This window comes from Staurois parvus, unplaced genomic scaffold (genome assembly GCF_062004578.1).
Source record: "Staurois parvus isolate SC_StPar_1 unplaced genomic scaffold, SC_StPar_1.0 ptg000634l, whole genome shotgun sequence".
Lineage (NCBI taxonomy): Eukaryota > Metazoa > Chordata > Amphibia > Anura > Ranidae > Staurois > Staurois parvus.
The window spans coordinates 8,722,126-8,864,706 of record NW_028318430.1 but is presented as its reverse complement, the minus strand read 5'-3'; the positions used below and the strand labels follow the sequence as shown (position 1 = coordinate 8,864,706).

At 42.0% G+C, this 142,581-nt stretch overlaps 2 protein-coding genes across 4 annotated transcripts in view; one reads left to right on the top strand and one right to left on the bottom strand.

The window, feature by feature from the left end:
* Positions 1 to 22,408: 22,408 nt before the first annotated feature.
* Positions 22,409 to 121,356, top strand: TFDP1 (transcription factor Dp-1). 3 transcript variants are annotated; one of them, XR_016315440.1, is made up of 13 exons: positions 22,409 to 23,046; positions 26,772 to 26,849; positions 44,970 to 45,036; positions 52,141 to 52,238; positions 55,599 to 55,720; positions 57,774 to 57,939; positions 58,766 to 58,912; positions 63,107 to 63,175; positions 70,673 to 70,824; positions 77,325 to 77,491; positions 82,460 to 82,541; positions 85,075 to 85,310; positions 121,333 to 121,356. XR_016315440.1 is itself a non-coding variant. In XM_089693541.1 (13 exons), exons 3-13 carry the CDS (start codon positions 26,838 to 26,840, stop codon positions 85,217 to 85,219), a joined length of 1,227 nt encoding a protein of 408 aa, XP_089549667.1. In that variant the 5' UTR covers positions 22,409 to 23,046; positions 24,343 to 24,438; positions 26,772 to 26,837; the 3' UTR covers positions 85,220 to 86,248. The 3 variants fall into 3 exon arrangements, 2 of the variants coding, with proteins under 2 accessions (XP_089549667.1, XP_089549666.1); XM_089693541.1 differs by lacking the exon at positions 121,333 to 121,356 and adding an exon at positions 24,343 to 24,438 and having other exon boundaries at positions 85,075 to 86,248; XM_089693540.1 differs by lacking the exon at positions 121,333 to 121,356 and having other exon boundaries at positions 22,410 to 23,046; positions 85,075 to 86,248.
* Positions 121,357 to 126,057: 4,701 nt separating this feature from the next.
* Positions 126,058 to 142,581, bottom strand: part of ATP4B (ATPase H+/K+ transporting subunit beta) — a 22,986-nt gene continuing 6,462 nt past the window's right edge. Inside the window, exons 4-8 of the mRNA XM_089693539.1 lie at positions 136,535 to 136,740; positions 134,215 to 134,271; positions 130,446 to 130,535; positions 130,176 to 130,363; positions 126,058 to 127,228 (exon numbers count right to left, since the gene is read on the bottom strand). Coding sequence (XP_089549665.1) covers positions 130,202 to 130,363; positions 130,446 to 130,535; positions 134,215 to 134,271; positions 136,535 to 136,740 — 515 coding nt within the window. The 3' untranslated portion in view covers positions 126,058 to 127,228; positions 130,176 to 130,201. The remainder of the gene's footprint in view (positions 127,229 to 130,175; positions 130,364 to 130,445; positions 130,536 to 134,214; positions 134,272 to 136,534; positions 136,741 to 142,581) is intronic.

Sequence of the window (142,581 nt, the reverse complement as noted above, 5' to 3'; positions counted from 1 at the left end):
TTTTACACCTCATACTGAGACTTTTATAAGTTCTATTTTTACCTGTATCAGTCGCCTCTATAAAAATAACTGGCTTTCAGAAGTCAGTTGCACTAAATGGGTGATTTGGTCAAAAATCATGTATGTTTCTCTTGAAAATAAACATTTGCTGGTGGGAGCAATATATTTAATTTTGACTAAGGCTTTTGCGTTGAATAGTCAATTTTGAATGTGAGGTCTTTTGAAACTTTCAGATCCATAATCACTCATTTATTGTTGCATGTATGGCAGGCACAAATCTGTTTTTATCCTTTCTAGATGTAATTGCGCCCATAGTACAGCTGGATATGAAGTTTAAAATTGTGGCTTCTATGGGGGGGGACTTCAGTGTCAATGCAAGAACATTTTTAAAGTACAAGCCCACGGTATTGTAATAATGGAAACCACTTCTATATTTCTGTTCTGCCAACACTGTTTTTTGTTGTTGTGTTTTTTTTGTTTTTTTTTTAAAGGCCGGTAAATGATAGGGAAGTGACAGTGATGCAGTTTTTTTTGCCTCCTTTTTGTTAAATTAAATATTTCTTTTGTTATTTACTGTGTTCAAATACTGAACTTTTATGAAAGGAATCCTTCATGTTGTACTGAACTTTTAGCCAGTCATACACCCACACCCTTGCCATCTGCTGAAAACAGATAACTATCAGCTAAATTACCTATACTACACTGCATTTGAAAAACCCCTGAAACACCAGAGCAACCATTAGCTGCAAAGATGTAGTTTCTCTCTACACACCCTTATTTACTCTAAGTAAAACTCCGGCTTTGAAAAGCTAGAACTACTGATCATATATTGCAATTTTTTTCTTTTTTCTTGTAAGCTTTATTTCTGATTTCTAATTACGTCTGACAGAACATAAAGAATGAGGGAGTGCTTATGCAAAAATGCGTCAAACAAAATATGGGTCTGTTTCCTTCATTCATGACTTCTCTGCCTACTTTAGTGACAGTGACGTACATTTTCCAGCTTCTCTCAAATCCTGTAAAAAGTGACTTGCTTAAAGTGTTACTAAACCCAGGACCCTGCATTCACTATACCTGGTCTCCCACAGTACATACAACATGGAAATGTAATTATTTTAGTAAATATGAACTGCTAAATACCTTTTCTCATAAGAAGTTAGAGCAGTCTTGTGACTTCAGGTGAGCACTGGGTAAAGTTGTAAAAGGAGTTTTCTTTCTATTCTATGAAGATGCAGGACCCCTGACCCTCTGTCTGGACAGTGCTGACTGGCCCTGTTCCGATCACATGCACTCTCCCAAGATTAAAAAAAAAAAAAAAAATCTCTAGCAATACACACTAAACTGAGCATGTGCAGAAGGGCTACGGGTTCAGTCTGTCTTAGCGTGAACATTTGAACAAGAGGAGGGGCAGAGAAGTCAGGATCAAACAGCCTTTTTACACATTGCAGAGGATTTTCCCCTTAGGTTCCACAGTGAGTATAACAAGCATGCTTTACTGCATATACAGACTGATTTTACTGTTGTGGGTTTAGTAACCCTTCTCTTCAGTCAGTATTTGAACGTGTGGCCTCAGTGATAAGTGCTTAGACATTTTACAATTAATTTTCTGCATCTGATGAAAGATTGACCATTGTTTGGTCAGCGTTTGATAAAACAATTGCTGTAGCCCACTTTTAGCCTAAGTATCTAGCATAAAAAACTGTCCATATCCTACACTGGCTATGTAGAGTAAGTTTGCCTTTCACTCTGTGGGTCGTTTTGCAGTGAAAGTTTGAATTTGCTGTTTGGAATAGAATTATTATTTTAGATACCTTGATACATTATCATCACTGCTCTTTGCACTTTACGTTGTGTTAGGGTTTTAATTATCTAAGGCTCCGTGCACACCAATGCGTTTGTTTTTTTTTTTTAGTGCTTTTTGCAGAAATGCACTACTGTCCATTTAACATGATTTCCTATGGAACATGCTCACATCTATGCTTTTTTAAGCTGCTGCGTTTTTGGAAAGGGTCAGGGACTTTTATAAAAGCAAAAATCAGCATTTTTGCTACAATGGAGAATCTGCTGAAATGCATGGTAGTGCATTTTTGTCGTTTTTTTTTTTTTTTTTTTTTGCAGCATTTTGCATTTTTATTCTGCCCAGCAAAAAAAATTCCACTTTAAAAAAAAACAAAAAAAAACTGAACAAAACGTGGCAAAAACGCATGTAGAAAAACATAAAACGAACTGCAAAAAGCACTGCAAAATGGACAAAAGTTAAACTGCATAGGTGTGGACGGAGCATAAAAGTAGCATAATGTTGGTTGCTTTTAAAATGATTGGCATGAAAATATAAGCAGATCATGGAGCATTTTTCTGCCACAAGCATGCAATGACATAACGGCTTTGACCGTAAGACATTTATCTGATTCATTCAGAAAGCTTAATAGTGAATTATCATGAATCAACTCTACACAAAACTATAAGGTGTAGATCGAGCAGATCCGACGTTCTTCTTTGTGTTCCCCCCTCCTAAGACCTCTTGCACATGGTACTGATGTTTGAGCATGAGCATTGCTGAATGTAATTTCAGACGCCTGTTTTGCATGTATTTGCACGTATGCGCATTCACATGTACAATACTTTCCAATGCAAAATCCATTAATGTTTATGCTCATATGTGCGCATTTGCACATACCGGCACTGAATACTGACTGAAAATGCAGATTTTTTTTTTTTTTTTCTCAAAAATATGAAGTGCTTGTTTACAGGCACATTGTAAACAATGGGCTGCATGTTAGATCACTAAAATAATGCTGTACTGAGCTTTTTCAAGCTGCAGTGTTCAAGAGGCCTAGTCTACTATACATTAGCATGATCCCTCTTAGCTGCTTCCTGTTCATAGTTCGGTTGTGTGTTTACCACTGACTTTGTAAATGAAAGCATCTCACTTTACTTTAATTTTTGGTTTTCAGACAAAGGATCTGAGGCCCTAATATTGCATATACATGCCCTAAATTGACAGCTATGTTCAGGTTAGACATCACCCTGCATTACAGCTGGCCCATGGATTAGATGTGGCAGCTGCTGTACCATCCCCCCCACCCCCAAAGCCAATGTCCTTGCTGCACATAGGGACATTTTGTAAAGCAAGGAACCAACAGCAGCACATACGTAGTGTAAATCTGTCTAGCTTAAATCTGGCTGAATCTTACTTATCAAGGGACTTAGTCATTTTCAGTGTATTTAGGATCCCTGTGCCTGCAATTCTAGTCAGCACATTGACACCGTTCTATATTTATCTGTGAAACATTCATACAGTTATACTTGCTAAATGCTATACTGAAAGCTGGTGCCATAAATGGTTGGCACAGTGCTGCTTCTGATTTCAGAGGTGGGGGGAAATGAATTACTTAGAGGAGCTCCAGGCTCCCCCCAAAAAATTAAATGTCAGCAGCTACAAATCCTGTAGCCGCTGACTTTTAATATAAGGACACTTACCTGTCCAGGGATCCAGCAATGGACTCATCCGAGACAGTTTTTCAATCGGCTTCAGGTGAAAGTGCTGGCATCTTAAAGTGTTACTAAACCCTAATCATTGAAATCTGTTTGTATATGCATTAAAGCATGCTTGTTATACTCACTGTGGAACCTAAGGGGTTAATCTTCAGTATTGTGTAAAAAGGCTGTTTGATCCTGTTTTCTCTGATCCTCCAATTTTTCTACTGTCCCCAATCCATCTGCTGATAGTACAGAGCTCTAGGCATTACTCTGCACATGCTCAGTTTAGTGTGTATTGCTAGAGCGTTTTTTTTTTTCCTTAGGAGGGTGCATGTGATCAGCACAGGGCCAATTGGCACTGTCCAGACAGAGGGTCAGGGATTATGCTGCCTCATAGGACAGTCAGAGAAGAATTAAAACTCCTTCTACAAGCTTTAACCAGTGTTCAGCTGGACACTGATAGAAGTCACAAGACTACTATATACTGTTGATGAGAAAAGGTATTTAGCAGTTTGTTTACTAGAATAATTGCATTTCCGTGTTCTGTGTACTGTGGGAGACCAGATATAGTGAATACAGGGTCCTGGGTTTAGTAACACTTGACATAAGGGAAGCTGCAATAAGGTTAGGGATAAAGAGATGACGAGATGACAAAAAAACCTGACAGGTGTTATAGTTCTCCTTTTATGCTATCTAAAATGGGGAAAAAAAATACTTTAAGGAACCTGTCATTGAGGTCCATGTTCAAGCACTTCCTGTTAGAGTGACAACACTGTCACTATCTCCCAGTTGTGCTTTAGTGCTGTTACCCTGACACATGGGTTGATGATGGAGACTACAAGTAGCCTTTTCAGTCCACATAATGTAAACATTGTCCACTGCTATCACCATTGGGAAAGTACCATGAGAATTAATATACATCCATCAATTAAGGGCATGTATGTAGACAGGAAGTTGCTAAAAGAGGTCACAAAAGATCAACATTAAAGTGGTTGTAAAGGCTCAAGGTTTTTTACCTTCATGCATTCTATGCATGAAGGTAAAAAAACTTCTGTGTGTAGCAGAGCCCCCAGCCCCCTCAGTACTTACCTGAGTCTCATTGCGATCCAGCGATGTGAACAACAGCCTTGGCTGTCCTGGGTCTCTGCCTCCTCATTGGACGAGACCGCAAGCAGGAACCATTGGCTCCCACTGCTGTCAATCACAGCCAGTCAGCCAATGAGAAGAGAGAGGGGGTGAGGCCAAGCCGCGGCTCCGTGTGTGAATGGACACAAGGAATAGTAGGTGCCCCCATAGCAAGATGCTTACTAGTGGGGGCACTCGACAGGAGCAAGGGGCCAGGAGAGCCTGCGAGAGGCCTGAGAAGAGAAGGATCCAGGCTGTTCTGTGCAAAACCACTGCACACAGTAGGTAAGTATAACATGTTTGTTGTTTTCAAAAAAAAAAATTAACCCTTTAGAATCAATTTAAGATGCAAGACGGTGAAAAGTATTTTTTAAATGACAGTTTTGTTTGACAAACAGTACTTTAACAAAATAAATGTCATTCAGTTAGGGTTTACAACTCCTTCAATGATTCTTTTAGGGATGAGAATGGTTACCAGGAAGAGAGGAAAATCTATAAAAAGATAGGGAATTTTCTACCAGTATATTTCAGATGAGATTGATTTGAACATTCCACAGTCTTTCCTGTTGATGAGAATAACCAATGTAGCACCCTACTAGCATAGGATGCGAAGTAATTCTAGTTTTTGGCTCCTTCTGAAATCAAGGGAGCAGCGATTGTTCATGCCTGGTTTGTTCAGAGTTTCATAGACTGGGAGTTTGATTGCCTCCCCCTGCCTCTAGAAGAAGCTTGGGAGATGCAAATAACCAGCCTGAATGTATTTCCAGCCAGTCCCTGGAGAGGACTGTCAAGAAGGGGGCTGGAAAGGTGATAAATAGTCTGAAGCACTGGAGAGCTGGGTTCTTTCTACACTGGAGGGTTCCAGAACCTGAGGGGCTGCTGTCCTCAGGCAGCCCATAAATTATGCAGCTGCTAGCGGCCTCAGCTGTGTCAGAGCAGAGGGCCTAGATGGAAGTTGTTAGAAGCTGATTGCAAGGCATCTGGTGTAGAGAATGACTCGCTCATTTGCCCATGTCCAGAGGAAGCTGGAGGGTGGCAGCTGTTCTGAAGACTTTTGAATAAAGACCTTAAATTGATTCCTGTAACTGTGTAGTGTTCTGGAGATTGTACTGGGTACCAGCAGTTGTGCATTGATGCAAGGTAACCAGATGCCAAAGAGACTTGCCTCGTGGGCTTTAGATGTGAGGCTTTAGACTACTCAGAAACATGCCTCATGGTTCCCAGCTGCGAGGCATTAGACTGTCTACAAATGCCTAAGGAGAAGATTGTCCTCCAATTGCTAAGCACTAATCGTTGTGGAGTATCCCATGTCCTAACCCCTCTCCTTTTTAGTTTCTTCAAGCAATAAATCTCAAAAATAAATCCTCTAGATTGTGTTATTGGAGCTGGTGTGAATGGCTTGGTGCTTGAGGGGACAGGCAGCCTCTGTACATTTAGAGAAGAACTAGTTATCACCAGAGGCCCCTACAGGGGTAGCGCTATACCCAAATTAGGGGTGAAAAGCTAGACAAGGAATTATTCTTCCTCAAACCTACCAAAAAGCGTTATTTGTTTGCAGATTCAAAACTCTTGCATACTTGTACAAATCACAATATGCCTCTGGCTAAGCTGAGACTGACCTTTCCATTTACCATATTAATACATAACAATCATATAGTATAGTTTATCCAAATGTGTCTGCAAAAGTGGAAATACACTTTAAACTGTGCTCAGACCAGCCCTCTTTGCCTGAAAATTAGGTTATATTCTTAACCGCAAGCCCTAGTTCCTCTAGTGCCTGACTTCCAGAGTTTCCAATTCCTAGCTCCAGTTTTGGACTATGTTTCTCCAGCATCCCCTGCAATTCTGTTTCTCCAGGGACTGTGACCCCTGTGTATTCCAGTGACAATGGCTCTTCTGTGCCTACAGTGACCTCTATATTCCTCTGCCTCTAAGTGACCCTTGAACCCCTGTGTTACCAATGTACCTTGTGTCTCAGCGACTCCCATGTCATCCAGTGACTCCCCCTTTCTTCCTGTGTTCCTCTGTTCCAGTTCCTCACTTCAGTTATCGGCCTTGGCCTTCTATTTGATCTTGCTTGTTCACTGCCTGCCCTGACTTCTGGCTTGCCCCCATTTTCCATAGATTATGTACTAAGGCCAGGTCCTTTCGCTGGTCAGCTACCATCTGCATGGGTATGTCTGATGGCCACAAACTGGGAGCCATCATGCAGTGAAGCCCATCATCCCTTATGAGGTGCACAGATTAATACTAGGTGGTGCTTAGGACTTGGCCCCTCCTTATCTTTTTACTCTTGCTTTTAATGCAAGCAGGATAGAGGATTCACTCTCTTGGACTTACACAACACTAGGGGATTGGATGACACATTTTCAGCTATGTTATGAACATTTCTGACTTTTTTTTTTCCTTGATTTTATTCAGCTTTTTTTTCTAGAATCCATATAGATATGTGTCTCTATACAGCAGCTATTCGGAGCAGCTTCTACCTTTTAGGGATTTCACAGGCAGTAGGGATTCCATATTGAAGCATTAGTTTCACTTAACTGGAATAGATTCTTTTTTAGGCAATGACTGTAATTTATGAAAGTATGTCATAACCCTTAGAGAGAGCACTTTCAACACAAAGAATAATCCTTGTGTTTTGAATTTTTGAACAAATGTCTGGAATCCTGTGCTTCAGCTGGCCTTTTATAAACTGCTAAGCTTGTCTCTCGATGGAGACGATGTCTGTTCCATTGCATAGGGCACTTTCGTTACATGGCTAGAATGTAGAGGATGATGCATTTAATGAAATCCTTACACACTTGCCTTTTTAAGGGAAAGTGTCTCTATGGTCACTCACTTGACAGTGATGTTCCTGATCCTGCTGGTTCTTCAACCATGTACCTGCTTCAACACAGGAGATCTGTAGATGGGGCAAAAGAAATCCAATCTTCATCCACTACAGCTCTCATACTTTGTAGGCGATCTTAGTCTGTCTCCCACTTAATGTAGAGCTATAGGCAAAACTTATTTTTTCATTTTAGAGAGAGCAAGGAAGGGTTAAAACACCTGTCAAATTTTTTTTTTTCCGCCATCTGTGTCACATTGTGGAGATTTCTCTTCCTTCTCCCATAGCCAAACAGGAAGGGGGAGGAAATCCCTGTAAGTTAAGGGAATTCCTTGGGGACCCCCAGGTCACCAGAACTAGTGTCACCATTTGAATATTTCCCTCTATTACTTTTCTGGGACAATCCAAAATTTGGGATTTTCTTTTTCTTTCACTTTTATTAATAATGGTAAACAGGACAAATAGGATGCATGAATCTCCTTAACGGGGACACAGACGGCAATAAAAACTGACGGGTTCTAAGCCACTTCCACTCTATCCAAAACTAAAAAAAAAAAAAAGTGTTGGCTTTAGTCATACTAAGCACAGATCTTGAAGCCATATGCCTTCTGTATGAAGGTGCACCCCCACTTTTTGTAAATAACTAGTGTCTGATATATAAATTTTTAACACAGACAGAACTGTAACACTATCTACAGCTAGTGTGTATTGTTGTAAATTGCCTGTTAGAACACCCCCTACACAAAACACTAAGCAGTTAATAAAACGTTGTAAATCCTTACCCTTTAGGAGAAAAGTCTAATTGAATTTCTATTCCTCATTTCTGTAGTTCAAAAGATAACCGCATCTGCTCTGCCAAGGAGGTGTAACAGCAGGATTACATAATATCCTGGCTTCTCTCTCTCTGCAGTAAAAGGAAAATACAGTTCCCATCCAGCTCTGGGAATTGTAATGAATGTGGGAGGGTATACTAGGCCTGAATGTATCTGTGTCTGAGAGTACCGGTCCGCCCACCATTGCAAATAGGGCTGAATTACATCACTGCTTCTTGGAGAAAGGGATGTGCCAAGACCAGTGGCTGGGGGAATAGGATACATAGCAGCCTCTGGTTTTACAAACCGGAAACCAAAGAAAATTAATGGTTTGATCTGAAAATGAATAGGCTATTTCAGAGAAACTACTGAGTGAACCAGAAGATGACTTATTCAGTGAAAGTAGTAAATCAGCAATAAGAACACAAAGAAGCTTTTGCACACAATAGTTCTGCTTTGAAGCAATTACCATGATAATGCTATTTCTTGATAGTGCTCACAAATTTCTCTTTCTTGGCTTATTGGAAATATACTTAGTCAGGTCCATAAATATTGGGACATCGACACAATTCTAACATTTTTGGCTCTATACACCACCACAATGGATTTGAAATGAAATGAACAAGATGTGCTTTAACTGCAGACTGTCAGCTTTAATTTGAGGGTATTTACATCCAGGTCAGGTGATTGACTTGGCCATTGCATAACATTCCACTTCTTTCCCTTAAACTCTTTGGTTGCTTTTGCAGTATGCTTTGGGTCATTGTCCATCTGCACTGTGAAGCGGCGTCCAAAGAGTTCTGAAGCATTTGGCTGAATATGAGCAGATAATATTGCCAGAAACACTTCACAATTCATCCTGCTGATTTTGTCAGTAGTCACATCATCAATAAATACAAGAGAACCGGTTCCATTGGCAGCCATACATGCCCACACCATGACACTACCACCACCATGCTTCACTGATGAGGTGGTATGCTTAGGATCATGAGCAGTTCCTTTCCTTCTCCATGCTCTTCTCTTCCCATCACTCTGGTACAAGTTGATCTTGGTCTCATCTGTCCATAGGATGTTGTTCCAGAACTGTGAAGGCTTTTTTAGATGTCGTTTGGCAAACTCTGATCTGGCCTTCCTGTTTTTGAGGCTCACCAATGGTTTACATCTTGTGGTGAACCCTCTCTATTCACTCTGGTGAAGTCTTCTCTTGATTGTTGACTTTGACACACATACACCTACCTCCTGGAGAGTGTTCTTGAACTGGCCAACTGTTGTGAAGGGTGTTTTCTTCACCAGGGAAAGAATTCTTCGGTCATCCACCACAGTTGTTTTCTGTGGTCTTCCGGGTCTTTTGGTGTTGCTGAGCTCACCGGTGCGTTCCTTCATTTTAAGAATGTTCCAAACAGTTGTTTTGGCCATGCCTAATGTTTTTGCTATCTCTCTGATGGGTTTGTTTTGTTTTTTCAGCCTAATGATGGCTTGCTTCACTGATAGTGACAGCTCTTTGGATCTCATCTTGAGAGTTGACAGCAACAGATTCCAAATGCAAATAGCACACTTGAAATTAACTCTGGACCTTTTATCTGCTCATTGTAATTGGGATAATGAGGGAATAACACACACCTGGCCATGGAACAGCTGAGAAGCCAATTGTCCCATTACTTTTGGTCCCTTTAACAAGTGGGAGGCATATATGCAAACTGTTGTAATTCCGACACCGTTCACCTGATTTGGATGTAAATACCTTCAAATTAAAGCTGACAGTCTGCAGTTAAAGCACATCTTGTTTGTTTCATTTCAAATCCATTGTGGTGGTGTATAGAGCCAAAAATGTTAGAATTGTGTAGATGTCCCAATATTTATGGACCTGACTGTATTTGCATTTTACCGTTTTTGTTGTGTTATTAAGTTGGAAACCACCAGAGATTAGGGGACTGAAAAAGGGAAATATTAACCCCTTGACACCGTCACACAAATATGCGGTCTCACGGAACTGGCCTTTTTTCCGTGGGGCTGCATATTTGCGTACCTGTCTTTGTGCTGGGAGCACGCCGCACTGTGCGCTCCCAGCACAAAGACCGCGGTGTCACTGAGAGCCCTGGGTCCCATTCTAACGATTGGGACCCCGGACTCCCGATTCCGGGTCACATGATCGCTGTGATAGCCTCTGGCTATCACAATGATCAGTCACTGTGCAGCCCGGCCCTTTGTTTTTTTTTTTCTCTCTGTGAATGGAGAAGAGAGATACATTGTATCTCTCTAACTCCTGGCATAGAGTGAAAAAAAAAAAGATTAAAGAATAAAGAAAAAATACCTAGATCAAGGTTTGATCTAGTTCAGTGCCAGGGTTATTGTTTGGGTCAGGGTCAAACGTCAGGATTTTTTTTTTTTTTAAATTGGTATCAGTGTTAGTGTCCATGTCAGTGTCTTTTATTTTTTTTTTAACCTAAAAATACACTGACAAAAACAAAATGCGCACTATTGTTTCTGGGCTGTACTACAGGTACAAATAACATACACATATATGGTATCGCTGCGATCATCAAGAGCTGGAGAATTTATTTTGGGTTGGTCTTTGGTGGTAGTTTGTTAGTAACAAGAAACACACAGCTAAATAAAAAAATTATTTTTCTTTTTTTTTTTTACTATTTTGGCCGTTTTTTCCTTTTGATAATGAAAAAAAAAAAAGGAGATATCCATTACCATTTACCACCAAACAAAAACCCAATTTGTCCTGGAAAAAACGCAGTATAATTCGCCTGGATGTACAAAGTAGTTGTGATGATATGTACGGTTTTACGAACACATGTCAACGTTGCAAAATTTTGCTTAGGCATTTAGATTTGTTTTACCCTTAGGCGTGAAGTGGTTAACATCTCTCATTTCACAACAATACACACTGGCTGTAGATAGTGTTACTGTTCTGCCAGAGGAGGTTATTCACTGATTGACTGGCAATAAGTTATTGTTTGATAACCCAAAGCATTACAAAAATGTAATATTTTGGAGAAATCACTGAAAACAAAATGTCATGGCTATTTCATGTACCGTATTTGCCGGCGTATAAGACGACTTTTTGACCCTTGAAAATCTTCTCAAAAGTCGGGGGTCGTCTTATACGCCGGTACACATGTTAGGGGGGGCTGCGGCATTAAGTACAGGGGTTTGCAGGGGCTGATGTCTCTTACCTGGATCCAGTCCCACGACGATCCGGTCCAGGAAGCGCGGCGTCTCCTTCAGTTCGGCCACTGGATGTTCGTGCGGCTGCTCGGCTCCGCCTCCTCACCGGTGATTGGCCGCCAGAACTGTAGCTCAGGAAAGGCACACAGGCGGCCAATCACCGGCGAGGGGGCGGAGCCGAGCGGCCCCGCGAAAATTGAGTGCCGGAGCAGCAGGTAAGTGTTCTGTGTAGAGGTGCTGCTGCAACCACATATGCTGGCTGCAGCAGCACCATACGAGAACAGGGTCAGCAAGTCTCAGTGGGAGGAATAGTGCCCCATCATTGGTGTCACTGATACCAATGATGGGGCACTATTCCTCCCACTGATACCAACGATGGGGCACTATTCCTCCCACTGATACCAACGATAGGGCACTATTCCTCCCACTGACACCAACGATGGGGCACTATTCCCCCCCCACTGACACCAACGATGGGGCACTATTCCCCCCCCACTGACACCAACGATGGGGCACTATTCCACCCCTCACTGACACCAATAATGGGGCACTATTCCACCCCTCACTGACACCAATGATGGGGCACTATTCCACCCCTCACTGACACCAATGATGGGGCACTATTCTTGCCACTGATACCAATGATGGGGCACTATTCCTGCCACTGATACCAATGATGGGGCACCATTCCTGCCACTGATACCAATGATGGGGCACCTATTCCCCCCACTGATAGCAATGATGGGGCACTATTCCTGCCACTGACAGCAATGATGGAGCACTATTCCTCCACTGATACTAATGATAGGGCACTATTCCTCCCACTGACACCAATGATGTAGCACTATTCCTCCACTGATACTAATGATAGGACACTATTCCCCCCACTGATACCAATGATGGGGCACTATTCCTGCCACTAATGCCAATGATGGGGCACTATTCCTGCCACTAATACCAATGATGGGGCACTATTCCTCCCACTGATACCAATGATGGGGCACTATTCCTCCCACAGACACCAATGATGGGGCACTATTCCTCCCACTGACATCAATGATGGGGCACTATTCCTCCCACAGGTGTGCATTGGAAGAGGGGTAGTCTTATACGGCGAGTATAGCCCAAACACTACATTTTAGCAGGAAAAGTAGGGGGGTCGTCTTATACGCCCAGTCGTCTTATACGCCGGCAAATACGGTAAGTTTATTTTCCAGTATTGCTGTAGAGAAAAGCATGTGCATTATAAGAAAATTCTACGTCCAGTAAATGCCCCCATTTTCTTTCAAAAGTACAAAGAAATCAAATATTTTACCAACCCCCCACCATTTCAGGGATTATTTTGTTTTAAAGCTGTGACAATGTGCAGTTGCAGGGGAGGTTTTTTTGCTGGATAAAAGAGTTGAACCAGCAATTCCTGTTTCATGAATGTGTTTGCAGGTATTATTTCCACCCACAGGTCTCATTCCAGTGGATGTGCATACTAATTATCTAGTTTAGCTAAAAGCACTCTGAAGGCCTAAGTTTGTACATGAGTAATGGAATCCTGTCACCTACTTTGTGCTAATGACAAATCAACAGTGACAAATCAACATTAAATGACCATCAACAGTGGTGCAGTTTTCTCAGAAGTGGCCTTTGAGAATACAGATATCATTTAGTGTCACTTAAAGTATAATTCATACACTTCCACTAGTTAATATCCCTCTATTTTATTTTTAATGAAATTGCTTCCTCGCTGTCTGATTTAACCCTTTAATTGTTGCAATACTGCCCCATTGCATGTGGTTGCAGCTCTTCCTCACAGACTTGCATTGGTCTTGTTTAGCAGCTCAAATGCATGCTGAATGAGACATTCTGTTTTATTTTTTGCTGTGAAGCACAGCATTGCAGATGTGGCATGTATACAGCCCTGAGTGGCTGCATGTCCAGTTTCAGGCGGGTGGTTGGGAGGGGTGATAAAACCGCAGTTTTACTGCCCCCCTAGCCACGTATGTTAATGGAGCCTCATTAACATACTGTATACAAAGATGTGTAAAGATGTATCAGGTGTAGATTAGTTATTTTTTTTCCTCACAATACACTGACAACCCTTTTTTTTTTTTTTTTCTCTCTTATGAATCATTCTTTCTTTTTTTTTTCACCTGGAATGGCTCTGTTCAACCGACACCTCATAGAACAGATATCACCAGTCACAAACTATCAGCATTTTATGGAGGAGAAAAAAAAATATTATTGCTGTGTCTTTTACATATAAAATACTGCAGACACCTGTATCGTAACATGCATGTTGCAAATTAAATTGAGTGTGATAAATTCTTTAATAAATTGAAAGTGTCATTTTTTTTAATTGTTTAAATGTAGTAATTATACATGGCAATGAAAATACCCTTTTTTTTAGTTGATGTACATGCCTTTACGACAGCTGTTTTGGTCCTGAATTTTTGTAGCATTCTCCTGTGCGAGCAGGACAGATTAATGGCTCTCCTCTAGGGCTGTGTCCTTGACCTTGCTATGTAGTCAGATTGTAAAGGCTTCCATACACAGCTCAAATTTTGTGCTTAATCGTTCAGAATTCAAGCCTTGGTTGCCTCTGTTGGCAATACCTGGCTTGACAAAAATCAGTACTTCTATCTGTTCTTTTTACTGTAGACAGTGTAATCTGTCTGAACAAAATAAATCTGTGTGTATGGCCAATTTATACAGTCTGTGTGTGTAAATATATATATTATACACTATATTGCCAAAAGTATTGGGGCGCCTGCCTTTACACGCACATGAACTTTAATGGCATCCCAATATTAGTCTGTAGGGTTCAGAATTGAGTTGGCCCACTCTTTTCAGCTACAACAGCTTCAACTCTTCTGGGAAGGCTGTCCACAAAGTTTAGGAGTGTGTCCATGGGAATGTTTGAGCATTCTTCCAAAAGCACATTTGTGAGGTTAGACACTGATGTCGGATGATAAGGCCTGGCTCGCAGTCTCCGCTCTATCTAATCCCAAAGGTATTCTATCAGGTTGAGGTCAGGGTAGGAAGGGGCCATCCCCAAACTGTTCCCATGAAGTTGGGAGCATGAAATTGTCAAAAATGTCTTGGTATGCTGACATCTTAAGAATTCCCTTCACTGGAACTAAAGGGCCAAGCCCAACCGCTGAAAAATAACCCCACACCATAATCCCCCCTCCACCAAACTTTACACTTGGCACAATACAGTCAGGCAAGTACTGTTCTCCTGACAACCACCAAACCCAGGCATGTCCATCGGATTGCCAGACAGAGAAGTGTGACTCGACACTCCAGAGAACCCGTCTCCACTGCTCTAGAGTCCAGTGGCGGCGTGCTTTACAGCACTGAATTTGATGCATTGCACTTGGTGATGTAAGGCTTGGATGCAGCTGCTTGGTCATGGAAACCCATTCCCTGAAGCTCTCTATGCACTGTTGTGCTAATCTGAAGGCCATGTGAAGTTTGGAGTCATTTAGCTATTGCCTCTTCAGACAATTGGCGACCTCTGCGTACTGTGCTCTTCAACATGTAATTTTGCATGGCCTACCACTTTGTGGCTGAGTTGCTGCTGTTCCCAGTTACTTCCACTAGATTATAACACCATTAACAGCTGACCATGGAATATTTAGTAGCAAGAAAATTTCACGGATGGATTTATTGCACAGGTTATTGCAACCTATCCCGGTAGCATGCCTGAATTCACTGAGCTCTTGAGAGTGACCCATTCTTTTACAAATCTTTGTAGAAGCGGTCTGCATGCTTAGGTGCTTGATTTTATACACCTGTGGCCATGGAGGTGATTGGAACACCTGAATCCGATGATTTGGAGAGGTGTCCCAATACTTTTGGCAATATAGTGTAGCGCAGGAGCATCTATAGCAGCGTGTCCTTGTCTTACAGCTGTTCTCTTTGGCTGTGCCTCTAATAGTTAGCTGTTGTCTTAGAACAAATATTTTGTAGAGGTCGCTTTCCAAGAACTGGCATTTCAGGTGCTTTTTCCTGGGTGCATTTTTAAGTAGAGATAGTGTTTAAACTCTTGGTTCAAGAGAATGGAATATTGTTGGGAGATGAGGTGAGCAGATGTAAAAGATTGAACTCTACTTTTAAATTGCGAGAGGACCCACTGTGGTAAAGCCCAGGCTGTATAGGTGGTTGAAGAAGTTGTGCAGTTCTGACAAGTGGAGTCATTGATGGGTTTGGGATGTTACTCCGCAGTTGGTGTACTGAAATAAACCATTTGACTTTCTCTCAATGCTTTGACTACTACTAGACTACTAGGCCTCCTACTAGACCAGCAGTGGAGGGTGGGTTCATAAGAGGCAATGGGAAATGCTGAGTTGCCCTGTATTTGTGTCATATGATCCAAATATGTAGAATGCTCTTGCCTTTTCTGTACTGAGTTCCACATCCGCTGGAGGTGACGGAGTAAAGATTGGGAGGGTAGTCAAAGGGAGATGGATCGGAGGTTGGATTCAAGATCTAATCCTTGAGCTTAACCCAAAGTTATTTTCACCATGAAATATCCAGTCTATTATGTAAGTCAGCAGCATAGATTTGTGGTTTAATTCTAAGTGAAGGAAACCTAATCCTCCTGTTTATGTCAGAGTAAGATGTCATACTGTAATTGGCATGGAAAGTGGAGAAAATGCGCTTTTTTTTCAAAATGGTTTTCAACCTGGGGAAAAAAAGGATTTTGGGATTGTAAAGGGTTGTAATACATACAAGATGCAGTAGAATTTAAAACACTGTGTTCCGTGTAACTGATAGTTTGGTAAGATCTACTAGTCTATGAAATCCTAGGTATTTAACTGCTCCATCGGACTCTTAGAAGGAAAAGTTAAGTAGAAAGAAAGTGTTATGTAGTGAGAAGGGTTATGTTGAGGGCTGCAATTTAAGGGTGTTCACAAGTTGCTACGCTGACAAAACGTTTGAAACTCTTGTAGGATAGAAGGAAGTGCCAATCTAGAGTTGAAAATATATAGCATGTTCTTTCTGTAGCGGTTTGCTTTGTGATTTTGATCAGCCACCAAGAGGCCATTCCTAATTTATAGAGAAATGGGGAGAGTGGGCATCTCTGTTGCATCCTATTGTTGATGGTGACTGGGTCAGACAGTTAGCTGTTAAAACAGCTGCTATTATTTTCTTCTGAAGTGGGGGAGAATGTCAATTTGCGGTAGATAGAGGAAGATGGTACAGATAGTAGTATTATCATATTCCTGTTTGAAAGTGGGAAAATCACACTTATTTAGCAAATGGCTTGAAGCCTATATTAGAGAGATTGGGGGATATTAGGTGACAATTAGGTACCTTTTTGCCCTCCTTACAGAACCAGAGAGTTGTATATGATTGATCATGGAAGTTCTGTACTTCTGCATTCTTGGGGAGAGTCTGATGAGTGGAAGCATCCTGTGAATATTTGTGTGTCATTTGACGAGTTTGGCTTTCTATGAAAAAGGAAGAGATTTTAGTTGGCTTTTCTTCTTTAAGAAGAGAGCTGTGGCCTATCAGAATCTCCCTTAGAGCAGATTAGAACTCAGAGTTTCCCCCAATTGTAATGGGGTGGGATGGTCAGACAGAAATTTTAAAATGTAAATATTGTTGCAGCGATGTAGTTCCCAGCCTGGGTGTCCTGCAGAAGTGATTCCTTGAGCCTCCGATTAGAAGGGGGTTTTGAGCAAAGATTTTTTTTTTTCTTAACACGCTGAAAATACCTGGTAAATACCAGTTTTTCTGCAAAATACTTAGCATCCTTGGCATAGGAATTACATATCTCACTATTATGTACTGACAAAGCGCCAAATTTTGTTATTACACTTGCGAGTATAAAAAAGAAATACCAATGTATGATTTTAATGAAGACAGAATTGAAATCAGTGAAAGATGTAAAATTTGGGTTTTCCCCCCTTTATTGATTTGTTCCACAGGAAAGCAGTGGTGAATAAAAAAAAAAATTAGAAACCATAACCCTGATTACCTTCTTTGATATAGAGGCATACTGTGATTAAAAAAAAAAAAAAATACTTGAATGGCAAAAGGAGTGGCCATGGATGGATATTTGTGCTGTCCAGATTGTGGCTCTAGAGAAGACAATTGGTGAAAAAGTGGGTGGGTTCCTTGGCTACTTCAGGTTTTGCCACAGGCCCATAAATAAAGGTAGGGCTGGCGAGTAAGTCCGGTCTATGGGTGTGTGAACAGACAAACCTGTATTTGTTAGCCAAGAGTTTAGAGGTTTTGAATTCTGCCTAATGTACTCATGTTTGAAGACTTCCTAGTAAAGGTAGGTAAGAAAACCCTTCAACCAGGAGTGACTAATGTCAGCACCCAAGCTGTAGTAAAACTACAAATCCCATAAGATATTACAAGACTGACAGGCACAGGCATTAATTGTAGTTTCGCCACCTTAATTGGACATTATTGTCCTCTGCTTGTGCTGAAAAAGTGTGCTTGGAATGGGTTGCAGAGATCCTGGTCTTTTTCATTGTCGTTCGATGTTTATCTCTCACACTAAAATAAGTAATCAAAATTGTTTTTCTTTTATTGGTATTTAGAATGTCTATATTGTTCGGATTGACTTTTACATACTACACAGCCTGATTTCTTTCCACATTCAATTATAAATATACAGTACATATGTGTATTTTTATTACATCATTTGTTAACCCACCAAAATCAATTTTAATTGCTAATAATTTTAATTGCTGCTAATAAAATCTAAAATTGCTATATCTAGCATGGTAATTACAATGTATTAACATGAGAGTGCAAGACTCATCTGCATCAGTGAGAAAAAAAAAAAAGCTTATGATGAATGTATTTCATGAAAAGGATTGTGTAAAGCAAAAGAGAAAATGGCTCATCCTGTCATTCCAAGCATCATAGCAACATTTTTTTTAAATAATCGTGTTGATTTTAATAGGAAATAATAAATGATATTCTATAAGTCTAACTTTTTCCCTCCTCTGACATACATATCAGTTACACCCCAATCATACTGGGGCTTATTATTAAGCCCTAATATATTTAAATATCATTCATACCCTGCTGGAATGAAGATGTGGGGTTGGCCTGTAATATTGCTTTGAGCAGTGGGTCCTTTGTGGGTGCTTACTTTGGCACATGGTGCATTGCTTTGAGTTAGCCATAGGGTGTATTACAGATCCAGGGCTGTGCTTGGCCAATGGTGGAGCTCTGTTCCTGAAGACCCTTTGGTGGGGGGTGTGCTCATCTTGCAGGGTCAAGCCAGTCTAGGCCACACCGAATATGTGTCCTATCCAGAGTGTGTAGATACAGTTGGCACTTCTGCTATTATCATTCTCAGCTGATTCAGTGAGCATGTACATGACCTTTTCCTTGTTTGGGCTGACACCACCAATTCAAGGCTCCATCCAAAGTTCAGCAAGGCTGGGCACAGAAGGCTCAACTCTACCTTCTGTACAGCAGCATAGGTCCTAAGTACCCCTCTTCAACACTTTTGCACCACACATTGCAGATAATAAGGGTTAAGGTCAGATGGTCTTGCTAGCTTAGATTCAGCATATGGCTCTGCAGGGTGGAAGGGTGTTGAAGTCTATCTCCACAGGACCTAAGTACCCTCTGATTGGATGGTAGCCACTAGCCTGATTTCATGCCATTCTCTGGGCACTCCACTGACCCTTTGGCTGTACAGCCTTTCTTCTTAAATGAGGAAAGGGGGAATTTTCTGTTACAATGTCTAATTCATGGACCATTGGAATTTTAGACTAATTAGAGGTTGTAGATAACAGAGGTCATAAGCAAGACTCTTAAGTCTCCCCTCCTGGGTTAGTTTGACTTTACCTTGTATGCTGACACTCTCCTGGGGTGGAGTGAGACAAAGATGGTTCCCACTTTTCTTTGGAAGAATCAAGCCAGGATAAGACTGCTTTTGCTGAAATTTCTTGCAAGCCTCTGGATACCATTACTGCCCTTTTTGACATTGTATGTTCTTGTTTAGCATTTGAGTAGCCTGGGTCTGTTTTACCCCAAGGTATCCCACATGGTGTCCCTGCAATTACCCAAGCCTGTTAAGACCTTTGCAGTCCACTCACTCTTACAGCCCATCTTATACGGTGACTGGCCTCACTGTAAAAAGCTAATTTCTCCTCCAAAAAGTTTTGCTTAGCAATATCCTATTGAGGAAAGCATCCTTGGAAAATCGATGGTTCCTATAGTGAACTTAACAAAAAGCTTACTGTTCCTATAGAGGATAATCTTGTGTTCAGGGACCCAGTGGCTAAAACTTCAGAGGCTCTCTTTAAGGCCCTTTTTAATTTGGCAAGCCCTGCCATACAACCTGCTGTGGCTTCCATGGCTGTTTTGTCAGACCTTTGCTGATTGCAGTGCAAGGCCTGAGACCCTAGCTCAATCTTAACAGATTCTTCTGTAAAACAACAAATGGAGCTTTTACCTGTGGCTTTATGCTACTGCATGAATGACTTAGTGGCCAGTTCTATAGGATGAGCATTCTTTCTGTCCATAGAGAGGATTAGTTATCTCAAATTCTGGTTAGCTCACCTTCTGTGCAAGAAATGCTTAGAGTGTCTTCCTTTGGGAACAGAAACCCTGTTTGATCCCTCCTCATATTAAAATAGCAAGGATATTAATGGGGGAAAGGATACTTTCCTTTCCCCAGAAAAAGTAAGCATCCACTTCTGTAGGGCGACCTTTTACGCCTGAGGTTAGGAAAAGTTCCTTTCGATCTTCTTAGGCCTCTGACTCTAAGCCAAAGTCTTGAGCAAACTTTGTTTGAACACGTGGGCCTCCCAAGCCATCTTCCAAAGGAAGAGGCACTCCAACTTTGGGTGTCGTAGTAATGATACCAGTGCTGGGGTTTATTATTGTTTCTACTGACACCAGTGTTGGGGTTTATTATTGTGTCCATTGACACCAATGTTGTGAGTTATTTTTGTGCTTACTAGTATTAATGCTGCGGTTATTATTGTGTCCACTGACACCAATGCTGAGGATTATTATTGCATCGATTGATGCCAATACTGGGGGTAATAAATACTGCCACATCTACCAATGCTGGGGTTATTCTTCAGTGTGCACTGCAATACACGGCAAAAAATGCAGCTGCAGCAGGACCAAAGCAGAATTGATTTTCCAGAGAGTAACATAAGCAAGCAGAGCCAATAGCCTGGTCATACTTGTCCGACCTGAATCTCTCTATCCAGATACCAAGGTGATTTGTCCCATTTGGAGAGAATCTGGACCTGGGTGTAGTATTGAACATAATGTACTGCTTCAAAAGAAGCTACTTTTACGGACCAGCACCTGCATTTGATAGCAGATTGACGTTTTCCTGTGCACATAAGGTGAGCATGAGAAAAAAAGTTTTCTGCAGTGTCACCAGATGAAGGAATTTCATTATGGATAATCTGGTGTCCCAGAATTGGGTCCAAGTATTTCAGGTGAAGGTTTAGAACCAAGGTGGTATTTTCTTTCTACAGTCATCTAAAGTTAATTTAGGGAAGGACAAATGTTGCGCAACCAGGGCTAGCAATCTGCTTACAGCAGCAGATTGTTCAGATAATTCATAATAGATATCCCTTGTATTCTTGCCAAGGCCAATGCTGCCCTATTTCAGGCAGTACTGACTGGGGTACATCTTTATTCAGAGAACTCTGCTGGTTTGGTGGATTTAGACTTTCAGGTACACTTGGAACTCAAAAGTGTTAATGGATTTGGAAGACTTGGGACCCTTGCCTGAACTACTCTACAGTTAGTAATGGGCATCGTCATCCTTCTCATGCAAAAGCGAAAAGGTGCTTCCATTTTGAAATGAATGGACTGTTTTACAAGGCGAGGGTTTACAATCTCTTGAAGGCAGCTGCAAGGCCACAGCTACCAGACATTAGAAAGGGATTCATTATACATCATGTCCTCAGTAGCTGCTTGACTGGTGCCCTGAGAATCTGTGATCTTGCTGTCTTCCTTGAGAGCAGTGGTGCTGTGACAGTGTGGCTTGAGAGAGGAACTATGTACAGTGTTAGGATTTTTTTTTTCTTTAAATACACCTCCACCTTAGAACCACTTTATAGCTGAATTCCAGGAGTTCAGCTACTTTGTAAAAACTGCAAGCATACTATGAGTCTAATGAGGGGCCTGCCACCTCGTAGACTTATCTCTAGTATTCACATCTGACAGGTTTATTCTGCTCCAGGAAGATAACTTCTGGAGTTTAGTTGTAGCTCACTGTGGTCTCAGTTCCTTCAAGAACAGTCACTGGAACTGCTATGCCTGCCTCTCCTCTTTATGTCCATTCACAGAAGCCTTTGTATCATGTGAACTCATTCACAAAATACAAAGGTTCCTATGAATGGGCAGCAGAAGGGAAGGCTATAGATGCTTTTCTTGCAGCCTGAGCGTATAGGGAGTGCAATAAACATGGCACATTTAATTAATAAAGAGAAGTCCTGAAGATGATATGCACCTATTAGGACTTAACTCATAGTGTGCCTGCACTTTTTGCAAAGTTGCTGAATTTCTGTAATTCAGCTTTAAACCACTGCGACCATAGGGGTTGTATAGGCTGAAGTTTTTTTTTTTTTACCATCATGCAATGTATTTGGGTGCAGTGCTGTGTGAGTGCGCAATTGTCAGTTAAAATAATGCGTGTATCTCAAAAATAAATGGTGTGAGCTGATTGGTTTGTGTGTACAGCTGCTCCAGTGTCAGTAAATTCTTGTCAATGGTTTCCACATTCAGCATACAATAAGAGGACGTGTATAATACAAATGCTGCACTTGGGGAAGGCAAGGTAAACTACACAAGCATCCATTCCACCCCCTGCAGCCTGGAAGAGGTTCCCTGCAAGCACATCCAGGTAAATAATACAGGCGGTTGGTTACGTCAAACATTCGTGCACGAGTTTCCTTAGCCACGCCTCGAGCCCTTTCACTGATGTGGCTCATTGCCAATCAGCAGCCGGGGGCCTCAGACCTGGCCATGTCGTCACAACTCCCTACGATTCCACCCAAACAGAATGGAGAATTGGCCACCGGAGCCGGCGTGGGGCGGAGCCACGCTGCCTGACGCGAAACAGCTGGCAGCCAATGAGCGCGCGGGTCGTCCAGACGCCGCCAAGCTCGGTTTTTTGTTTGAGGTGACGGGAAGGGAGGATACAGCGAGGGGAGGAAGAGGAGAGGGGCCTGGGACTGACGGTGCTAGGACGCGGGACGAGCGGCCGGAGAACCGCGCACCCCCGCCAATCCAAGCCTCGCGCGCCTTCTCGCGGCAGTGTGCGCGGACACCGCGTGCAGGGGTCGCGGCAGCCACAGGCGGCGAGGGGTTGGTCACGAGCTGGAGAGGTGCGACAGACACCGGGAGATTCGGGGATTAGCCCTGACGGTGCGATAAGAAGTGGGCGAGCTCCCGCCATCGACGATGCTGCACCCCCGGAGCCTGGCCCTGCCTGCTCCTGCCCCTCGCACCCCGTGACAGCCCGCATTCCTGCTGGGGAAGCCCCCTTATGCAGTGCTGTTGACGAGCCTCTCGCCTGGCCTTCCTCGCCTTCCCGTCCCCCCTCACATGAAGCCGCAGTGCTGACGGAAGTGTGGACACACCGCAGCCGCACAGGACGAGCTGGAGGAGGAGGTTGGTGGCCTGAACGGAGGAAGGCGCCCTACAAATCCGGGGCCTTTTGTTTACTCCACCCGGCTGGAGCTCCTGTGGGTGGAGGGGGTAGGCCAGGGCCCTCCACAGCTCCCTGTTTATGATGGGGCCTGCTGGATAATGACAGCTCCTGTGTGTGCCGTACAGGCCTGAGCAGGGACACAGCATGGCACCGGACAGCTGGCGGGCTCTGATTACTGGGGAAAATGGCTGCCTGCTTACACCTACTCACACTTGTGTTCTCTAGGCCTTGTCATGTCAAGCTTGCCTCTTGTTATATGACTGGGGGGACAGGATTCTGCTGCCCTGCCATGATTTACCTGCTATACCCCCACTCCATTTCCTGTGATCACTGATCTGATCATATATAAGCCTGGATCAGCTGCAGCAAGCAGATCTGATCATCTATAGGGCCAGCTGTGCCTCGAATTTCAGGTCTTACTTGCCCCTGGTCTTTACAATTGCTCATGACAGTCCTGTTTATGCACACTGTATGGCTGCCACAGTTTAGGGCCTGCTGGCTGTGAAGCCTTGCTTTGCTTAGTTTCCACTTGGCTTTACTTCTTAGGCCTCTCCTTCCTTTTTCTGGAGAGGAGGGTGCCCTTATCCCAGAATAACATCAGGACACATCTGCAGGGGATTGAGAAGGCTTGCATGGGGTCGGATAGGATTTGAAGCTCATCTCTCTTCCCCCCCCCCCCCCCTCCTGTGTGCATGGCTGGCTGCTGCACATGTGCGTTGTATTTTTCCATTAGACACTGTCCTCCCTCCCAGGTACATGCATGATCCTTTCCTACAAGGTCTTCATATGCTTTTCGGCTTATTTTGGAGGTAGAAGGGAGGGGAGAGAAACATATACAACCCCTCTGACCTGGCGTGACACCCCCCCCCCCCAGGGGCACCTAAAGGCTGCATATGAAGTGGGGTGTAAGATCATGCCAGGCTATAACTTTGTGAATGCCAAGATTATTATTAGTGCTAACAGTTTGCGCAGTGCTTTACAATATAAAGGGAGACAGTACAGCTACAATACAATCAAAACAAGAGGATTAAGAGGGCCCTACTCATAAGAGCTTACAATCTAATAGATGTTATCTTTTAGCGTCATATCCCTAGTATCAAATGAATAAGACTCGTCTTACTGCCTAAACCTTTCACATTTTTCGAGATTGCAATCATAAACTCATTTCTCATTCGTCTCTGGTGCATATGCCAGGTACTATTGTGTGGCTTTTTCTAAGGCCTCTCAAGGTTTTCCTCTGCTTTTGTGACGTTTAGATTGTCAACAAGGGACCTAAGAACAGAGGATACAGCTTTCATAATATCTGTCAAAGGCCACCACAGTTGTTGAATGAACAAGGAAGTACTGTCTGAGTAAGGAGCAAAATATAACAACTTGGAATATACCACAGATGAATGCTGCCTGCGTCGCTGAGCGTGCTGCATTTTGGGCCATGCACTGCTTTCATATTTTCAATTGTATTCATATGCATGTTATGTAGATTTTTTACGTAATGTATTTTTGAACACCTTTCATATTGTATCACTAGTCTCAAAAATGTTGTTTTTAATTTGCCTTAACTTTGTAATTTGTCTTAACATCATTGTAATTCTGTCTCTACTTGTAGTGCAACTTACACTGTTTACGTTTATGCTAAATGTTTCAGTGCCAGATCACATATATGCGGATTGGATGCAGTTTGAACTGCATCCAGTCCGCATGACATGAAATACCATTGCGTCCTATGGTGCCTGTTCACGTGTGTCCGGTGCACTAGCAGTGTGGATTGAATGAGGCCTGTCCGATTTCTGAGAAGCGTGGTCCAGTTCAGGTGCAGATTAGTCTATTGACTTCTATGGGAACCATTCCTATTGCGCACATCGTCAGTTGTGAACTGGATAAAATCCTGACTTGAACCTGATCTAATCCTGTCCTGAACCTGATATACAGCCCTGGCCAAAAGTTTAGAGAATGACACAAATATTAATTTTCACAAAGTCTGCTGCTTCACTCTTTTTAGATCTTTTTGTCAGATGTTACTATGGTATACTGAAGTATAATTACAAGCATTTCATAAGTGTCAAAGCCTTTTATTTACAATTACATTATGTTTCAATATTTGTAGTGTTGATCCTTATTTTGCAAGACCTCTGGCATGCTGACAATCAACTTCTGGGCCACATCCTGCCTGATGGCAGCCCATTATTGCATCATCAATGCTTGGAGTTTGTGTTTTTTTTGTTTTTTCCCCTCGCATGCCTCTTGAGGATTGACCACAAGTTCTCAATGGGATTAGGGTCTGGGGAGTTTCCTGGTGATGGACCCAACATTTCGATGGTTTGTTCCCAAGCCTCTTAATTATCACTTTTGTCTTATGGCAAGGTGCTCCATCTGCTGGGAAAGGCATCGCCAAAGTGTTCTTGGATGGTTGGGAGAAGTTGATCTCAGATAATGTTTTTGTACCATTCTTTATTCATGGCTGCGTTCTTAGGCAAAATTGTGAGTGAGCCCACTCCCTTGGCTGAGAAGCAACCCCACACATGAATGGTCTCAGGATGCTTTACTGTTGGCATGACACAGGACTGATGGTAGTGCTCACCTTTTCTTCGGACAAGGATTTTTATGGATGCCCCAAACAATTGGAAAAGGGATTCATCAGAGAAAATGACTTTACCCCAGTCCTCAGCAGTCCAATCCCTGTACCTTTTGCAGAATATCAGTCTGTCCCTGATGTTTTGGAGAGAAGTTGCTTCTTTGCTGCCCTCCTTGACACCAGGCCATCCTCCAAAAGTCTTCACCTCACTGTGTGTGCAGATGCACTCACACTTACCTGCTGCCATTCCTGCCTGATCCTGCAGCTGAATCACTTTTAGGAGACGGTCTTTGCACTTGCTGGACATTCTTGGGCGACCTGAAGCCTTCTTAATAACAAACGAATCTCTCTCCTTGGAAGTTCTTGATGATCCGATAAATGGTTGATTTAGGTGCAGTCTTAGTATCAGCAATATCCTTGCCTGTGAATCCTTTGTGCAAAATAATGAGGACTGCATGTGCTTCCTTGCAGGTAACCATGGTTAACAAAGGAAGAACAATGATTTCAAGCACCACCCTCATTTTAAATCTTCCAGTTTGTTCTAACTAGATCAGCATGACAGGGTGATCTCCAGCCTTGTCCTCATCAACACTGACACCTGTCAACTGGACACTTAACGAGAGAATCACTGACATGTCAGCAGGTCCTTCTGTGGCAGAAATGCAGTGGAAATTTATTTTTTTAAATTTAGTTAATTTTCATAGCAAAGAGGGGCTTTGCAATTCATCTGATCACTCTCCAGAACATTCTGGGATATATGCAAATTGCCATCATTAAAACTGAGGCAGCAGACTTTGTGAAAACAATTTTGTTTCATTCTCAAAACATTTGGCCAGGACTGTAAACCTGACCCGCAGAGCGACTACTGTATCAATTAGCTGTGATACCTGAGCTTCACTCCGCACTGCACATGTGTGAATCAGCACTAAAGGGTTGGTTTCCTTATACGTATATTGTTTTTTTATAACTATTTTATAATTTCTCTGTATATGTGAAGAAAGATAAATTGCTTCAGCAGTGTTCTTATCAATATCAATGTAAATGTTAGGTTAGAAAGATTTTGCACCCCCTTTTTGTGTGATCTTATTTAAGAATATTTTTTTTTTTTAACAGAGCATTCACCTTGGTGGCGTTCCTGCTTGTTGGGCCCTGTTCATTCAATTTCAGCTATCTGGTATCATGGCAAAAGATGTGAGTTAAAACAATGTGATTACATTACTTAAAGTGGAACTACACTGTATTTGAGCACCACAAACCAAAAGCACAATTTATTTTTAATATTCAAAGCAAACGTGTGTCTCCATGCTTTTATTTTGCTAAGAAATCATTTTATTAAAAAAAACCCTAGCATTTGTGGCCGTGGTCATCTTGAGTAAGGGCAAATGATTCATGTACCTTTTATTTCGTAGAATCCATCTCTTCTTAGCTCAGGTATTCATGCAGGAGAGTGTGTTTAATCGAAAGAACCCCCTTTTCCCTCCTGAAGACTCCTGGGATGTAGGACATCATATGCCTAGGCATGAAAACCAGGAAGTAACACAAGAAATGTAAAATACACTCTAAAACAAGTAAATATGATATATTTTCATATCTATTTACTACTGCGATGATTGAGAGTGAAGTTCCACTTTAACTTCTCTTTTACAATGATGTGACTGTCTACTGAGCTGAAGCATTACTATCTGAAGCTTGTTATAGAAATATGGCTATTAAAAAGTTGTTTACTCTCTCTAGTTCTGCAGGTATTATGACTGGCTTGTATGTTTGAAAAATATAATACTCGAGTGTAGGACATTTCTATCAAAATATACACTGCTCAAAAGAATTCAAGGAACCATTTTTAATCAGAGTATAGCAACAAGTCAAATTCCTGGGATATTGATCTGTTCAGTTAATTAGCAGAGGTTGTTAATCATTTTCAGCTGCTTTGGTGTTAATAAAATTAACAGGTGGACTAGATGGGAAACAATGAGACTACACCCAAAAAACAGTAATGGTTTTACAGGTGGAGGGCACTTACATTTTTTTTCCATACTTATTTTTTACGACTGTACACTAGTTTTGCATTTGGCTAGGGGCACTGTCTCTACTGCTAGCATGAGGTGATACTTAGAGAGGTTGCACAGGCAGTCCAACTCCTCCAGGATGGCTCATCAATACGTTCCATTGCCAGAATGTTTGCTGTGTCTCCCAGCACAGTCCCAAGAGCATGGAGGAGTTTCCAGAAGACAGGCATTTACTCTACGAGAGCTGGACAGGGCCGAAGAAGGTTAACCCATCAGCAGGTCCAGTATATGCTCCTTTGTGCAAGGAAGAACAGGGAGAGTACTGCCAGAGCCCTACAAATTAAGACCTCCAGCAGGCCACAGGTGTGAATGTCTCTGACCAAACAATCAGAAACAGACTTCATGAGGGTAGCCTGAGGGCCCGACATCCTCTAGTGGGCCCTGTGCTCACTGCCCAGCACCGTAGAGCTCAATTGGCATTTGCTATTGAACACCGGAATTGGCAGGTCCACCACTGGCACCCAGTGCCTTTCAGAGGTGAGAACAGGCTCACCCTCCGCACGTGTGACAGACGTGAAAGGGGTCTGGAGAAGCCGTGGAGAACGTTATGCTACCTGTGACATCATTCAGCATGACCGTTTTGGTGGTGGGTCAGTGATGGTCTGAAGAGGCATATCCATGGAGGGACACACAGGCTAGACTAGGGGTGGGCAAACTTTTTGACTTGAGGGCCGCAATGGGTTCATATATTGGACCCGGGGGCCGGACCAAGAGTAGATGAATGATGTGTATGTGTCATCCATAGTAAGTATAGTAATATTCCCCCATAGTAAGCATAGTAATTCATCCCCCATATAGTAATTCATTCCCCATATTAATTCATCCCTCATATAGTATTTCATCCCCCATAGTACTATTCCCCCCCCCCCCCCAAGTAGTAAGCCAAGTCCCCCCTGTGTCAATTCACTTACCTTTGCTCCGCGCGTTCCTCTCGCCGTGTTCCCGCGCCGTTCCGGTCTTCAGGGCGGACTGTGAGAGGAGCCTAGCTCCCCTCACGTTCGTCACGCTGCCCCGCCTACACACATCCTGACAGCCAATGTATCGCGCTCCGCGGGCCGGATTAAAAGGTCCGCCGGGCCGTAGTTTGCCCATTGCTGGGCTAGACAATGGCATCCTGACTGCCATTAGGTATTGGGATGAAATCCTTGGACCTATAGTCAGACCCTACGCTGGTGCAGTGGGTTCTGGGTTCCTCTTGGTGCACGACAATGCCGTCCTCATGTGGCTAAAGTATGCATGCAGTTCTTGGAGGATGAAGGAATTGATACCTTTTGAATGGCCCCCACGCTCGCCTGACCTAAATCCAATAGAAACTTCTGGGATATGTTTCGGTCCATCCGACGCCGCCAGGTTGCACCACAGACTGTCCAGGAGCTCAGTGATGCCCTGGTCCAGATCTGGGAGGAAATACCCCAGGACAGCATCTGTTATCATTAGGAGCATGCTCTGATGTTGTCAGGCATATGTACAAGCACGTGGGGCCATAAAAACTGAGTACCATTCTGAGTTGCAGCAATGAAATTTCAGCAAAATGGACTTGCCTGCTGTATCATTTTTTCACTCTGATTTTCAGGGTGTCTTTGAATTCAGTCCTCTGTAGGTTGTTCATTTTCATTTCCATGAAACGATGCAGCATCCTTATGTTCCTAACACATTTCCCAGTCCATGTCAGTATAGATATCCAGCATGATATTTTTCCCCATTGAGATCTGATGTGTTTTCAAAGTGTTCCTTTAATTTTTTTGAGCAGTGTAGTTCTAAATACCAAGTGTTAAAGATATTAGCGGTATTAAACCCAAAACCAAAAATGCAGTGTATTTCAGCTTACCAATCAGATGTGGTGGCTGCATAAGTTGTTTTTTTTTTTTTTTTTCCCCCTCTGTTTCACTTGATGATCTGACCAGTAACACACCTCCAGTGTTAATGAGACACCACTCTAGAGGAATGAGCCATGACACAACAGACAGTAGTATTGTCCATCTGGGGGGAGGGTTAAATGTATTAGCAGATTTGAACGCAATAACAAATTGAATCCAAACTCCAGCTAACACTTTATAATCGGTTACAGCAAATTAGTCTTTCTCCTTTTGGGATATAGGTTTTACATGAATATATAAAAGCTGAATTAACAAAATCAGCAGTACATTCTCATCTACGTAAACTAATACATTCTGCTGGAGAGCTTGATCTTCTTAAAAAACAGACTTACTGGCTGAATCACTAGATGAAAATAGAAGAAAGAGAGCCTAAAAAGGAAACTAATACAGCCATCACATCTAAGAATTGGTAAGCGGCAAAACAATTATTTGCTTTTGGGGTTAATACTGCTTTAGTTTAGTCATTTTTGTAGGGAAAGGGTTGTGGGGTTAACCACTTGCCCCCCCCCCCCCCTTCTTGACCAGGCCATTTTTTGTTACGGTGCTGCGTTTCTGTCATTGACAGTTTCGTGGTCATGCAACGCTGCACCCAAGTGAAATTTGTCCTTTTTTTTTTCCCCCCACAAAAAGAGCTTTGATCGTCTGAGCGGTTTATTTTTTGCGCTATAAACAAAAAAAAAAACAGTGCAGCGCTAGTAAAAATGTCTAAATAATAAAGTAAATATAAATGCGTTCAAATAATCAGATCTGTGATAGCTAATATACTGGAGGAAAAGTCCCACAATTTGAAACCGGTGTAGATGTCCTGTATTACTAAGAGAAATGTGCACTCACCGGAAGTGCACTAATAAAGTGTATTGTGTAATAATCCTGGTGTCAATAAGTGGTCATCTGGGTCAAAAGGTGGAACAGGCTCCCTCTTAGGATGGCAAGGGTCCAGGGACTTTAGTTATTCCAGGGATGTTCAGAGTTCCCCTTAAGGGATGGGTGGGTGCAGCTCTCACAGGGTCAGACAGGAGGCTCCCTCTCTGGATACTCAGGATACTAGGTGTCTAAAGGAAATAATACTCCCCACCAGGGGTCAAATACAGAAGGATGCTCATAGTGAAGTAGGTTTAAACAACAATTTATTGATTGAATATAAAAGATGCATCCAGGAAAGTGAAAATCATTAAAAACGAGCATCGGACTAACCGTCCCTATAGAGAAATGGCCGCCGGAGCTCCACGATGCTCCAGAACCGATCGGTTCTTTCTCTGATGTGCGTGGCACGTAACGCATAAGGAGGAGCCGACTCACGCCGTCGGAGCATCGTGGAGCATTCTTTAAAAAAAACTAGTAATGGCGGCATTCAGTGACTTATAGTGGGACTGCGACGTGCATTCTGACACTGGGGGGAACTGGTGTCACTGACATTCCCAGTGACACCAATACAGTGATCAGTGCTAATAAAAAGCACTGACACTGTACTAATGGCACCGGGCAGGAAGGGGTTAACATCTGGGGCGATCAAAGGGTTAACTGCTGTTACACAGTATGCTGTCTGTTTTCCACTGTATGCACACTGCTTTGTATGGCTCTGCTTGTAGTAATAAGATTTTTTTATGTATTAAAAACCAGGCAAATCTTAGCACGTTTTTCCTGTCAAAAATTCAAAGCTACATACCCACCCACCAAACACTGGTATGTACAATAGCAAAGCTGCCCAACATTTTTCCGATTCTGCACCTGCATTTTGCATTGTTTTTGTGCCATATAGCTGTAATAGTCAAATGCAAACGAATATTGCAATTCATAGTCATGCAGTCATATTTCAGTGGAACTTAAGTCTGCTGAATAATCACTGACTGCTGAAATCTTCTTCCAGAGCTTCTTCTGGGTGCCAGGTGTTCTGCCTCTTGACTGTCTGGTGGGGATGTTATTTTGCGCTTTTGCACAGGAGTCATTTATCCCTGCACATTGGCACCATGCCAAGAATGAACGCTGAGCTGTGAAGATTGCAAACAGATCATTTTGTTTTATTGCAGAAGAGACCTAGCATGTTTCTACTGAAATAAAAACTTTCCTGCTCAATCTTCTTCTTTTCTTTTTTTTTTTTTTTTTTTTTTTTTTTACATACAAATTGTTTTCTTTTGGTGGTATTTGGGGTTTTTATTGTATAAATTACACAGTTTTTGAAGAAAAAATATGTTCTACTTTTTGTTCAAAAGCAAATAAGAAAAAAAACACAAACTATACTAATGGCACTGGGCAGGAAGGGGTTAACTGTGTGCAGGGAGTGTTTTACTGGAGGGCAGTGTATGTTTACATCACTAAGCACATTGCTTTGGATGGCTGTGCCATGCACAGCCATCCAAAGCAGTGTGCCTGAGCTGACAAGGAGGAAAACTGTTAGTAAACAAAACAGCTCTCCTCCCCGTCGGAGATCCTCGGTAATCACCCAGGACCGGGTGATTGACTGCCACAAATGGCTGTGCGCACCCTACCCGAAAATGCAAAATCGTGTGTGTGTGTGTGTATATATATATATATATATATATATATATATATATATATATATGTGATTTTGTGCACCCGTGCCACCCTGTAGCAGTATATCTGCTATAGGGCGGTCGAGAAGCAGTTAAATATTTGTCCAGTCATTTGACAAAAATAAAGCTGGCCTCGCATCTTATTGTTTAATGTTTTTTTTAGATTTAAGTGGCTGACTGGGTCGTTCACTTTCAACCTGTTTTTAACTTTTGTTTTGTATTGGAAAACACAAAATCTGTTGCTGGTAGGTTGTTTCATTCACCCACTTTTTTCCTGTGTTATTATTGAACATTAAATTAAAATGTTGGGTTGTCCCCAGAAAAGTAATAGTGGGGAAATCTTCCAATGGGAAAACTGTTTCTGGTGACCTGGGGGACCCCAAGAGATTCCCTTAATTTGCAGGGGTTTCCTCTCCTTGTTTTGGCTATGGGACAGAAAGTGAAGGGAAATCTCCCTAATGGGACACAAAACTAACAGGGGTTATAGCTCTCCCTTACTCTATCCAAAATGAAAAAAACAAATTCTGTGGTTCTACTTTAAATTAAATACAAAACAGAAAAAAGTTTGTGAGCTTGATTCATAGAACCCACATTATTCCTTTAGTTAAATGGCTAGTATTCAACATCTAATGCTACCCACATTTAGTAAAAAAAAATAATCTTATGTTTATAAATAGCTTGGTCTAAAAGGACTGGCTGAAAACATTGACACCGATGCTTCCTGGCCCTTTAAGGGGTTTGTGATGCTAGGAGGCAGGATGGGGTTTATAATAATCATGTGATTGGCTGTCACAGTGGCCACATGATCGGAAAGCTCCCGATTTGCAGATAGCTTTGTGGTGTTTGGGAACTCGCAGGGTGCGCTTTCTCAGTATGGGTAGGTTTACATTTTTGTACACACAAAGCGGGTGAAATAAGTATTGGACAATTCACCATTTTTCTCTGTACATATATTTTTAAAGGTGCAATTAAGATGCAATTTTCACCACGTCAGTAACAACCCATGCAATCCATACATACAAAGAAACCAAAACAAATAAGTTTAGAAATGAAATTATGTGTAATAGAATGGGAAAAAGTATTTAACAAACGAACTAAAATTTATTTAATACTTTGGTACAAAATCCTTTCTTGGCAACGACAGCTTCAAGATTTCTCCTGTATGGAGAAACTAGTTGCATGCATTGCTCAGGTGTGATTTGGCCCATTCTTCCACATAACCAGTCTTCAAATCTTGAAGGTTCCATGGGCCTCTTCTATGAACTCTGATCTTTAGTTCTTTCCATTGATTTTTTTCTATTGGATTCAAGTCAGGTGATTGGCTGGGCCATTATAGCAGCTTTATTTTCTTTCTTTGAAACCAATCGAGAGTTTTCTTGGCTTTGTTTTTGGGATCATTGTCTTGCTGAGATGTCCACCCATGCTTCATCTTCATCATCCTGGTAGATGGCAGCAGATTTTTATCAAGAATGTATTGGTACATTTTTCCATTCATCCTTCCTTTAATGACATGAAGGTTGCCAGTACTGTATGCTGATAACAGCTCTATACTATGATGTTCCCACCTCCAAACTTCACGGTTGGTATAGTGTGTTTGGGTGATGTGTAGTGACATTTGACCTCCGAACATGGTGTGTGTTATGGCATCCAAAGAGTTACATTTTGGTCTCATCTGACCACACTATATTCTCCCAGTTTTTCACAAGCCTGTCTAAATGTTGTGCAGCAAACTTTAAATGAGCTTCACCATGCTTTTTCTTTAGCATTGGAGTCTTGCATGGTGAATGTGCATACAGGTTATAGCAGTTGAGTGCATTACTTATTGTTTTCTTTGAAACAGTTGTACCTGCTAATTCCAGGTCTTTCTGAAGCTCTCCACAAGTAGTCCTTATCTCTTGGACAACTCTTCTGATAATTTCACTCCTCTGTCAGAAATCTTGCAAGGAGCACCTGGTCATGGGTGGTTTATGGTGAAATAATGTTCGTTCCACTTCTGGATTATGACCCCAACAGTGCTCACTAGCACATTCAGAAGTTTGGAATCCTTCTGTAACCAATGCCCATCAGTATGTTTTGCAACAATAAGGTTGCAAAGGTCTTGAGAAAGCTCTTTGCTTTTACCCATCATGAGATGTTCCTTATGTGACACCTTGGCCTTTTTATAGACTAATAGTTGAGACTGAAACAATTGATATTAACTGCTTCCCAGATATACTGCTACAGGGTGGCACAGGTGCGCAAAATCACGTGTGGTGTATATATACATGATTTTTCATTTCTGGGTAGGGGGCGCACGCCCTACCCGCGCCACCATTCACAGCCGTGGCTGTCAAGCACCAGGTCCTGGCTGGTAATTGGTTATTTTAACTGACAATTGCGCGGTCATGCAACGCTGTACCCAAATTAACTTTACGTCCTTTTTTTTTTTTTTTTACCACGAATTGAGTTTTCTTTCGGTGGTATTTGATCACCTGTGCGTGGGTTTTTTTTTTTTTTTTTTGCGCTATAAAAAAACTAGGACCAACAATTTTGAGAGAACAATTTTTTTTTTTACTTTTTTGTTATTAACCAATTCAATACCGGGCAATTTTACACCTTCCTGCCCAGGCCAGTTTTTAGGTTTCAGCGCTCTCACTTTGAATGACAATTGCACGGTCATACAACATTGTACCCAACTAAAATTTTATAATTTTCTTCACACAACTAGAGCTTTCTTTTGGTGGTATTTAATCACCGCTGGGGTTTTTATTTTTTGCTAAATTAACAAAAAAAAAAAAAAATTTTGAAGAAAAAAAAAGTTTTTCTTTGTTTCTGTTATAAAAGTTTGCAAATAAATAATTGTTCTTCATAAATTTAGGCCAAGATGTATTCTGCTACATGTCTTTGGTGAAAATAACCCAAATTAGGATGTATTTTTTAGTTTGTAGGAAAGTTATAGAGTTCACAAACTATGGGATATATCTGAATGTTGATCAATCCTGAAGTACTGACAGCCAATCTAATTTCTTGAGGTCCAAGAATGTCAGAACAGTACAGATATCCCCCAAATGACCCCTTTTTTCAAAATAGACAGTCTGACATACTTCATTTTTTGAAGTTGTATTTATTTTGTCATAATTTTTCGGAAAATGAAAAAAAAAAAAGATTTTTTTTTTTTTTTTACATACTGTCACCAGTGCAGTACAGAGTCATCATATAACTGGCATGGTGGTGATCAGGGACACTGACTGGTGACAGTGTGAGAAAAAAAAAAAAAAATATATATATATTTTTTTTAATTTTACATTTTTTATTACATTTTTTTCTTATTTTTTAAAAATGTTATTTCATATTTCACTATGTCCAAAGTAGTACAATGTTACCATAGTAACATTGTACTACTTTGGGGAAGTGATCAGTATTTTTTTTTTTTTTTTACACAATTTGCTTATAGCAAAGAATTACTTTGCTATAAGCAAGCATTTTACCTGAATGACATTGATTCATTCAGGGTTTTTTTTTTTTTTTTTTTGGCGCAGTGCAGAGATTGGCGGTGCGCTGTTTCCCTTGGACACAGCAGATCACCGATCCACGGAAAGAGCCGAAGATGTCAGCTCGGTCATGTGATCAGATGTGTCCAATTACAGCTGATCGCATGTAAATAGGGAAATGCCGGTTATCTGCATTTCTCTCCTCACGAGCTGTCACACTGACAGCTCAAGAGGAAAGCAGAGCTGGTCATTGGCATTCCTCGGAGGGGACATGTGCACTGATCAGTGTAGCCCCAGCAGTGCCAGCTGTCAGTGCTTATCCATGCCACATATCAGTGCCTACCGGCGGGTAATCATCGGCCGGGACTCGGTGATTGATGGCTGCGAATGGCGGGTAGGGCGCTCGCCCCGTACCCAGAAATACAAAATCATGTGTGTATATATACGTGATTTTGCGCACCCCTGCTGCCCTGTAGAAGTGTATCTGCTATAGGGCGGTTGTGATGTGGTTAATTTGCACTGACAAGGAGCAGGATTACTTTCTAATTAATTTCAGCCTGTGTTTTGGTTTTCCATGTCTCTTTGCGCCTCCCTTTCTTCATGGTTTCAATACTTTTTCTCTGTCATTCCATTTTATTACACATAACCTAATTTCAGAACTTACTTGTTTTGGTTTCATTGTATGTATGGATTGCATGGGTTGTTACTGACGTGGTGTAATGTCATGTCAATAGCACCTTTAGAAATATATATACCTAGAAAAATGTGTTCAATACCTATTTTACCTGCTGTATACTGAAATTTTTTTTTTGCTTAATATACGAATAACGGCGGTGATTAGTGACTTATAGCGGGACTGTGATATTGCGGCAGACAGTCAGACACTTTGTGGGAACCAGTGACACTAATACAGTTATCAGTGCTAAAAATATACTGTTACTGTATTGATACAGGCTGGGAAGGGGTTAAATCTAGGGCGATCATAGGGTTAATTGTGTGTCTAGCCAGTGTTTTTGTGTGCACTGTGTACTGTTTTTACTAGGCAATCTGCTAGACTTTATTCCCTGAATAAAATCTAGTAGATCACCATTGACGTAACACAGCTCTGCTTTGTTTACATAGGCAGAGCTGTGTTCTGTCAGTCTCCATTGCTCATCCATTGACTGGCACCTGTTGATCGACTTCTGCAAGCAGCGCTCCGATGGCATGCGCGCACATCCCCAGTGGCAGAAGTGCAAAATCACATTTATATACGTGAGTTTGTACGGAATGTCCGCCCTGTAGCAGTAAATCTGCTAAAGGTTGGACAGCAAGTGGTTAACGTGGCCATTTTTTAGACTGTAAGGAAATCACAGTAGATTAAAGTGTTTTATAATAAGCTAGCCATACATTCACTGAATTCTTTTATTAGCGCGTGACCGTCCCTGCTCGGTAGAAGTGTGATTGAATTCTGTCAATGGGGCATTTTGGAGAATTTGTGTGTATGGCCAGTTTTAAGTTCTAAGGGTACAATAATGATGGTAGGGAAAGTTACCAATCTCCACTCGGACATTAAGTACTTTCAACAAGCTTTCAATTGACTACATTTAATAAAATGGAGGGAGGTTAACACGCATTCTAATCTGGGTTGTACAATTTCTGTGCAGTCTCCTTTAGATTTATCAAAACTTTGTAATGTGGGGGCCTACCTAAACAATCTCGTCCTAGTTGTGTCCAATCAGACAAGCCCTTGCAATACATAGTTTGGTAGTTGTAAAATTGTACAATCAAATTTTAACATGTTTGATCAGCTTAATTTAAACCATTTCATGGTTTTAGTAGATTTTGTAGGTGGTGGGTTCTGTTAATGTACAGGGGTTGGACAAAATTATGGAAACACCAGGTAAAACAACTAAATTGTTAATCAATGAAGCCCTGATGAAGTCACGTGTTAAGCGTGACTATACGCGTTGGCGGTGACGCACTTCCGGTCGGACGCCTTCTTTATTTACATTGGACACCCATGCAAGTACATCTGATCTGAGGTTTGATTTACATGTGATGTACAAGATGATTTTAAATGTGAGCATATTCAATATGTGATACTTTGGTGAATAAATAGTTTTACACTATGCAAGCATTCACTTATATTTCCTGAGGGATCAAGTGGCTGCAGCCATCTTTATGTGTCTGAAGAGGAGATCTGCTGCCCTGTGAGCCTGTGCTTGAATCTGTACATGAGGGGAGGTCAGTTTGGAGAGCTGTGGAGGATTACCTGCTATTAAGGGTCCATGTGTTAGTGATCCTGAAGGCCTTCTGACCCTGTGCGGGTCGCAAGAGGGAGGTGAGCAGGCAATTCAGCCATTTTTGGATATCTCTGCACATTTATCAGCATTTTTTTTTTCTTTCTTTCTTCAAGAATTGCTGTGGACTTTATATATGGTTTTTTTGTATATTGTCAGGTGTTTTACACCTCACGGGACTTTATATATTTATTCATGTTTGTTTGCATGATCAGTTCTTAGTTTATGCGTTTATTGGGATGCACGTGTGTTGTGTTATATGGTGGGAACTGATTTTTAGTTCCGGTGGGAGGTTTTTTTAGCATATTGAGTCCTGTTGTGACTTGTTTGATTTGGAGCACTATTGGATCCCATTGGATTACTTGGGGCACCATTTATGTTATTTGGTCCCTTTAGGACCTCATATTGACACACATGTGATTTATGAGTTTTTTGGCACTATTTAATATTGTGTGTTTGTTATTTGTGTCACTAATTTTGCACTGTTTCACTTATTCATTTATGTGTGAAGAATTTTTATGGTAGTAGCGCTGCATCATTTGTGTTTCAACTAAATTGTTACCTAATATGCTGTTGAATTGCCTTTTGGCATCCAAGGTGGCCTGAATTCCGGGAATTGACAAATGTAAGTCTTGGACGGTGGATAATGAAAATTGATAGCACTCTTCATGCTAAAATCGTTACAGTTCCTGTAGAGTTGCCGGAGTTGGAAGATGAGCCCGAACAATGTTCTCCAAAATTGACCATAGTGGCTTTTTGATATTGAGGTCCTGCGACTGCAGTGCCTAGGAAAGGTGCTAGACATTGTCTGCATGCTTGTCAAACCACGATTTGACACCAGCTGCGTGAATCAGAGCATTATTGTCTTTGTAAATGGCGCCGTCTGCACCATGGGGTGCATATGGTCAGCCAAAACTTGTACACAGCCACTGGCAAACTGATGATGGGGCCTGCAGAATACCTAGATATGGCTGCCCAAATCATGATTGCGCTGCCACCATGCTTTACCGTTGGCACAAGACAATTCTGATCATAAGCTTGGGTTAGTGTTTGCCACACTTATACGTCCAGTGGCTGGAAACAGTGTGAAGCTCGATTCATCGGACCATATTACAGTCTTCTAATGATCAATAGTCCACAATTTATGGGTGTTGCACCACTCTTCTCTTTTGAGTTTTAATATCGGTCACTAGTGGTTTGGCAATTGCAGCTCACCTGTGAAAGTTCTGCTTATAGAGTTCCCTCTGCACAGTTTTTGTGGACAGTTGTCATTGGAAAACTGAAATTGAGCTCTACAGTCACTTTTGCAGCAGTTGTTCTCATATTCCAGGTCGCAATCCTGTGTAATGTCCTTTTTGTCTTTTTCGATCAGTTGACCATGTCGACCACGCTTATGCTTACGGGATGACTTTTTCCTAGAAACTGTGTGTCATCATAACCTTAGATACTGTACCTTGCGACACGGCAAATTGGCAACTTCAGTCAGAGAGGCACCACCAGCTAAGCGGCACCAACAATTTGCCCTTTTTGAAGCTCATTAAGCTCTGGCATGGCTCTGTATTACTAGCAGCACACAGTGAATGATGGAAATGAGGCTTCACACCTGTTAGCTAGGTGTCTCATCGCACTACGGAAGCAAAAGAATGTTACATCACTTTTGCTTTCAGCGCGAAATACGGAAGAACTGCATGATTTGCTGGTGTGAAAGTGACAACATATTTTTGTCCTACCCCTGTGTGTGATTGTTTTTGTGATTGAAAGTTGGTTTAAATTGCTTCCATTATGTGTAACCATCATTGTTATACTGCAACCATATGTAATGTGGAGGAGCATGCAATGTTTAAGATTTCTTTGACATGGAGACTGACAAAAGCTTTCGTGACCAGGATGCCTTTCCTAGGACCCTGGGATTTTAGGCTGAACTCTAGGCAAATATAGGGGGCACAAATTAATCTAAATTTATTTATTAAAAGAAATCAGTGTAGGTACCTGAATTTGACCTGGTATCAGCATCTCGCAGTCCCTGTCCGGCTGGGCTGGAGTTTGAGAGGAAGGAGCCAATTAGTTCAGGTGGTGAAAAGAAGCATGATGATAGGAGGGAACAAATCGATAGAGATGAGCTTAATGTGCTGCTTCTCCTTTCACTGTCCAGTCACAGTCTGGGGGGATGGGTCTTGGATAAGCTGGGCTTGAGGAAGTGGAATGAATGATGCTGGTAATGAGGGACATCTAGTGGCAGAAAAATATACTGCTGAGAAATCTCTGGGTTGAAGGTAAATGTTGCATAAAGGGCTGGATTTAATATTTTATCTTTTAATGATTTTATTCAATTTATCTTTTGTTTTGGCTGCAGTTCTGCTTTTTCTTGTTCCAGGTCATTTTGCCCTAGAGTACCACTGGTTGATACCTCCTTGTACAGTTGTTTGAATTGAGTTAGATGAGGAGTGTTTCTTAATGGCCCTGACATCACTAAGCTTGCAGCAAATCATCACAAAGTCTGCATTGAGTTTAAGGATTCATTCACACTTCGAGATTTGGTATCGCGGGCAGAATTGCCACAATTTGCCTGCGATTCTTAATCGTGTGACAATTGCTGCATGATGCATTTTTTATAATGGCACTCCTGTTACCTGAAAAGGAGCACAGGCTTCTTTTTGGGTGACAAACGCACATAGGACAGCCCTTGAAGTAAATGGGCTGCCCTATATGGGACACACGAAATCACATGCAAATTGCTCAACCTGAATCAGGAGCAGGAACATTTGTTCACGATTGTGATCGTGTGAATGCAGCTTAAATTTTTTTTTTTTTTTCTTTGCATAGAATTTTTTTGCTGGCTGTGCCCCCATTAGGCAGAATTCTCACTTTTGTGCATCAGTGGTGCCATTTGTTTCTCATTGGCACACCAACATATGGGGATCGCATGTGCACATGGTAATGCAGTACTATGAAAGCACTTTTGGTCTAGCCCATGATTCAGTTCTTCAGGTGCCTATGTGGAACGTCCCAGCTTGGCATGCTATCAATTAACAATGAAACACAGGACAGCACCACAAAAAGGTTATAATAGTCCTCATATGTATCAAGTCCTTCTGAGTTTCCATACAATATGCCAGTCCCATCCAAGTGCAGAAACAGACAGATGTGATCTCTTTAGATTGTAAGCTCCACGAGCAGGGCCCTCACATTCCTTCTGTACTGAAATGTAGTGTAATTGTACTGTCTCCCTTATATTGTAAAGCGCTGTGCTATATAAATCCTGTATAATAATATAATAATCTCACCGCCTTGTGAGACAGCACCAACTTCCGCCTCTCACCTTAATGACTAGACCTACTGTGAGTTCGTTCTAAATGCTCCTTTTACCCTTTTATTTCCCTGCGTTATGGGGAATTTCCTCCCGGCGGGTTGCACTGTTCTCTGGTTCAGGTGGTCCACTGATATTTGTATGTAAAAAGATAAACTAACATAGTGTGTCCAGTATAAAACTGAGTTTATTAAAATACTAATAAAATCACATTTACAAGACTGGTGCACTACCCTGGTGCACCACAGATGAAGGGCACAAAATTCCACAATATCCCAATATGAATGCGGCACCTGGTGGGGACACTGCTGGTTGTGGCTTTCACCTGAAGTGCACGCTTGCACTGACTGGTCCCATCCCGTCCTGTGCTAGGCATCCAAGAAGACTCTGTCAGCTGTCTCTGTCACTCTCTCCACACCCTTGAGCGTTCATCCTGTTCAAATAGCGGCTATTGATAGTTCCCATGATAACCCGATGTCACCCGGAACCATACCAGGGCCGTAACCAAATTAGGCAATACTGTGTATGTGTGTGCATATATAATGACACTTGGTTCTCTGGATGGATACGAGTACACACTATAGAGAGATGTACTTTGTTCATATTTCTGGTACCAAAGTGCTTTATTGAAAAAGTATTGGAACATACACTGTGTGCACAATTATTAGGCAAGTTGTATTTTGGAGGATCAATTTCATTATTGAAAAACTACAGTGCTCTGTTAGTCCAAAATGTTATTTAAATCTCAAACCTGAATATTTAAGAAAGTAAAAGTTAGGTTTTGGCTTTCTTTGGAGAATATCTATGTGTACACAATTATTGGGCAGCTATTAGTGTGAAGAATTATTAGGCAACTAAATGAAAAATTTCCATCTCACTTGTTTTTCATCTATTAAAGTTAAATTAATAAACCACTCAAAATTTACAAATAAACATTTCTGACATTTGAAACAAAAATCAGTGACCAATATAGCCACCCTTCTTTTCAGTAACAGTCATAAGCTTTTCCATTCATGGAGTTTGTCAGTTCCTTGATCTGGTGTGCAGTAGCAACCAAAGTCTCCCAGACACTGTTCAGCGGTGTACTGTTTTCCTTCACCGTAAATGTCCCGTTTTTTAAGACGGGTCCACAAGTTCTCAATAGGGTTTTAGTCTGATGAGGAAAGGGGCCATGTCAATATTCTTTCATCTTTAAAGTGTTACTAAATCCGCAGCCATAAAATCAGTCCGTATTTACAGTAACGCATTCTTGTTGTTATCGCTGTGGAACCTAAGGGGTTAATCCTATGCATTGTGTAAACAGGATGTCTGATCTTCCCTTTCTTCCAGTGTCTCCCTCTTATCTCCTGATAAGAAATGTCTGTGGAGACACTGCACATCCTCAGTTTGGTGTGTATTGCTAGAGAGGTTTTTTTTTTCTTGGGAGAGTGCATGTGATCAGCACAGGGCCAATCGGCACTGTCCAGACAGAGGTCTTGGGTTCTACATCTTCTTAGAGAACTCCTACAAGCTTTACCCAGTGCTCTGCTGAACACTGATAGAAGTCACAAGACTGCTCTAACTGCTGATGAGAAAAGGTATTTAGCAGTTTTACTAAAATAATTGCATTTCCATGTTCTGTGTACTGTGGGAGACCAGATAGTGCATGCAGGGTCCTGGGCTTAGGAACACTTTTTAAGGCCTTTACTGGCTTGTCACGAAGTGGAGTGCTTTGATGCATGCGATGGAGCATTGTCCTGCATAAATATCATGGCCTTGAAAGACACAAACTTTTTCCTATAATACTGCTTGAAGGAACTGTCTTCTAAAAACTGGCCGTAGGTTTGGGAGTTGATTTCACATAAAAAGGTCCAACTAGCTCTCTTTACTAATACCAGCCCATACCAGTACCCCACCTCCATCTTGCTGATGTCTGATTCGAAGTCAAGCTCTGTGCCCGTTACTAATCCAGCCACAGGCCCATCCTTCTGGTCTGTCAAGAGTCACTCTCATCTCATCAGCCCATAAAACCTTTGAAAAATCTGTCTTCAAGTATTTCTTGGCACAGTCTTGACATTTCAACTTACTGGTCTTGTTCAGTGGTGATCGGGTTTCAGCCTTCCTTACCTTGGCCATGTCTCTGAGCACTGAACACCTTGTACTTTTGGGCACTCCAGGTAGGTTGCAGTTCTGGAATATGACAACACTGGAGGATTATGGGTTCCTGGTACCTTCACGTTTTGATTCTTCTCAAATCTTTGGCAGTTAATTTGCGTCCTTTTTTATTTATTTATTTTTTTCCTCAATACGTTTCTTGCAACCCTGTTGACCATTTGTAACAAAACGTTGGATGTTTCTGTGATCACACCGCAGTATCTTGGCTATTTCAAAAGTGCTGCCTCCCTCTGAAAGACTTTTTACAATTTTTGACTTTTCAGAGTCGGTTTAATCTTTTTTGGCCTATTTTGGCTGAACGAAAGAAGCTGCCTAATTATGCACACTTTGATATAAGATGTTGATCTCCTTAGGCCACACCCTCCCTCATTACACAAATATGCATCACCTGATATGCTTAAATCCAATAAGCATTCAAGTTTATACAGCTTGGAGTTGGACAATATGCATAAAAATGATGACTTGGTCAAATTGTTCACTTGCCTAATTGTGCACACAGTGTACAAAGGATAAATGATGTCTAACAGCTTTGTTCATATTTATTGCAATTAATACATTAATGTAGAAAACATTTTGCCTTCAGAACCACATTAACATTTGTATATGCACCAAAATGAATGTGCAGAGGATGGAAATGTGTCAAATTAATAAACTAATAAGCCTAGAGTTAAAACATTTTTTTTTTTTTTGCTTTTAATGCGTTCTGTGCATTAAGATAAAAATGTTTTACCACTTGTTATTCCATACTTACCGAAGTCCTTTCTTGGTTCGGCACTGTGCCCGTCGCCTGTCTTAATCTCTTATCTCCCCTGTTCCTGGTGTTTGGTGGGGGGTGGGACTGCCCTGTGTCTATGGGAAATCTGAAATCAGAATTGCATAGCAATATATTCATTTTAGAAACTGGATCTCTTTTAAATGTGTGCCAGTTTTCAATTCCCCTTAATCTGAAAAGGGTAAATCTAGCCTTTTACTACTTTCCTCCTGCAGAGAAACCCTTAAAATAATTCCCAGGAAACCCCTTTAAAATTATAGCTACAGTTTTCTGTATGTTATCAGTGTAAGTTTATTGATGTGGGAGTAAAATGACTATGGTATACCTTGAGTCTTTACCACTTGTGGTGGATTATTTTTTAACCCTAAAATGCTCTTAAATTTAAAATATATATCCGTTAAAAATCACAAAATAGTTTGTTTTTAATTTTGCTCTAAAGGGTAATTTTGTGTGATTAAGCAGACTTTGTTAAAATTTGCCCACTGAGGGGCACTGTTCCTCCATCAGACTTCAACCTTGTTCATAACAATGTGTTAAATATAATTGAGGAAGCTGACTTTTACATGCTATATACAGCATTAAATTGAAGTTTTTTGATTTTTTTTTTTTTAAGTTACTGCTGCTATGTCCCACAAATTTGGACAGTTTCTGGCAATGCAAAGTAAGGTCAAGCATTATTGGATGTTTAGATTTTAGCTATTTCAACTGCCTTGGTTTCTCTAACTCACGTGTGTGACTGCAAATTACGTGGTTTCATTGTGCTGCAGATTGTTTTTGTGGTTCTGCATTTGTTTAACTAGTTATGCATAGATATTTGATTTTTCATTTGTATATAATTTTATTTTTTTTCAGGCTGGTTTAATTGAAGCAAATGGAGAGCTCAAAGTATTTGTTGATCAGAATCTCAGCCCAGCAAAAGGTAAATTACAACATTTTTGTTTGATTTCTTGCTGTAAGCTTTACCTGCACCACCAGATTGTTATTCTGTGACTTGAAAAGTATTGTGACATTCCCTGACTTTCCTCAGTGAAAATGTAAACCTGGTAAGCAATATGGATGAGCTGTTTATGTTTACATATAATGCGTAGAGATTTCCATGCAACTTATAAAACTACATGTTGTTGGACTTTAAAGCTAAGTAAGAGGGTTGGCTGTCACTGTTGCTTTTTCCATAATGTGCAAGAATGAACAGCATATTTACACCTTTATGGCGCACTTCAGGCACGAAAACTTTCAACATTTATATTCAATAGCCACAAAAGACAACTCATCCAGCATAAGGCGAGAGAACAGCAGGGAGATTGGTCTGTATTACAGGAATCTCCTCCGCAGAGTTTTCACATTGGATTACTGCACAGATCTGAAAGAAATACAAAATGCACACCAATATGAAAAAAAAAGAATATTTAAGCATTTGCTTATGCCAAAGTTTAACTTTTATGGCGGGAAAAGATTATGGGCTTTTCTTCCATAAATAGTTAAAAAAATTTTTCTTTTTTCTTTTTGTTTACTTTGCTGGTTTTTCTCCACTTTAAGCATATTAACCCCTTGGTGCCAGCAACTCCCGGCATTTTAAAGGATTTTAGATGCCAGGAGGTGGGGCGGGGTTTGTGATAATGTGCTTTGCTGTAGCAGTGGTCACATGATCGGAAAGCTCTCGATCACAAGTAGAGATCAGGAGCTTTCTGTTAGCTGCCGGAAACTGTGCTGGTAGCGTTCACGGCGTGCACTCTTGGCACAGATCTGTTATTTTTTGGGTACTCATATATGCGGCCTTTCGGCGTCAAGGCTCACCCTTTGAGAGACCACATATATGCATACGACCGGTGGGAGGGAGTTGATCACTTTAGTTCAAATTACTAAAGGTACAATGAAAATATTTTGCAAAGAGAAGCTAGAATGTGGAAATTGGGTAAATACCAAGTCATCTAACCGATTTACAGTGCACCAAAGTGGCGATCTGATGGTGTAGGGTCCTCTCCAAAATCTGTACCAGACCCTTATCTGAGTATGCAGCCTGGTAGGGCCAGGAAAGGGGGCGGTGAGCTTGCAGCCCTTCCCCTCCTGAACCAATACCAGACTACATGCCCTCAATATGGAAGGAGGTACTTTGCCAGGGGGGACGACACCTGGCAAAATACCTAGTCCCCCATGTTGATGGGGGACAAGGGTCTCTTCCCCCACAACCTTAGCCCGGTGGTTGTAAGGGTGTGTGTGCATGGGAGGGGATTATCAGAATCTGGAAGCCCCCTTTAACAAGAAGGTAGGCTCAGATTCTTCAACCCCCCATGTTAAGAAGTATGGAGCACATAGTACCTCTACTCAGTCACCAAAATGTCAAGTAAAAATCTCAACATTTGTTGAGAAGTCCTTTTAATAACAATTAAAAAAAATTACCCCAATGTTTATTCATCAAGAAAAGCTAGAAATATTCCCCTGGGACTTTTGGCAAAACCACAATAGGCATACAAAAAATGTAAAACGATATTTATTACAAAAGATTAACATAATAAGATGAATCAAAAGATTTGATGTAGTAGCTTATAATACAGTGGTTCATATAAACACATACAGAACATACATGGTGAGCATAAAACCTGACAGTCTGTAGTACATCAACTGGCAAAGGAGTTGACAGCCCAAAAGAACGTATGCAGTGATGTTGTTCAGACAAATCCAACGCATTTTGGAACTCTTATTTCCTTCTTCAGGGACTAAATATGTCAGGTCTAGAACATAAATCAAATGAGTGTGAACAACCTACTACATAATATTGTTTTAAAAAGTGTGTAGGAGAAAGCTGGTTGCTCAAAAACTTAGATTGCACCACATCGGATAATAAGTGACAGGTATTCATTGGAAATTGGCTGAGGATGCTCTCCAAATGGCACGTGAGGGAGAGGGCAGGCAAAGACCCCCCCGCAAGCCATCCACCAGCGAGGACCGAAGGGATCCCAATGAAGGGATCTATATATAAATATAGTATTTATTTTTTGTCACATGAAATTGTGTGGCTCAAGCAAAAAGATTGTTGGCATGGGGCTAAATCAAAACCTGCATTATGGTGGAATGACAAAATAAGTCCGACCCAAACACAAGTAAGAAAGGATACATATATGGGCCCATATGCAAACAAACGCCCTCCAGGAGGAGAGCGTACATAAATATTTGAACATTGTAAAATGCTCACCAATAGTACCTGTATATATCTCACATGGAGCCACCTCAGGATTATTCAAGAGGAATGCAAGTGTCAGGGATCTAGCGTGTGATGTCGGTTGACGGGTGGCGCCACACGCTCGGGCCGGGGGGGGGGGATGCGAATGATGGCCGTGATGCTGCTTTTGAAGCAAGATGGTGGGAGAATTCATAGACTTAATTACTTATCACATTTGGCGCCAAACAGGGACAGCTGTTCGATGGCACTTGAGCATTGGATCACTATTATTTATACTATATCTCTGGCACTTGCATTCCTATTGGATAACCCTGAAGTGGCTCCATGTGAGATATATAGAGGTACTATTGGTAAGCATTTTACAATGTTCTAATATTTTTGTACGCTCTCCTCATGGAGGCGTGAGTGGGCTTGTTTGTTTGCATATGGGCCCATACAGTGGATATAAAAAGTCTACACACCCCTGTTAAAATGTCCGATTTCTGTGATGTAAAAAAATAAGACAGATAAATAATTTCAGAACTTTTTCCACCTTTTAATGTAACCTATAAACTGTACAACTCAGTTGATGACAAACTGAAATCTTTTAGGTGGAGGGAAGTAAAAATAAACTTAAAATAATATGGTTGCATAAGTGTGCACACCCTTAAACTAATACTTTGTTGAAGCACCTTTTGATTTTATTACAGCACTCAGTCTTTTTGGGTATGAGTATTAGCATGGCACATCTTGAATTGGCAGTATTTGCCCACTCATCCTTGCAAAAACACTCCAAATCTGTCAGATTGCGAGGGAATCTCCTGTGTATAACTTTTCAGATTACCCCACAGATTTTCCAACAGATTCAGGTCTGGGCTCTGGCTGGGCCATTCCAAAACTTTAATCATCTTCTGGTGAAGCCATTCCTTTGTTAATTTGGATGTACAGTGGGGATCGAAAGTTTGGGCACCCCAGCTAAAAATTTGTATTAATGTGCATAAAGCCAAGGAAAGATGAAAAAATCTCCAAAAGGCATCAAATTACAGATTAGACATTCTTATAATATGTCAACAAAAGTTAGATTTTATTTCCATCATTTACACTTTCAAAATAACAGAAAACAAAAAAATGGCGTCTGCAAACGTTTGGGCACCCTGCAGAATTTATAGCATGCACTGCCGCCTTTGCAAAGCTGAGACCTGCCAGTGTCATGGATTGTTCTCAATCATCGTCTGGGAAGACCAGGTTATGTCAATCTCAAAGGTTTTAAATGCCTAGACTCATCTGACCTTGCCCCAACAATCAGCACCATGGGTTCTTCTAAGCAGTTGTCTAGAAAACTGAAACTGAAAATAGTTGACGCTCACAAAGCTGGAGAAGGCTATAAGAAGATAGCAAAGCGTTTTCAAATGTCAATATCCTCTGTTCGGAATGTAATTAAGAAATGGCAGTCATCAGGAACAGTGGAAGTTAAAGCAAGATCTGGAAGACCAAGAAAAATATCAGACAGAACAGCTTGCAGGATTTTGAGAAAAACAATTCCAAACCCACGTTTGACTGCACGATCCCTCCAGAAAGATCTGGCAGACACTGGAGTTGTGGTACACTATTCCACTATAAAGAGATACTTGTACAAATATGGTCTTCATGGAAGAGTCATCAGAAGAAAACCTCTTCTACGTCCTCACCACAAAAATCATCGTTTGAACTTTGCAAATGAACATATAGACAAGCCTGATGCATTTTGGAAACAAGTTCTGTGGACCGATGAGGTTAAAATTGAACTTTGTGGCCGGAATGAGCAAAGGTACGTTTGGAGAAGAAGGGGCACAGAATTTAATGAAAAGAACCTCTGTCCAACCGTTAAGCATGGGGTTGGATCAATCATGCTTTGGGGTTGTGTTGCAGCCAGTGGCACAGGGAACATCTCACGAGTAGAAGGAAAAATGGATTCAATAAAATTTCAGCAAATTTTGGATGGTAACTTGATGCCATCTGTGAAAAAGCTGAAGTTAAAGAGAGGATGGCTTCTACAAATGGATAATAATCCTCAACACACCTCGAAATCCACGGGGGATTACATCAAGAGGCGTAAACTGAAGGTTTTGCCATGGCCTTCACAATCTCCTGACCTCAACATAATTGAAAATCTATGGATAGACCTTAAAAGAGCAGTGCGTGACAGACAGCCCAGAAATCTCAAAGAACTGGAAGACTTTTGTAAGGAAGAATGGGCAAAGATACCTCAAACAAGAATTGAAAGACTCTTGGCTGGCTGCAAAAAGCGTTTACAAGCTGTGATACTTGCCAAAGGGGGCAGTACAAGATATTAACTCTGCAGGGTGGCCAAACTTTTGCAGACACCATCTTTTTGTTCGGTTATTTTGAAAGTGTAAATGATGGAAATAAAATCTAACTTTTGTTGACATATAAGAATGTCTAATCTGTAATTTGATGCCTTTTGGAGATTTTTTCCATCTTTCCTTGGCTTCTTTATGCACATTAATACAAATTTTTAGCTGGGGTGCCCAAACTTTCGATCCCCACTGTGTGTGTGTATGTGTGTATATATATCTATCTATGTATATTATACATACATACATACATGATTTTGCATTGTTGGATAGGGGGGCGCCTGCCCTACGCGCGCTGCCATTCATGGCCGCAGCTGTCAATCACCAGGTCCCGGCCAGTGATTACTCTCCGACGCCTAGTGATTTCTGAGGATCTCCGATGGGCAGGAGAACTGTTTTGTTTACTAGCAGTTCTCCTCCCTGTGAGCTCGGGCACATTGCTTTATTTTTTAGGAGGCATAGTGAGTCTTTTGAAAAAATTTATGGCAAAAAAAAAAAATTTGGAAAATGCGGAAAGAAATTAAAAATGTACGTTTTTTTTTTTTTTTTTTTTTTTACTCAAAGTTGAAAATTTAATAAGATATTTCTTATTAGGCATACTTAGAATTGCACCATAAAACACATTATGCTACTCCTCCCTGGGATACCTTGTGTAAAACATTTTCAATGTTTGGATTGATTATGCACCTGACATTTTGTCTGTCAAAAAAAATCAACCAACTCTGTCTAACAATCAATATACTGAAATGGTTAACTCTATACAAGTGGTCAGGGAATATATAGCTTGGTGTAGGTGGTCAGTTGGAATAGGCACTTTTTTTTTTTTTTTAACCAGTGCATGGATCTTCTAATTGTCAGGTAGAACATCATCTTTTGGTAATCTAAATCTACACCTTCCATGAGTTGTTTGTAGTCGTGTAAGCAATGAGATTTTTGGACCAGACCATGCTTTCCTTGGAATTCCACTGAGGTGTCTTGGTAGGTGGAAGAAAGGACATACACATTCCACTTATCCTGGTATTTAAAGGACAAGAGTTCCTCATCAGGTGCAAAGTTGCTGACTTCCCCCTCCCCTCCTCCACCTCCCTTAGCAACAATTTTGCTGGCTTCACTGGCTCAGACACTGGTATGGTAGTGATCAGAACACGGTTTCTGGCATATACTGGTTTGACATCAGGGACACTGGCTCTGTTGACAATAGTACTGGTGTGGTGGTGATTGGTCCACTGGTGCTGGTGTATACTGGCCTGGCGTCAACTGCAATCTGGGACACTGGCTGATGGCACTGGCCTGGTCCTACTGACTGTCTTCTGTAGCAATAAGGTACTGTTCCTGGCTTCACCAGGGACAGTGACATAATACAGTGGGACAGGTGGCTGGCTACACCAAAAAATTATACTGGTGGGCTAGCGATCAAAAACACTGTAAGCTGGCTTCAATGGTGTTTTGTAAAACTGTTAAAGACCTTGTAAACATTCACAGGACCTCTGGAACATCTCTCTCCTGTCCTCTCACAGAAGATCTCTGTGTGGGAAAGAGCTGATACTTTCTTTGTTTACATATGTGATTACTGTGTTTGGGCACAGCGATTACATGGTACTTGTCTAATTTCATTGGTCGTCCTATACCCACCTCTTAAAAAAAAAAAAAAAAAAAGTGTAAAACATTTTGCAGTGTCAAAGGACCTTTGCATGTTCTAGCAGCTGTACACAAATCTGGGTATATCCACCTGCATCAGCAAAGCTCTCGTTTGACTGTTTATATGCTATGGGAAGCAAATAATATGGGTCCTTTCACACGAATGTCGTCATTTCAGTCCCGTTTTTCTTATTGAGGAAAAAAAAAAAGGTGAATACTGATTCAGGTTTTGTCCGTTTGCACATACATTTCAGTTCAGTTCTGCTCACCCTAGTGCATATCCCTTTTTGTACTAATAAACTAATTATAGTTGACAAAAGTATAATTAAAAATGTCTTCCTGAAAAACTGATATAAATGGACGATGCCCATTCAGATCTATCTAAACAAATGGACATATCCTTCTATTGTTTAAGATGACAGGCATGAACATACACTGATGTAAACCAATGATTATCTGTTACACTCACAAGCCCATAGCAATGAATTGTTGTCCATTTACATCCAATAACAGACAAAGGGAAACAAGTGTTTTGTCTTTACCTTGGCTCATTGACCAGTGCTGCCCCATTGTTTTAGGGGAGTAGAATTTACGTTCATGTATCAATTTGAGGGATAATGGCAGCCACAAGTTTCCACCACCATAACACATTTGTTTAAAATCTCAATCCATTGTTAAAAAAATGTATGGAACAAAACTGTTTGGCCATACCTTCAAGCTGCTCTTGGTTGAGACTGGATCAATTGAATTAATAGCTACAAATGTGGAATATGGATCACCCTGATAATTTATGCAGATAGGTTTTCTAAGAATTTCCCTTTGCTTGTATGGAATTTTCTGCCAGTTGAACTATAGGTCATTATTTACTTTGCAGGTGTAGTGTCACTGCTGGCTGTTCATTCGTCATCGGTTGGAAAGCAGCTCCTGCCAAAAACATTTGGCCAGTCCAATGTGAACATTTCCCAACAAGTGGTAAGTAAACTAAATTAAAAATGTACATTTTTTTTTTTTTTTTGCACTCTCCAACCTGACCTAAACCCCACCCCCTCTCCCCCAGTGCTTACATCAAAGCCTCTGCTTTTTGCTTATATTCTCTGGCAAATCTCCAGTTGGCCATGCCTGCTCAATGGCAGTGTTAATTTTGACATATTTTTGATTTAGCTTTAGTCAGTCTTTTGACCAATATGCGATTTTAGTTTTTGTCATCTGAATTGTTTTAGTTGTATTTTAGTCAACTAAAATCTCCAGCACATTTTAGTTGACTAACATTTTAGTCATCTAAAATCTAATGGGTTTAGTTAAATTGTAATGCATTATTTAAGCATTTCTCTAGAATTTCCAAACTCCATATATACTGCTGGAGTAAAAATCTAATAACATGTTCTTATTTACGGTATTAAGGTTTGAACATTCACAGATTTTAGCCGTGAGATTCATTTTGACTTAAAATTTCAATTTAGTTTTAGTCAGTCTTTTGACTAAAATGCTGTTTTAGTTGTATTTTAGTCATGTGAATTGGTTTAATTTTAATTAACACTGCTCAGTGGCTTCCTATAGATTTCTATGTGACTGTCCCCAGCCTCAGGACTCTTGAGAATGCACGTCCCATTGGGCTGTCATGATTTAAACTCCTTTTTAAATTTTGAATTCCAGTTTTTAAATACCTAAAGTTTACCAAATTGTTCAGTAATTAGAGTGCTTATGTCTTATTATAATACAGGATTTATATAGCACAGTTTGTGCAGCAATTTACAATATACAGGGGGACAGTACAATTACAATACTGTTTTTAATACTAAAGAAATAGGCGGAACCTGCTCATGGAGCTTACAATCAGCTAAATGTATTTTATTAGTATGTTTTAAAGGTAAATGATTGTGGCTTCTGACATTTCTTAAAGTCAATGTTACCATGGCTTGTACAGTTAACATTGAGTAAGGTCACTTGGACTTAAAGCAGATGATAAAAAAAAAAAATCCTCTCTCAGCCTATATTAGGGTCATGGTAAGCAGTGCATTTATCCCGTTAAGGAGGAGAACAAAAGGATAGCTAGCTGAGAATAACTCATTATCTTCAATGTGCCTCCTTTTTTTTTTTTTTTTTTTTTTTTTTTTAATTTTTTGGGGGTTTTTTTGTGTGTACTTTTTCGTTCTTTGTCTTTAGTATTCATTATAATATGCTCTCAAATGTTGTTGCATATCTATCTGTCCATTCATGTGTGTCTTTTTTCTGCAATACTACCTGGATGACAAATTCATACCCTCAATAGTTTAAGCTGAACTCCAGCTTTTGGTACACTTCACATAGTTTGTTTTGGGCCAAGCTGGCCTAAACATTGTCCCTCGCTAACATGTGAGGCCACTGGATGCGCTGTATTGTAGCTTAGTCCAAGGTTGTGACATCAGCCCTCCTCTCGAACTATCATTGTATTGTGCTCCTTGAAACAACCACATCGTGTTTTTGTTGTGTGTCTCCCCCCCCAGAGCAGCCTGCATTTCTCCTGTGGTTACCTGTGGGTTTTTCTTTCTATCCTGAGCAATGCTCCTGGCAGTTGTGGCTGCAATATTTCTTGGTCTATCTGACCTTGGCTTGATGATCACCATCCCTAAATAAGACAGGTTTTTGGCATGATCAGTCATATTTTCCATATCAGTGCCAAACTTTTGCGGATTTCTGCTGGGGAGTGCAGACTTTTGAGCGTAACTGCAGAAAGTAAAACAAGCATTCATGAAACAAAAATGTTCAGGTTACTACTAGTATATAATTTGGATTTAGACACATTTCTTTGTGGAGCTAATCACGCAGCCACACTTAAGCTGGTCATACACTAGGTGATTTTCATATGAACATTCTTCTAAAAATGCTCGTCAATACATTCAAAGACCTGACAAATGTCTGAAGGTACTTCAGATTGCTGTTTGCTTTTAACTTGAGGTGATTGTAGCCGTATTAGTGCATTTGCGACAGAAACAATTGAGTACTGTCCGTGATACTTTTTTCATTTGCACGAACATACAATTTTGAGGACAAGCTTTTGGGGTATGTCCCCTTCTTCAAGGTCCAAGCGGTACTATTACAATGTTTTAGCAGAATGTTATGCAGGCCATAGATGTGTTTAAATTCTCCCGATTTCGGGAGAAACAAGAAACAAAAACAAAATCGGAAGAATTTAAACACGTCTATGGCCTGCATAACATTCTGCTAAAACATTGTAATAGTAATGCTTGGATCTTGAAGAATGGGACATACCCCGAAAGCTTGTCCTCAAAATTGTATGTTTAGTGCAAAAAAAAAAAAAAAAGTATCACGGACAGCACTCAATTGTTTCTGTTTGCTTTTAACAATTTTTGAATGAATGCAATTTCTTGGACAAAAACCATATTCCATGTTAGAAATGTATTCCTTTGAGAAATAATTTCCATTCTGCTGCTTGGGATTTTTGTTGTTTTTTGTGGTTAAAATCAAATGTTGATGTGACCCCACAAACAATGTGGAAATTGAACAATTGTTCTGAAACACACGTTTTCTAATAAATTTATTCTAGTATATGGCCAGCTTTAGACTCTGTAGTAGCTGAACAGTAGCTATTTGTTCTTGGTCTCAGTAGAACACCATTAAACATTTGGGCTGCTCCTTGCTGTGATTGTGTTTGATGGGCTTAAGTTGCTGTGTTTTAATTTTCAGAATTATTCCATCTTGCAAATATATCCATATCTCCCAACAGTCCTGTATTCTGCAGGACTGCCATGCATTTTGATAGAAGTCCAAAAGTGCCCAACATCATTGTTCTGCAGAATGGGTAAGGGCAGAGGATATAGACGCCTGAAATCAATTAATCAGCAGCTGATCCACAGTTTAATATGTGTACCTCATTATTCTAACCATTCATGTGTTATGGAACTGCAGCCATTCAGGAGGTTGATACTGTCATGTGACCATGTGAGCCCTTTTATGATTGGCTGCAGCTATAGAATTTCTAGAAGGCTACAAGTTTGAATGATGGAGTACACATACTAAACCGCTGACCGGCTGCAGCTGAATTGATTTATGGAAACACAACTGAAGACTGAACATTAAGGATCCTGCAAGGCCTGGGGGGGGGGTGATGAAAGCAAGGACAAGACAGTACAGTGTGTGCCGTATGTAGGTTTAGACTTTTTAACAATGCTTCTTTAAGCTACATCCAAAGTTCACAAAATTTAGCAACACTCATTTTCACCACAGCATGCATAGCCCCACACCTTCAGTCTCAAGGTGTCCCTCATTCTTAAGTTACAATGATTCCATATATCTTTTTGTTTTTTTTTTTTTAAACTAATTCTCTCTTTGCAGGTTATTGGCACACCACAGAGACAATCTCAACCAAATACCATCTTGTTAGGAAGTCCCCATACTCCAAGCACGCACTTTGTATCACAAAACCAAGCCACAGACTCCTCTCCGTGGTCTGCGGGGTAAGAATAATCATGGCTGATTTAAGCTGGCCATATATGGATTGAAATTCAGCCAGTTCAGCAGGGACTGGGCAAATATCGATCCATGTATGGGCACTGTGGTTGAACAGAAGTCCATCTACCAACTGACTTCTGTTCAACCAGCCTGTTGGGCAATATCCGCTCCATCCGTGTATTTTAAAAGGAACTTTCCCCACTGTCAGAATACAGACAGTGGGATGATTCCTCCATCCACACTGAGTGCGTGGATAGGAGAATTGGGTCATTTTTTTTTTTTTTTTTTCATTCAACCTGTTGGTTGTATGAAAAACAGAAACTGGCTCATTTATGGCAATGTTTACTGTCGTACAAGTTTCCTTTAAAGGCTAAATTCATCTTATAAAATAACAAATGTACAAAAATGGAATGCAGGAAAAAAATGTGCATTTTTTTATTTTTCACAAGAGCCTGCAACACCATTGCAATACCCAATGCCAGGCTCCTGCACCTCTTTTAGCTCCCTGCCCTGTACCTCTCCATTGACTTTCAATTGCAGAGCAGGGGGAAATGTCAATGGACTATGAGCGCAGTGATCCTCTGCACTTATATTTCTTTGAGAATTACCACTGTGGGAGATGGGACTTGTAGTGCATTAATTCACAGGCAGGAGGTACTTGGCAACATGCTTCACCTCAGATATGGATGTAACCTATTGCTAAAAGTGAGTTGGCCTTGAACTCATTCCAGTTCAACCCTCTGTATGTTGAATCAGTATTAAGCTCAAAAGCAAACATTTTATTATATTGCAGCTTGTCAATTCTTACACATGGTGCTTGCATTTTTTTGTTTTGTTTTTTTTTAGGCTTTCTTCTATTTTCACCTGGTGATATTGCCAGTAAGTCTGTTCGAAATTGGCTTTCTGGCAGTTACAGGCATGAGAAAAACCGTTTACCACTAACAGTGGTGCTTACAAAGATCAGCTTTTATTTATGGAAAACCTTTATCACAAATGAAAAAAAGAAAACTGCTGTAACTACTTATAAAGTTTGAGCTGGAGTTTGGCTTCAATTTTTTAGTGTATCTAAAGCTGCTAGTCCATCTAACACTCCCCTCCCTCAGATTGACACTGCTGCTGTCCAGTTGTGCCCCTTATGCTCATTCATTCAGAGTGGGGGCACATTAATACAGGAGATGTGTTACTGGTCAGATCATTAGGCGAAAACGGAGGAAAACATTTTAAATCTCTTCCTTGAGAGCTACCAATTGCTACATCTGCAGCTTGTTCTGAGAAAAAAAAGATTTAGTGGCCAGATCACCAAGTGATAATAAAAGGAAAAAAAAAGCCTAAAAAGAAAAACGAATGCAGTTGGTAAGCTGCAATATATATATATATATTTTTTGGATTAATACCACTTACTTGGCGCTGCTAAATTTTTCTTGGGTATCCTGGCTTTGATTACCACTGGGCATGAAAGGGTTAACAGCTGTGTGCCTTTTAATTACTTTCAGACTGGGGGGGGGATTTTTAGGAAAACCAATTGGATTCTGTCTTTCATTTTAAAATCTTGATCAAGTTGAAGTTAGCTGATTGGTTGCCATGCACAGCTGCTCCAGATTCTGTCCTCCTTGGTCTCCTGTTTGTTTCTAAGGGTTTATTATGACATGATGTACAGCTCCATCTGTCTGCTTGCAGAAAGCCGTTGCATGGCAATGAAATTATCAGGGGAAGCATATTTTCTTCTATTCTTCCTAGGTATAGACCTACACTTGGTGTATGATATAAACAGCATTTGTCCTTATCCTGTTTAGAGACTTGCAGATGAATTGATAAGGGGTTAGTTGCTGTAAGTTCTGAATGAATTTATCATTGAGGATCAGCAGCAGGAGTTTTTATAGTGGTTACTAACTATCTGGACAGAAAAGTTTCAAAAGCCTAGTGGCTGTTCTTGTACGATGTTCTTTTTAATTAATAGGGTCTTCATTTTTACAGTATTTGGAAATTGAACGCTTTTCATGTGTGCTCCATTGCTAGCTATTGTTTATACAGTTTATCTCTCTAATGTCTCCTATTTAGCAAGAGAAATAAAAAAGGAGAGAAAAATGGCAAGGGCTTACGTCACTTTTCAATGAAAGTTTGTGAGAAAGTACAGAAGAAGGGCACAACCTCTTACAATGAAGTGGCCGATGAGTTGGTAGCAGAATTTAGTTCAACTGATAACCACATATCGCCAAATGAATCGGTGAGTTCACTGTTCACTATTCTTTTGGCTTTTTTTTTTTTTTTTATTGCACTTGTTTCCCATTTTTCCTCAGTCTCTCTTTCAGTTTCTCATTGCTTTAATTTCACTTAACTATATATCCCACTTTTTATTCCCCCCCCACTGATGCTAGCTCATGATCACTGACTTAAAGCTGAACTATAACGTTACCTTTGGTCTTGCATGGTTGTGCAGGCTCTTCTGTACTAAAATTGCATACTCTGATGTCACTACACATTGAGCTTCCCACAGTGTGCATTAGAAATTGCAGAAAATCAGAGTTAACCTAAGTTTTTGGCTGGAGTATGTCCAGTATAATCTAGTTCTTTCCTCCCTGGCTCACCCCTTACATTCATATGATTTTGTTTTTTAATTATGAATGATCAGCATCATGAGTGAGCTTTACCTAGGGAGATCTGCTTGCAAATATAGCCTACATAGGAACTTCCACTCCTCCAGGCTGACATCTACCCATCAAGGAATATTGACATTTGCGTAAGTCTTCCCAAGAGCTAGCCCACTGCTTACATTGTTCGGGACTTAAGGGCTCTTGAAAGGAATACTGAGTCGGGGTGTAAGGATGTTTCAGGAAGCTATGTACAGCAACCAGCTGGACTCTCACCTATGATCTGCCAGCATTGCATAGAGAATCACACCTAATAATGTCACTGGGTCTAAAAGTAAAAGGAAAAAAAAAAATTATAAAAATTAGTTCGAATTTCTGAGGTGGGAGGGAGAGACCAGGAAGGCCAAATATGAGCAAATTAAAGTTAAGTGTTGTAAACTTTGAAACACCATTATTTTACAGCAAGCTTATGATCAGAAGAATATAAGACGGCGTGTGTATGATGCCTTAAATGTGCTTATGGCAATGAACATTATTTCTAAAGAAAAAAAAGAAATAAAGTGGATTGGTCTACCAACAAACTCTGCTCAGGAATGTCAGAATTTAGAGGTATGTTTGATGCACAACTTGATGTGAAGCTGCTATTGATGCAAAGCACCATTTTTTTATTTTTTTTTCACCTGACACAAGTTTATTTTGATGTATAAAATATATATAAAAATTGGGTGTTAAAGGTGGGGACTTTGTTATGTTGTGTGAAATGGAATTGCAATTGGTCAAGAATAAGAAATGTTGATATCTTACCAAGTTGTTTCAGTATTGCAATGGAAAGAATTACTCTCCCCTTGTTCTACAAGCTGGTAGGGGAGCAGAATTTCCAAAAGAGTTATGTTTAAAACTGCTATGCTGACTTCACATTAAAGAGACCCCCTCAGGTGACTTAACAAAATGCTGGACCCCCCTTCTCACTACAGGACTTAGCCATGACATAAGGAACCACAATGTACAGTGGTGTACGTGGACATCCGACACTCCCAGAAGTGGCATCAGCTTTAAGGGGGCTGCAGTATAAATCAGCTGCAGAGCACATTACAGGGTCAAGTCCACTGCGCGCCCATCTGGTGGCTCCCTGTTCCTGAAGACTCCGCAAAGAATATGCTCACTGTAGACGCAAAAACTAGTGGGAGTGGCATGTTCTTTGAATCTTGGCTCTTTCACCAGTGTGCCTGTGTGGGAGATAAAGGACCTATCGGGATCCTCATATCTGTGAGTTTGCACTTTAACTCTTTGGGGAAGAACAAGGGCAATATAGGTACCACCACGCTTCCTTGTACACAAGGGCCAAATTGTGGGGTCCAGCTTAGACGCTAGTAGTCATACGTCTGGATGAGGAGCTGTGTCACTTTAGAATTTGGTGCTATGGCAGCCCTCTGCTGCAGCTGCACAGGCTCTACTGTATCTGTGCGAGTGTTGTCCTGAGGTTTCCACTGCACATGTGCGTGCACCATTTTTCCATTGCTCACACTGACCTTGTTGCCTTTAACTTTTGAGTCTTTTCTAGTATATTTACTTTGCAACCGCGTTTTGTGTAGTGATTGACCCAATCTGTTAAGTCTCTCACATTTTGCTCGGTAATACCCTTTTGAGGAGGGGTTTCTTAAAGTGGGCTGTCCCTGTAGTGGACCCGGGCATTTCCAAGTGATAATGCTGATGGCACTGCTATACTTTTAAGATATTGGTGAATATTTTATGTCAACTATCCCAAATGGGCCACCTTTTCATATACGTGCAAAGGATACTTTGGCTTAAATGTTGGTCTTTGGAGCATCAGTGCTTGAAAAGTCTCTTGGATTTTGCATTTTGATAGGGGAATGCCTCTTTGTGAATCCCTGGACAACATTACCTCGGAGGTGACTGCATGGAAGAGTACGCTTTTGCCTCTGAATGAGAAGGCAAACCTCAATATGAAAAACCCTGTACTTCTGAGACTAAAAAGTTCCTTTTGTTTTTCTGGCTGGTTTCCAAGACAAGCCCTGAAATTATTTTCCAATGTAAGTCCTTCCCCCCAAATCTGTTAACAAATCCTACCCACAGTGAGGGGCTACCATTGTGGCCATTGGGTTCAGAAAGTTGTATCTAGAGGCTACAGGCTGCAATTTCAGCCTCCACCCTGCTCTTATGTTCTCAAACTTGCCAGTGCCCTTGCAAAGATTGGCAAACCACCATGCTATTCTAGTGCAGCTCCTCTCAGGACGTCATACCCTGTTCACTGTCCCCAGTGCCAAAGCATTCACCCCATACTGATTCTGAATGTTCTCAGCACCGTCCTTCAGGTACAAAAGTTCAGAATGGAATCTTCCAGGTCATTCATTGTTTGCTGTAATCCGGGATGCCCACATGCATGATGACATCTTGCTCTACTTTGCTCTCACTGAGCAGGTCCAGATTGTCCCAAGGACCATTTTACCATCCTGTTGAAGTCTGGGTCTTGAGGGTTAGGGGCCTGTCGGAATCAGTTATCCTTATTCTGTTGAAAGCTAGAAAATCTATTTCTTGCAAAGTCTACTGTCACACTTGGAAAGTGTATGTCTCTTGGTGTAAGATAAGAAAGTTCCACCTTGGGAAGTTCCACATAGGATGAATCCTGTTTTTTCTTCTGTCTGGTCTGAATCGGCCTTTTGTCCTTTAATCTCTTCGCGCTGGCCGCACACAAATGTCTGGCGTCTGGGCCTTGGCGCCGAGCGGCTGCACATCTACGTGCAATTAAGAAAAACATGTGCGTGCTCCCAGCATACGTGTCCGGTACTCTCGGAAAGGTCCCGATCTCCTCTTTCGATCGGGACCTTTCCTGATCATGTGACAGTGAATCACGGCAGTCACATGACCCTAAAACCCCAGCCCACCGCCCAGCTTCCGAAACCCTTAAAAGACCGAGAGGTGACAGCGGCAAGGTTTTAAGTACCATCAAGGGTCAAAGCTCGGTCCAGTGGTTCTTTTTTTCAAAGACTTCTTGCCTCTCACACTTTAGTAAAGGCCTTTATGCAGGGTGTTGCTCACATTATTTTCTTTATATCCCCTAGTGACGCCGCGGGATCGCAGTCTGGTTCTGTCGGTTCTTCTGAAACTGCCTTTGAACCTCCCAGGGTTATTCCTCTGTCCTGTTTTGCCTTGCTTGTTACCATCACCTCTGTGAGGCCAGTTTCTGAGTTGTCAATCTTAACATGTAAAGTACTTGGGAGACATTTACTGCTACTCTGCTTACCCCTCCTCTCTCCTTGCCCTGTCCTGTAGAGTTTTGTACTGTGTGAACAGATTCTCAAAATACAAAGTATTCTGTGTATGGACAACAGAGGGGAAGGGGCCGGCAATGCCGCTGGTGTGTAGCAAAGTGCATCCTTGTTCTGAGTCCATGACATGGTGACCACAGGAAGCAAATCCATTAGCATTAGGTCAAAGTTGGAGTCTGCCTATTCCTTTTTTTTTTTTTTTTTTTTTTTTTGAGAATTCTATTTATTGTGTTTGTAGTTTTGTAAATCAATACAAAACCGAGCCTCTGGGCATTTCCCGGCTCAAGTACGGAGCCTGCCTATTTTCAATTGACCGTCAATTATAACAAAAAATAGCAACTGATAGGCATGAAGAGTAAGCACCTAGAGATAAGTAGAATAAAGTGCAGCGCTAAAAGGATAAGAATGAATGAGATAAAATATGCACATAAAAAGTTTGCTCAATATAAAATCGTCCACTAGACTGAATGTGGTATATGACACCAAAATTACTTCCACATCAGCAGATAATTCCAAAGCCAGTGACAGGGAATAAATGGCAAAAATGCGCACTCACCGACTGCACATAGGGTATGCGCATGTAAATATATAACTCTCCACCAGATGAGGTATAAACAGCATGCAGATGGTGGGCTTCCCTCAAGGACAGGAAATCATCAGGCTTGGGTGTAGTAAAAAACTGCTGGATCCAGAGGTCTCCTTTAGGATGTCTAGGTGTAAAGCCTGGATACAGGGCTCCCTCCTCCTGGATGTTGGATGGTATGAGAGATTGCTCTGTGGATTTAACAGCTCCTCCAAGATGAGGAATCTGACTCCCAGAAATGCTCCTACAGATAAATGTCTCCGGAGACGATGATGATTAGACGGAAGCAGTTGAGGAAGAGAAAACAATGATCCCACTGTCAGAGGAATCATCCGAATCCAGGAGGAAACAATTGTATCCTAGAAGCTTGGCTCCATCCTATTATTCTTATCCTTTTAGCGCTGCACTTTATTCTACTTATTTGCATTTTAAGGTCTGTGATTTCCTTTAGTGTACTAGCTGCTATCTGTTCATAGAGCGCTCGCTAAATTACCATACAAGCACCTAGAGATGCCTACACAATTCAGTACCATCAGCAGCTTTTCACTGTCTATGCTCTGAGTGCAGAGTCGTTTTGATGGGCGAAAGCTTGCCTCCTGCTTCTTATGCATTCTTGTTGACAAGTGACGCAGTCCTTCATAGTTCTAGTCCAGTAGGAATGTATGGAGGATGGGAGACGGGGCAATGTTCTGACACTAGCTAGAAGTATCTGAACCTTGCTGGATCAAAATGTGTATGCAGGAATCTCTTGGCCTCGTATGTATGTATGTATGTATGTATGTGCAGACATCTCTAGGTGCCTGCACTTTCTACCTGTGAGCAGCGCTTTGTTAAAGTGACTGACACTTTAAGTCAGTAATGCAAAAGTGTAATTTTGTAACTATATCTTACACTGATTTTGTTATGCTTAATAAAGTTAAGGTTATTTTTAAGGTTGAACGACAAAGAAGACTTGAGCGAATAAAGCAAAAACAGTCTCAGCTACAGGAACTTATTCTACAGGTAATCTTGATGATAAACTTTTAAGTAATATAAGGATTATCAGTTATGTAGTAGTAACATATTCAATTTTAGCCAAGTCATGGTACATGGAGGAAGATGGCTTCTTTGCACTTAAAAAAAAAAAAAATCACTGCATTTTATGTAGCATCAACATATTAGCTCATCTTTTTTTTTAGCCAAGTCATGGTACATGTAGGAGGATGCCTTGTTGCATTTTTAAAAATGCAGACTATCTACACATTCCTTTTCTTTGTGAATTTGTGAATCTTTAAAATGTCCAGCCAAAAGAATGTAAAAGCACTGACGTTATGCAGCTTTTTTAATGTGTTATTAAACCCACAACATTAAAATCCGTCAGTATATGCAGTAAAGCATGCTCGTTATATTCACTGTAGAACTTAAGGGGTTAATCATCTGCCTGGTGTAAAAATGATGTTGGATCCTGTCTTCTCTGATCCTCCACGTCTTTCACTTTCCCTGTTTCATCTCCTGATAGAACAGCCTCAGGGACACTTTGGACATGTTCAGTTTGGTGTGTACTGCTAGAGAATTTTTTCTTTTTCTTGGGAGGGTGCATGTGATCAGCACAGTCCAGTCCTAATCAGCATGGTCCAGACAGAGGGTCAGAGGTTATGCAATTTCATAGAGCAGTGAGAGGAGAATGAAAACTCCTACAGGCTTTAACCAGTGCTCAGCTGCACACTGATAGAATTCACAAGACTGCTCTAACTGCTGATGGAAAAAGGTATTTTGCAGTTTATATTTACTAAAATGTTTGCATTTCCATATTCTGTGTACTGTGGGGGAGACCCAGATATAGAGAATGCAGGGTCTTGGGTTTAGTAACACTTTAAAGCTTTTAAATAAGGGGGCACATGCACGGCAATCCAAGATGGCAGATGCGTGAAATGTGAACTGACCCTCAGCCTTCACGGCCCTCCTGCTCCGCTTCTGCAGTGTCCACAACTCTGGGAGAGCCCTGTACCAAGTTTTGGATATCCAGGCATCTCCATGGGAAAAATCGGGCGTTGGTAGCCGCCCACGCCGCATCCTTCGGATCTCCGGCCTTCCATGCTGGATTGCTTCACTAGGCCTGCATCTCCAGTCTCGAGTAGCTGCGGCGGTCCAAGTGAGTGCTCCGGAGGGTCCGCTGAAATGGAGGGGACGGACACAGACCCCCCTGCAGTTCTGCATCCCACTCCAGTGGTCACTTCTTTGACGGTAGATATCCTGGTGGACAAACTGCAAGTATTCCTGCATAATATTACCCGCAGTATCTCTGCTGAAATTGGGAAACTTGCTCAGGAGCTTAGCTGGAGATTACCCAGTTAGGAGACTGCACAGACCACCTTGAATCAAAACTTGACGAATTTGTGCAATATGTCCATGTTCTAGAAGAGGATAATGCAAACCTGAAACACTCCATTTCTCAGTTACAGCTCCAGCAGGAAGACCTGGAAAACAATGAGCGCTGCCAGAATATTCGTGTTCGTGGCATTTTCGAAATGGTCTCCGACTCCCAAATTCAATGTTACTTGCTGTTTCTATTCACCACCCTGGCTCCCAAGGTCCCAGATGTCGACTGGCGAATGGACAGGGCCCATAGGTTGCTAGGCCCAAAACCACCTGAGTGTACCAGGCCTAGATATGTTATCCTGCGTTTTCACTACTTTGACAGCAAAGAAGCCTTGCTTTCTTCTACTCGCAACAAGTCCTCTTTGGAATTTAAAGAGGGCAGGCTTCAAATTTTCAGTGATTTAGCCCCGATTACTCTGGCAAAAAGACGTGTCTTGAAACTGGTCACCACTCATCTCCGGCAGCACCGTATCGTGTACCTGTGGGGTTTACTTTCAAGCTAGTTATCTCCAAAGATAATGCCCAAGTCATACTTGCATGAAGCGGAATCCTTCTTTAAACAGTTGGGACTCCCTCCCCTTCCGGAAGAGGCCTTTCCGCAACCTCCTACTCCATCCAGGCCCTCTGCTACTCCATGCAAGATCTGGACACCTGCTAAACCTGGGAGAAAGAGATTTCCTCGTACTCCTCAACGTCTATGACTTCCTGGTTTGGTGGGTCCCACCACCTGACTCTTCTACATGTCAGGTTTCCCGCCCTGCTATTTGAGTTTCTTTATTCCCATGTATGCCTTAGCATTTTTCTACACTGCCATGTCCTGACTACAACTGCTTTGTGAATTACTGAGGTAGCACCTGCCATGTCGGGTCAGCTGCCGTGTTGCCCCCTGGTGCATCAGGCCTTCGGCCCTGATGACTCGGTATATACCCAATATCCCAGGTACATTTCTTTGATGATATCTTTTGTTTCCAGCCGTAATCCCTACGGCCTTTGTTCTGAGTGATACATTTGTTTGTGATAGGCCTGTTGCAATGCTAATCACCTGGTTTTCTATTCTTGTTGTTTTCTGTTTTGCCTCATTGATGATAATTATACTCAAATTACAGAGCCGCTATGCCCATTACTGTTTCATGATGGCTTTAAGGCTGTTGTCATATAATGTCAAAGGTCTTAACTCGGTCCAAAAACGGTGGATGGCTCTGAAGGATTTCAGATCCTCGGGAGCAGATAACATATTTATTCAGGAAATCCATATCAAACAGGATGGCTCTTTTCGTTTTGCCTCTAAGCTATCCACAATCCTATTTGGATTTGGAAAAACTGCTCCCTGCGGGTCTTCTCCTCCCGGGTTTACTTATGGTCGTTATGTTTTACTGGAATGTATGTACGAGGGTTCCCTATTTGTGCTATTGAACTTGTATGCACCAAACTCTGGTCAGCTGCTATTTCTCTTTCAAACTCTAGATACATTGTGTTCCCTATCTACTCCACGCATGATTGTTGGGGGGGGGGGATTTTAACCTAGTTATGTCCCCTCATAAGGATAGGAAGGTCCTCTTTGCATCTACCCCATCGAAGAGACTATGCTCCTCCATGACTGCTGTCCGTAAACTGATCCAGGAGCATCGCCTCTTTGACGCCTGGCGGGTCAAACATCCTCTCCATAGGCAATTCACATTTTTACTCTACTCCACATCGCACGTTCTCTCGATTGGATCATTTTTTTTTGTCACCGCCCCCCCATCTTTTTTTGGTCTCTTCTGAGAACCCGATGACTTGGTTAGATCATGCCTCACTGTCGCTTGATCTCCTTCTCCCTAACTCCTCCCCTAGGGTCTGCTACTGGCGCCTCAATGAGAGTTTTCGAACAACTTCGAGAGGAACTCTCTCAGAGCCTAGACACTTATTTTCAACATAATGTTGGCTCGGTAGCTTCATCCTCAATCCTCTGAGAGGCTCATAAAGCTGTCTTCAGTGGCCTCTGTATTTCCATGGGTGCCTCTTTAAAGAAGGCCTCTGTGCCAGACAGTCTCTCTTATGCCAACTGTTCTTAGCCGAACGACGATTACCAGATAACCCGTCTACAGTATACCTCGGCTCCAGAAGGTTTCCTGTATACACGACCAAATTAGGGCTCTTGACCTGCATAAAACTGCCCAGTCCCTCGTTTGGGCTAGGCAAAAATTCTGTGAGTTCTCTAATAAACCGCATGCTTGTAAATAGACTTAAAGCTCAAACATCCCCCTCGCTACCGGGTCACCTACTCCAGTCAGATGGCAAACCCACATATGACCCACATGTTATGGCTACCGTATTTGGGGAATATTATGAGAAGCTTTATAATTGCCTAGCCCCTGATAATCACCCTCCCCTTCAGATGACTGCTTTTGACGCTTTTTTTTTTTTTTTTTTAGTCCTTACAATTACCACGTTTGTCACCTTCCGATGTAACAGCCCTAAACACTGATATCTCTATTGAAGAATTATTGGATCTTGTCAAACATCTCCTTACTCACAAATCTCCAGGGCCGGACGGTCTTCCTTACACATATTACAAGTCCTTTATTGGCATCTTGGCCCCCCATCTCTTAACCTTGTTTCAGGATCTCCTAAAGGGGTCGCATCCACACGATTTTACACGCGCATACATTTCAATGATCCCCAAGCCGGATAAGGACCATTCCCTTTCGGATAATTATTCTATAGCCTTATTTAAATTTTGACTACAAGATTTTTATGAAAATACTAGCTAACAGGTTGGCCAAGTGTATCTCCAAGCTTATACACAGAGACCAGGTGTGCTTTGTAACAGCTAGACATGCCACAGATAACACCAAGAGGACCAATTGACCTGATTGATCTTGTCAATAAGTCCCCGACTCCTACTCTCTTCTTGAGCTTGGATGCCCAAAAAGAGTTTGACCGACTTAGCTGGCCACATACGTTTCTAGTCCTGGAGAGATTTGGATTTAGTGGTCCATTTGTAGCTGCTTTAAAAGCCCTTTACTCCACTCCTCCCAGGTCAAATTAGCGTAGTTTTTATCCCCTTCCTTTCGGATATCCAACGGTACACGCCAGGGATTCCTGCTTTCCCCCTTGTTGTTTATACTCTGTTTGGAACCCCTGGCTATAGCTATTAGATCCAATCCAGATATCCATGGGCTACGCACGCACAACAGTGACTTTAAACTGTCTTTGTTCGCTGATGATATCTTGCTGATGCTGACGGAGCCCACACGACTCTGCCTGTTTTACATCGTACTCTACAGGTTTTCAGTGTCCTGTCGGGTTATAAGGTTAACGTGTCTAAAACTGAATCATTACCACTCTACATACCATCTACAATTTTATCTTCCCTTCAGTTAAATTATCCCTATCGGTGGTGCTCCATGCCTTGAAGTATTTAGGTACCTACCTTACTTCTTCATATCACTCCCTTTTTATGAAGCAAATTTCTCCCCCGTTTCATGCAATTTCTCAATCCTTAAAATCCTGGGACAGTCGTGCCATTTCCTTCCTTGGACAAATTAATGTGCTAAAAATTACCATACTACTCAAACTTCTGAATCTGTTTGAGATGCCTCCTGTTCCTATCCCCATGTCCAAATTGCGTTCCCTTCAGATAATCCTTCCTCCACTTCATCTCACATTATAAATCTCACTGAATTGCCCATACTGTCCTTCTTGGGGCCCCAGACATTGTGTTGTATTATTTAGCTACTCACCTTCCTGCTCTTGTCTCATGGTCCTCCCAGCACCCACCTAATAAATTGGCAGAGATTGAATGGCTACAATTAAGTCCAGCGTGCCCTTGTTCTCTACTCTGCTCTTTGACCAACATTGAAACCATCTCTCACGAACATCTTCTGCTTGGGACCATGCATTTCACGTTACCTATATGGAGGTGGTGTAGGGTTAAATTTGCACTGTCTTTATTTATTTCAGGTACTTGTATAGTGCCGTCAATTTACGCAGCGCTTTACATATATATAGTACATTCACATCAGTCCATAACCCTCAAGGGGTGTACAATCTAAGGTACTTCCCTGTGTTCCCTCCTGACCAATGTCATACTTAATTCCAGTCTCCCAGATAGTCTGACTTGGGCTCGCGCCGAGGCCAATCTATTTCAGTTGCAACACTTGGTCCATCCAGCGACTCATAAGCTTAATTCCTTTTCTGAGATTCTTTAAGCCACTTGTATGTCACCTCACCAATGTTATGTTTATCTACATATATGTCACTTTTTTTTCTCCAAAGCTCCATCTTTAACTCTTGAGAAGCCTTTCACCTTTGAACGTATCTGCATTCAGGGTCCATATCAATGGGGCATAATTTGCTCTACTTATAAGCTGCTTAAAGGCGCCTGCCCCATTTCTATTGATACACACCTTTTATATGCGTAAATGGCCCCGGATCCTCCAATGTGAAGATGTCTTGGATCAATGGAGCAGGATTTGGGAGGCTGCCTTCAGATCTTCTATATGTGTAGTATATAAAGAAAACACTTCTAAAATATAGATGTTTTGGTATAAGACTACTGAGGTTCTCCATGCTTGCAATCCGAGTGTTTCTTCTGCTGGCGATGTGGTGAGGAAACTGGCACTCTTTTCCACATTTTTTGAACTTACCAGAACATTGCACCCTTTTGGAGAGAGGTCCTTAACCTTTTGCAGTTACTTTTATAGGCTCCTATTTAATTTGAGCCCATCCACTTTTTGTTGGGCCTACCTTTTCAGGCCTCTCCAAATTTGCCAGGAAACTATCCTCCCATGTTTTAACGGCGGCCAGGAGAACCATTTCCATGCATTGGCTTTCTACTATGCCTCCCACACGATCGGAATTGGTGAAGGTTATAGCAGAGATTAGAAGAATGGAGTACCTCATTGCTTTGCATGCTAACTCTGTCCCCATCTTTGAGGCAGTTTGGGAACCGTGGGATATTAACAATTCCGATTTGCCTACTCAATTGTCTGAAAATGATGGCTAATTCACTGTTATGTATTAACATTTGTACCTATATGCCTCTCATCGCTGAGCCTATTTCTCTATTCTTTTATTGCTTTGTGCTTATTTCACGATTCTATGCAACTCTGTTGTAAGCATTTTGAAAATCAATAAAAAGTAAATTATATAAAAAAAAAGTTTTTAAAGAAAAATTTCCGATAGTGGGTCATTTCCAGTGGTGGGTATCTTCCAATACAGGGGTATTCAACATAGATCTTAATTGGAATGTAAAATTTAACTTCAAACACCGCTAGCAGTCTTTCAATAAGTAGTTCTGAAACCTGTTAAATAGGGTTTTGCGTTTTCATGCAAATCTAAGGGAATGCAAAACCAGCTTGAAACGGGCAAATGCAGTTCAAGATGCAGTTAGCTGCAGGTCAGACACATCTTTCAATGAATTCTGAATGATCTCAGAATTATCTAATGCTGACACTATCAACATAAGCCCAGAGCACGTTGACAGACCACAGAGAGCCAGCATTTCCATTAGGATCTGTGCTTTAGATACCTTCTCGTACTGAAGCTGAATGGTGCTTTAAAGGCTTCAGCAAAAGCTGCTTGAAGCTTGCTGAAGGCTTTGCAAAATCTTGCTGTACATACGGTACACAAGCCTCTCATACAAGATGAAGCCTTTGTGAACAAGGCCTTACTGTCCCAGGGACAATTTTTTCACCAGATGAGAAGTGAGGGAAATTATCTAGCATCAGTGCACAGAAAAAACTACTAATAACTACAAATTTTTTAGTATAGTGTGGAAAGGTCAAAACCCCAGTCATCTTTCTCTTGGAGACAGTACCTCAAACCACACTACGCAGACTTATGAATAACCCCTTTGTGGAGTAGGTGCATGGAAATTGATGGCACTATATAAATGCACCAATAGGAAACTGCCAGCATGCCACTTGTAGATCCAGGTGAAAGTTTTACTGACAGCCTGTATCAACAATAGAAATACAGTTTTGAGGGTACGGTATCCACCTTTTTATTTAGATGCCAGCTTTACAAAGAGGGCCGCTGTGCCCTCTGAAACCTTGCTGTATTAACTTGCTGACATTGAACTTCAGTAAATGGTCAGTAGAGTATCACTAAAACTCTAATATTTCACATTAATTTATTTTACTGTTTCTATTCCAGCAAATTGCCTTCAAAAATCTAGTTCAAAGAAATCGTCAAACAGAGCAGCAAACAAATAGATCGCCTCCATCCAATTCAGTTATACATTTACCATTTATTATTGTGAACACCAGCAAAAAGACTGTGATTGATTGTAGCATTTCTAATGACAAGTAAGTAAATGTTTCTCGTGCAAGCATGTTTTAAAAAAATAAATGTTTAACTTTTGCAGAACTTTTAAAACATTGCATTGCATCCAAGGTACCAAGTTTGTGATGCACAAAATCTAGTCTGTGATGCACAATCCTCATAAAGTAAAACAAATTGGTTTACCTTCCATGATTAAGCTAGAGGGAGGGTGCTCAGCAAGAGTCTAGGTGTGGCCAGGTGCTTATTGATTCACCTTCACACAAAAAAAAAAAGTTTCCCAGCACACTCGCTAGCTAGCCTGCAAAAAAAAATAAAAACGAATTGACCCTAACAATTCACATTAAAAATAGAAGGGTTAGTTGCACACATCTGCAAAATATATATGAAAGTCGCAGTGCCACACCAAGGCTCCTTTTGTATACTGCGGATGAGCTACAATCTTGTGCATTAGCAGTGATGATGCTTATGGCCACGGTCCCCCTCAACATATTTCAGCATCAGTGCCACACCATCACAGGAAGAAGCATTAGGTGGATTTTACTTACAACATCAACAGGTATTTGTAGAACCTTGCAGGGCGACTAAGAAAAAACTGTAAGTGCATATGAGCTTATTAAGTGCTGCAGCACATATTTTTTTAAAGGGAGGTCATCTTTCTATCTTAAGGAATAATCCAAAGCAGTGGTCTTCAAATTGTGGCCCGTGGGCCAGATGTGGCCCTTTGCCAGCCTTTATCCGGCCCTATTCCTCCCGCTGATTTGAGGATCTGCTCTTAACACTGACACCAACATTGGGGCTTAATTTGCCCAGCTAACAGCAAGGATGGGGCAGTCTTCCTCCCACTAATATCAGTGAGGGGGCACTTTTCCATCCACTGAAACGAATAACTGATCACTATTCCTCCCACTGATAGCAATGATGGGGCACTGTTTATCCCAGTAATACCAATGATAGGGCACTATTCCTTCTGCTGACCACAGGCACTATGCAACTGAACACCACACCTGAGGCATTGCTTACGCTCATCGATGCCAAGCCTAGAACATTTACTACCCCCACTGGCCACAATCCGGTTCTCCAAAAGACTGAAGGACAGTAAACTGGCCCTTTGGAAAGTTTGGAGACCCCTGATCTAAAGACAAAGGTTTTTTTTGTTTTTACTGTAGTGGTAATGGTTAGTTCCACAAGGTTTTTTTTGACAGGAAGCCAGGTGAAATCTTTCCAAAGTGTGAAAACCTCTTGGTTGTCACAGCAACAAAAGTATGCATTGGAAAATGTCCCTTCTGTTTTGGGGTTTACGTGAAACTTTGGATCTCCCCTTACTTTCTGACAATGGTCACCAGGACAGGGTAAGCATCCCTAGTAGAGATACAGATGACATTAAAAATTTTACAATGGCCCTAACCAGAACCGTACAGTGATCACCAGGCCAAGGTGAATATGTTCATTAGTGACATAGACCGCAATAGGAACCTGGCAGGAGTTCTATCCCGAACTAGGAAGTTTTGACTTTAGATCCCTTTTTAAATTCTGAATACAACTTTTTTTGGGGGCAGCACCACATTTGTGGGAAGAAAACTCTGGTAGTTTACAGGAAAAATGCAAAATTACATATTTCAGCTGCCTATACATTTTGATCTACAGATTGTTTAGACAGGTTTTCACTCAAAGCAAAAAAAATTATATAACTGGATGTATTCTATTTCTGTATCATACATTAAGGGACTTAGCTCTTTATATTTATGAGCCATGGGTTATACTGCTGCAAGACAAAAAAAAAAAAAAACAGGCCAGCCTCTAGGCACCATAACCCTCTTACACAGCCTGCTTAGTTTTGTTTAATGTCCTGAAGGAGCTGAGCGGTCTTTTCTACGCCCTTCAGTTTTCTAAATTTTTTAGAACATTCAGTCTTTTTCCGATCTATACACCTACTGGCAGATTTGGACCGGAAGTCTCTTGTCAATCAAGTGCAGGCTTTACCAAATTTTTGAAATGTTGATCTCACTGTGACTGTTGTGCAGCTGCTTGTGCTGTGCTAGCAAATGGTTCTGTGCCAGTTGTTGCCAGTAGTTCCATCTGATGTTTCACTAGCAACCGCCTTCACTAAGTTTAAGACTGTTAAACTTGGTGACTCCCTTGATCCTCCCTATCATCATGCTGCTTACGGTTGTGGACTGTGTCAGAAACCCCTTCCGGTTTATTGCCTTTGGGGCATTGTGGATCTTGGTGTATTTTGACTGGATTCAGTCAAACTGGATTTTTTGCTTGGATTCATCTTTCTACACAGGAATCCCTGGTTCGCTTTCTATCTCTATTTACTGCTGCTTTTGTTCACTTAATGGATTGTGTATATAATAGTAATTCCTTTGACAAAGGGACATCACCACCACCTTCTGAAACCTTTTAGTCTTCAGTCTGACTGCTCTTGCTTTAAGATCGTTGACCCCAATGTATGCCTGTTCTGGGCCTTGTGAGTGCCCCCTAGGGGAAATCACATTGTGCTCAATTGCTGTACTTAAAAGTGGTTGTAAAGGTTCAAGGTTTTTTTTTTACCTTCATGCATTCTATGTATGCAAGTAAAAAACTTTTTGTGTGCAGCCTCTGAGGACTTTTCCTCCTCATTGGCTGAGACAGCAGTGGGAACCCATTGGCTCCCGCTGCTGTTAATCACAGCCAGTGAGCCTGTGAGGAGAGAGTGGTGGCAGGGCCAAGCCGTGGCTCTTTCTTATGGACGCATTGAGCAGCTGCTTCAGGACGAGCATGCAGCTGTGCCCTCAAGGTGAGCGACTTTCCCTGGAGGCACTGCTTGAGAGGGAGGAGTTTCAGAGGGGACCCGAAAAGAGAAACGTGGCTGCTCTGTGCAAAATCACTGCACAGAGCAGGTAAGTATAGACATGTTGTGTTTTTTTTTTTTGTTATAAAAACAAAGCTTTAGTGTCACCTTTATTTGTCGAGAAAAACCATACCAAAAGTAGCAAATTTAGTAGCACAGAAAAGAGTGCTATCTGTAATTGTAGTACAAAAATTACAATAAAACAAAATATGTGCAAGAAATATATATTCGGTAGCTGCTGCCCTAGTTGTATATATTCCTCATGTACCATACACTAGATGTTAATAAAGTAAAAGGCTGCGCTCACCCTATAAACCTCCAAAATAAATTATAGTGCAAATATCAACATCAAATTCATCATCATGCAAACAATCAAATTTCAGAAGTCCTTTACAGTGTCCTTATGAGTCCAAAAAAGTGCCAGTACAATGAAAGTCCCACATTAAAGTGCAAACATGTGCCACAAGTCATCTTCAAAGTAAAGTGATCTGTGCTCTGTGCAAATTAACTCCATTCCTCCAACCTTGTGCAATCACCTGTGTGTCCTGCAGGAACTGAACTCACCAGAGATTGTTGACCCCTTAAGTATATACGAAGGAAAGCTCAATATGCGCTTTCACACGGTTCTACTATGTATATCATCCCTCTCCTTAGTCAGGTATCCCCAACAACCTCTGGTGAATTCCATCCCTGCAGGGGACAGAACAAGGTTGGAGGAGTGCAGTTAATTTGCACGGATCACTTTACTTTGAAGATTTGTGGTAGATGTTTTCATCTCTCTAGATGCCAGCTTTGGGCGAAAAGTCTTGCAGTTGGCTTTGTAATAGGGTTTACCCCAGTTTTTATTTTGGTCTTTGGGCATGTTGGCCTTTTTTGCTGTCTTGCCTACCCCTCATGTTCAGTGCTTTTTGGGACATCCCAAGTATTCATGGATATTAACTCCTCTGTGTCCTGTCATGCATAATAAAGAAATTGGTATGTTGGCGTAACTGTAAAAATCCTTTCTTGGAGTATATCAGAAGGCACAGAGATTTCGTCTGTTCCTCATTGCTTGCTACAACAGAAAACTTAGTAGTCTTAGAGATGGGAGGGGTTATACCTGGGCAGGGATTCCTTTGTTGTGTTTTTTTTTTGTGTTTTTTTGGCCAGATTCCATGTACCTATAGGTGGCAGCATAACCTAAGTAGTTGTGAATATTAACTCCTGTGTGTACTGTGATGTACTCCCAAGAAAGGGATTTTTTTTTTTTTTTATGCATGTACTGTGGAAGCTTGCGAAGACCTTAAAGTCTGGGCACAGTTTATGATCTGATCCAGAGAATCAGACTCAAAAGATCCTACCAGTCACTGGAACACTTCCTGAGACCCTTGAATTTTTTGGTGGATGCCTTGGAAGACTCCATAAGGCAGCTTTCCTGATGGGCAGTATATCACTCCAGATGAAAAGGATACTGTGGGTCAAATGTTAGTTGGCAGAACTCTGCAATAAAGAGGCTGCCTTTTGAGGGTGAACACTTGTTTGAACCATCCTTCGATAGATACCTTCATCCAGAAGGTGATGGTGGGTAAAAGTACACTCTTACCCCTAAAAAAATGTGGCAGGTCAGAAACCAGTGACTCCTTCTGAATCCCAGAAGAACTCCTTTTGTAAGCAAAGCGCCTCAGGCACAAAGCAGAAGCCCGTATTACCTACTGGCCCACCAAGTCCTCCGGTTCTGAAGACAAATCCAAAGAGTGAAGGGGCATCCTCTCTTGTGTTGGTTGGGGTATGCCTATTTGCCTTTGCGACCACCTGGACTTTGGCATTTCACTGTTTTCTTCATCCCACTACACACATTGTGCTAAAAAATGACTTCAGATGCACAAAAAGTGCAACAGTTTCCCAAGCCAAAAAGGGGTGTGGCCTATTTTGGACCTCACAGATTTCAAAACGTTTTTGAAAGTAAAGAAATTCAGGATTGAGTCCATTCGGTTGGCGATTTGCTTCGCTCTCATCAGGAGAACTTCCAGTCGTCAATGGATACCTACCTTCATATATCCATTTTCCTGCTTCGACTGTTTCTGCAATTTGCAGTGGAGGATTGCCACTATTAGTACAGTATTTGGCTTTGCCTTTCGGTCTGTCCATGGCGCAAAATGTGTTTACTAAGGTGTTTGCTTCAGTTCTGGGGTTGTTGAAGACTTGGTATTCCCATTGTGGGGTATCTAAACAGTCTGCTGCTCAGGGAACAATTGGTTCAAAAACTAAAATTAAATATCTTGGAGAAGTTTGGCTGGGGGATGAACCTTTAAAAGTCTGCCTTGGTTTCAAAACAACATCTTTAGTACTTGGGCTTAGTACTTGACACAATGCATTAAAACTGACAGCTTCATAATCCATGATATGAAACATAGGTGACAGCTGACCTGAGGAATGTTCATTTAACTTCTGTCACCTGGCTTGTAGGGTTTATGAGGTTCCAACTTCTTTCAAATCCAGGGAAAAAACTATCTTATCTTGGTTAGGAGGTGTGATTTTACACAGGCCTTGGGGCAGAGAGTCTGCTGTCTCTATGGGGGGGCTTTGTAGCGCTGGGCCCCCTGCTGCTCCAGCCTGCCAGCAACTTTTAACACTTACACATCTGTCCCTGTGCCTGTCAGGAAGGGAGGGGGTAGGGAATAAAGGATTGAGGAATACTTCTAATAAAAAAGGGGAACTCCACGTCCATCTCTGATGAGACAGTATGGTGTAAGTAAACTTGCTTATGGTAGTTTATTTTCACCTAGACCAGGACGTTTGTCCTAATCATCTTAAGGAGAAAGTTCTTCATTATTTGGATATTCAAACTGTTGAAATTTATCTAAGGGTCTTTGCAGAAGTCATGTTGCTTCTTGATTCGCTATTGCTAGGTGGATTTGTTGGCACTTTTCCCAGACATATGGGATCAAGGGCAAGGATCCTTTTCCAGGTAAGGCCCATCTCACCAGAAGTGACTGCTTCTTAGGCTATTTAGCATCAAGCTTCTGTTAAAGTTTCTAAGGTTGCTACTTTGTCTTCTCTTAGCACGTTCCTGAAGTTCTACCAGGTAGACGTTTTCAGCTCTGCAGACACTAGGTCTTGCGGGTGGTGTTGTAATGGGGTTTCCCTAGTTTTCACTTTGGGCTTTGGCCATGTTGGCCTTGTTGCTGTGTTGCCTTCCCTTCATGTTCAGTGCTTTGGGACATCCCAAGTAGTCATAGATATTACCTCCTCTGTGCCCTGTGATATATGATTAAGAAATTGGGATTTTTTTTTAGTGTAACCATGTAGAAATCCTTTCTTGGAGTGTATCAGAAGGCACAGAGATTTCTTATCTGTTCCTCACTGCTTGCTACAAAACTTTGTAGTCTTAGTAGAGCTGGGAGGGGTTATACCTAGGCGTAGATTCCTGTGTTTGTTTTTTTTGTTTGTTTTTGCCAGTGTCCATTCACCCTACAGGTGGCAGCATAACCTAAATAGTTATGAATATTAACTCCTGTGTGTACTGTGGTGTACTCCAAGAAAGGGTTTTTACAAGTTTTATTTAATGCATGTATTGAGGGTTTCTTTGACCTAATGTTGTCCTTAATCTGGTCAGTCAACTGCCTTTTCAATATGTTTGCTAGCTAAAGGATATGAGAATGTTGTTTAGACATTTTTTTTTATAACAAATCAATACTTTGACCATTTCAGATTTGAGTATCTTTTTAATTTTGACAACACTTTTGAAATACATGATGATATAGAAGTACTAAAACGTATGGGTATGGCTTGTGGACTTGAGACTGGCAACTGTTCAGCAGAAGATCTGAAGTTGGCGCGAAGCTTAGTGCCAAAGGCTTTGGAACCATATGTGACAGGTTAGTAAGTTTGATAAAATTGTTATACTTTGTTTTGTATACGTCTTGTACAAAATAATAGGTTAAAACAACCCTGCAATATTCTTAGGATGGATGTCCTCTTGTTGAGGAATGCGAATGCCAAAAGTTTGATTGTTTCTTATCTTGTTTTAACAACTTTGCATTGAAGGTCTTGGCTCTGTTAAGAATTATATTGTAGGTTATGCTGCTCTGGACAACCAACAATGGAGCCTTGTTGGTATATTGCTAGTGTTAAATTTGTTAAAACGGAGTTATAATTCTTTTGTTTCTTGTCAAGTTGTTGAAAATGCAAAATGTATGCACAGAAAAAAAAATTCTAAATTTTATCTTGTCCTGTGAGGATGCAGGAAGTTTTCCTATTTTATACTACAGTCTACAGGAGGATTGGATACTGCCAAACAAAATGTATACCAGCCCAGGGTGATAATCCTTCCTTATACCAGCATGCCTTAGTTTTGTGTCCAAGGAACTCAGCTGTTTTTAAAGACCAGCTTGTGTGATCCACGACACAGCTCACATTCCAACAACTCCAGGACTACTTGAATGGATGGTGCTGGTGTACCAGCCTTGGAATCATATTATTCTTTTCTTTGTTTTATCAAAGTTATCTTTGTATTTGCTGGGTGTAGATGGACCCTCTGCCTTTTAAGCTGAGATTTCTCCACTCGTCTTCCAGGACAGCCTGTGAGACATTGGGTTCCTCCCTCCCGGACAGGAAACACATTAGCCCATACTCTTAAAGAGGTGGTCCTCCAGGTTTCCCCTTCAGTTTTTGTGTTTCCTCTGGACAGGAAGGAAGCATGTTCAGGAACCTGTGTGGGGACGTCCTGGGTGTAGCCCCACCGTTTACCTTCTGGCCTGGTGCAATCCCCCCTGGTGGGGGGTTGGGGGGCTGCGCGTCCTGCCGCTGCCTGTGTTCGGAGAGAGGTATGACCTTTGTGGGTCAGAAGCACCCGCTATGCTGCTCGTGGTCAGCCTAGGGGGAGAAGAAACTTCCGAGGGCGGAGACGACAGTGTTCTACGCTGGTTCCGGAAGGTGCCCATGTGGAAGTGCCTTCATCAGAGAGCACCCAAGACTGCGATTCCTGTCTTGTGGAAGCACAGTGGTGGGGACTGATTCAGGCATCCCGGTGCTGAGTGGAGGCCCTGGCGGATCACTCTGGGGGAGGAATGGAGAACACTGCACCTCCTCAGGCACCAGCATCTCTCAGGTAAGCACGTGGTGTGCTCCCGTTTGCTGTCACTCCGAGGTCCTTTGTTTCCCAGTCCCTGGCAGTAGCCATGGGTGATAAGAAGGGCACGTTCCTTTGCTAGCCCAGCATAGTGGTGATCTGGGGGGTAGGAGCCTGTCTTTATGGGGTCTATTTTGTCTGTTTGCCTTTTAGGTTAAGGCCCAGGACAAAGCTCAAGTGCAGGCTCCCAGAAGGAAGTGTCCCCTTTGCCCTGGGTGTATTAATAGCCTGGTTAGAAATAAATCCGTGGCAGCGTGTCACAAAATTCTCACTTCAGCCAAGAATGACATCGCTTCTATTTTCCATTCATTTAAGAGCTTGATTGATAGAATGCAGTCTTCCTACAGCCTTAATCCGGGCCTCCAGTGTGGTAGCCCTGTCTGAGCCCAGCCAGGAGGGGGCAGATGAGGACACGAAAGAGGATCCTAGGTCACACACTTGGGGTCAGAGGGGGGGTCCTCCAGGGGGTCGAGATATAGACTGACGCTGGATGATTTAAATGACCTCCTCAAGGCTACCTATGACACCCTAGAAATTAAAAAGGAGGAGATACATTTGTCCAAGCATGACCTCTTAAGTATCAAGGTTTGAAAGCTAAGAAGACCAGGGTTTTTCTGGTACTTAGTACCTTGGTGGATTCTAGTAAATTGAAGTTTCAGAATGAAGTCGATGTTCTCAGTGACAAACATCCTCTTTTCAGGCTGTTTTATGGCGACGGTGGATCTCAGGTGATGCATACCTTAACATCCTTATACAGCCGGCTTTCCAAAAATACCTCAGGCTGACGGTCGGGGTCAGTTTGGAAGTTCGCCACTTCCAGTGTCAGGCTCTCCCGTTCGGCCTTGGCTTGTCACCAAGGATTTTCACGAAAGGTCTGGCAGAGGGCCCTAGCTCTGCAAAGATTGAAGGCTATCCCTTTCGTTCCATATTTGGACTATCTTCTGTTGATCGCCAGGACTCATCAGCAGTTGGTGGAAGATCTTTAGGTTTCCTACGCTCTCTCGGATGTCTTATCAGCAAAGACAAGTCTCACCTAGTCCCTGCGCAGGAGGTGGTTTATCTGGGCTATGTGATTTCCTCAGTAGTCAGAAGTTAGATCGGTCGGTGGCACGTTTACAGACCAAACCTTAGTGTCTCAGTCAGGGAGGTCATGAAGGTGGTTGGCCTTATGACATCTTGTTTTCCAGCAGTGCCGTAGGCAATGTTTCATCAACACCCATTGCAGCAGTTTCTTCTGCAGTGCTGGGATGGGAGCCAGGGGACATTGAATCTTCTGATCCGTCTTTCTTCCAGGGTCAAGAGGTCACTTTGGTGGTGGCAGGTCCACCAAAATCTTCACAGGGATCTGTTGTGGGCCATGCAAAGCCCACTAATCATGACTACCAATGCCAGTTCTTTTAGCTGGGGGGGGCCCACCTGGGTGGCAATCTGGTCCAGGGGTTCTGGTCTCCAAAGGAAGCCAGACTGACTTTGAATCAGGAGTTGTTGGCAATTAAAAATGCATTGGGGACCTTCCAAACACTCTTGGTGGGCAACCACCCGCAGGTTCTCTTGGACAATGTGACGGCCGTGGCCTACGTCAGCAAACGAGGGGCAAGGCATTCTTCCAGTTGATTGCAGACAGTATTTTCGGGTGGGCCAAACAGAACCTGGCCTCATCGTAGGCCCTCAACTTAAAGGGGGTGCAAAATTTTCTGGTGGATTTTCTCACCCGGTTTCAGGTCCAGCAAGACAAGTGGTCACTCAGGAATGTGCCGGAAGTGGATCTTTTTTTTTTTTTACCGCGGAGGGTAACAACAAGGTCGCCCAGTTCTTTTCCATGCATTCCCAGGATCGGGCCCTGGGTATAGAGGACTTCTGTAACACCTGATATTTCAGACTCCATTATTCCTTTCCCCTGGTAAGGCTGCTGCCAGCAGTCCTGAAGTTTCTAGCAGAGAAGACTGACCTCATTCTAGTGGCTCCATTTTGGCCATGGAGGCCATGGTTTACTTTACTGAAGAGTCTTGTCTCAACCCCTCCGATTCCTCTTCCACAGAGGGAGCATTTGGTTTCACAGGGGCCAATTCTTCATCCTCAGGTAGCAACCCTGAAATTGGCGGCGTTGCTTCCACAAGTCGGTTACTAGAGCTACTTACATAGTTACTATGCTAAGGTGTGGAAAAACGTCAACTCCTGGAAGGAGGTTCAAGGCTAAAGGTCCCTGTATGTCCCAGCAGTCTTGTAATTTTTTTCAGGCTGGGGTGGAAAAGGGGCTTTCGGTAAGTACATTTTTAAAGGTGCAAGCCTTGACTCTTCGTGTTTTCTTTCAGGTCTCTCCAACAAGACCCGTTTGTAGTGAATTTCTTTAAGGCCTTATCCAAGTCTGAACCAGCGAAAGTACAGACTTGTCCATCCTGGGATCTATCCTTGGTCCTTAGGGCTTTGATTCTTAGTCTCTTTGAACCCCTGGAGAAGTGTTCTGTTAAGTCTCTAACCTTTTAAAGGCAGTTTTTTTTTTTTGTTGGTTGCAATCACCTCTGTGCGGAGGGTAAGTGAATTGCAAGCGCTCTATTAGGGAGCTTTTTTGTTGGTTTTTGAAGACAGGTTTGTGCTTAAAACAGACCCAGATTTTCTTTCCAGAGTGTCCTCATGCTTTCATAGGGTGCAGGATATCGTCCTTCCGATGGTTTGTTCCTCCCCTACTAATGAGGAGAGGAAATTTAGTTAGATGTTAGAAGGAGCCTTTTGACTTACCTTAGAGTTACCAAGGATTTCAGGAAGTCTGATTCCTTGTTCGTTAATTTCTCAGGGGCAAGTAAGGGGTACGGAGCATCCAAGTCTTCAATTGCTAGGTGGATTAGATTGGCAACTACAGCGGCATATAGTGTAGCTAAAATTCCACCTCCCTTTGTCAATGCGCACTCGACCAGAGCCCTGTCAACGTTGTGGGCGAAGGAAAAGGAAGTGGATGTAAAAAGCAACCTCTTCAAGCATGTTTATAGCAACCTTGGTTCTTTTCAAGAGTGTTGCATTTATTGGATCCCAGTACCCGACACGTCAATAGAGTATATACAAAATAACACAATTGTAAGAAGCTCTAAGAGTCTCCTTCAGAATACAAAGTTCTTTTGTTCCTATTTTAGCCAGGACATACACGCCTCAGATTCAGCATGTACCTATGTGTCCTTCATGCAAGAGCATGCATCCATTTATGCTCTGTACTCTAGGTCATTCCTTCCATCATCAACTCTCTTAGCCGTTAAATCTTCCCCTTTGGTAGGCATGTTTTTTCCTTGTTTACGAAGATGTAAGAGGAAGCTGGTTGGGTGAAACTCGGATTTCTAAAGCTGGCTATACGTGGGCTTTTTTTTTTTTTTTTTTTCTTCGTTCAACAAGCAGGTTGAACTAAAGAAAATTACTCCGCTGCTGTGCTATTGCATTCTGACAGTGGGGAGATTACACTCATCAGCACCGCCAGCTATAGAAGGTTTTCAAACAGGCTGATTGTACACAAGTCAATATGGGAGCACCATTTTACAGATAAACCAAAAATCCTAATTTTACTAGTGTTCTGTGATTAAAAGCAAAAGAATGCATTCACGAACACTTCTAGTGTGTTTTTTTTTTTTTTTTTTTTAATTTTTATAACTTTCTCTGCAAAGTATATGACATTGTAAGCAAAACCTTGCATGTGTGGACAGTGTAACGTAATGCTTGTTTCTTTCCTCAACAGAAATGGCTCAGGGATCAATCAGCAGTGTGTATGTCTCCTCAACGTCAGGTGCAGTGTCAAATGGACGCAGATTTTCAGCCAGGTAATGATTTTTCTGTATGACAGTTTTGTTTTGTTGTTTTTTTTCTCCTTTTTATCGTCTGGGTTTTTTTTTTTTTTTTTTAGCATTTAAAACACAAGTGGATTTAATTGATATAGGTATATTCTTTACCGCCATGCAAGACTACATTTGTTTCTATTGAGCGGACGCTACATGGAACAGAGCCCTGGAACCAAATCAGCTGTGACCTGTAGCTTGCCGCATGTGACTGTTAAACTTTGACAAACTGCTGTTTTTGTATGGGGTCAATTCATACCACAGTACTGTGCTCTGCAATACATTCATTTTTTGTGCGTTAAGGTGCTCTGCTCTGATGCAGTTCACCCCAACATGCCCTAACGAAAAGAAAATACATGCTGTAAGCAGCTAGTCATGTACAGTAAGCTTTTAAATGCTGATTTGTACATTGGCTCAATGCAACTCATAGCATTAATGGTGCAGACTGCCTTTTTTTTACCAATCACCACACAATGAATGGTACTGCAGTGCACAAGCATATGTAAAATGCACATTACCCCACACTCTCTCTTTTGACATAAGGAGAGATTGCAACTTTTATCTACTGGTGGATTCTGGCCACCTGGCGTAGCAGGCAAGTGCTTGTGCCACCCCTCAGATATGAACCCTGCTGAGGTTTTGCTCTCCTCCACATACACATAGCTTTCTTTTCAGGGTCCAGATACCTATTTGATGAGAAAACATCTTCTCTCTCTTCACTACTGTCCAGTCATGTTTGCACATCTGTTGTCGACTCCAATTTCGCTATGCAGTTCAGTAAACCTTTAGCATTACACCCTCTATAATTTTCTATTCATAGAATGGTACCTTAACTAGCATTCCTCTGGTTTTAAACTTGATGTCACTTTTTATGTTGGTGTTATATAAGAAATTCTATTTTTTGTATCCTATTGAGGAACACAGGGATTCCTAAACCTTTGAGGTATACTGCCGCCTAACAACGGATTGGACACTCGCAAACTGTAGGTCAGCCCAGGCTACCAGAATGTGTCAGGGATTATCTTGTGTCCTACCTAACCTGTTGTGCTAGGAAAGGAAAAAAAAAAACACATTTTCTATCCATTTGAAAATGACGTTTTCAAAAGACTCATATCTTTTGAGTGCTTTCCAAAATGCAGTCATTTTGTGGGTGTTTCTACTGTCCTGGTGCTGCAGGGCCTCTAAAATGTGATAGGTAGTCAGGAAATTAGATGTGTAATTTATGCTTCTTTTTATTCATTTTCCAAAAATTGGGACAAAAAAATTACAACTTCAAAAAACTCACCATGTCAAATATACCTTTATGTACCATAGTTGCAGACTATACAACTTTCACACAGACATAATAAATTTAGGCCAAAATGTATTCTGCTACATTTCTTTGGTAAAAATAATCCAAATTGGTTTATATCTAGAGAGATTTATTTGCAGAATTTGCAAAAAAATTTTTTTCAAAGTACTACCTAAAAAAAGCTTGTAACTGTCAAAAAAAAAAATAGTACAAATTTAATTTAGGTACAGTGTTGCATGAGTAAATGCCATTCAAAGTGTGATGATGCTGAAAGCTGAAAATATTTATTATATAGGACGCGCTTGTTGGAGCCCAACCTCTGTAGCTGTAAGATAAAGGTGCCAGATGGATGTCAGGGATGGATGGAAGCAGTAACACTGAGGCAGCTCTTCTTAGAGTGGAAGCAAGGCTCTAATGCAGTAACAAGGAAAAGAGAGGAAGGCGCCTCTAAGTGCAGTATTGACAATTTATTAGTAGACAATGGAAAATTTGCACTTACAAGATAAGCGGTTAAATAGACTCACCGTGTGGTAATTGGATCCAGGTGGGACATCCAGCCGTCCAGCAGCAAGCTATGCCTATAGGATCAGCAAATAGAGTCCAGGATGTGCCTGTGCATCAAAAATGAAGCTTGGAGAGCAAAGTCAGATGTAGCAGGTGAAAGGGGCGGTAATGCATTTCAGAGCATGCTCAATGGTCAGGTCTGAAAAAGGAGCCTATTGAGCATGCTCCGAAATGCATTACCGCCCCTTTCACCTGCTACATCTGACTCTGCTCTCCAAGCTTCATTTTTGATGCACAGGCACATCCTGGACTCTTTCCTGATCCTATAGGCATAGCTTGCTGCTGGATGTCCCACCTGGATCCAATTACCACACGATGAGTCTATTTAACCGCTTATCTTGTAAGTGCAAATTTTCCATTGTCTACTAATAAATTGTTAATACTGCACTTAGAGGCGCCTTCCTCTCTTTTTCTTGAAAATATTTGCCTGGGCATGAAGGGGGTGAAAGTGTCTGATATTTAAGTGGTTAAAGATGCCAGCACATTGTACGACCCTGCTTCCTTGTCCAAGTAATATAGGCTTATTGATTACATGCTGTACGCTGGAGCTGCACATGAAAGGCTCTGCGGGCTGCTGGAGGGGATGTAAATACTAAATACAATTCAAGAGGGTTTTCGGTGATGCAGATTTTTTAGTAGTAATTTATATAATTTTCTTTGCAGTGATTTGACAACAGATGGAATGCAAGCAACCAGCTCCAATGGATCGCAGTACAGCAGCTCCAGGGTAGAAACACCTGTATCTTACGTTGAGGAGGAAGATGATGAAGACGAGGATGACTTTAATGAAAATGATGATGATGACTAATTTAAAACATGTATCCAGTTACAAATAATTTCAGGAACTTGTGTCTATTTTTTCCTTCCCTGGTTTATATCACGGCTATGGAAACATAATGGTGAGGCAATTGGTTATATAACCAAGCTTTTTTTTTTTTTTTTTTTTTTTTTTTTGCTGTGGATGTTTGAATATAGTATTTTATTCACTGACTCCCTTATTTGTTTCAACACGTTTTTTTATTTGCCCCATGATTCTGTGACACTTCCTAATGATGTATGATCCATGTATTAAATAAAATGCTATGCATACATGCTGAATGAAATGGGTTTATCAAATTGGCTTTTATTTGAAAAACATGATGTAGGATTAAGTATGGTTTTAAGAAATCATGCAATGTCCAAAGAACTATTTTTTTCTCCTGAAATGAGCTAAAGTTCAGAAACTGAACTGTTTCAGCTTTTATGATTTCTGTTGTATATTTTGGGGTAACTAAATACATTTTCTAGAAATGTTTTTTTCCTGCAATGCCGATGCAGTTCTGTGAAATGTTCTGAAAGTTGCTATATACAGTATATAAATATAAATATTGCTTATAGTATAATTTGCCTGAATTCTTCCAGGTAAACTGTTTTTTTTGTTTGTTTTGTTTTTTTATGTTTTTTTTTTATATATATATATAGTTTACATAATTATCATTTAAATGTGTTCTGAAGCAAATGTTTTGTATTTGTTTCCTAAACGCCTTGTAATCTATTTTAATGTTGAAATTATAGTTTTAACATTTTTTTTTTTCCTCCTTCAGATTTGTGAATTGTTTTTAGCGGTCATATTTTCTATGATATTTTTAAGGCAAGCTGTAGTTTAAGATGAATTTGTTCACAAGATAATAAACTGCACATATGCTGACAGCTGCCTACTGAAAGACAATATTCTTTTTATTGGAAAGTGCATACACTTATGTAATTTTATTAACTATACAGAGACCTATAAATGATTTTGTTTAACTTGGCACTGTTAGTTTTATTAATAAAAAAAAACATGCATGGGCATTAAAAAGGTGTTCTCTACTGAAATTCTCTTTCATTTTCCCCTTAAGTTTGTCTCTTTTTTTATGCTCTTATTAAATACAGCTAACAGTAACCTTATACTATGATCAGTTCGCCTTCCTGAATCAAGCATCCAGTCTATATTTCTAATCCAAGACTGGGAGCATGGCCTTATGTACATGTGTTAGAGATTTAGTATAGGCATACTAAAAATAATTAAAGTGCACCCCTAATGGCATTATATTGCTATATTAATAATTTAGCTGGAACGGACCAAGTGTTTGAAAGAAAAAAAATACAAAAACATTCTTAGGGAAAATGTTCCTTTATGCTGTACTGTACCACAAGTGGTGGACTAGACTTTTGGTTATGTTTGCTATTGAAGGGGAGGGTTGGAGTTCACTCTGGTTGTTTTCCCCTTGAGCAGAAACTATTTTGAATCTGAGCCAGGGGTGCTCAACCTGTGGCCACGGAGCCCTCTGATGTGGCCCATGACCTCAAACCAGGAAAGTGCATGCCCAGCCTCGGCAACTTGATAGCAATCTGGGCTTGCTGATCCGCCATCCCAAAGCATTAGAGTGCATTGAGCCATTGCTGGCAGTGGAGGAAGCAGGCGGCCGTGAAGGGAGCTGGAGCTGCATAATCCCGTGCTGACTCCTGCACCAGGCTATACCAAGAGTGATACCAAGCGCTCTTCATCTGGGACCTTTTTAGCAGCCTGCATAGCGATGTCAGCAGAAATTGGAAGAGGAAAAGAAGGTTAGTGTATTTAAAAAACACAAACACTGTGCTTTTGCAATGAGCATATTAGCACCTATTAAAGGGTTAACAACTATTAAGCTGCTTTCACATTGATTTGTGGGTGCAGCGCTGTGCACCTTTAGATTTCTTTCGGGTTAGTTGCGTTTGAGCCATAGACTTGTATTATATCCTGTGGGTTTGGTGCACTTTGTGAAAGCGCATCAAAACTCCTGAATGCAGGTGTTTTGGTGCGCTTTCAGAAAGCGCACCAAACCCGCGAGGTGTAATGGACGTATATGGCAAAGTGCAGCTATCTCTCAGGAAAGTCACAGGTGTCCCAGACTTCTGCTGACAGGCCCCCCATCCCCCTGCTCACTGGGAAGATCAGTGTGCTGCGGTTTCTTCTCCCACAGCTCTTATGCAGCTAAGAACAGAGGGAGTGTGATCACTTATTGAAAAAAGGAAAATTGTACTTTTATAATGTTTTGTATTTAACTGTATTGTTGTTTTTACCTATACACAAATGTTTTGCCTTTAATTTCTATTTTAAATTGAATGCGTTGTTTACAAGGTGGACGTTTATAATCACTTTAATGTAGGATCAAGAATTGATGGAAAAATATCAAGTGTTTGGGAAAGGGTGAAGAATATTACCACAAAATGGTACATGTAGTAGAGCTCAAGTTTGGTTCAAGGATTGCCAGGAGTTTGTTTTTCTAACTCAAAGATGGAAGCTTAAAGCAGAACTATACTCCCGATCCAGTGATATGCCGTCCCGGAGCTGGGTGGCTGGCTTTGGGTCCGGGGGGCTTGCTCAATATATCTTTCCCGCAGCTCCCAGGATTTTAATAATTGGCCAGTTATGGTTTTATAGGTTAGGTAGTTATTTTTTAGGATGTTCCAGTTATATATTCTAATAATGGATTGTTTTATACATATACAAGTCTCAAATGGTCATGGGTCTCTCATACAAACATAATCATCTTTGAGGTACATTTTGTGGACATAGAGGTTGAGCCATAGTCAGTTTTTTATTATTTTTGTTATAGGCGGACTGCCTTCAATTGATTAGACACAAGGGGGGGGGGGAATCCTTTGCTAGGGCTGCCCATAGTGTGCACTTATTTAACCTCAGCCACTCTGAGGTTCCAGCTTTGCTCTTGTCCTTAGGTGATGGAAGCTTTCTCCTCTGGCAAAGTATTTTTCTTTTTTTTTTTTAATTCAATGCTTCTATCAAGATGTAACTACTTATTGCCCTGGCTATTTAGCAATTTCTAGATTGGCACCACTTTGTGTTACCCTGGGGAACATACCCAGTCCCCATTTTGTGGGGCCAGCCTATAATGTTTTAGGCACTGGATCCCATGCCAGGCGTTCACCTTGGCACATGCATCGCCTACAGTTAGCTGCAGGGTGTTATACTGGAAAAGGGCCATGTTCCATTTCTATTGTTCAGACGCTGGAGACCCTATCAAAGGTATACCCACTGTGGTGGCAAAGCCTGAACCCCTTGCAGGCCCAGCATCCTAGTTAAGGTAAGACAGGGCTTCCCTGAATATTGACACTGCTTCTTGGCTTTTAATAAGAGATCCCACAATGAGTAGCAAACAATGTTGTTTTTAATGGCAAGGAGCTTGGGATTTATTTGCTTCAATGTGGTGCCCCCCCCCCCTTTACAGTGCAGGAAATAAGTATTTGATCCCCTGCTGGTTTTTAATGTTTGCCCACTCAAAGAAATGATCAGTCCAAAAATCAAATGGTAGGCGTATTGTAACAGAGAGACAGAATAGCAACAAAAAATTCAAAAGAAATGCATGTCTAACAAATTATGCACTGATTTGCATGTTCATGAGGGAAATAAGTATTTGATCCCCTATCATTCAGCAAGCTTTCTGACTACCAGGTGTCTTTCATACAGGTAACAAGCTGAGATTAGAAACAATCTCTTAAAGGGAGTACTGCTAATCTCATTTTGTTGTATAAAAGACACCTGTCCACAGGAGCAATCAAACAATCAGATTCCAAACTCTCCACCATGGCAAAGACCAAAGAGCTGTCCAAGGATGTCAGGGACATGATTGTAGACCTACACAAGGCTGGACTGGGCTACCAAACTATCGCCAAGCAGCTTGGTCAGAAGGTGACAACAGTTGGTGAAATCATTTGCAAATGGAAGAAACACAAAACAACTGTCGGTCTCCCTAGGTCTGGTGCACCATGCAAGATCTCGCCTCGTGGAGTGTCAATGATCATGAGAACAGTGAGGAATCATCCCAGAACTACACGTGAGGATCTTGTCAATGATCTCCAGGCAGCTGGGACCACAGTCACCAAGAAAACAATTGGTAACACACTATGCCAACAAGGATTGAAATCCTGCAGTGCCCCTAAGGTCCCTCTGCTCAAGAAAGCACATGTACAGGCCCGTCTGAAGTTTGCCACTGAACATCTGAATGATGCAGAGGAGGACTGGTTGAAAGTGTTGTGGTCAGAAGAGACCAAAATCGAGCTCTTTGGCATCAACTCAACTCGCTGTGTTTGGAGGAGGAGGAATTCTGCCTATGAGCCCAAGAACACCATCCCAACTGTCAAACGTGGTGGAAACATTCTGCTTTGGGGCAGGACAACTTCACCGCATCAAAGGGACGATGGGCGGGGCAATGTACTGTAAAATCTTGGATGAGAACCTTCTTCCCTCAGCCAGGGCATTGAAAATGGTTTGTGGGTGGGTGTTCCAGCATGACAATGACCAAAAAAAACAAGGCCAAGGCAACAAAGGAGTGGCTCAAGAAGCACATTAAGGTCCTGGAGTGACCTAGCCAGTCTCTAGACCTTAATCCGATTGAAAAATCTGTGGAGAGAGCTGAAAGTTCGAGTTCCCAAACGTCAGCCACCAAACCTTAATGACTTGGAGAGGATCTGCCAAGAGTAGTGGGCCAAAATCCCTCCTGAGATGTGTGCAAACCTGGTGGCCAACTACAGGAATCGTCTGATCTCTGTGATTGCCAACAAGGGATTTGCCACCAAGTACTAAGTCATGTTTTGTGAAGGGGATCAAATACTTATTTCCCTCATCAACATGCAAATCAGTGCATCATTTGTTAGACATGCATTTCTTTTGAATTTGTTGTTGCTATTCTGTCTCTGTCTTACAATACACCTACCTTTTGATTTTTAGACTGATCATTTCTTTGTGAGTGGGTAAACATTCAAAATCAGCAGGGGATCAAATACGTATCTCCTTCACTGTATGTGTCTCCAGTGGTCTTGCACAAGCAATTTAAAATTGATAGGTTTTTTTTCCTCTTATCTAGACTAGCTCATGAGGATGAGATAACTGTCACACCTCCCAACTGAAATATTTTAAACAGCATTTTCTGCCAAAAACACACTAGCAGTTCTGCCATCCTCTGCTTAATCAAATCCACTTGAGCATGGTCAGTGCCTGGGTTTTTAGGGCTCCTATATTTGGACACGCAGAACTTCATCCATTCTATCAGTCCCCTCATTTAGCAATGGTGCAAGGGAGCTGTGACAAAAGGGCTAAATGACATAATGTGCACTCAGCAGACAGCCTACAGGAAACTTGAAATATTCCTCAGGATGAGAACTGTTCCCTTGTGCTGGAGCAATGCCCTATTTTGCCTCCACCCCCTGCTGACTTCATCCTACCTTTTCCTACTCTATTGAATACTAAAATAAATGTTGGCTGCACATGCACTTTAAGGCAAATAAGTAAAAATTTAATTTAATCTAGTATTAAAAAAATTAAGAATTTAAAGAAAAATAACTGTTGCAGAACAGTACTCAAACTGGTAGCATAAGAGTCAGCACTAGATTTCTTTTTTCACAGGGATGATTTATTCAATCTACTGTAATTGCAGCCATCTGCTTGTTTTACTTTTATATGCAGGTTGTGGGCTTTCTGGTAAGTTATTCAGCTCACTGTGAAGCTTTTACTTTGTGTAGGATGTGCAGACCTCTTTCCCTGTTGTTCCTTGTCTCCTACTCCTCCCAGCAGCCTGGAATTGCCAAAGACTTTCTAGATGCTAAGATGGAGGAATATCTATTTTCAGATCTGCTCTGCATTGAACCTGGAAGCTTCTAGGTTCCCAGCTGTTAGAACCTGGCAGCTGTAGCTGAAGAAACAAGGAGATCAAAATTGTTCTTGATCTTGACTGGAGTGTAGAAGAGGCTGTAGGGGTCTATAGACTGCAGATTCCTCCATAAACAGTATCTGTCCCTACATATATGTTGTCACTTAAGGGGCTTGAAGTACCTTTGTGATAACAGTGAAGCTGAGAAAAAAAAATTAAAATTGTGTTTAAAACAATACAAAAATGAATGTAATAAAATAAAATGTTCCTGCTCCCAAACCCCCACATGTAAACAAAAATTGTAGTAACAAAAATTAGGTATACCTGCACAAGTTAGAATGAGAGGAATAATTTTATGGCCGTTATTTAGTTAACTCTAAACTGCTGAGCTATAAAGGCTTTTAAAGTACCCTATATAGGTCCAGGGCTGTGGTCTACTTCTATGGTTTCCAGTCCCCGAAGACCCCTTCTGGTGGTATGCCCAGGGACCAGCTACATGCAGGTAAGGCAGCCCTTAAAGCAAATATGATAATTAATATCTACTTTATTTGCAGTACACTTATTTAAGTGTCTCCTGAATAGTATTTGCCTTGTGCAAAGAAAAGTATTGATTTTGTTTCAACTTTCAAACTTTGTGGTAAAAATTCCATCACTCAGCTAGGTCTTGGGTAGCTGATCAGATATATTACACCACAGGTTGCATTATCACCACCCAATTTTCACCTTGCCATTATAAGGCACTCAGGCACTTCGACCCTATTGCCAGAAGAACTTTGCTACAGGATGTCATCACCTTATTACTGTGTATCCTCTGGATGCACTTATCTTTTTCTATACCCTACTATGTGTGTACCCCACAAAGGAATACTCTCAGTGATAACAATAGCGGAAACCAGCCTCAAGAGTCACTGCAGAAACACAGCCAAACATTTGCTCTGCCAATGGCCTGAAAAACAATCAAACCCCTCCGAGTGATGTTGCATTGTAGAAGGACCCTATTTTAACAGTCTGTGCATTCGATTTTTGCACTAATTTAGGCATGCAACAAGTGGGCAATCTGACCAACGCAGATTTCTTTTCAACCATGTTAGATTTCTCGGATAGTTAACACCCTTAACCACCTTCCAACCGCATTATAGCTGAAAGACCGCAACAGTGCAGCTGTCAAGTTCTGGGAGGGCATCTATTGACATCCTACCAAAATCGCGCCTTGCGCGCGCCCACTGAGGTGCGCTCCAAAGGACACAGCTGATCGCAGATCAGGGTAAAGGGCCAATCACAGCAGCCCTTTACTATGTGGTCAGCTGTGTCCAATCAAAGCTGATCACATGTAAACAGACTTGCTGGTTATCAGCGGTCTTTGCCTCTGTATGAGAAAGAGGACAGCTGAAAACTGGCAAGGCTGTCAGTATAGCGTATACACTGATCGTCAGGGCACATCAATGAAGAAAAATTACTTGCAAAATTTTATACCAAAAACTAAGACTTTTTTTTTTTTTTTTAAGTTTGGTCTTTTTTTGCTTAGCAAAAAATCAAAAGCCCCAGTGGTGGTCAAATACTATCAAAAGAAAGCTCTATCTCATTTCATATGGGTACAGTGTTGCATGACTGAGTATATGTCATTAAAGCAGAACTATACAGTGCGAATGCACTGAAATCTGCAAATTGGTCTATACAAGAAGGGGGTGAAAGTGCCCAGTATTGAAGTGGTTAGTACATCCATCCCTGGCTAGAGCTCAAAAGCTATATACTCCTCCATCCCTACCTGAGTCGAAAGTAAATCTAACTGCTGTAGAAGTGATAGAAACAGGAGATTGAAGAGAACCTACATTCCGTAATAGAGGAGGCTGTGGAAGGTTTCTCATCCTGAGGCTCCTATACATCTAATATCCTGGCTTCACACAAAAGGAGTGTACAAAAGCCTTGGCATAGTTACCCTTGACTTTCCTAGTCTAAAAAGACATTCCCCATTAATGAACAAATAGAATGGCCAATTTATGGCGATTGTAGTACTAAAAATGTTCACACCTTCGAAAAACATTTTTTTTTCCCTGGAGAATGCTTGTCCCTGTCCTTCTAGTGGTCAGGTTCAAAGAATTCTATTCAAACCTATTCACGTTACCAGAAGACTGTGGTGATATTCATCCTATTGTGGACCTAAAATCCTTAAAATAGAACCTGCAGATTCCAAAATTTTCCATGGAATCAGCAAGGTCAGTAATTGCCTCTCTATGGGGGAGTATTTTGCATCAGCGGACATTCACGATACCTACCTGTGCATTCCTATTTACCACCTCATCAGTGCTTTCTGCTCTTCACAGTAGGAGACAAACCATTGAAATTTGCTACACTACCATGCCGCCTATCCATATCCATGACCTCCAGAGTATTTGCAAAGCTGCTTGTACCCCTATTAACTCTTCTAAAAACTCAGTATATTCAGGTCTAGGGGTACTTAGATAACATTCTTCTGAAGAATTCATCCCCATCAAAACTATCTGTAATTGTCCACATGACTGTGCAGATGCTCCAGGTCTTGGACTGGGTGATCAAGCTTGAAAAGTCTGTTCTTCACCCCTCCCTTATGCTGGAACACATTTGGCATGGGCCAGGCAAAGGTTTTCTTTTCTTCCAGCAAACAAACATCTCTACAATCCAATTGATTCTTCATGAGGGTCCTGGGCCCTATAGTAGCCTCATTTGAGGCTGTTCCTTTCGCTGAGTTCCATTGAGGCCTTTTCAGCACAACATTCTTTTGGCCTGGAACAAACACTCCCTCTCACGATCTTTCCATGCTTCTCTTCAGTCAAGCAAGGCATTCCCTAACTTGTTGAATATTCCATTTCTTCCATGCTCATGGAAGGTGATAACATGACAGCTTCACAGCCTGGGGAGGACTGTTACAATCAAGGAACCTAGTCCCCTCTCTTTCTATATTGCCAACAGGGTCTTGTAAAGGCCACCCTGCTTCTAAGTCCACCAGGTGGTTAACACAACTCCTGGCAAGAGTTGTGTTAACCACCCATGAGATGCCCCTGGTACCTTTCATAGGCTTTTTTGGGTGTGGTTTGAGTGTGGACAAGGACACAGGGGCCCCATGAGTTTTAGTTTGCCCCTGGTATAGAGAATGCCTCTGCCACCTAGGATGCGCTTTGATTGCTTCCAGGCTCAAGAGCTCAGGCAACAAACACGCTTGAGCTCATTGCTTCCCTGTGCTACTCTGCCACTAGCACTTGAGGGTCAGAAAGGCAGGGACCCGATTGTGATCAACCCATCACCTTCTCGCTCTAAACAATGTCCAGTCAAGTTTTTTGGGAACACCATACCTCAGTCGGACAACTGCATCTAAAATGTTGATTTCCCCACAGCTTACACAGCACTCAATACAAACCAGGTAGTATTATATGTTGCTTTTCTTTGCAATAGATCTAGATCACTTTTACATTGTGCAGAATCACCGGCTGAAAATGAAAGAAATAGTACTGGGATCATGGAAGTACATGACTGGATCTAGGGGTGTTGGGGTGGGCTGTGCCCCCCAGATTTCAGATTTTCAGGTATCTCCCCTCTTTCACAGATGTTGTGCCTAAGCAGGGTTGCACATCATTCAGAATCTAGAGCTGCAGCAGCTGTCACTCACAATGCCCAGCCTGAGCCACCACACCCGCCCCTCCATGAACACCTCCTCTATCTCTCTGTGTCTGCCCTGCCCACATTGTGATTCCCTGTGTGCAGCCAGTGCTGTGTGTGAGAAAGGGATGTGTGGGCGGGAGATTGTAAGTACAGTAGCTACATCGTGGCTGCATGAATGTTGCCCCTTTGTGAGGCTGCAGATTTCAGCCTGGGTTGAGTGAGCATTTCAGTGAACTCTCCCCATCTCCTTCCCTTTTCTCCCCATCTCCCCTCCTGTTCTTCCAGGAGCTTCACACTCTCCACTGGTTTCTGATGTAAGGGGGCACTCCACTGGATTGTGATGTAAGGGGGCAATCCACTGGATTGTGATGTAAGGGGGCACTCCACTGGATTCAGGGCCTTCCTAACCCTCTTAATATTGTAATGCGCTGAGCAAACTGTTGGCGCGATATAAATCCTGTATAATAATAATATGACGTAAGGGTGCACTCTTGCAAGCTCTGATGTAAGGAGGCACGCTGCCGGATTCTGATGTAAGGAGACACTCTGCTGTATCCTGATGTAAGGGGGCATTCTTCCAGACTCTAATTTAAGAGCGCACTCTGCTGAATTCTGATGTAAGAAGGCACTCTGCTGTATTCTGATGTAAGGGGGAATTCTGCAAGACCCTGATGTAAGCAGGCACTTTGCCAGGCTCTGAAGAGGGCACTCTGCCAGATTCTGATGTAAAAGGGCACACTTCCGGATTCTAGTGTAAGGTAGGACTCTGCTGTATGGGGGGACTCTGCAGACTCTGAAGTAAAGTGGGAGTTTGGAGACACGGATGTAAGTGGGAACTCTGATGTATAGGGAGAATGCTGGGGGACTTTAATGTAAGGGAGGACACTCCCTTATGAATGTGGCACTCATCCTGACTACTGCACTTCGTGTGTTGTTTTATATTTACTTGCTCCTGACTCCTGCATATGTAGACTTGACCAAGGTGTTCATTGTTTCAACAGTTTCTGGTTTTAATGAAGTTCTCCTTTATGGTAGGCTCAGTAAGGCAGCCCATACATTAGTCATATTTTTTTGTTCAACCAGCAGGTTGAAGGAAAAGAAATGACCCGATTCGGATTCCGGAATCTCTCTCACTGAGGTATTGTGTGCTGACAGTGGGTAGACTTTCCTGCCATCAGAATACACTGATCACTGTTGCCGGCCACAGCCGGTAGTGGTGATCAAGAGGAAATTTTCCTAAAGGAGGCTTGCACTGCAGTTGATTGGTAGATAGACTTCTGTACAACCAGACTGCCTGTACAAGGGTCAAAATTTGGCCAGTGCCTACGACAAAAATGTGTGCACAAAACATATGTTATGGAAATGCTTAATTAAAAAAAATATGATCCTTTGTCCTGAGGTTTATTTGTGTCTGTGAGACTGTCAATTGTGGCACAGTAATTAGTATTTTGTGGGTACAAGGACTGTTGTATAGGTGTGCAGTGTATACAGCAAGCACAGATTCTGTGCAATCCCCCTTTAAATCTCCTTACTGGCCAGCCGTAGAACTCCGTTCTGTCCCAGGGTGCTCCATTTCTTTCATAATCCTAGTCTTGCTCACATTTTATCATGCTGTCTTGACTTTTTAATTGTAAAGCCAGGCAGATTACTTGTTATGAGTATTATTAATATTGTCAGTGTTACATATTGTTTATACTGTTTAAAGGCTAAGTTTTCCTTTAGGAACATATATGTCCTTTGCCCTGCTGACCCCCTGTTCACTACCATACTGATCCCTATACACTCCCCTGTTGACCCCACACCCTCTTCTCCCCCTTGACATTTTTTTTCCTGCACTCCCACATCAGAACTGCAGAAAGTCCAGTGCACTGAGGCCGCAAATTTGTGTGACGTTGGCATCAAGGGCTTAAAGAATGTATTTCAAGCCATTGAGATGATAATATGTTGTGCATTCTTTTCCCGTTTACAACCAGTGTATAATTTTTAAACATAAAATGATGTGTTCATTGTTTTGTCAATATTACACAAAGATGTTAGGAAAGTTAGATATATATGCAATAGCCATTTGACGATGTTTGTATACGTGTCCGTTCATTATGAAGGTGACTATTTTGTGCAACTTCATGTATATAAACTCCTCAATTTTCCATTCTACAGAAAAAGCCCTTAAAGCATAAAGGTCCGCTAAGCATAAACTGTAAGTTGCTTTATGTAAGACAATTCTTAGGATACATAAATACAAAACAATTTTGGTGCAGAAGATACAATACACTACTGGACTGTCCTATGGATACAGCTTAAAGCTGCCTAAATCCATACAGTGGATAAAATCACGTCATACTTACTGAACTCTGCACGTGTATCTATCACTGATCTGCCTGGTGAGCTCAATCCAGGTGTTGGTTTTCACTGGCACTTTTAATAAATAAAGAACAAATCAGATTTGTTTAGATTGCTATAGGAAAGATTTTACTAGAACAATATTGAACTTTTCAACAGTTAGGGGTTGATGTGGTAACTTAGTCTGGTTTTCACTGTCATTTGCTAAATTGATACAAGGCATGCATAAAAAAATACATAAATAAAAATAAAGGGTCAACTTTTATGTAATCGCTACAGCTCTAATTGAAAATGTGTCTGTGTGATCTCTCAACTGACTTGTGTACATTTCAATATGCAGCACTGCACAGTAGAGCCCATTATGGTCTAAAGAAGTGAGATCAATGACACATTAATGTTGATTTTGCTGCTATGGTTTACCATAATTTATCTATTTTCTTTATCTTATTAAAGTATTTATAAACCCTAACCTTATAGAAAAGACATTCATTTTAAAAAAGAAATTAAAGGCAAAACAGTTGTGTGTGTATATATATATATATATATGAAAAAAATACCTTTTTTTATTAGTGATCACATAACCTCTATTCTCAGCTGCATAAGGGATGGGAGCGGAGAAACAGCAGTACACTTATCTCAGTAAATGGCTGTGCAGGGGAGCGTGACAGCACAAGTCTAATCATTGGAGGACAGGCAACTGTGCTCCCAGCACAACCAGAATACGGGCCACACTAAGATGGATGTACTATCAGGCCTAGCGTGGTCAATTTGAAATAGGAAAGCAGGGGGACTGGCAAGATCACCAGGCATTTCACACAAAGGAAGCAATACAAAGAGAACAGAATACTTTTTAACACAGGTACATGATACGACAGAAACATATCAGGAATATAAAATGTTGGGGTCACATATTCTTTAAATCCAAGAATATTTATTGTATATCAGGCCATTGAGCCATTAAGAAAAATGTACCCTTTGTATATTATGATATTACACTTTAACCGATTCCCGCCTGCCCGCAATGTACTGTGGACGGGTGGTAGCTGCAGGCAAAGCTTTGCTCTTCTGAGTTTAGAGCATGCATGGCGCGCCCCCCACTCACCCTCTCTGTCATTCGTTGTAGGAGGAGTATGTCAGCAGGTCTCGGCCAGTGATTTTGGCCGGGACTGTGTCGGTCTCCTACAGCGAATGGAGATGCAGACCTGTGCCTGTATTTGTAAATACAGGCACAGGATCTAGCTGGTTCTCTCCCTGGAACCATTTTGTTCCAGGGAGAGAAGAAAGAGACATCACACGTGAGTAAAAGCAGCACACTGCATCCACACATATTAGAGACATTGTAACCCCTTGATTGCCACATTTAACCCTTTGATTGCCCCCTGCCACCCTGCCAGTGACATTAGTACAGTGTCAGTGTACAGTATTTTTCACTGATCACTGTATTAGTGCCACTAGCGATGTCAGATAGCATCAGGGTCAGTTAGCGTCCCTCCCAGCTAGGGTCAGCTAGCGTTAGATTGCCCGCACACTATCGCACTCACACTATAGGTTGCTGATCACCTTCATTACTAGTATAGTGTTTGTACAGATCAATATATTGATCATGAACAAAACTATAGTGTTAGCAAGATCATCCCCGTTCGCTGCCAGCACTATTGTTTAGCCCCAATGCTCCCCCCCCCCCACCCCTAACAAGAAGTGCAGTGTCAGTAAAATTTCTGATCACTGTCACCTGTAATACATTGCACACAAAACCTCAGTGTTTGCAGAATCAGGCCTGATCTCTGCCAGCACTAGCAACTGAATTTTATTGGTAGCGGTTCAAGCATTCCCTGATAGCCAGGTGCTCTTTTTCCCGTGAATTGCACTAGGTAGCTGTAAATTTAGAGTCCAAAATGTCCAACAAAATGTACACTAGTGAAGAGGCTACAGGATTCTGATGTCAGGTAAGAGCGAAAGGGAAGACTCCCTGACACAATCCACCTTAGAATACGAACCTGTAGACAGCAGCGGCACCCTGACAGGTAGCTCGGACGATGGAGAAGAGGTCCCTGTTAAGATCAGACGTACCCAACCCCATGAAGCTGAAGTGCTAGGATTGCATGACTGGTCTCATATGCAGCAGAGTGCCAGTACTACTACCTTTTGGTGAACTGGCGAGCATACCAGCACTGCAGTATCACTTGGTGATGTGGCGAGTCCCATAAGTGCAGTACAAGCTGGTGCAGTAACAAGCACAAGTAGTGTCCTGCAGTTACCAAGAATTCGCACACAGGTCCGTAGAGCCCCTAGTGTCCTTCCAGACGTGCTTGCAAATCCTGATTGGCAGCCCACAGATTCTGCAGCACCTGTACTTCCCCCATCATCACGGCCCTTTTGTATCCAGCAGGTGCTGTGGCCCAATCCTCAAATCCAGATGCAGTTAGCCGGCTGCATGAGAGGCATTTTTCGGATGTCCTCTCTGGTACCCCAACCCAAAGGTCACCTCAAAGAAGATGTCATGTCTGTAGCAGTTCCTCCTATCCTGGCCAACCTGGTCTCTGCCTCAAGGACTGCTTCCGTCGCTACCATACACTAGTGGAGTATTAGTATAGGGTACAGCACATCACAGTTCAGAGCACATATTCACCATTTTCACAAAGGGTCTCAAAAGATGTTAGGTAGTCAGGAAACTGTCCATCACATTTTGAGAGACCTGAAACTCAGACGTTGCAAAAAAAGGTTAAAAAAAATAAATAAAATAAAGTTAAAAATTTTTTTCAAAAATTAAAAAAACAAGTTGTTTTTTATCGAGTTTTATTGAGTTGAGTTCCATTGTTACTTTGTTTTATTGTTAACCGTTTGCTTTACGGGAACACCATTCACTTGTTGGTTTATTAAGTTAATGCTCTATTGTTACTTTGTTTTATTGTTAACCATTGTTTGCTTTGCAGGAACACCATTCAGTTGCAGCCCCGATCTGTTTATTCTGACAGCAACAGGGTCTTGCTCTCAGAATATACATACGTAGGTGTGTCAAGTGCTGTTGGATGAGATTTTTCATCCGCAGGTAAAAAAAAAAGCATATATGCTGAAGCATGGGGGCCTGGGGTGGCCAGTGGGATGATGGCCTCTATGCTTCGGTATATATTTAAAAAAAATTTTGGCAGAGATTTCTTCATCCACATCGACCAATGTGAATAGAGGAATCTGTTAGGTTGTTTTTTTTTTTCACGGGCTGAATGACAAAAAAAGAACATTTCATGTGTGCCCACCATTAGAAGTGGGTGGATGCAGGGCGGTATATTCTAGTGGTGGGCATACCACATGCTTTTTCTGGCAGATATTTCTTCTCTTTTTTTCATTCAGCCCACAGGCTGCATAAAAAAAAAGAACATAGCATATACACCCAACAAGGACCAGCGATGTACTGGTACATCACTAGACTTTGAGTGGTTATACCAGAAAGTAAAAGGAATCCTAGTGGCTAATTAGCTGCAGGATTGCTTTTACAAGCAGCGAGAGATGATGCCCCCCTTTCCCCACTGCCTTCCACGGCCTTCTCGGGCAGTCCCGTGGGAACCTAAGAATGCAGCCGGTGTTTCTGCCAGCTGACCATAGAGCTGACTGGAGACTGGAATGGCACCAATAATATCTATAGTCTAAGAAATTGGAAGCTAAGAGCATTTCATCACTTCAGTTTTGCAGAATATAAACAACGCCATTTGTAAATTGGGAAAGCATCTGATCACACCGATCTTGGTGAGATTAGATAATGTAAGGGCAGAGGAGATATCTAGTTTGATAGACCCCAGATTTCTCAAAAAAGAATATATGACAATTCCCATTGAAGTTATAGGGGATATTTGCATTCCCTGTGATAGCATTAAAAGTGATTAAAAAAAAAAAAAATGAAAGGGACAGTGTAAAAATTATTTAAAAATCAAAATAACTAACCCCCCCAAAAAAAACCATAACCCTCACCCCCCGGATGCGTGGACCTGTGTGCACGAGCATTGACCCCGTGCCGGTATGTAAACAACGGTTGCACCATGCAGATGAGGTGTCTCCGTGAACGTCAGATCAAGGGCAGTAGTTCTAGGGCCTCCTCTGTAAATCTGAAATGGTAGCTTGTAAAGGTTTTTAAAGCGTTGCCTATGGATATTAAAAATGTATGCAGTTTGTCACCATTGCACGGGGCATGCACAGTTTTAAAGCATGTCATGTTTGGTATCTATTTACTCGGCATACCATAATCTTTTATATCTTACCAAATAATTGGCCAATATATTGTGTTTTTGTGCATTAAAAGTAAAAAAGTGTATTTTTTTCAAAATATTTGCGTTTGAAAAATCGCTGCGCGAGTACTATGTGACATAAAAAATTGCAGCACCCACCATTTTATTTACTAGGGTGTCTGCTTTAAAAAAAATATATAATGTTTGGTGGTTCAAAGTAATTTCCTAGCAAAAAATACTGATTTTCTTCATGTGAACAAAAAGTGTCAGAAAAGGCTTGGTCTTAAGGTGGTTAGACGAGTGAGTGATGTGTGACATAAACTTCTAATGCGGAGCATAAAATGCCCCACCCCCAAAATCACCCCTTTTTGGAAAGTAGTCACCCCAAACTATTTGCTATTTTTTTACCACAAGTTTTTGGAAAATGAAAAAAAAAAATTCTTACATAAAATTTTCACTTAAACGATTTATTGCTCACACATGCCATGGGTATATGTGGAATTACTCCCCAAAATATATTTTGCTACTTCTCCCGAGTATGGGGGTACCACATATGAGAGATGTTTTGGCAGTCTAGCCAAGTACAGGACCCCAAAATCCAATAAGCACCTTCAGGCTTTTAAAGGGCTTTATTTCCTCATTACACTTCCTGACTACCTATCACAGTATCGGAGGCCCTGAAATGCCAGGATAGCACCTAACCCCCCCAAATGACCCGTTTTTGGAAAGCCGATACCCCAAGGAATTTGATAAGAAGCATGGTGAGTATTTTGCTGATCTCGTTTGTTGCCACAAGTTTTTGGAAAATGAAGAAAGAAAACAAAAACCTATTTCTTTCTTTTTTTATATATTTCAAAACCTAGTGAGAAAAAATGAGATCTGCAAAATACTCACCATGCCTCTTTTTAAATCTTCCATGGACTCAATATGCCTCTCAGCAGATAGCTTAGGGTGTCTACTTTCTGAAAAGGGGTCATTTGGGGGTGTTTGTTCTATCCTGGTATTTTAGCACCTCAAGAGATGTGATGGGCAGTCAGAAAGTAAAAGCTGTGTAAATTCCATTTTCTATACCATAGTTTGTAGATGCTATAACTTTCACACAAACCAATTAATATGCAGTTATTGGGATTTTTTTTACCAAAGATATGTAGCAAAATACATTTTGGCCTAAATTTATGATGAAATTTGAGTTTTTTGGATATTTTTTATGACAGAAATGAGAAAATCTTTTTTTTCAAAATTTTCGATCTTTTTTTGTTTATAGCACAAAAAAACCCCAGAAGTGATCAAATACCACTAAAAGAAAGCTCTATTTGTGTGAAAAAAAGGACATAAATTTAACTTATGTACAGTATTGCATGACCACGCAATTGTCAGTAACACTAGTGCAGCTCTGTATAGCAAAAAATGGCATAAATTACAGTATCTATAACATAGTTTGTAGATGCTATAACTTTCACACAAAGCAATCAATATACACTTATTGGGATTTTTGTTTACCAAAAACATGTAGCAGAATACATTTTGGCCTAAATGTATGACTAACTTTGAGTTTACTATATATTTTTTATAGCCGAAATTAAAAAATATCTTTTTTCCATAATTTTTGGTCTTTTTTTGGTTTATGGCGCAAAAAATAAAAAGCTCACAGGTGATCAAATACCACCAAAAGAAAGCCCTATTTATGTGAAAAAAAAGGACATAAATTTCATTTATGTAAAGTATTCATGACCGCGCAATTGTCAGTTAAACTAGTGCAGCGCTGTATAGCAAAAAATGGCGTAAATTGCAGTATCTATACCATAGTTTGTAGATGTTATAACTTTCACACAAAGCAATCAATATACACTTATTGGGATTTTTGTTTACCAAAAACATGTAGCAGAATACATTTTGGCCTAAATTTATGACTTTGAATTTACTATATATTTTATATAGCCGAAAGTAAAAAATATAGTTTTTTTTTATAATGTTTGGTATGCTATAACTTTCACACAAAGCAATCTAATGAATTTTGTTTGGGTACAGCATTGCATGACTGCGCAATTACCAGTTGAAATAGTGCAGCGCCGAATAGCAAAAAAAGGTCTGGTCAGGAAGGGGGGTAAATCCTCAAGAGGGCAAGTGGTTAATAAAAAGTAACTGTTGTTACTATTGCAGTGAGTGATGAGATGTATACGTCCATGGTATGCAGGAAGCATCTGTTGTGCTTGATATAATAGGATTTCTGTTCTTTGTGTATGTGTTAGATCCAATTAGTGATTTAGAGGTTGTAGGCTACTGATATAAACAGTGATACCTTACCAGGCTGAAGGCTCATAAGATTTTACTGCAGCCAAATTCAATTTTAATTATTTTACAGTACTCATTTTAGAGATAAACTAAATAGGACTCAAATTGTTGATTTGTGCCTTATTCCCATAAGGTCTAAAGCTGGGTATACGCTAGTAGAATCTCAAATAAATTTTTGTACAAAAAAATCATTTGTTAACTTATTACTGGTACTTATATAGTGCTGTCAATTTACACAGCGCTTTACATATATATATTGTACATTCACATCAGTCCCTAACCCTTGAGGGGCATACAATCTAAGATCCCTAACTCACATTCATACATACACATATTAAGACCAATATAGACATGATCCAATTAACCTACCTGCATATGTTTGGAGTGTAGGTGGAACTGGAGGAAACCCACGCAGGTATAGGGAGAACATGCAAACTCCATGCAGGTGGTGCTGTGGCTGGGATTTGAACCAATGACACTAGTACTGCCAGGTTGATGTGCTAACCATTTAGCCACTGTGCTGCTGTGTTATATGAAAATTCTTAGTACATTCAAATGTTATTCCAAAGCAGTTCAAAATTTAATTTGGTTTTAACATTCAATTTTGGAATGAATGGAATGTAAAGAACGAAAACCACATATACTGTTAAAAATGTGTACATTTGAGAAATTTTCCATCCTGCTCATTTAAATTTCCTGGTCACTGCAGTCAAAAACGAACATCAATTTGAACCCACCAATGAATAGAAAAACTAATGAACATTCCTTCCATTAAAAATGTCCAACAAAATTAGTGTATGCCCACCTGAGTGGGAACAACATTTGATTTAAGATTCTTTAATGAGGGTCTGCAAAAAACATAAAATGCCTTCTAACATAGAATGACTGAGTAGGGAGGCAGGTGATGAACTGGGTGTGTTGTAGAGCTCATGGTAGCTAAAAGACTCTCTACCACACACACACAGACATACAAATGTTCTTTGAAAGTGGACTAGTTGCCAGCATTGCCAGTGGCCTCCCTGCAGTTGATCATTCCACCAGGACTAACCATACCTTGTTTTGTACTTGTGTGTGTCTGTGTATGGAGTTGGCCATCATTGCTTCTTAATGTCATATCTACCTCCATGATGACTGGGAAGGTTCTCTAGCGGCAAAATGTAACTTTGCAATCTTCCAGTTTGTTTAGAACTGAAATAATAAAAGGGTAATTTAGAACACACACCAGTTCAACAAATTTCTGTGGACCACTATACTTTAGAAATCTCTCACTGCAGGACTCTCCAGACCTCACTTGATGACCAAAGGTTACTGTGTCTGTGTGAGTTTACCAATTAGTTTGCACAATTGAATAAATAAAGTACAATCCAGGACATAGAAAAAGCAGCAATTTAAGGAGAACATCTATAACAATTTATAATTAAAACTTAATAAAACCTTACAGGAATGGTGTTCAAAGGAATTCTGTGGCAGCACCCGCCATTTGAAAAATCTTTTGGTGTTCTCACAGTTGAAAGACTGAAGGACTTTACCGCTATTTTTATATACACATTTTATAGCTGTGAGAATACTGAAAGATCTCTCAGAATGGTGGTTGCTAATACAGACATAGTTCCTTGGGAACTAATCTTGTCAAGCGGAGTTAAGATTTCCTTTACTTTTGATTTGACAGGTGGAGCAGATTATATCTGGTGTAACATAGTACCATAACAGTATATTGGGCCTTAAAGCTAGTGTGAAGCTATTGTTTGCACAGTGAGCAACACAAAAGACAATTCAGATGTGTTTATACATGTGAGCGTAATGTGGTGGGTTAATTATAAGAACTTTATTGTTGGTGGATACTGGAATTTTTATGTCCATAACACAGACTGTAAGGTGTAATGCTTTATGTTTTTAGGTGTCAACAATTTCTTTAGATGGCATATTGACGCACATTTAGGCTCATAATATTATAAATATGGACCATTTAGTTTTTGATAATGGGGCACCCCATTATGCTGCATGCCATTCCATTGGATTAAGTATTACACTTCGGCTCTGCACTTCAGCGAATGCACAAAGCGAGAAACCACAGCAGACAACTTCAAATACTAATCAAACTACTTGTGACCTGTTTCCCCATTCAGCTCTTTCAGCTCTTATCCAGTCTGCTTCATCTCTACTCTGTAACATGCATTCCCTACTCCTCGTTCTCACAGTTGTGTCCTCTCTCTTCAAACTCTCTCTCCACCCCTCTTCTCCACCCCACAGCTTATATATATCACCCTCACTCCTTTCTTCACCTTATTACTGTACTCATCAACTCCTGCTAATTCTGAACCCACACACTGATAAAACCTCCAGGACACTGGAACCTGTCCCTCCATATAAGCCATACTCCTATATTACCTCCCTCACCCTTCTGCTTCTCCTAACATCTGGAGACATTTCCCCAAATCCTGGGCCGCCATCTTTTTCCTTTGATCAACACACCCAACACCCCCTATCCTCCAACAGCAGCCGCAATTCACACAATCTAGTTACTATTCCTCTTCTTCCTAGAACCAGCCTCTTCTTTTCCTGTGCCCTCTGAAATGCCCACTCTGTCTGTAACAAACTCACCTCTGTCCATGACCTTTTTATCACAAACTCCTTTAACTTGCTTGTAATTACAGAAACCTGGCTTCATGCATATCCCTCTCCTTCTGCCCTCTCCCATGGAGGTCTCCTCTGGACTCACTTTCCCAGGCATAGTGGACGGAGAGGAGGTGGAGTAGGAATCCTCCTATCCCCTCATAGCACTTTTCAGGTCCTCCATTCACCTCCCTCTCTGTCCCTCTCCTCATTTGAAGTTCACTGTATTTGTCTGTTCTCTCCAGTTTCTTTCAGAATTGCTGTGATCTATCATCGTCCTGGACCAGTATCAAGCTTCCTTGATGACTTCTCTGCCTGGCTGCCTTACTTTCTCTCTTCTGAAATTTCCATTATCATTCTTGGTGACTTCAACATCCTTGTTAATCTTAACACTCCTGCTACCTCTAAACTTCTGAGCCTAACCACTTCTTTTTGACCTAAAACAATGAACTCATGCTTCTACTCACTCTATGCACTCCTTGCAACCTCACCAACTTTCCTTTTCCTTTCTCTGATCATTCCCTTATTAGCTTCACTCTCTCCTTGGCTTCCTCCTCCTTGTCTTCCAACTACCAAACAGTTACCCGTAGAAACCTTCGTTATCTTAACCCTTCTCTTCTTTTTTCGGCAACAGATTGTCTCTATGAGAAAATCTCAGCCCTGTCCTGCCCCGACCTGGCCACTTCTGACTACATTAGTTCACTGTCATCCACCGTGGACACATTGGCCCCCCTCTGTCAGGGATTCCCTCGATCCCCGCCGCGTTGGTCCCGGCGCAGGCGCAGTATGCCGCCCGGCGCAGGGACTCGAGCACTGGGTCCGGGCCGGCCGCGGCGTTCGAGTTCGCGCATGCGCAGTAGAAGCCGCGGCCGCCCGCTGGGCACCAATGGCAGCGCAGGGCGGGATATTTAAACGACCCTGAGCTGTCATTCAGTGCCTTCTGGTCTTTCCTGCATCCTGTATCCTGTGAACCTGTACCCTGTAAGTTATTGACCCGGATTATACCTGACCTTGCTGTTTTCTCCTATTCTGACCCTTGCTTTGCCTGACCTCTCTCCTGAATGCCCCCTATTGGATTTGACCTGCTGTTGCTGAACTGGCGTGTGACCCGACCATTCTATGCCCGCTGCCTTGTACCTTGCCGCCCTCTCTGTTACCGACCCGGCCCGTCTGACCTTGCTCATCCATCCCGTGCAGTGGGGTCTTCTGACCTCCTCACATCAGACTCTTCCCCGTGGGAGCCCCTTGCGCATACTACTACCACTGACGGGCGCACCCAGTAGCCACGACCTGGTCTCAGGGAGCTCCAAGTCCATCCCCACCATCAGGGGCCCTGGTGAACAAGCACCCTGGGACTTAGACTCCGTGCGCTGGGGACGCCTATTCAGTGGAGTGCTAGTAGTACCGCCGGGCGGTCCCTTACAGTACCAGAAGGCCATGACTGAGTCTAGAGGAGGTCCCTCGCCGCTGGAGGAGATCTGCAGGCACCTGTCCAATTTGACACAGACCGTATCGGCCCTGCAGGATAGATGTCAGCGGATTGAAACTCAATTCCAGGCCTGCACTATATCCGCTCCCGCCCCACAGGCCGCGGTCCCCACATCTCCAGCTGTAGCAGCCCCTGTGCTGGTGTCTGGGGCATCCGCACCACTCCCGGCGGCCGACCCCCGAGTACCCTTACCGGAACGTTTCCACGGGGACCGCACACGTTTTAGATCATTCCGCGAGTCCTGCCTCCTCTATTTTGAGCTACAACCCCGAACCTTCGTGACTGAATCTGTGAAGGTGGGGTTCGTCATCTCCCTCCTGCAGGGTGAACCCCAAGACTGGGCCCATTGATTACGGGGAAAAAACGACCCTCACCTCAGTTCGGTTGACAGTTTTTTTGATGCTATGGCCATCCTTTATGATGACCCACAGCGGGCAGCTTCTGCTGAAGCTACTCTGTACACGCTCCGGCAAGGCCGCCGAGCGGCGGAGGAGTACGCAGCTGAATTTAGGCGATGGATGGGGGATACTCGCTGGAACGAGTTCGCACTCCTGCATCAGTTCCGTATTGGCCTATCAGATGGCCTGAAAGACGAGCTCGCCCGGGTGGAGGTACCTGAGACTTTAGAGGACTTAATAGCACTGACCATTAAAATTGACCGTAGACTGCGGGAACGCAGGTTTGAGAGGTCCGGCCAGGGTCATGGAAATCCCTGGGGATCATTTCAGGGTCCCAGTCAAACACCTAGGCCAGTCGTCCAAAACCGGCCACCTGGAGATAACCCCAAACCCATGCAGCTCGGCCTGGCACGGCCTAAACTATCCCCAGAGGAACATCTGCGCAGACGATCCCAGAACCTGTGCCTCTATTGTGGCGAAGCTGGTCATATGGCGCGTTCCTGCCCGCAGAAACTGAGTAAGTGCACCTCTTCTTCCTTATCCATTGGCAATGTTGGTCCATCCCAATACTTAGTGGTACCCCTTTCCTTTCAGCTTCCAGAAAGGACCGTGGAAGTATCGGCCATAATTGACTCTGGGGCATGCAGCTGCTTCGTGGATATTAATTTTGCTCACCAGCAGGGTATTCCCCTTCAATTGAAACAGAAGGGGTTCAATATTTATTTGGCCGACGGTTCCCGAATAAAATCGGGGGTAGTGAACCAGGAAACCCCCTCCATCACCACTGTCATTGCCGGCCAGCACCAGGAATTCCTCCGCCTGGATGCTATAGCTTCACCCCTCTTCCCAGTCATTCTGGGGCTCCCATGGTTACGGGCCCATAACCCCCAGATTGACTGGGAGACCGGAGTAATCACGTTCCCTTCCCCATACTGTCGGATATACTGCCGCACTTCGGGCCCGGGGGCCCCCCAAATCCTCCTGTGCTCTGAGGGGGAAGCTGAATTAAAACAAGTAATCCCTGCGGTTTACCATGGGTTTTTAGATGTGTTCAGCAAACGGGGAGCTGATACTCTACCCCCCCACCGCCCTTATGACTGTCCCATTGACCTGTTACCCGGCTCAGAAATTCCTTTTGGGCGAATCTTCCCCCTTTCAGAGCCCGAATTGGGGGCCCTAAAGGAATATATCGAGGACAGCCTCCAGAAGGGGTTCATCCGCCACTCCACCTCACCGGCGGGGGCGGGAATCTTCTTTGTTGAAAAGAAGGACAAAACCTTAAGGCCATGTATCGATTACAGGGAATTGAACAGGGTCACGATAAAAAACCGTTACCCACTACCATTAGTACCTGAGCTGTTCCAAAGTTTAAAGTCAGCAGTGGTTTTTACCAAGCTGGATCTGAGGGGGGCGTACAACTTGATTCGCATAAGGGAGGGGGACGAGTGGAAGACGGCCTTCCGCACCCGCTTCGGTCATTTTGAATATCTGGTCATGCCGTTCGGGTTGTGCAATGCTCCGGCCACTTTTCAACACTTTGTGAATGATATTTTTAGGGACTTTCTGGATGTCTTCGTGATCGTTTATTTAGACGACATTCTGATTTTCTCCCCGTCTTTGGGGGAACACAGAATACATGTAGCAAAAGTATTGGGGCGGTTGCGGCAGCATGGGTTGTACGCCAAGGCAGAAAAATGTTGTTTTGAACAATCCAGCATTGTCTTCTTGGGCCTGATTATCTCCACCGCGGGGGTCGCGATGGATCCCCAGAAGGTCGCTGCAATACTGGATTGGCCTGAACCACAGATAGGAAAGGCGTCCAACGATTCATCGGCTTTGCAAATTTTTACCGGAAGTTCATCAAGAACTTCTCGGGTCTGGTCTCCCCCATTACTCAGCTAACCAAGCTGGGAACCCGATTCAGATGGACACCAGAAGCGCAGGGAGCTTTCGAAGTCTTAAAGAAGCTGTTCACTTCGGCACCCATTTTGGGTCACCCAGACGCCGCTCTGCCCTATATCTTGGAGGTAGATGCATCGGAGAATGCGGTAGGCTCCATCCTCTCCCAACGAAAAGGCACCAAGGAACTGCTCCACCCTGTAGCGTTCTTCTCACGGAAGCTGACCCCAGCAGAGAGGAACTATGATATCGGTGATCGAGAGCTACTAGCGATCAAAACGGCGTTAGAGGAATGGAGGTACCTGCTGGAAGGTGCGGTGCACCCCATCTTAATATTTACTGACCACAAGAACCTAGAGTATCTGAGAACCGCCAAGCGTCTACGCCCGCGACAGGCGAGATGGGCACTATTCTTTTCGAGATTCAACTTCCACATTACGTACTGGCCGGGATCAAAGAACACTAAGCCGGATGCGTTATCACGGATGTACGAAGACGCCAAGGAGACCCCAGTACCTGACACCATCCTGTCCTCGGGTAACTTCTTGGCCCTTCAGTCGGATCTTCGTTCCAGGCTAATGGAGGCATCCACAAACTTCTCTACCCCAGGCGGAGGGCCACTCCGGAACAAGGGGGGACTCCTATGGAGGGAAGACCGAATTGTGGTGCCGGAAGAAACCCGAACCTTGGTCTTGGGGCATTGCCACGACCACCCAATGGCGGGGCACTTTGGCCCAGAAAAGACCCTGGAACTTCTCCGACGCTCATTCTGGTGGCCAGACATGGCTAAGGATTGTAAGGGCTATGTCAGGTCCTGTGTCACCTGCCAGAAGAAAAAGCCAGCAAGAAACAAGGTTTGGGGTCTGCTGCGACCCTTACCAATTCCTGAACGGCCTTGGCAAAAGATCTCACTAGACTTTATAGTCGAGCTTCGGCCATCCCGAGACCACATGGCAATCCTGGTAGTCGTGGACCGCTTGTCCAAGATGGCCCACTTCATCCCGTTGAAGAAAACCCCCTCGGCGGCCGAGACCGCGCAAGTCTTCATTCGTGAGGTAGTCAGGTTGCATGGGGTCCCTGAAGACATCGTCTCGGACCGAGGGGTCCAGTTCACGTCCAGATTCTGGAGGGCACTGTGCAAAGCCCTGGACATCAAATTATCTCTCTCCTCTGCGTTCCACCCTCAAACTAACGGTCAAACCGAAAGGACCAATCAGACCTTGGAGCAATACTTAAGATGCTATACCTCGTTTACTCAAGATGACTGGCTGCCACTTCTTCCTTTAGCGGAATTTGCGTATAACAACGCCCGCCACTCAGCAACAGGGCAGTCCCCGTTCTTTGCCAACTATGGCTTTCACCCAGTCTTCCTCCCGGATTTGGTGTCGGAATGCCCAGTACCAGCAACACAAGATGTGGTATCGTTCTTCGCTGCGAACAATAAGAAGCTTCAAGTGGCCATCAGTCGGGCCCAGGAAGACTACAGGAAAGCATTCAACAGGAAACGGAGAGGAGATCTGGTATTGCGGCCTGGGGAGAAGGTTTGGCTGGCGACGTCCAATCTAAAGATGCTTTGCCCGTCAAAGAAATTGGGACCCAAATTTATAGGCCCCTTCTGCATTAAACGGATGGTTAACGAAGTAGCCTACGAACTCGCCCTCCCTGACACGCTCAAGATCCACCCGGTCTTTCATGTGTCCCTGCTGAAGCCAGTGGTCCCAGATGCCTTCCCTGACCGGGAATCTAGACCCCCGGAAGCGGTAACGGTCGAAGGAGAAGAAAAGTTTGAGGTTGAAACAATCCTGAAGTGTCGAAGGAGGGGAGGCCAGACCCAATTCCTTATCAAATGGAAGGGCTATGGTCCTGAGGACAATTCTTGGGAACCAGCCCATAATGTCCATGCACCCAGACTTGTCCGGAGGTTCTTTCGCGATCACCCGTGGTGGAGAGATCGGGTGGGCATCCGGAGGTTGCCCGTAGGGGGGGGGGCAATGTCAGGGATTCCCTCGATCCCCGCCGCGTTGGTCCCGGCGCAGGCGCAGTATGCCGCCCGGCGCAGGGACTTGAGCACTGGGTCCGGGCCGGCCGCGGCGTTCGAGTTCGCGCATGCGCAGTAGAAGCCGCGGCCGCCCGCTGGGCACCAATGGCAGCGCAGGGCGGGATATTTAAACGACCCTGAGCTGTCATTCAGTGCCTTCTGGTCTTTCCTGCATCCTGTATCCTGTGAACCTGTACCCTGTAAGTTATTGACCCGGATTATACCTGACCTTGCTGTTTTCTCCTATTCTGACCCTTGCTTTGCCTGACCTCTCTCCTGAATGCCCCCTATTGGATTTGACCTGCTGTTGCTGACCTGGCGTGTGACCCGACCATTCTATGCCCGCTGCCTTGTACCTTGCCGCCCTCTCTGTTACCGACCCGGCCCGTCTGACCTTGCTCATCCATCCATCCATCCCGTGCAGTGGGGTCTTCTGACCTCCTCACATCAGACTTTTCCCCGTGGGAGCCCCTTGCGCATACTACTACCACTGACGGGCGCACCCAGTAGCCACGACCTGGTCTCAGGGAGCTCCAAGTCCATCCCCACCATCAGGGGCCCTGGTGAACAAGCACCCTGGGACTTAGACTCCGTGCGCTGGGGACGCCTATTCAGTGGAGTGCTAGTAGTACCGCCGGGCGGTCCCTTACACCCTCACTACACACAGAATTAGGCCCCGATGGCTACAGCCCTGGCAAACAGAATACCAAATGCCTCAATAAAAGTAGCCGTGCTCTTGAGCGTTTATGGCATAAGACTAAGATTTATCAGCATAGCCATATAGAGGAAACTAAATCTAAAATGGGGTGCCTCAAGACTGTCCGTCATTTTAAAAGGGCACCCCTTTCTAAGATATGAAAAACTATTATATAATGCAGCAACATCCACACATGCAGGACACCCAGCATTAGAGGGGATTTATTCTTCCAAAGCAAATACACTTTTGCACACTGGTACTGAGTAGTATTCCAGTGTTTCTCTTGTCCCTCAGTTTTTCTCCATCACTGTGCTAATGTGACCCCAGCACTGATGGAAAGGGGCAGGGGAAGGTCAAACTAGGATGCTGTGCAGGCAGCTGATATCCTCCTTATCAACTGATGACGTCATTGGTTGTCAGGATGCCAGCAGCTAGAAGGTTATAATGGTGCACAATGAAAACCTGTGGCTTTGTGCATCTAAAAGGCAGGGTTGTTCCACCCGCCAGCTTGTAATTTTGGACATTTTGCCAAGACACCCTTGAAGAAACCCCAAGGCACCCCAGGGTTCCTGGGCACCCTGGTTGAGAAAGGCTGGATTAGAGAGCGGATGAAATTGTAGACCCTTTTCCAAATGAAATCATTTTTAGATGTAGGGGAACCCCTGGTAAAACAAATTCATAGAGAGACAGTAGTGGGAAAAATGCCCCCCCCCCCTTACAGTGGTAGTCAGAATAGCATTCTTATAGATGGCTAAAAAGATGATTGTTGTCATGTAGTTGGCTCTGCAGCTATGCAGAAACTGTGAAATAAGAGGTCAATCAGCCACAGCTCAAGGAACTCTTAACAACATTTGTAGTTCCAGAGAACACTGGTTGAGAATGGCTGTATTAGGTTGTAAGCTGTTCCTTTATAATAAATATAGGTGTCATGATCTGGGATCAAGCTCAGGGTCCAGTAGCTGAAAAAGAAGGCAGGTTTGTAGTTATTAAAAGGCTTTGGTACACAAGTAAGTTGTAACAGTGTAGGAGTAAGCAGGGGCTAGTTAGTGATCAAGCTGAAGTCAGTAACCAAAGGTATACAGTTTAAAGTGGAGAGCAATAAGAGTGGTCGATGAATTGCCAACGGTCAGTACACACGTAGTTGTACTAACAATGAAATATAGCAGTAAACTGACATAAGCACAATAATCTGGCAAACAGGAAGTGCAAAGGCATGGCTTAACTAAGAAGTTTACGGTGGAGCAAGGAGTTCAGGGTTCAGCAGACAACTAACCATAAAGACTTATCAAGAGATCAGGCAAGGTACTATCCAGAACTTCAGGTGGCTCCAGGATCCCGACAGTAGGGACTCTGATCTTCACTATTCCATGGCGGTCAGTGAACAGTCTGCTATGGTACAGATTCTTCAACTGCAAGGGGGATCTATTAAGGGACCCAGTGGAATGCTTTGCCAGTTTACTTCTTCTTAGTTAATAACTGGCTCTGTGAAATAAACCTTGGAGACAGATTTGGCAGATAACTACTCCACTCGGTTGATAAATTTGGTATGTTTCAGGCAGCACAGATAAACAATTATTAAGTGCTATGTGGTTGTGTATTGCATAACGTGGTAAATCAAAAATGGGTCACATTTTTCACTGATTATTTTTTTATTTATTGCTTAAAGCTCCCTTAAGAAGGTGTATAGGTAAAATACAAGTTGGTTAGTATTCCTAACTAAAATGTATGTATCTATAAAAATGAATATGAAGCTGAATTAATTTAAAGTGTACTTAGCTAAAACTTTGTTTTAGTTTTGGATAGAGTGGGGAAGGATTAGAACTCTTGTCAGGTTTTACTGCGATTGCAAGCTCTGTTGGAGAGATTTTTTAGATCCTGCTTGGTAAAAAGGATATCCCCAGAAAAGGAAGTGAGGGGAAATCTCTCTGACACCCACACAGACAGAAATAAACATGCTGTTCTTTTTCATTCATTGATGTGCACAGGGTTCATAGACATTTAGGTTTTACTGCCACCTATGCCAAGAATTTGGACACTGGCAAAGTAAAAAACCATGACCCGCCTGATATAATCTCTTCCACTCTTAGCATGCTTCAGTTATTTGCTAAGAGGATGGCCGTTTTATTCTCTACTGAGAAATGTTTAACTACTATTACTAGCTATTTTTCCTTTCTTCTCATTTCCGTAGATGTCTTCTATAAGTGAACATGTTGAGAAATTTTGGGCTGCAGAGCAGACATGTAAAAAATGTTTGCTGCTGGCATGCCCTTTGAGGTTGAACAGCTGTTTAGAACTGCCTTGGACACCCTCATGAAGGATGTTTACTAGGGGTAAGAGAATTAATTTATTTCAGCAATGACTATCCTCAAGATGAGAGGAATAACCCCTTTTCTGAGGCAAAGAAGAGTTCCTTTCCATACTCTCAAAGCATAAGCAGGGAGCTCATTTTCACTGCAAACCCCAAGCCGCTAAATCCCCCAAACTTACAGACAAACATACAGACAAGTCTCTTGGGCATGAAGGGGCACCACACTTTCCAAAGTTGGAGGACATTCGTGGAGCAATTATTTTTTTTAATTTGCAATTAGTGTCAGTGTATAAATAGTAAATGAGTTTGTTATCTCTTATGTGGAAGCACTGACTAGGCTAGATACTGAGCCATGGGGATCAGAAAATCACTGTCAAAAGTCCTGCGTAACAAGGTAATGGAACTTTATAAAGATGGAAAAGGACATAAAAGATGTCCAAAGCCTTGAATATGCCAATCAGTACAGTTAAATCACCTATTAAGAAATGGAAAGTTCAGGGATCTCTTGATACCAAGCCAAGGTCAGGTAGACCAAGAAAGACTGCAGCCATAACTGACAGAAGAATTGTCCTGGATGCAAAGAAAAACCCACAGGCAACCTCAAAAGAAATACAGGCTGCTCTGTAAAAAGATGGTGTGGTTATTTTTAAGGAGTACAATATGGTGATACTTGAACAAAAATGGGCTGTTTGGTCGAGGTGCCAGAAAGAGGCTTTTACTGCACCAATACCACAAAAAATCCCAGTTACAATATTCCTGACAACACCTTGACATACCTAACTAGGCCTTTTTGTGTCATTGATGCAGTAAAGGCTTCTTTCTGGCACCTTGACAATGCAGCTCATTTTTGTTGAAGTGTCATCATATTGTGCTCCTTCAAAATAACCACACTGTCTTTTTCCAGAGCAGCCTGTATTTTTCTTGTGGTTACCTATGGGTTTCCTTTGTATCCCGAGCAATTCTTCTGGCAGTTGTGGCTGCAATCTTTCTTGATCTACCTGTACTTTGCTTAGTATCCAGAGATCCCCGAACTTTCCACTTCTTAATAGGTGATTTAACAGTACTGATTGGCATATTCAAGGCTTTGGACATCTTTTTATGCCCTTTTCCATCTTTATAAAGTTTCATTACCTTGTTACGCAGGACTTTTGACAGTTTTTTTCTGATCCCCATGGCTCAGTATCTAGCCTAGTCAGTGCTTCTATGTAAGAGCTAACAACCTCATTGACTATACACTGACAATAATTGCAATTTAAAAAGCCACAGATGTGGGACATTAACCTCTAATTGGCATTTTAACCTGTGTGTGTCACCTTGTGTGTCTGTACCAAGGACAAACATTCCAGGGTATGTAAACTTTTGATCATAGCCATTTGGGTGATTTCTGTTATTATGATTTAAAAAGGAGTCAAACAACTATTTGATAATAAATGGCTTCATATGATCATCATCCTTCAATAAAAGAGCATTTTTTGGCATGATCAGTCATATTATCAATATCAATGCCAAAATTTCACAATTTCTGCCAGGGTATGCAAACTTTTGAGCACCACTGTATGCCAACAAGGACCAGCGACATACTGGTACATCACTGGACTTTGAGTGGTTATACCAGGATGATGCCTGCAGCTGCAGCCATCATCCTGGTATTGTTTTTTTCACCAGGCGGTTGGCTTTCATGTAAAAGAAATCTTAGTGGCTCATTAACCACTGGATTGCTTTTACAAGCAGTTAATCCCTGCTGCCTTTCATGGCTTTGCTGGGATGTCCTATCGGGGAACCTGAGAATGCAGCCGGTGTTTCTGACAGCTGACCATAGAGCTGATCAGAGACCGAAACAGCTCCAATCCACTCTATAGTCTAAAAAACCAGAAGCTATGAGCATTTTTATCACTTCTGTTTTGCAGGATATAAACAACGCCATTTTTAAATTGGACAAGCATCTGATCACACTCATCCTGGTGTGATCTGATTATTTAAGGGCAGAAGGAACATCTAGAGTCTAATAGATTTCTCATAAAAGAGTACCTGTCACTGCCTATTGCTATCGCAGGGGATGTTTACATTCCCTGTGATAACAATAAAAAAATAAAAGGGACAGTTTAAAAATGAAAAAAAAAACAAAAAAGAATACAAAAAAAATTTTGAGCATCCCTGTCCCCCTATTATCACAAGGAAAGGGAATGCATTCGTCGGTCCCATGTATGTAAACAACGATTGCACCACGCATGTGAGGTATTGCAGTGAACATCAGATCAAGGGCAGTAATTCTGTAAAGGCTTTTAAAGTGTCGCCTATGGATTTGAAAAATGTATGTCGTTTTTTGCCATTGCACAGGGCATGCACAGTTTTAAAGCATATTTGGTATATATTTACGCGGCGCAACATCATCTTTTATATGTTACCAAACAATTGGTCAATATATTGTGTTTTTGTGCATTCAAAAAAGTTTATTTTTTCCCAAAAATTTGTGTTTGGAAAATTACTGTGCAAGTACTGTGTGACATACAAAATTGCAACACCCACTGTTTTATTAATAACCCACTCTGCTTTTAGTAATATATAATGTTTGGGGGTTAAAAGTAATCTTCTAGCAAAAATAACTGATTTATATCAAGTGAACAAAAAGTGCCAGAAAAGGCTTGGTTTGCAAGTGGTTAGAAGATTGGGTGATGTGTGGTAGAAGCTTCTAACGCTGGGCATAAAAAGGATAGAACAACCCCCCCAAAGTAGACTATTTGCTGAGAAGCAATTTTTTTTTCTTTTTTTTACAAAAAGCTGTCACTTAAATGATATATTGCTATCACATACCATGGGTATATGTGGAATTACACCCCAAAATATATTTTGCTGCTTCTCCCGAGTATGGGGATACCACATATCTAGCCACGTACAGGACCCCAAAATCCAATAAGCACCTTTAGGCTTTTAAAGGGCTTTATTTCCTCATTACAATTCCTGACTACCTATCACAGTTTTGGAAGCCCTGAAATGCAAGGATGGTACAAAACCCTCCAAATGACACTCCAAGGTATTTGCTAACAGGCATGGTGAGTATTTTGTAGATCTCGTTGCCATAAGTTTTTGAAAATGAAGAAGGAAAATGAAAATGTATTTTTCCTTTTCTTTTTCAAAAAATTAGATCTTCAAAATACTCACCATGCCTCTTATTAAATTCCTTGGGGTGTCTACTTTCAAAAAAGGGGTCATTTGAGGGTGGGACTTGTGCTATCCTGGCATGTCAGAGCCTCTGAAACTGTGATAGGTAGTGAGGAAGTGAAATGAGGAAATCACGCATTTTCAGGCTTCCAAAGGGGGTCAGTGGATTTCAGGCTCCTGTATGTGGCTAGGCTCCCAAAAAGTCTCACACATGGGGTATTCCCATACTCGGTAGAAGTAGCAGAATATATTTTGGGGTGTAATTCCACATATACCCATGGCATGTATCAGCAATATATCATTTAAATGACAATTCTGTGTAATGAAAAAAATTTTTTTCCAAGAACGTGGAAAACGTGGAATAAAATTAAATCTTCCATGGACTTAACATGCCTCTCAGCAAATAGATTAGGGTGTCTGCTTTCTAAAAAGGGGTCATTTGGGGGCTGTTTGTACTGCCCTGGCATTTTAGCACCTCAAGAAATGTGATAGGCAGTCAGAAAGTAAAAGCTAAATATATTCCAGTATCTATACCATAGTTTGTAGATGCTATAACTTTCACACAAACCAATTAATATACACTTTTCATTTGGGTATAGTGTTGCATTGCTAGTTAAAGAAGCTCAGAGCCAAAGCTTAGAGCTCATGCCCTGGACAGGAAGGGGGTAAAACCTTCTGGAGGTTAGATGGTTAACAAAATTATTGATAAAGAATGGAAGGACCTGGACAGCAAGTTGTTTTTTTTCCAAAAGTTTTGAAAAGATGGTTCCCCTGGAATTATTTAATTTTTATTTTTATTAGCATTCAGGTATGCAAGTAAAATGGCCTCGGTAGGACAGTTTATTGGCAAAATTCTCCAAGATGTTTGATTTGTCCTTTGCAAACATGGGGTTACTCAAGGCCCTGATGGACAAAAGGATGTTGTGCTGCACAACCCATATGAGAAAAGAGCTGCTGCATTCATGCCCAGTATTGCCAGATGAAAGCAGCCTCAGCCAGCTTCATCCAAAAGCCATGCCCCCAATGTGATTCACCCCACCCATAGGGGTTAATCATGGACCTACATGATTAAGCCCTGTGGGCAGGGTGAAACACTTTGGGGCATGGCTTTGGATGAAGCTGGCTAAGGCTGCTTTCACCTGTTACTAATGGCTTTACTAGGTGTTCGGTGTTTGGGAGGAGTTAGACGGACTCCTGCCCAGCCAGCACCCATTGTAGGTAACACCGGATGGACTTACAGGAGCTTGAGCGGAGACGCTAAATTTTATGAGGTTCCAGCGAGCAGTGGTTGAGATAATGGTGGAAGTGTGGGTATCAAGAAGAAGCATTATGTCACTCTTGGGGCTCATGACCGCTTGCATCCCAACAATGCAGTGGGCTTAGTTCCACATGAGACCACTACATTAGGATCATTAGGATGGATTAGTACAGTCCTTGGACAAGTCTATTCAGATTCCTCACTGTGTCAAGAGAGCACTGGAGTGGTGGAGGTCTCCAAGCCAGCTAAGTCAAAGAAACTTATGAGGACAGCCTATCAGCTTCTTTCTTTGGCAGAGGAGAATCTGGCTTCAATATTTACAGTTCACATCAAAGGGGTGTACAGCACCTTAGTAGATGTTCTCATCAGGGTACACCTGGATCCAGCAGAATGGGAGTTGAATCAGAAAGTAAGTATTCAAGATGCTTACTTAAAAGTGGGGTATGCCCACTGTGGATCTGTTTGTGACATCAGTGAACACAAAGGTGAAGACGTTTTTTGTTCTCTGGCAAGAGAAGGAAGCTCTAGGCACAGGCTTCTTGGGTTTCCAATGGAGCTTTGATCTGACTTATGCCTTCCCGCCTGTACAGCCACTTCCAAGAGTCCTTAGGAAGATTCAATCAGAAAAAGTGAGAATAGTAGTTTTTGCTCCTTACTAGCCGAAGAGAGCATGGTTTTATTAGTGGAGAAACAACCCTGGATTCTCGCATTAAGAAAAAAATCTGTTGATGCAAGCAGGGATGTTTCGTCCACAATTACACACTTTGAAAATGTCAGCCTGGATCCTGAACGGTCCTTATTACTCAAAAATAGATTTTCCCCCAATCAACACTATTGCAGAGTAGAAAAAAAGTTACGAGAAAGATTTATGCTAAGGTCTGGAAGAAATATCTTGCTGAGGTGTCAAATAGAAGACAAAACCCTAAAGATTTGTCTATGGTGCTGACATTTCTCCAAGAAGGGATGGATTTGGGTCTGTTCACCAGCACTTTGAAAGTCAACTCAGCAGCTCTGTCAGCTTGTTTGGATCAGCCTCTAGGTTAACACTCCATAGTGAGGAGACTCTTCAAAGCTGTTACTTGAGCCTGTCCCTGCCAGTCTATTAGAGTGGCTCCTTGGGACCTTTCTTTAGTACTAGGGGTCCTAACAAAACCTAAGCCTTTAGAAGAATGTTCCTTCAAGTCTCTGACCATAAAGGCATCATTCTAGATAGCTGTCATGTCAGCTCAAAGGGTCAGTAAACTATAAGCCCTATCCATTAAAGAGTCATGTTTCACTGTTTTTCTGAACAATCTAGTCTTGAAAGTGGATCCGACATTCCTACCCGAGGTAGTTTCCATTGCGTTCCATTGCTCCTAAGAAATTTTCCTCCCATATTTTTTTCAAAATCCAAAGAACCATTTAGAAATAAAGTTGGCATTGTTAGATCTCAGAAGATGCGTCTGTAAAATACATAGACATTTCTAAACCCTTTAGGAAAACTATAGCATTACTGGTACTTTATAGAAGCACAGCCAAAAGTAAAGCAGCATCCAACAATTCTATCACAAGGTGGATAAGAATGGCCATCAGTCTGGCATATTCTCTCCAGAATCTGGATTGTCCGACAGGACTAAAAGCCCATTTTACTCGTTCATTGGCAACTTCCTGGGCAGAAAAGGCTGGGGCTTACATTGAACAAATTTGCGAGAGAGCCACCTGGTCCAGTGAGTCTGCCTTTGCAAGACACTACAGAATAGGTCTCCACCTCAAGTTATAATGCCTTTTCCAGGAATCTTCCAGGACGGTGAGTTCCCGTCCTGTTTGAATTTGTGGATAGAATTTGTATTAATGTGTAGTATTTGTTGCCTTTTGATTAATCTTTGTAATACTGGGGGCTGCCATTTAAACTTCTCTGTGCTTGTGTTTCCTGTAGGAGGTGGATCTCTCATGTGACCATCCTGGAGGATTCCTGGAAAAGGAGTTATCAGGTAATAACTTATACTTTCATCTCCTGTGCTAAGTGCAAACCGATATTAGAGGGCAGCCTAGGTGAGAACCAGACCCTGGGAATGAGGTGGGCACCATACATGACCTGACACCCAAACAAAGTAAAGCTGATCTGACCACTGCGAAAATGTTGTCATTAATGTTAGTAGAACAGCTATGCTCACCAGAGCTATCCCAGACCATCCCACAATCATACGCATACAGAGGTTGAGGACTGATCCTGCTTCCTGAAACTTCTCCCCTCTATACCTCTGTGGTTAGGAAGACGAGTCCCGTAACGTCTGTGACACAGCAGTGCCTACCCACAGGGCATAGTGAATACATATCACAGAATTTAAGGAAGTAAATGTGTGGGGATCTTCATGAAGTAAGTTTGGAAACTTAAAGGTCATTCGGAATAATAGGATTAGGGTAGAAATAATTGAAGTACATCAGGTTGCACCCTGTCAAGGTCCACAGTACTAGATCTGTGAGTGCTCCATGGGCTTTTCAGCATCAGGCAGCTGTTTCCCAGATTTGCAAGGCTGCCACCTGGTTTTCTGTTCACACGTTCCTTAAGTTTTACCATGTGGCTGGTCAGACCTTTTTTGATGCCAGCTTCAGATGTAAGGTCCTTCAGGTGACTCTTTTTTGTTTGCCAGTGTCCAAATCTTTTTGTAGGCAGAAGTGCACCCAATGTCTATGTCCATATGCCCCTCAATGAATTCAAACATTATTTGTTACAATGTAGAGTATTTTACACTGAGCACAAAAATCTTGTTTTTTTTAAGTAAAGGAATTCTAGAACATTTGTCATCTTTAATTGTTGTCTATTCCCCTGGTGCAGATTTTTCCTCACTTTCTGTCTAGTAAAATGTTTTCCCCAGAAAAGAAAGTAAGAGGAAATCATTCTAACAGAGCCCTGGATAGCAGTAAAACCTGACGGGTTCAAATTCTTCCCTTTCCCTTTCATTCAAAACAAACAAGTTTTATATATTGCAGCTACCCTTTAAATATGCTATTTATTTAGCCAGGTAGTCATGTTATTTTCTGTTTATTGTAAAGGCAAAATTTTGTTTTAATTAAAGAAAGGGATGTTTATACTTACCTGCAATGGTAATGCACAGAGCTACCCCTTAAGTCCGCTTCTGGGGTCCTCTGCCAGAACTCAGATCAAGCACACATGTGGGGGCACACATGTGGGAGTTCTCCTGATCCAGGCTGTGTGCATCCATAGACACACACTGTGTGGCTCAGCCCTGCCCTACTCCTGATCCTTTCTCACTGGATTTGATTGACAACAGCGGGAGTCAATGGCTTGCACTGCTCTCGGCAAAGCCTGAGGGACCAGGAAGAGGGGAGAGAAGACCCGCAGCCGGGTACAGTGCTGAATCAATAAAAGACTCAGGTAAGTGTTGGGGATGGGGGGTAACAGGCAGTGCAAGGTTTTTTAACCTTAATGCAGAGAATGCAGATAGATTAAAAAAAAAACATTTAGCATATAGAACCATTTGAATAGTGGGATATTTTTCAACTGTAGCTACAACTGTTCTTCAATACAGACAATACATTTAAATAAACAAATAAATATAGTGCAGGGCTTAAAATTTCAAGTCCTGAGCTACTAGCCAGACTTTAAGAGTTACTCGCCACCAACAAACACACACAAACAGAGACACCTGTACACACACACACAGACATGTACATACACATACACACACAGAAACATGTACACACATGCACAGAGACACATGTACACACACACACACATACAGACACATGTACACACACACACATACAGACACATATATACACACACAGGCACATACAGACACGCATACACACAGATACATGTACATACACAGAAATACACATGCACAGACACATGTACACAGACACATGTACATACATACACAGACACATGTACATCGTTGGTGTCAGTGTGTATGTGGGGGGGGAAAATAGTGCCTCATCATTGGTGTCAGTGGGGGGGGGGGTAGTGCCCCATCATTGGTGTCAGTGGGGGGGGGAACAGTGTCCCATCATTGGTGTCAGTGGGGGGACGAATACTGCCCCATCATTGGTGTCAGTGGGGGGACGAATACTGCCCCATCATTGGTGTCAGTGGGGAGAAGAATAGTGCCCCATCGATGGTGTCAGTGGGGGGAGGAATAGTGCCCCACAGTTGGTGTCAGTAGGGGGAGGAATAGTACCCTATCGTTGGTGTCAGTGGGGGGGGGAAATAGTGCCCCATCATTGATGTTAGTGGAAGGAATAGTGCCCCATCAGTGACACCAATGATGGGGCACTATTCCTCCCACTGATACCAATAATGCTTACCTTGCTGACCCCTGCTCTTGCCTGGGCTCGCTCCCTCCTCTCATCCACAGCCAGCATACCTGGCTGCAGCAGCAGCACCATCTGCACGGCACAGGCAGTTACCGGTCAGCTGTCTTCCTTCTCCTGCCTCTCTCCTCTTCACTTGCGCCGGCTGCTCCCTCACTTCTTTGATCTTCGCGCTGCTGCTCGGCTCCTCCTCTCCAAGCTCCGCCTCCTTGCCAGTGATTGGCCGCGTGTGTGCCTTTCCTGAGCTACAGTTCCAGCGGCCAATCATGGGCGAGGAGGCGGAGCTTGCAGAGGGAGGGACAAGCTGCCATAGGCTGTTGAGTGATCCTAGGGGTGTGGCAAGATGACAGGGTCAGCATGTCATCCTGCCCACACATCGTGATCCAGGGAAATGAAGACACCGGACCCGCTGACAACCTCCCTACCCCTTCTCCAGCAGCGCCTCGTGGACCGGACCGACGTGGGACTGGGAAATGGAGTCGCGGACCCAGGTAAGACACAGCAGCCCGCCCCTGTACTAAGTGTCCCTTGCATGGGAAAGAGTGGGGGGCGGCGTTGCCGCTGTGCCGCATCCTAAAAAGTGCCGCCCTAGGCAAATGCCTTGTTTGCTTTGCGGCAAATATGCCCCTGAGGGACACACTCGCCCTCACCACAATTTCCACTCGCCATTGGCGAGCAGGCGAGTGGAAATTTCAAGGCCTGTAGTATAGCACAACAATAATGCTTAAAAATACAATATTAACATAAGATAAAAAGTCCCAATAAAGTCTTTTATAATCGTGTTTTAAAAAACACCACTGTGCAATATGTGACATTATAATCTGCAATCTTTGTCTTGTGTCAAACGTGCCTCCACCAACCAGGTGAAAAACATGCTCACCTCACTCTTAGACTTCATGAATGGGTCAAGATATACTCATCACACCATAATGAAAACACCTCTGTGCAACAGGAAAAATCTTCCTACGATCCTCCTCTTGACACTGTTGTACAGATCAATTCTTCCCTCCGGCGTCACCACCCTGCTCTCCTGGATGGCTGCTAGATACTTTTAAATGTCACAGAACTTGGATCAAAATTATAGAGGTTGATTTTCTAAAACTGGAAAGTGCAAAATCTGATGCAGCTCTGCATAGAAACCAATCAGTTTTCAGGGTTTTTTTTGTCAAAGCTCAATTGAACAAGCTGAAGTTAGAAACTGATTGGCTACCATGCAGATCTGTACCAGATTTTGCACTCTGCAGTTTTGGTAAATCAACCCCATAGCCTTCCTTTTAGGTTCCTGGTCTTTAGAAATCTGGTTGTTTATGGCTAACACTATTCCTTTTGCTCAATGTATTACATCTGTCTCATCAGTGTGTCGTAATATGTAACATAGTTAATCTATGAGCTGAACGTTGAACCATTCGAAAACTGGGCTGATTCAATAAAACTAGAGGAATAAAGTGGGTTGCCTAACAATAAGGCTTCAAGTTCAGTTCAAATGATAGTTTGATAATAATATTGGAAACACTTAAACTTGCTAGGCTTTCATTGGTTACAATCCCTACACTTTTTTTTAACTATGGTGGTACAGGGATTTTGCTAAAATATGTTGAGGATACAGTGCTGAATATAGGTATATAATGACAACGTCATTTCTGATGAAACTCATAGGAAATGTCTGTGACATGACATTATCACACGTGTGCTGGCTGGAGTCCGGCATGGATGATCACCCTGTTATACGGGAATAGAAGACTGTGGTGATACAAGTGTTTATACTTTGCTATATGAGCACAACCTGCTAATTATAATTAAGACACAGTTGTTACAAACTTCACTATAGACCTACATTATTCTTCCTTTTGATGGTGATGTCTGGAGATGAAAGCGTTTCATATGGCTTGTACTAGGAGGCCACTGGATGACTAATCAGCTTAAGTGCTTTTGACCATTTATAACCTAATGGTCTATACAGTCTGGTAAGAGGCTTTTTTCAATGGTGATGCACAGTGGTGGAAGCAGTTTGGCAACAGCCGTGTGGTCACACATCAACGGAAGAACTGTTGCTGTTTATATGCACTTATTTGGACTTTTATCAATTTATTTATGATCACACTTGCACTTTAATTTTTGCACACGCTTTATGTTTCAAATTATTATTTTTTCTTTATATACATTGTATATGTAATTTCTAGGAGTACATATACAATTGAGCCCTGCTTTTAAATAATTTTATATATATATATATATATATATATATATATATATACTACTACAAAGTATATATTATATATGTTCTTATAAATGATCAAATAAGCAAACAAAAAGACCAGTAGCTATATATTTTTTAAGAGTACACAAAGTATGGTTTTATTTCAGTTATATTATTTAGAGTTCCTTTTATATATTCAGTGCACAACATTATATTAGCACAGTTTCTCTTTAAAAATGCATCTTCAAGCAAACAGTTGAATACATAGGTAAAATATGCATATATGGTGTTAAACCTGTCAACATTTTTGCAATTCTGTGATTTTTCTATTTTCTGCCTCTAGAAAGCTCACTAGTCAATGAAGCAGCATTTTCACCTCTGCCCTTCGAACAGAAATTTGGTGAGTGTTTTTCCTGACTGTGAATTGTGGCAGAGACCAACTCTGGTAAATCCTTTAGCAGGTTAGATAGTTCACATGTATTACATATAAATACATATATTTTATGTATTTTGCTGTTGGCCTGGAATTCCCCTTTAAGCAATAACATGAGCATATCAGGTATGAAACTGTGGTATCCTGGCTGACATCTTTTTATCTGCTGCTTGTTAAATATATTCTTGTATGTATTATTGTATATCTTGTGAGGACTGACTTAAACACATGACAGCATATTGATAAATCTATGCTCAGTCAAAATATTTTAAAGACAATATAAAACCTCTCCTGGGCTTAGCAATGCTGGCCATATCTTAGAACAGTGTCAGTATATACAGGGCCTCTTATTTATCTTGTAAAGAAATATTCACTGCAGGTTAAACAAATCTGCCCTCTAAGTAGCATGCATTAACTGTACTAAATAAATATGCATTAAGCAGGCTGGTCAGATTTATAAAAAATGGAGCAAAATAAAAGGGTGTTAGCACAAAAGCCAATCAGATACTAGTTTATAACCAACTGGACAAATAACAGTGATGATCTGAATACTTGCTACAGATAACCATACACTTTCCTGCTTTTCTATTACATTCTCTCCTTATTAAGTTAACATAAATCCAGCTCACGATAAAGTAGAAATGCTAGTTTGATTTAACCGTCAATGGAAATTTTAATATCATTATTTGTTTATATCTCATATTTATCAGTATATGTCTAGAAGGGATATGTAGATCATCACATGGTTCTTTTCTTCTAACTTGTTAGGTGAAAGTGTATACGATGAGTTAATTTAATGTCACAGGCAAAACCAGAGCACAGAGATAACCACTGCTAACAGAATTCTTCTTCCTTAGGAGGGTGAATCTGCGGAAATGGAGAAAACATCTTAATTAGGTATGGTGAGTATGGTCCGCTAAATGGTATCTCTACCTGAAAACTATGATGATGCAAATATATAATCTGTAATAGGCAGTTTCACATACATATTTTTGTCAAGATTACAGGCTCCAAGATTGCAGGATCGTGGACAGCGTTCCCATGTGATTCAGGTGTGAGCCGGCCCTCAAGTAGACCTTAAATGAGGGAACCACCCTTAATGTAAAAAATGGGTGCCCTTTATACTTTTGTAACTTTGGTTGTTACAATAGTGCAGCCTAACCTAGCAGAAATGTGGCTAAAAGGCCCTAAAAAAAGTGGATTGTTTTCTAGTCTATGCTCAGGGCTGATGAATGACGCTGTCTGAATTGTAGGAGGAGAGTAAAAGTGCCTACTAACAAAGTATTTTATTTTTAGAACCTTTGTTATAGGACAACTGAGTCTCACTTTAGCGTATACAAGTAAATGACGGCAGCAATGTCACATGCATAGTAAATACTGAGATACAAATTATCCTACAATATCATGATGACATTTAAACATCAAAAGGCAGGAGCAAAGGATTTAAACTTCTTTATTTTTCACTGCTGTGTGAGCCAATGTGGTCGATGGTGTTGTTATGGGGGTGCAGGGTGTGCAGACCGCACCCCTGACTACCGCCAGAAGGGTGTTACCCAGGACTGCCCAGAGCCAAATTTCTCCTGTCCAAAAACATCCATGGGACTGAAGAAACTGTTTCTAAATGTAGGGGTGCCTGGCTGCATCTGTGTTGGCACAATGTGGTTATTACAGTGTTAAAGTGTACAGTTTCCCCCTGCACAAATGGAAGAGGAGAAAGGATTGGACCTGCTCTGCCTTCTCCTGCCCCTCTCCCCCTGTGCCCACCCACACTCTGTGCAGCCCATGCAGTTCAGTGAAGGAGATGTGTGGGTGGAAACAGCAGCCAGAAGATCCAATGTGAATACGATGCCTCTGATTGAGTGATGAGCCTCCAGGGACCATCAAAGTGTGAGTACTGTGACCGGACTCTCCCCCTCCCTGCCTACCTTCTTTCCATCAAATTTCTCTCTCTCCCCTATTTCCTAATTTGTCCTCCATCAGTAGTTGTTATAACTTCAGCCAAAGAGTTTAGAATTGTGTCATCAGTCTATGGTAGGACTTGGTCCTTTGTGTTTTTAAATGGGTTCACACTGGTTTGCTGAGGTTTGGACGCATTGGGGTTTATTTACTAAACCTGGTTGACTCAGAATCTTGTCCACTTCTGCATAAAAACCAATCACCTTCCAGGTTTTATTGCTGAAGCTTAACTGAACATGCTGAGGTTAGAAGCTGATTGGCTACCATGCACAGGTGCCCAAGATTCTGAGTCAACCAGTTTTAGTAAATCTCCTATATTGTGTTTTACCCACAGTCATAGCTACAGTCTTATAGATTTCTGTTAGTTGTATGTTTTTTCTTGCATCTTCTGAAAGCACACCAAAAGTCCAACATGCTGCATCTTTGGGGCACTTTCTTTGGGGACACCATGTTTTACCGCACCAGATGACACCATCCCTTGTGCTGCTACTGAATGTGGTTAGGAGGAGAAATAACTGGACCAAGTATTTTTATTGTGCCTGGAGCTTCACAATTAGGAACACACATTAAAAAAGCACTCAGCTGTCAAAGCAGCAAAATGCTCCTGGAAATGATTACTTTGCTGACCATTAAGTGATGTAGTCACAAAAATTAAGCAATATGACTTTCGGTTCCTGCAGATTCCTGGTACAATGAAATAACAATGATACAAAAATATTTTCTACTTGAATGAACATTTTAACAACTTTTCTGTTGCTCAGAATGTTTTTTCTATTTGGTGAATATGTAAGAATACTGTTTATAGGTTTATATGTTTATATGTTTTTTTCTTGCATTTTCTGAAAGCACACCAAAAGTCCAGCATTCTGCATCTTTGGGACACTTTCTTTGGGGACACAATGTTTTACAACACCAGATGACACCAACCCTATTGACACTACTGAATGTGGTTGGGAGAAGAAATAACTGGACCAAGTATTTTTATTGTGCATGGAGCTCCACATTAATTGGGAACAAACATTAAAAAGCGTTCAGTTGTCAAAGCAGCAAAATGCTCCTGGAAATGATTACTTTGCTGACCATTAAGTGATGTAGTCACAAAAATGAAGAAATCATGACTTTCGGTTCCTACATATTCCTAGTACAATAAAACCACAATGAGACAAAAATATTTTCTACTTGAATGAACAATACATTTTAACAACTTTTCTGTTACTCGGAATGTTTTTTCTATTTTTTGAATATGTAAGAATACTGTTTATAGGTCAATGTGAAAACAGCATCAGAAGAAATGATCTGACAGCTCTCAGAAGAAAACTAATTGGAAAATACTTTTTAGTTGTTCTCTTGTTTTGGTTCTATTGTAGGCTTTCTTGGGTAAAATATATTGGATTCGCTGTAAATTGTAATTTAATCTTTTAAATAAAAACAGAATAAAAGTAGCCTATATTTAGAGAAATTCCAGTTGCTATTGCTGAACTCCTTAAAATGATAATTGCCTGGTTGTCTTTGGCTTCCTATAGTAAGTGACTCATAGCAAGCATGCAGAAAATTAAATAGGAACTTCAGATTTGCATACTTGCTCTAGGTTAGTAACTCAGGATCGTCATGACAGCTACAAAGCTAGCCTTTTCTGAAGGACATTTCTGCAGTGGTAGCCAACATATTTCTTTCAATTCATGTTTCCTTTAATGCTATCAGTCCTAGCTGATTTAAACATGAAAATACTGATAATGAACTTGTCACCTTGTCTTTTTTTCCGGTGTCATGGTCAGCAAACAGTAATATTTGATTTTCAATCTGCTTAGTGTACCTTTCATATGACGTACTTTTTGAAAAACTGGCACTCTAATCATACCTTCCAGTCTTATCACGAAGGGTACTTTAACCTTTTATATTAAGTTTGAATGTCACTTTTCCTTCATATGGATCGTGGATGTTATCGGTAATAATTCCATCAGCGTGAACTGTACACACAACTTCAATCAATTTATTGTGTGGAACGTTCATAAACTTCACTGCCACCACTGGGTTGATATAGGTTGGCTGAAAAAGAGCAAACATCTCTTTAGTGATACTGACAAGCCAAAGAAACTGGTGAAGATAATGTAGTTGTGAAAGGTGGTACCTGAGCTTTCTTTCCATAGTATGGAAAATACTGCAAGTTAAAGGATGCATCCTCAGGATAATATTTTACCTCCCAGGTGTCTTCTTTTATCTGTGTTTTAAAAGTATGCATAACATTTTTTTAAAGAAATGCAAGCAATATTGTAAAATATAATTTTAACAAAATGAATGGCAAAGTATCCAGCACAAACAGGCATTTAAGGTGTTTGTATAGCCAAAACATAATTCATTTAGTTTTCAGTAGAGCAAGGAAGGAAACAGCCCCTGTAAGTTTTCTTTTCTTTTTTTTTGCTGTGTCCTGTTGTGTTTTCCCTTCATTTCGTGTCCTGAAGATGCATAAAAAAGCAGAGGAAATCTTTAGAAAATTAAGGGAAATTTCCCTTACAGTCAGCTGTCACTGGAAGATTTACCTTTAACCACTAGCCTACAGGGCACTTACACTCCCTTCCTGCCCAGGCCAATTTCCAGCTTTCAGCGTGACAGCTCGAGAGGAGAGAAATGCAGATAACCGGCATTTCCGTGTTTACATGTGATCAGCTGTGATTGGACACAGCTGATCACATGACCGAGCCGACGTCTTCGGCTCTTTCCGTGATCCGCTGTGTCCGAGGGACACAGCGGACAAGCGATTGCCACGCTGTACGCTCCCTGAGCCGCGCATGAGCAGTGAGAACGGTAGGACTTTATATGATGTCCTATCAGAACGAGAGAACCACCTTGTGCCCGTCTTTGTACTATAGGGCGGGCGGAAGGTGGTTAAGAAATTAACATTTTTGAATTTCCCATCGCTTTGACAATAGTCATCAGGACAAATAGAGAGGGTAAATCTATTTAGTGGGAACACATGGAGAAATAAAAACATGACAGTGTTACCAATCTTTCTGGACCCTATTACAAAAAGAAAATTTTTAGCAATAGATGCAGTTTAATTGGTACTTCTCACAGAAGCTAACACTCTATACTTTCATGTAGTTCAGACATTCGTTTGCAGCCCAATACCACTTCCCTATGATGTCAAACAGGGCCAGATCTAGCCTGTCTGATTTGGGGGTGCAGTAAAAATGTCAGGGGCAGAGGATGCAAGGTCAGCAGGGCAGTGTATAGGAATCAGTAGAGCAGTGTACAGGGGGTTGGCAGTTTGTAGGGCAGTGTACAGGGGTCAGCAGTGCAGAGGACAGGGGTCAACAGGACAGAAAATAGGGGTTAGCAGTGCAGAGGAGAGGGGTTAGCAGGGCAGAGGACAGGAGTCAACAGGACTGAAAATAGGGGTGAGCAGTGCAGAGGAGAGGTGTTAGCAGGGCAGAGGACAGGAGTCAGCATGGCAGAAGACAGTGGTCAGCAGAGTTGAGGACAGGGTCACTGCTGGCAGGACACCTAAGAGATCTCCTCCTTCCCACACAGCACATAGCTGAGATCAGTATTCCTCCACACAGTGTGTAGCTGGCTACTGCAGCTGCCAATCCAGTCAGGGAATTTCACAGGTCAGAACTGCAACTGCAGCCAGCTACACATTGTGCAGATCGATGCTGTGATTGAATCTGATCTCAGTTATGTGTTATGTGCGGAGGAAAATATCTGTTGTGTGCCTTGCTGGGACAAGGTCATCTAGAACTCAAGGTGAAGGTGACAAACTGTGCCCCCCCCCAAAAAAAACAGCACTAATAAACACACTCACCCCCTAAGCATGAATCCCTTCTGCAAGCCCAAATTCTGCCCAAACAAAAATGCAAAAACTCCCCATCCTCACAGTCCAAACCCTTCTTCCAACACAAATCTTTTCCCCCCAATCCACCTACCAGATCATATCACCCCAATCCCTAACAAATCTTCCATGCCTCAAACATCACCCCTCCTAGCACACATCCTCTTTCCTTCCAAATCCCCCCTCCTAGTACAAACTCTCTCCCCCAAATCCCCCCTCCTAGTACAAACCCTCTCCCCCAAATCCCTCCTAGTACAAACCCTCTCTCCCAAATCCTCCCTCCTAGTACAAACCCTCGCTCCCAAATCCCCACTCCTAGTACAAACCCTCGCTCCCAAATCCCCACTCCTAGTACAAATTCTCTGCCCAATCCCTCCCTCCTCAGTACAAATCCCCACTCCTAGCATAAATCCTTTACCAAATTCCCCCTTCTAGTACAAATCCTCTCTCCTACTACATATTCTCTTAGTATTGCCCCTCCTAGTACAAATTCCCCCCATTTCTAGCACAAACCCTCTCCCACAAATCCCCATTCCTAGTGTAAATCCTCTCCTCAAATCTCCCCTCCTAGTACAAATACTCTCCCCTAAATCTCCCCTTTCAGTACAAATCCTCCCCCCCAAATCCCACCTTCTAGTACAAATCCTGCCCCCCAAATCCCCTCTTCTAATACAAATCGTTTTTCCTTCCAAACCCCCCCCCCTAGTACAAACCCTCTCCCCCAAATCCCTCCTAGTACAAACCCTCTCTCCCAAATCCTCCCTCCTAGTACAAACCCTCTCTCCCAAATCCCCACTTCTAATACAAATTCTCTCCCCAACCCCCCCAGTACAAATCCCCACTCCTAACGTAAATCCTTTACCAAATTCCCCCTTCTAGTACAAATCCCCCCTCCCAGCACAAATCATCTCCCCATATCCCTCCTTCTTCTAAAAATTCTCTTAGAATCGCCCCTCCTAGTACAAATTCCCTACATTTCTAGCACAAACCCTCTCCCTCAAATCCCCACTCCCAGCATAAATTCTCTCCTCAAATCTCCCCTCCTAGTACAAATCCCCCCCCTAAAACTCCCCTTTCAGTACAAATCCTCCTCCCCAAATCCCACCTTCTAGTAGAAATCCTCCCCCCCAAATCCCACCTTCTAGTACAAATCCCCTCCCAATCCTCTCTTCTAGTACAAATCACCCCTACTAGTACATATTCCCCCCTCATTCTAGCACAACCGCCTACAAATTACCCTTCCCAGCACAAATCCCTGCATACCCAAATCACCCTAGTAGCACATATCACCCCCAATTCCCCCCATATAACACTAAATTCCCCCCTCCTACAACAAATCCACACTCCCTTCCAAATCCCCCTCCTAGCATAATCCTACCCCACCCCCAATTCCTTCCTCCTAGCACAAATCTTCCCCAATATTGCCTCATACCACCTCCCCCCCAATTACTCTTCCCAGCACAAATAGCCGCCCCATACCTCCTCCACCAGCTCCCCCTCCCCCAGTCTTACAAGAGGGAACAACAGGAGTAGTGAGGAGATGTGGGCTCTCTGTGATCTCCCCTCCTGTCATAACAGCGATCCTCCATATAGCAGGTTACACAGGATTGCTATTACATCCGACAGTACACTGCTTCATTACCCACCCCTATCTAGTCCAAAGACTGCTCAACTCTTGGAAATGTGGATTGGGGGGGGGGGGGGGGGTAATGAAGCCATGTACTATCGGATGTAATAGCGATCCTGTGTGACCTGCTACATGGAGGATCTCTGGTATGACAGGAGGGGAGACCACAGAGAGCCCACATCTCCTCCCCGCTTTTTCCTCTCTAACGCTCCTGTCTGGACTGATCGCTTTCTATGCGGTCGACCGTGCGTGCAGAGCGGGGGGAGAAAGTTAAGCGGGCATGGCGCAAAGAATGTGGGAGGAGGAGGCACCCGGCCTGCGGGGGCACAATTGGCATCTGGGGGGGCACAGCCCACCCCAGCACACCCCTAGATCCGGCCATGATGTCAAACTGTGATTTTTCCACACATGTGGACATAATTTAATTAGAAAAATACAAACCTTTGGTAAGCACTTAAGTACTGGAGTTGAGTGATTCCGAGGTTGAAAATGTACAATCTGAAATAAAAAATAAAGGATTATATAACAATATTTTTTACTGTTACTAAGTTACAACATTATTGAACTTCAGACACCTCACAATTTTCATATTTGCACTTTCACAGACTGACCACATTAAAACCCAACGTCAGGCCAATTTTAACTTTTTCCCCAGCAATTGAAAAACAAAATCTGATGACAATACTTAGCTTCTCTCAGCAGGATCCCCACAGTAATTCCTTTTCAGCACAAGATGACACCCAACATCAACCCAGAAGACTGAGGACATTTTGTGAGTACAGGGCATTAGGAATCTGCTTTCTAAAGCGGCATCACCACAGCGCCCTGCACTCACAGTGTAATGATCAAACAGTGGTGCTGTTGTCATCATCACACCAGTAGGGGAAGGGGGATCAGAGCCCGGATTTGGGAATTATAATCATGGATGTATTTTTCATGATGTCTATATGTGAAGAGGTGAGCTTGTACAGTTGCAAGAAAAAGTATGTGAACCCCTTGGGATTACGTGGAGTTTTGCATGAATTGGGCATAAAATGTGCTCTGAACGTCATCTAAGTCACAACAATAGAAGAACACAGTCTGCTGAACATAATACTACACAAACATTAGATGTTGCCATGGTTTAATTGCACATAACATGTAGACGTTCACAGTGCAGGGAGGAAAAAGTATGTGAGGCCCTAGCTTAATGACTTCTCCCAGAGCTAAGGCCAGGAGTGAGCCAACCTTGACTCCAATCAGTGTGATGATATTGGATGTGTTGCTGACAGCTGTCCTGCCCTTAAAAAACACACACCTGTTTTGGGTTTACTGGTTTCAAGAAGCACTGTCTGATGTGATCCATGCCTCGCAGAAAAGAACTCTCAGAAGACATACGATCAAGAATTGTTGACTTGCATGAAGCTGGAAAGGGTTACAAAAGCATCTCCAAAAGCCTTGATGTTCATGTGTCCACGGTAAGACAGACTGTCTGCAAATGGAGAAAGTTTAGCACTGTTGCTACTCTCCCTAGGCGTGGTTGTCCTGTAAAAATGACTGCAAGAGCACAGCGCAGAATGCTGCATGAGGTAAAGAGGAATCCCAGAGTGTCAGCTAAAGACCTACAGAAATCTCTGGCACATGTTAACATTTTTGTTGACACATCTACAATAAGGAAAACATTAAACAAGAATGGAGTACACGGGAGGACACCACGGAGGAAGCCATTGCTGTCCAAAAACAATATTGCAGCACGTTTGAAGTTTGCAAAAGAGCACCTGGATGTTCCACAGCACTACTGGCAAAATATACTGTGGACAGATGAAACCAAGATTGAGTTGTTCGGGAAGAACACACAACACTATGTGTGGAGAAAAAAAGGCACAGCACACCAACATCAAAACCTCATCCCCACTGTAAAACATGGCGGAGGAAGCATCATGGTTTGGGGCTGCTTTGCTGCCTCAGGGCCTGGACGGATTGTTGTCATTGAAGGGAAAATGAATTCCAGAGTTTATCAAGACATTTTGCAGGAAAACGTAAGACCATCTGTCCGCCAACTGAAGCTCCGCAGAGGATGGGTGGTGCAACAGGACAATGACCCAAAGCATACAAGTAATTCAACAAAACAATGGCTGCAACATCACAGAATACGCCTTCTGGAGTGGCCCAGTCAGAGTCCTGACCTCAACCCGATTGAAATGCTGTGGCATGACCTTAAGAGAGCGATTCACACCAGACATCCCAAGAATATTGCTACACTGAAACAGTTTTGTGAAGAGGAGTGGTCCAAAATTACTCCAGATCGTTGTGCAGGTCTGATCTGCAACTACAGGAAAGGTTTGGTTGAGGTTATTGCTACCAAAGGAGGGTCAACCAGTTATTAAGTCCAAAGGTTCACATACTTTTTCCTCCCTGCGCTGTGAATGTTTACATGTTATGTGCAATTAACCCATGGTCCCATCTATTGTTTGTGTAGTATTATGTTCAGCAGACTGTGTTCTTCTATTGTTGTGACTTAGATGACGTTCAGAGCACATTTTATGCCCAATTCATGGAAAACTCCACGTAATCCCAAGGGGTTCACATACTTTTTCTTGCAACTGTAAAGCAGTCATACAATCTCTTTACAAATCAGGTTTTATTTTCAAAACATTATTTGAAGGCAATCACTGTAGTGTAGTTGCTGTCTGTCCAAAAGGGAAAATGCATATTCAGTATGCATAATTATATACAGTATTACACAATAATAATGATAATATCAAATATTTAAAATTCTTACCCTGTTGATTCTTATAAAAATGCATGGCTGTCCTTTTTGAAATCCAAAAGGGTCTTTATCATCAGGATTATAGGCACAGTCTCCAAGCTCTGATTCCAAGAACTGGCATGCATATTTTGTGCGACCAGGACCAGACAAGAAAGTTGCCACATCAGTGACACCAGTACAGTTTTTATTAATTTTCTGCTGTGCTGTTGTGTTGTATGCTGTAAATTCAGAGTGAAAAAGTCACAATTGTGTTATATACTGAAAATGCAAAACACACTCTGACCCTAACTGACCCTGACTTTAAAGGGCATCAGATTCAGTAAACAATTACAAAGCATTTTACTATCTTTAAGCAGGCTTTAGAAAAATTTGAAATAGATTTAAGATGAAAGGCACTTTGGGCTTATAAAAGTGTCAGAACACAGGCTATTTTCAAGTGATTGGAAACTAACAAACGCTTTGCTTGGCATGCCCTCTAGGCATACTCCAATAACCCTACTCCAATCCGTGAGTCCTCAGTTTTTGCTGGTGTCCTTAGGTGATGGACCTCTTCTCCCTTATAGAGATGTTTTCTATGGTTAGCCAGTTTCTTTATTTTCCCTTTATTTTGTTATGGATTCTTTAAACACATTCTCCAACTCTTCAGTGTCTTATACTATATTAATAGAAGCAGAGCATCTCAATTAGTGTACCCTCGGTAATACCTTGGAAACCGTACCCAGACACCACACTGTGGGGAAAGCATGTAGTGTGGCACTGGATCCTTCTTAGGTGCTCACCTTACAATAAGTGCAATGGGTGTATTTAGGCACAGGGTGCAATATCGGTCTAGGGCTATGATTGAATCATATGATTCACAGACCCTGAAGAGCCCTCTGGTTCTATATCCACCATGGTGGGCAAAGCCTAGACTCATATACAGTAGTGACCAGCAACATGATTGGGACACTCTTGAAAAGATATTAACTCTTATAAGACTCTTTTCTGAGCTATATTCAGTGGAATAATTCCCTGTTGCGATAGAAGACCCTGCTCAGTGTTAAATAAACATCTTACTGTCCACTGAGACACTCTCTTTGTTCTTGCAATGGCTATTGCTGCAATTTCTGTTTGTCAAACTGCAGCTAATTGAACCAGGGCAATGAACAATCACCAGGCTCTTGTATTCAAGGGAAGAACGATTACAAACATTACCTTCTGTCCTATTTTTCTGTGTTGATGCTCTAGAAAAAGTCATGAAAAAAATCTCCATAAGGACTCTCATTTCCATTCTTTTTTGCAGAATCAGAATCCTAAAGCAGTATTAAACCCCAAACCAAAAATGTAATATACTGCAGCTTACCAATCCTTAATGTGGTGGCTGCATTCGTTTTTTTTAGGCTTTTCTCCCTTTGTTTTCAGCTGATGATTTGGACAGTAACACACCTCCTGTATTATTAGTGCCCTGACTCTGGATGAAGGAGCACATTGGCACCTTTGGACAGCAGCATTGTCAGTCTGAGAGAGGGGAGTGTTAGATGCAATAGTAGATTTAAATACACTAACAAACTGAAGCCAAACCCCTGCTCACACTGCAGTTACAGAAACAGTTACAGAAACAGTTTTTTTTTAAATTTTAGGATAAGAATTTTACATAAATAAATAAAAGTTGATCATTGTAAACACTCATGTCAGTGGTAAATGGTTTTTCTAAACAATCAAATGGCAACATTTGCAGGAGAACTTATTCAGTTGAAAAACAAACAGATTTACTGGCCAGATCACCAGGTGACAATAAAAGAAAGTAAGCCTAAATAAGAAAAGGAATACAGCCATCACTTCTACAAACTGGTAAGCTGCAATATAATAAATGTTTCTTTTTTGGGTTTAATACCACTTAAAGGCTAAAAGCTGAACCTACCTGCAAAAGATGTCTCACTCGCACGCCTTTTTAGAGGGGATGTCTCTTTGCACTTGACATAAAATAAAATAGGTCACAGAAGAGAAGTCCTTCCTCCACATTGGAGCATTTCAACCTGCACCTCCCTCAAGGGCTTCTACCTCCTTTAAAAGAAGAGTTTCCCATCCCACTTCCCAGGCTTCATCTTCAAAGCCAAAATTCAGACTTTTCTTTTGGTGCAAGCTATAGAACACAAAGTCCACAAACACTACCCCAAATCCCTGTGAAAGGGCACTCTCACTCATAAGAGTGGGGGGATGTCTGTTGCAGTTTACATCTCTCTGGGTCACAGGCGTCACAGACCTATGGGGTCAATTGGTGGATTCAAAAGAGGACAAACTCTACCACCTTACCACTGCTATTCAACCTATCCTCTGCTCCCAGGGTATTTCCAAAGGTCCTTGCACCCCTACTCACCCTCTTAAGAACTTAGGGCATTCAGGTTGCAGGGTACCTAGACAACCTTCTTCTGAAGGATTCATATTCCTCAAAACTATCTGCAAACATCCAAATGACTATTCAAATTCTTTAGTCCTTCAGCTGGGTAATCAACCTTCAAAAGTCTGCTCTCCTTCCTTCCCTTCATCAAAAATACTTATGCCTTATTAAAAAGGGGGGGATGTCCTCCTGCGCTTAATATGGATATGTCCCTATCTTACAGCTGCTATCACTCTACCTCAACCAATAAGTCATAAATACCATGTACTAAATAGTGAAGCGCTCCAAAAATACCTAAGAAGATTCCCTATATGTACAGTCAGGTCCATAAATATTGGGACATCGACACAATTCTAACATTTTTGGCTCTATACACCACCACAATGGATTTGAAATGAAACAAACAAGATGTGCTTTAACTGCAGACTGTCAGCTTTAATTTGAGGGTATTTACATCCAAATCAGGTGAACGGTGTAGGAATTACAACAGTTTGCAAATGTGCCTCCCACTTGTTAAGGGACCAAAACTAATGGGACAGAATAATAATCATAAATCAAACTTTCACTTTTTAATACTTGGTTGCAAATCCTTTGCAGTCAATTACAGCCTGAAGTCTGGAACGCATAGACATCACGAGACGCTGGGTTTCATCCCTGGTGATGCTCTGCCAGGCCTCTACTGCAACTGTCTTCAGTTCCTGCTTGTTCTTGGGGCATTTTCCTTTCAGTTTTGTCTTCAGCAAGTGAAATGCATGTTCAATCGGATTCAGGTCAGGTGATTGACTTGGCCATTGCATAACATTCCACTTCTTTCCCTTAAAAAACTCTTTGGTTGCTTTTGCAGTATGCTTCGGGTCATTGTCCATCTGCACTGTGAAGCGGCGTCCAATGAGTTGTGAAGCATTTGGCTGAATATGAGCAGATAATATTGCCCGAAACACTTCAGAATTCATCCTGCTGCTTTTGTCAGCAGTCACATCATCAATAAATACAAGAGAACCAGTTCCATTGGCAGCCATACATGCCCACGCCATGACACTACCACCACCATGCTTCACTGATGAGGTGGTATGCTTAGGATCATGAGCAGTTCCTTTCCTTCTCCATACTCTTCTCTTCCCATCACTCTGGTACAAGTTGATCTTGGTCTCATCTGTCCATAGGATGTTGTTCCAGAACTGTGAAGGCTTTTTTACATGTCGTTTGGCAAACTCTAATCTGGCCTTCCTGTTTTTGAGGCTCACCAATGGTTGACATACATCTTGTGGTGAACCCTCTGTATTCACTCTGGTGAAGTCTTCTCTTCATTGTTGACTGTGACACACATACACCTACCTCCTGGAGAGTGTTCTTGATCTGGCCAACTGTTGTGATGGGTGTTTTCTTCACCAGGGAAAAAATTCTTCGGTCATCCACCACAGTTGTTTTCTGTGGTCTTCCGGGTCTTTTGGTGTTGCTGAGCTCACCGGTGCGTTCCTTCTTTTTAACAATGTTCCAAATAGTTGTTTTGGCCACGCCTAATGTTTTTGCTATCTCTCTGATGGGTTTGTTTTGTTTTTTCAGCCTAATTATGGCTTGCTTCACTGATAGTGACAGCTCTTTGGATCTCATCTTGAGAGTTGACAGCAACAGATTCTAAATGCTAATAGCACATTTGAAATGAACTCTGGACCTTTTATCTGCTCATTGTAATTGGGATAATGAGGGAATAACACACACCTGGCAATGGAACAGCTGAAAAGCCAATTGTCCCATTACTTTTGGTCCTTTAACAAGTGGGAGGCACATATGCAAACTGTTGTAATTCCTACACTGTTCACCTGACTTGGATGTAAATACCCTCAAAGTAAAGCTGACAGTCTGCAGTTAAAGCACATCTTGTTTGTTTCATTTCAAATACATTGTGGTGGTGTATAGAGCCAAAAATGTTAGAATTGTGTCGATGTCCCAATATTTATGGACCTGACTGTACAGGGAGGGAAACCAATATGGCCGCTACGTCCGGACATGCGTCCCCACGTGACCGGAAGTGACGTATCCTTGAACTGGGATCCAGTTATCCAGTTCAAGGATACGTCACTTCCGGTCACGTGGGGACGCATGTCCGGAAGTAGCGGCCATATTGGTTTCCCTCCCTGTATGTGAATACACCCATGATGTGAGGTGGAAAGCGCTGTATACAAGGAATACATGTGAGTGGAAACAGTATGTTATGCTAAGTGTTTTTAATAAATGGTATTATACTATGGGAAGCTCTGTTTGTGTCCTATATGACGTTTGAGAGGAGGTGGAGTGGAAGTCCTGTGGTTCCTTGCTGAGCTGCCTGGAGTAAAGGATTGCCTTTGAGGAGAGTCTTTGCCTTGTGGCCCTGTGTGGGTCGAGGTGGGGAGGTGAGCAGGCATTGCTGCCATTGGAGGATTCCTTTTTGAGCACTAGAAGTGAAGATCACAGAGTGTTTTCACATTATATGCATGGACTTTCTGAGTTTATTCTAGACACAGTGTTCATGTATTTATCACAGAATTAAGTGGATTTCTTTTTATTCTGATATATGGTTTTACCACAGAATTTATGTATCACATATTTATTTGATGAAGAATCACAGTTTATTTTGATCCATAGGTTTGTCACAATTTATCACGGATTGTCACATTTTTTATTTTATTATGAATTAGTATTATTATGATTATTGATTTTATATCACTGATATTTGAGTATTTATTATGAATTTTTTATTTGTTATTTTTCATCACAGAATTATTATGAGGTATTAATGATTGGTTTATATATGAGGTATTTATGTATTTTAGTTTCTCACCAATAGACTTAGTATATATATTTTTTATCACTTTATGGTATTGATTATTTCAGGTTCAGTTGGTACTTATGATATACATATAGGGAATCTTCTTAGGTATTTTTGGAGCGCTTCACTATTTAGTACTTATGCCTTATTGTAGACATGACCCAAACAAAAAATGTACTTTCGGCAAACACACTTGGCTCCATAAAATCCCATGATCAAACCTTAAAATAGTGTTATGGTAGATACATTTGAGGCTGTTCCTTTCTCTTGCTTCCTTTACACTCAAGGCCTTTTCAACACAACATTCTGTTGGCCTGAAACAAACACATTTCTCTTGAGCTTCCTGTGCTTCTCTCCAGTCAAGCAAGGAACTTTCTGGCTTGGTAGATTTCCAATCCAGCCTTGGAAATGGGAAATTCAGTTGTTCCATGCTTGGTAGTGGTAGTAGAGTGGTAGCAACAGATGTCAGCTTCACAGGCTGAGAAGAAATGTTCTACTCTCTCATGGTTCAGGGAACCTGGTCCCCAAGGGAAGATCCTGGTCCCCACATCAACATCCTGAAGCTCAGAGAAATAATACTAACTCTGTGTTACTGGACTCCCCTTCTTCAGGGCGACCTGATCAGGGTGAAATTAGACAATGCTACATCAGTGGCTGATATAAATCATCAGGGGAAGGGGGGAGGGGGTACAAGGAGTAAGGCAGACTTAAAGGAAGTAGGTGTAAGGGAATCCCGGTGAGACGATTGGCGAATAGAAGTGCGCATGCGCACAGAAATGCACGATCGTGCATGAGCACACGCACGGTGAAGATTGGCGCCAGACGGACTATTTAAAAGGTGCCTCTGCCTGTGCTGAGTGCTGATTGGTCTTCAGC

Bases quoted from the DNA above. Each gene is read 5' to 3' on its own strand.
- TFDP1 (XM_089693541.1), top strand. The intron at 58,913-63,106 runs GTATGTTTGATG...GTTATTTTTAAG, and splicing joins AGGAATGTCAGAATTTAGAG to GTTGAACGACAAAGAAGACT. The intron at 70,825-77,324 runs GTAAGTAAATGT...TGACCATTTCAG, and splicing joins TGTAGCATTTCTAATGACAA to ATTTGAGTATCTTTTTAATT.